Source organism: Apodemus sylvaticus, chromosome 23, assembly GCF_947179515.1.
Source record: "Apodemus sylvaticus chromosome 23, mApoSyl1.1, whole genome shotgun sequence".
Taxonomy (NCBI): domain Eukaryota; kingdom Metazoa; phylum Chordata; class Mammalia; order Rodentia; family Muridae; genus Apodemus; species Apodemus sylvaticus.
The window spans coordinates 3,344,973-3,489,151 of NC_067494.1; the positions used below are offsets into that span (position 1 = coordinate 3,344,973).

Sequence of the window (144,179 nt, forward strand, 5' to 3'; positions counted from 1 at the left end):
CTGGAAGGCGACACCCAAATCACTCGTGAGAAATAGTCTCGATGCAATAGCACGAGGATTTCTTTATTTCCAGAATTCTGGGTTCCATAGCCATGCACCACGCAGGGTCAGAGGACTATGGACCCCGAGTGCCGAATTGCGACAGCTTTTATAAGTTTACGACAAAGCCCACGAATCACAAACCAATCATTTCTTAGCATGGAGAGCCCGCGAAATGCGAGCCAATTGATTTGTACCACTCCATAGTTTTTAGGCCAATCAGTTTAAATTATCGGAGCCCGCGCTCAGTGGACCAATTAGTTTCCTATAATGTCTACAGCTGCGTGAACTCCTGCTTAGGGGTAATGGCGTAAGTTTACAGAAGCAAGATAAGCTTAGCCCATTTCCAGTTACCTTATGGGGCCAGGATCACCTATTCAAGGCCTTTCTGCTAGGTCTAAACAAAGGGCGGGCTCTGGAATGTGACCTTTTACCTAGTTTCTAACAAAGTGAGATAGCATTTTAAACTCCTGATTTCTTGGGGTCATTAGAGTTAGGCTGTATTATTTTCTATCCTTCACTGCAAGTTACATTGTCTCATGATTAGTGGGGATTTTAAACAGAAAGATGATGGGATTGGAGCTGCAAGATCGGTTGCCATCAGACAGGATCAAAAGTCTGTGACAAAGACCAACAATTAACTGTGAAGGACTAGGAATCTGACAATTAGAAGGGAAATGCAAAGAAAACATAGAAAGGGTTTAGGGACAACAAAAAATAACTACAGTAGGTATATTAAAAACAGAGGGAATAATTTAAAAAACAAATGTTCCAAATACTGCCAACAGGTCTCAGGCTCTTCTTATGGTTCTGAGAAAAAGAATGGAGAACTAACCATCGAATTTGGGTGTCAGGAATGTGGGTGGAGTAATAGTTTTGAAAAGGTGTAAGTTGAGAATAGAGGGAGGAGTGGGGAAAGAGATGCTCAAGAAGACTTCCTGTTGAGGGCTATGGCAACCAGGTCAGTTTGTAAAGCACTTGCTGTGCATGGGCAAGGGCTTGAGTTTGGATCCCCAGAACTTACGTAAAATCTGCACACAGTTTTGGGTACATATAACCCCAAAGGTGGTAGGCTCTGACAAGAGGATACCAGGGGTTCATTGGCCAGACAGTCTAACTAAAACAGTGAGACTCAGTGAGAGACTCTGTCTCAAAAAATATAGACAGTGGCAGAGAAAGGAGGCTGTAGAACTTGGGCATCCATATCTGACTCTACTGGCTGGCTATTGTACCTCACCACATACCTATTTAAAAACAAAACAAAGGAAAAACTTTGTGCTAATACAAAATTGTGCTTTGGAATAGGGAATAGAGGTTGCTGGGGAAAGTAAATTTAGAAACAAACAAACAAAAGCACATTTTTTTTAAAGTGTGAGAGAAGTTATAGGATGTTTTGCAAGTAGTGATGAGCCACTGAGAGAACAAAACTAAAGATGCCCAGCACAGTGAATTTTTGAAGTGATACTCTTGAGTGGGCAGGAAAGGACGAGACCTAGCGTGTAAATGGGAAATCAGCTTTGATGTGAAAATAGCCAGGAAGCCGAGGGTGTGTGTCATCCGTTTTGGAGGGAGTTTGCGCTCTTCTAATTGCTTTAGTTCTCCCTGTTGTTGCCCCTGTCAGTTACAGGAAGTGGCCCATCCCTCCCTCACAAAGCTATTTACTCCTCCTAACCTTTCACCTCCCATCTGCTCTCCTCAAAGCCTCTGTGATATCATCAGGAGTGTGACATACATTGCATCTCTGTATATGACATTTGTTTACCTATGACCTCACAATTCTGAATGCAGTTATAAATCTCTCCCAGTTTCATTGTGAAAAATATCACTTCAGAATTACTTGATTTCTAATAAGTCTGAATATATTTCCATAGATGTATCGACTATACTTTTTACTAATTATGTTCCGGTTAGTTGCTTAGGTTTGTGTGTGTGTGTGTGTGTGTGTGTGTGTGCATTTTAAATTTTAATACTTGGCATTTTGAGACAAAGTCATGCAACATAGGCTAGCCTTGAATTCATTATGTAGCCCAGGTTGGTCTTAAATTCACAGTGTTCCTCTTGTCTTAGTCTTAGTCTTCTACTCGCTTCTCTCTCTTTCCCTCCCCTTCCTTTCATCTCTAGCTCAGGCTAATCTGCAATTCAACACTATCCTTGCTTAGGCCTCAAGAAACCAGGAAAACCCACATTCACACCATACCTAGCTACTTTGCTGAAACTTTTACCACAGAATTTCAATTTGTTCTAATTGTTTTCTAAAATACTGTCCTATGCTAGAATTATTAATTTTATTTCTCATACATGTTGCAAAATATATTTACCCAAATTGTCTTTCAATGATGGTTTTGGCATTTATAGATACTTTAAAAAAGCTTTACTTTAAATCAGTAGGTAATTTATTTCATGGAATCTATTTTGAACACTCGGAAAACATTTAGCTTTTCTCTGAGATAAGAAACCCAAGGAAGTTCTCAACAAAGGTTTGGGTGTCACTTGGACTGGGACTTTCATCCTTGGCAGTTTGCCAGGGAACAGCTCTACTTAGAAGATTACTATTAATTGACACATGAAGCTATAATTAGAGAAAAACAAATTATTCATTTGAAGTTCAGTGAGAAAGGTGAACCTAGCAAAAAATAAAGTTTAATTTAAAATTAAAACCAGGTATGATACCATCAAGAAAATGTAGATTTCCTAACTGTAAAATCTACCTATCTAGTCATTCCAGCAATTAGTGTTTTGCCATTACCTACTGTGTGCCAGATGCTCAGCTGGATGTTACAGAAAAGAAAGCCACATGCCACATGCAGGCAGTTTGCATTCTAATGGCAGGAGGCAGGGGGTGCATCTACAGAGCATCTGTCAGACAAGGGCTGCAAACAGCATACCATCGTGAAACAATGTAGTAGTGTCGGAGCAGATGAATGAAGATCTCTGCACTGGACTGGAAACTAGTGCAACTATGTAAGAACTTAAAGTGCAGCAACTGTAGAGGAAGAGAATCTGAGGCACAGGACTGTTCGCTCTGAGGAATGGAGGTCTCTGGGAGATGAGCACAGATTACAAGTATTCTTGGCAGCAGTCACTTTCCTCATTTCCTCAACCACCCGAGCCTTTCACCTTGTCTTTATTACTGTACCAGTCTTTGATATCCTTTGTGTACTGTCTCTTTTTTCCTAAAATTGATTTCTTTGGTCTGTTCATACTTGCTGCTTGCTTTTCTTTCTTTTTCTTTCTTTCTTTCCTTCTTCTTCTCCTCTTCCTCCTCCTCTCCTCCTCCTCTTCTTCTTCTTCTTTGCTTTTTTTTTTTTTTTTTTTTTTTTTTTTTTGGATTTGGTTTTTTCGAGACAGGGTTTCTCTGTATAGCCCTGGCTGTCCTGGAACTCACACTGTAGACCAGGCTGGCCTCGAACTCAGAAATCTACCTGCCTCTGCCTCCCAAGTGCTGGGATTACAGGCTTGCGCCACCACGACCGGGAGCCTTTCTTTCTTAAAGCAACTGGAATCTGGCTTGGAGAAAGCTCAACCCTAAACTTGCTTTAATTTAATATAATTTAATTTAATTTAATTTAATTTAATTTAATTTAATTTTTGCTCCCAACCATTATCTTATCTTACTAGCAGCCATTATACAGTTGATGAGCTTCTCCAGCTTGAAACGCTGTTTCAGCCTCAGGACACAATTGATATTCTCCCTGTTTTTCATTATTTATTTATTTATCTTTGTTTATTTGCTTTTCCACTTAACCTTTTGTCAATGCTATGATCTCATAAAGTTTCAGTAGCCCAAATTTAGTCTTTGGAAAGGTTTTATCTTGGTGATCTCTTCTAATTTGTTGGGTGTAAGTTCTGTACCCTGAAGATTCTAAAACATATCTCTAGCCTGGTCTTATCTTTTGAAACTCAAATATCCAGCTATTAATCATGTCAGTTAAATGTCAGATTGGCATGTCAGATTGGTTATGGGTTTTTTGTTTTTGTTTTTAAGGTTACCTTTCCAGTGCTGTAATTATATTTATTCTGATGAGGTCAGGGTCAGTTACGCAATTTATGTGTGGATGCAACTGGCATGACGGATTTCTGAGAAGTGTCTTAGTCCATTTCGTTCACAATAACAACATTCAAGGGTGAGTTTCTTATAAGCAAAGAGATGCCATTTAGTTCAGACATCTGGAAGTGTCAGAGCATGAAAGTAAGATCTGGGTGGTACATACCTATACTCCCAGTACCCAGACAGCTAAAGAAGAAAGGTCATCCTGACTCACATGCACTTGAGACTAGCTTGACCTGCACAGCAAGTTCCAGGCCATCAAGAGCTACATAGCTAGATCTTGAAAAATCAAACAAGGAAGGAAGGAAAGAGAGGGAAACACTCAAGTGTCCAGATAGGGAAGAAAACCGGAAAAAAAATGAAAATGAAAATCAGGTTTAGGGGCTGGCTGTAGAGATAGCTCAGATGTTAAAAGCACTGGCTGTTCTTCCAGAGGTCCTGAGTTTAATTCTCAGCAACCATGTGGTGGCTCATAGCCATCTATACTGTGATCTGATACCTTCTGGCATGTAGGCATACATGCAGGCAGAGTACTCTATACATAGTAAATAAACCTTAAATAAAAAAGAAAGAAAGAAAAAGAAAATCAGGTTTAGATTGACTTAGTTTATCTGGATCAGACATCACAGAGTCTAGTGCAGGCAGTTCATTGTCAGCATACTTAAAACAGTACAGATTAGGAAAGGCTTCCAGGCAATATAATCGTTCCAATTCCAGGTGCACAATAAAGCTTAAAGTATGACCACACAGAAACTTCGAAGTACATGTGACCGTGAAGGTAAAAGGCCTAGAATCTAATGTGGTCTCTGACTGAGATAGCCCAGAGGTTAGCATGTCATAAAGCACATGTGACATCTCCCCCAAGGATAGGTTATGGTCAAAGGATCTGGGTGAGGTCGCTTCTATAGCACAAGGTGGGTAAGCTCTGCCTCTACAGATAGCAAAGAGGTCACCAGGTCTTTAACACAATTCACTCCCAGCCTTCTGGGCAGTCAAACAGGGGTTTTATCTCCTTTGTTGGGAAGAGGCCCCATGTGTCTAACATTCCTGGTTTCTCTAGTGATCTGTAGGTGCTAGGACCTTTGTGCCCTCAAGGAAGAAGCAAAATACAATAGGAAGAGCATGGCAACGCCAGCATGGCAGGCCCAGCAACAAGAAATGCCAGCACAACAGTGCCAGCAGCACCAGCCGCCACTTAGCTCTGGGGAGGGCCTCGTAGCACATAGCATCACCATGTGAGATATCTGAGAGCGATCCTATGGAGAAGCAAGAAGTAAGAGAGATTTAGAGGCCAAGCGTGTTTTATTATGCATGCATGTGTGTAGTATGTGTTGGTTTCTGCGTCTGTTGGCTTCTGCGTTGACTTCTGTAGCTGCTGCCGCTGGCCGGCACACACGCGCGCACCCCGGGCGCCGGGCCACGGACCGCGGTGGAGCCAGGAACCGCAATGAGGCACGCTAGACCAAATGGTTCCACGTGGACTTTATTTAAGAAGGGAGGGGTAGCCGGCGGGAAAGGGAGTGAGAAGGGAAGGAAATAGAGAGAGGAAAGGAGCGCTGCTAGGTTATATAGCGGTGGTGACGTAATTACAGGTAAAGGTGGGCTATGGAATTCTGGGTAGATGGCAGCCGTTGCCTGGGCAACGGACCTATACATTGCTTTGCATGGTGTCGTAGACCTCAGGTACCTACAGTATGTATGTATGTATGAGCATATGTCTATATCTCAAATCATTAGTACAAATCATTAGTCCATAGCAGTTCCCTGGAGAACTACATCAGCATCTTATGAAGGTGATACCTCTCCAGTGACCCAGTTATCTATGATTAGACCCACCTCTTAAAGGTTCCGCTACTTCTCAACACTGTCTTGCTGAAGATCAAGCTTCTATCCCACCAAAGTGGGATATTTAAGCCATATATAAACTACAGCACTGCTTAGTAGCCATCACCTGGCTCGCTGTAATCTTTCTTTCCTTTATATAAATACAGTCCTAGTTACGGTTACCATTGATGCAGTGAGTCCATGAACAAAGTAACTTGGGGAGGAAAGTGTGTATTGGGTTTGTTTCATCATTACTGTTCATCATCTAAGGAAGTCAAGACAGGAACCCAAACAGGAACCTGGAGGCAGAAGTGTAGGCAGAGGCCATGGAGAAAAAATGCTGCTCACTGGCTTGCTCCACACGGCCTGCTCAACCTGCTTTCTTATAGAAACTAGGACCACCCCACTGCAGTGGGCTGTGCTCTCTCCTCACATCAGTCACGAATTTTAAAATATGCCTTGCAGGCTTGCCTACAAATCTTATAGAGGCATTTCCTCAACTGAGGCTCCCTCTGTTAGGATAAAGCAACAGAAAAGTACCTTTGTTGGCTGGAGTCAAGTCACAAAGTCATATCATGCATACAGTTTAGGGCAAGAGTTTATTGGGGTGGGGCAAACGTGGAGAATGAAAGGTCATCTTGAACTGGGCACAGGAGAGAGATAGAGATAGACAGAAAGAGAGAATGAATAAGACAGAATTGTAAGGGGAGGTACTGATACTAAGGTCTATTTCCCTAATTGGTTCTTGATTTGTTAATAAAGAAGGCCAGGAGCCATTTGCTGGGTGAAAGGTACAGGTAGGACTTCCAGGTCTTAAGAGGAAAAGCAGATGCAGAGAAAGATGCAGGGGCTTTTCAGCCATGCCTTGGAGGAAAAGGGACATGGTGATCCTGTAAGGCCTCGGGGACAGCTAGGGCCGAGGGTAGTCAAGGTTGTGAAGGAGAGATGGGGATAATTCATTGATGAGGGAGTGCCCTTCTAGGCAGGAGATTCTGCCTGCGCCCAGCCACACAAGGCAAGCTGAAGAGTGACCAGCTGAGTGCGTTTTTATGTTCAGATGCCAAGGTGGGGCTGGTCACGTGACCCGTCCTGGGTAAGGGTCATGGGAGTGGGCTGGTAGAGCGGTATCCTTGCCAAGTAAGGGGGGAGGGAGGGACACACACACACACACACACACACACACACACACACACACACACGCTGGGGCAGTGCTGGCAGCTTGGTGGAAGCCAGAAGGAACGAAGGGATCCAGGAGGGGGCAGAGCACAGACTCAGATCTTGGGCAAAGGCGGTAGTGTGTTTCTAAAACTACCTGCAACTACCCAGAATGAGAGAGGCGGAGAGGAAGAGGTGTGGCCAGGGCCTTATATGTGCCATACCTGGTGGCAGTGGGTGATGGCATAAGCTACTGTGGCTGGATCACTTAAAGGCAGGCTGACAAAGCAACTAATTTACAACACCCTCTTCTCCAATGACTCTAGGTTGTGTTAAAACGACAAAAAACTAGCCAACGCATATACCATTCCTTTATATAAATACAGCTGGTCTGCTATGTATGCAAATGAGACCAAGACATTTGTTTGTTTGTTTGTTTGTTTGTTTATTTCAAGACAGGATCTAACTATATAGCTCTGCTGCCCTGGAACTAACTCTGTAGACCAGGCTGGCCTCAAACTCACACAGATCTAACTAGCCCTGCCTCCCAAGTGTTGGGAATAAAGGCATGTACCAATAAGCCTGAGGGCATTTTTTAAAATTAGTGACTGATGTGAGAGCACAGCCCACTGCAGTGGGGTGGTCCTAGTTTCTATAAGAAAGCAGGTTGAGCAGGCCATGTGGAGCAAGCCAGTGAGCAGCATTTTTTCTCCAGGGCCTCTGCTTCAGCTCCTGCCTCCAGGTTCCTGTTTGGGTTCTTGTCTTGACTTCTTTAGATGATGAACAGTAATGATGAAACAAACCCAATACACACTTTCTTCCCCCAAATTACTTTGTTCATGGTAACTCATTGCATCAGTGGTAACTGTAACAAGGACTGTATTTATATAAAGGAAACCTTTTTAGTCTAAGACATTAAGCGTTTTAGAATAGCCCATACCCATCAGCTCAGGTGATATTGCATCTCAAAGTAACATGCCCAGAACAGGATGCCTGATATCCCCTGCCCTTCCTACATCTGTTAGTCTCACAGTTTTTCATCTTAGTAAATGAAACCAACCTACCAGTTATTACATCAAAAATTCTTATCGTAGTCCTTGACTACTATAGAGTAGCAGAGTTACTGCTGGTATGTATATGAACAGGTACAAAAGATAATTGCTGTAGAGACTGCATTCACTGGAGATGAAGGAGTAAAAATAAATATTCATCCTAAGTTAAATGTAAGGGTTAACATACATGTAACATGTTACTATTTAATTTTAAGTATGTGGAAAAGGACATGCAATAGAAAAAAAATCGAGTAAGATAAAGAGGAAGGAAGGGGTTAGACTGAGGTTGCAAAGTTAGTCAGAGTTGGCCTTATTGAGGAAGAAACATTTTGGCAAGGAACAGAGAACTGAAAAAGTTTTGCCCTATAACCACTGTGTGCAAACCTGTATTGCAAGACAATACCCATATGGCAGCATACAGACAGGGTCCTAAATTCCTAATTCACAATATCAGGCTCTGGTGTTTGTTATAGCCACCCCCACCCGCCCCCATACAAAGTTCCTGACCTTTACTACTCACAGTCTTTACTAAAAAAGCACTTCTGTTGGTGATCGTGCAACTCTCACAACTCAAAAGTGTTTTCCCCTGGGATCTGAAAATCATTCTTTTATTCATCAGACAGTTGTGAAATGTCTACACAAACCTTTCCACTGTGATAGCACCAAGAATAAAGGATGAAACTCCTGCCCTTACCAAAGCCAAAGTCAAATCAAAAGCTTTCAATGTCAAACAAGCAGTTCTGAAAGGCATCTATAGATCACCTACCTTCCTCATGGCCCAAGAGGCAGCCCAAGTACCCAAATACTTACATGGATAAGACATACATCTACTACTACTACTACTACTACTACTACTACTATTACTACTACTACTACTACTACTACTACTACTCTCTCTCTCTCTCTCTCTCTCTCTCACACACACACACACACACACACCATTAAAAAAAGCAGAGTGATATGAAAGTGTAAGAACAGACTTGGAAAATGATAATACTTAAATGTGTTGAGGTCAAATTTTCTGCTTCTGAGTCCTGCCTCAGACTTGTGAGGATCTGAAAAGCTACTGTCATGATTGCTGACCACGTGGTTAATCACAAAGGGAATTAAATGTCTTGAATGTTCACATACTCTTACCTAGCTTACGTTACTGTTTCTGATTACAACATAATTCACTTAAAATCATCACTGAATTTAAAGTCACACTAAGTGTTATTATGAAATCAACAAACACCAGTGTCACAACTATTATTGTAAATTATTCCAAGTAAAACTTCAGCATCAAAAAAGAAGCATGGTCAGCACAGTACCAGGAGGTTTGACATAGGACGATTCCCTGGTGAGGCTAACCTAAGGTGCTTAACGAGAATTTATTTCAAAACAAAACAATGCATTTAAAAATATTTGTTCTTTCCGGCTTAGGATCAGGGTCTGGAGGCACCATGTTGGGCTAGGAAGGTGGCAAAAAGAAGCCCCTGAAACAGCCCAAGAAGCAGGCCAAGGAGATGAACAAGGAAGGCTTTCAAGCAGAAACAAAAAGTGGAAGAGAAGAAACTCGAAGGGCCAAAAGCCAAGGCTGCTGGGAAGGGACTCTAGGCCACGGGTGGAATTAAGAAATCTGGCAAAAAATAAGCTGTTCCTCACATCTGAGGTAATGGTGACCCTACTTTTCCATTCCTATTTAGCCATCTGGATTCCCTGCCATAACATCTTTGCCACTACACCTAGAATGAAATGTTATCCTGTAACCTGTCAAACATCTGGATTCCCTGCTATAACATCTTTGCTAATAGCTAGAATGAAGTGCTATCCTGGGGCCTGTTGTTGTACATTGTATTAAACTTTTTTAAAAAAAATGAAAAAAGTGAATAATGCAAAATAATATTTGTCCTAAGGATTCTAGAACTAGACATTTATTTGAATTTTGTTATCATTTGGGTAAGTGGTAAGAAAAATATCTGAATCTGTTTCTTTCTGTAGAGATGTAATGAAATAACCAACCTTGGGAGGTTTCACAATTAGAGAAACAGCGAATATTTGGTGCTCAGCAAATGCCATGTATTGTAAAAGGGTGAGGTCACATCATACTTAAGAACTGATAACTTTCTCGGGCATGATTGTTCCCAAAGGGTTTCTCTCTCTCCCCCATCTCTTTCCTAAACAGCAGGGAATATAACAGGGAAAACTGTTACAATGAACCAGGTGAGACAAACAGAGCTGGCAGGGATAGGTGAGACCCTTTTGATTTACATTGTATTATAAACAAAAGCAAACATGTCAAGTTTAGCTTTTTTTCTTTTGGTTTCAGATCCTAAAATTACTGTGGCTGAACAAGTACACTCGGAAATTTCACTTTGCCAAACAGGGCTCTCAACACATTTTACGTATCCTCTCATACCCTTAAAAAATCTAATTTCTGCCGGGCTGTGGTGGCGCACGCCGTTAATCCCAGCACTTGGGAGGCAGAGGCAGAAGGATTTCTTAGTTCCAGGCCAGCCTCGTCTACAGAGTGAGTTCCAGGGCAGCCAGGGCTACACAGAGAAACCCTGTCTCGAAAAAAAACCAAAAAAACAAATCTAATTTCTATCCTATTTTTCTTTTATAACGGGATCGTAATACACTATTGAGAGGTGGAAACAATATCCTTTGCACTTTAAACGAAGGTTACTGACTCCCAGGATAGGTCCTGGTCCCAGGCAGCAAGCCGGACCGCGCGGGAGCAGTGGGCTCCTGCGGCTGCGCTGCTTACATCATCACGGAGCGCCGAGCTCGCGCTCTCATCGTCGCCAGTTTAGAGGCGGCGCTGTCTGGTGTCTCCCTAGCCCAGGGTATAGCCCTGCGCGTGCGCAGACTTCGCGTCGCTAGGCGGGTGGAGCAAGGGCGGCGATTCCCAGTGCGGCGGACGCACCGGTAGCTGGCTTTGCGCTGCTCAGCTGATCCTGACGTCGCTTCTAGGCCGCCATGGCTGAGAAGCAAGCCGGCTTGTCCGGAGAGCCGGATTCTGCCTCTACGGTCACTGCCAAAACAGGACCTAAGGTGTCCTCCCCTGGGACCGCGGAGCCCGGGGACTATGACAGCAACTGCGTGTTCTGCCGCGTGGCGGCGGGTCAGGAACCTGAAACTGAACTCTTTCCCTGTGAGGTGGGCGGCGACACGCGGGGTGGGTGGGGACCCGGCCGCCAATCCTTGCTCGCAGGCTTCAGTCTCTGCGCGGACGAGCTAAACCTACAGGGTATCTGACTTCTCTCAGGGACCCAGAGGTCTCAGCAGTACCTTTGTTGTTCAGTAGGGAGAGGTAGCCGTAATAGAGCCAGGCACTCTCGCCTCCTTCTGCATGCTTTTGCAACACAGCAGCAGCCTGTGTCCTTACTTTTATTATAGGGAGTCTTCCTGGTCCCTAGGTAGTCATTTTAAATTATGTATACTTCCAATATCGTTAGAGAACCTACAACTTGCAGAAAACAGGTCTTGGGCGTGGTGAAGAAGTGTAAATTTGGCTGAAAATGGGCTGGAATGATGTTTAAGGATTGGGTCTAAAGTCGAACTGATACTAAGTTAATAGCTTGTAAGTGACTACGCCACTGAGGGAAAAAAAAATCTCTCTTCCTCCCTTATCAACCCTGAGGGCCTCATGAACTCCTCCCATTTTCTTTACAAGATCTCCACAGGGTTCAAACCTGTGCAGATCAAGTGTAGTAAATCATACTTGTATGGAGGTCGAGAGAGCAGCAGCCATGCCCTGGAGATTCCAGAAAACTCTCCCTTTCCCTGGCTCTAACTTTTTCTTTTCTTTTCTTTTTTCTTTCTTTCTTTTTTTTTTTTTTTTTACATTTCACCATCCTTCATAAAAAATTAATCTTTTGAGAGAGATTTATCATCTTGCACTTAAAATTCTTATTACACATATATTCATTGTCAACACCGGAAATGATTGCACTTATATAAGGTGTTGGGATATAATTATACAATAAGGCAGAGGAAATTATTTGATTTGGGATAATCAGGGTTACCAGCATCAGAAGAATTTGTCTGAGAAACGTTTCCAACAAAAGTCAGAGATGACTCTTTGCCTCACAGATCTCTGTATGGTTGTCTTACTGTATATTTCAGATTTTATATAAGCAAAGGGCATACCACATATTCTTAGCTGGGAGCTTACCAAGGGAAGTGTTTTATGCTTTCTGTATGAGTCACCGGTATACATATGATACATACATACCATGCTTGGTATTCTTACCTCATGGCATTGATATGCATTATTTTTAAGGGGCTCTTAGAAATAGCCCTGTGGTAGTGGTACACGCCTTTAATTCCAGCACTCAGAAAGGCAGAGGCAGGAAGATCTCCATGTTGGAGTCAACCTGACTTATACAGTGAGTTCCAGGACAGCCAAGGCTACACAGAGAAATCCCTTAAAAATACCAAAAAACAAACCAGAAAGGAAAGAAGAAAGGGGAGCTATTAGAAATGAAAAATGAAAAAAAAATGTTTGAGAAACCATAGAAATGTTGCCATGCCTGAGCCCATACTTAGCAATATTAATGGATTTAATTGTTCTTTGGCTAATTAAAATTAACACCTTAGATACCATGGTACTAAGGTATTTCTTCAAATGTACTTGCTTATTTTAGATATGAAGGGACAGTTACTGGGAAATTATTGTAGCTCTGCAAAAAATAATTTTAGGAATTATTTGTAAGGAAAATATTGGAAGAACAGTAGAAGCAGGTCCTAGAATGGTCTATGAAAATTACAACTAGAACAGCATGGTAGAACATTACACAAGGTAGCTTTTTCTGCTTTGTGCTTAAAAAAAAAAAAGACTATCCTAGAAATAATTTCATGTCTATGTAGTGATTCTTTACATTCCTTTTTAAATAGGCATTCAGAACTTCATTTTTATAGTTTTACCAACATTGCTTTTGAGTTAGGGACAGTGGCTTCTGTTCAGTATTTTCCTCTGGGAAGTCATACTATAAAGAACAACTATTGCCTGGTGGTAGTGGCACATACCTTTAATCCTAACATTTGGGAGACAGGGACAGACAGATCTCTGAGTTTGAGGCCATCCTGGTCTACAGAGAGTTCCAAGACAGTCATGGGTACACAGAAAAACCCTGTTTTGAAAAACCAGAAAGGAAAGAGAAAGAAGTGTAGCTCAGTGGCAGAACTTGCCAGGAATGTAAGCATGTTAGACCCTGGGCTTGATCACCAGGGAGGGAGGGAAGGAGGGAGGGAGGGAGGAGGGGGGAGGGGAAGGAGGAAGAGGAGGAGGAGGAGAAGAAGAAACAAAGAAAATTAAAATGCATATATGTATATTCACATAATTTTGTATTTTTGGCACTCTATCTTGGAGATTGGATTTTGTTTTTCTTAATAATGGTTGGTTCAGTAGTATAAATGCAGTTAAAAGCTAACTGAAATATACAGTTTCTTTGCCTTTAAATGTAAAAAGTTTATCATGTTGGTTTGTGGTGCATGCATACATGTCTATATGTACCTGTCTATATGGTCTGTGGTACATGTCTATATGTAAAGGCTAGAGATGAGTGTTGGTTGTCTCTTCCCATTGCTGGTCACCTTATAGCTTTAGACAGAGTTGCTCACTGAACCTTGTAGACTTGGCTAAACTTAGTGGCTGAGTGACTGGACCCTCCTGGACCCTCCCACTTCCTCTCTCCAGCTTGACGGCTTCTTTTTGACCTTTTCTAAAACATTCGGTTGACACAGTGCTCATGCCTCTCTTAGACCATAATAAGTGGATCAAAATGTAGTCTCTGTGCTTGGGATCATAGCTAATTATGGTTAATAATATGAGTATGAGTTTTCATGACACTGAATTCTGATTCCTGGGATAGAGAATTGGTGGAAAGAGCACATCCCGGCAATTTTGCTGAGAAAAACTGTTTATTGTCTTAATTTTGAGTGAAAAACGCTTAAAGTAGGGATGAGAAAATGTTTTAATAAGTTTTAAAAAGTGAGATTTCTTTTTTTTCCCCTCTGTTCAGGGTTTCCTTGTGTAGCTTGTAGGCTGTGCTTGAACTGTCTCTATAGATTAGGAATTCAGAGATCCCTATGCTTCTGCCTCCGCTTCTTGAATGCTGGGATTAAAGGTGTGTACCACCACTGCCAGGCTAAAACAGATTTCTTGTTAGAATATTTTAATGAATTTTACTCATAATTATTATTTGAAATCAACTTAATATAATAAATGCCTCATAACAAAAGCTAAAGCTTATTTTTGTGAATTTAAGTAAGGCAGAGTTATAAAAATTGCTCATTAGGCCCATATTGTAACATGAATCCCACTTCCCTGTGCTTAAGTCACAGCACAGCAGAATGATATTGGGAATTTTTTTTTTAATTTACTAACCAATAGCCTCTCTCCTTAGAATGAAGACCTGGTTTGTTTCAAAGATATCAAACCAGCAGCACTTTATCATTACCTTGTGGTGCCAAAGAAGCATATTGGAAGTTGCAAAGAGCTGAACAAAGATCACATAGAAATGGGTAAGATGAGAACAGGATGCTTTTTTTTTTTGTTGTTGTTTTTTGTTTTTTGTTTTTTGTTTTTTGTTTTTTTTTTGTTTTTTTTTAGTTTTTTAGATTTGGTTTTTTCCAGACAGGGTTTCTCTGTATAACCCTGGCTGTTCTGTAACTCATTCTGTAGACCAGGCTGGCCTTGAACTCAGAAATCCACCTGCCTCTGCCTCCCAGAGTGCTGGGATTACAGGCATGTGCCACCACCGCCTGATTAACAGGATTCTTTATGGCTATATCACATTGAGTTCTCTTTAAATATGGCAGTGACAATTAAAAAGAAAAAAAGTCTATTCAAATCGTCAAGAAGAAAGTCAGACTTCTTGAAACATTCTATTTTAAAAAAACCAAATAGAATTTTTTTTTTTAAAATGACAGTTTGCAGTTTAGCTTCTAAAAAGGAGATTCGAAATTTGTGTGACAGTATCTGTCATACTGACTTTAACTTCAGTAACTTGTGGCCATTTGTTTTCATATGTTAACCGGCCACAGTGAATTTGATTTCAGATGCAGGAATATTTAATTTCTAAAAATCTTTTAAGAGATAATGTTTTATTCTGTTTTTTAAGGCTGGTTCTCAGCATCTTGACTCCTGCTGGCATAGAACCTACAGAAGCCTCAGAGACTGTGGCATGTATGGTCATGCCTGGCTTTGCTTTCTACTTTTAAATGATGGTTTTCTTGACTTTGAAATTGAAAGATGCTATGAGAAATTATAAATAAGTTATGATGTATTATGAGCTTGTATTGCCTGATAATTTCAGATGCAGATAAATTAGCACCATAGTTTATTTATGAGGTCTTGGTTTTGAACTTTTAGCTTCTAAAAAGGAGATTCGAAATTTGTTTCTTTAAGAAGTATTCCGTATTACCTACTCAGTGGTTTCTTTTTCTGAAACCTTTTCCTAAGACATTTTTTCAGTTTATTGCAGGTCTGTTTTAGTAGCCTTTCTCACCAGGGGCTGGGTTTAGTTTGGCAGTACTGTATGGTATTCTACACCAGATAAATAAGACTAGACTCTTTATAGGTAAGAAAACTCCTAGATAAAAAATCTTGGTGATATAGCATTATTGTTCATGAGCTTACAGGTGACTGAACTACCAGATTGAATGTTGTTTCTAAAATAATACAAAATTCTTTACTTATTTGTTCTAACCATGTGCTTCAGAACACATATTATTTATAAACATAGAGTAACATATATGCTTATAGACATCATATTTACCCTATTACTGATTGATTGTATATTTACCAAAAGTTTCTATTTCATTCTTTGGATATTTACTAGAGAACATATAACCTTTTAGGAGGTTTTCTTTTATCCTCAAGGTAACAGTAACTTCATGGAGATTAGAAGCTCTTATAACAGCTAATTATTATAGTTGGTGCATATCAGATGTTAGAAATATTGACACTGATGTCATTAGGAATTTTATTATCATGCCCCCTCTATGCTTCTTATGTGAATATTTCATATCAAAATCTTAAAAGTTTTTGCACTTATCTTTTATGTAATTTATAAAGTGAGAAAAATAATATGTCCATGGAAGGATGTGGTAACAATGTCAAGTCTACCAATGGTTACAGATACTTAGTAGAATTCCACTTACTTGCAGAGTAGGTGGTTTATAAAAGCATATGTTCACCCAGGTAGAACATATTCTAAGCATCAAAATAAAGTTTGTAGCACTTACTGTGTTTGAAATCTTACAAAATATATCATTTGAAAGCTGTGGAATTAAATTAGATAGTTAGCATAGCAGTAAATATTTTTATGTTAAATAGACTTAAATATTGTAACTGCCTGCAGTTACTGCAAACTGGGTCCCTGGAAGAGAAGCTGGGAATAGATGGGAGGTGGCGAAAAGAATGGAGGCCAGGACAACCCAATTGCTGATCGAGGCCCCAAGTTTAATGGACGTCTGACAATTTAAGAGTTTGGGCGAGTCCCTCTCCCCAAACTCCCATGGTGTGTTCCAGGGAGTGGTCAGGCTGTTCCTTGGGTGTTGGCTCCACTGCCCAGGCAGCTGGGCCGGTCTGAAATTTGAAGTCCTGGAGGAACAATGAACTTCACCTTCACTCTGAGCACTCCACCCTAGGTGGAGCAGGATTCTTGTCTAGCACCAGAATCCCTGCTCAACAAAGGTTGGGAGAGGAAGTTCACCTTGATCAGTGTTCCTACCAAGTGGCATGATACCCCAACATGGCTTTGTACAAAATATGTTAAAGAAGAATTTTTAAATGAAATAACATGTTTCTAAATAATTCCAAAATAAAGAAGAAAATACTGAGTTTATAAATAAATAAAAAGAGAACATATTAAAGTTTATGGAGTATAGCTAAAGTACCTAGAGGGACATTTGTATCTTTGGATGCTAATATGAGAAAATAAGTCTTAAGGAGCTGGAGAGACAGCTCAGTAGGTAGCATGCTTCCTGCTCTTCTGGAGGGCTAGCACTTCACAATTGCCTGTAAGTCCAGCTCCAGGGGATCTGGCTTTCTCTTCTGGCCTCTGTGTGCACTTTTACTCATGTGCACTTTCACACATACACACAACACACACAAAAACACATATACACAAATAAAAAAAATCTATTTTAGAAAAAGAAGAAAATGATTTTCAAAATAAGTAACTTCAGTTTCTACTTCAAGATACCAGAGAATAGGGGGCTGAAGAGATAACAGAGAAACATAGGTAAAGATAAAATGAATACACAAAAGGAAGTAAAGTTTTAGTGAGCTTACTGTATACCATAGTATAATAACAATTTCTTTCCCGGTTTGCAGTTGAGAGCATGGTAGCTGCTGGGAAAACCATGCTTGAGAGGAATAATTTCACAGACTTCACAGATGTGAGGTATGTATGCTGTAAGTAGAAACTAACACTAATTCTTGATTTTTCTGAAGTTTGTCTCTAACAAGAAGGGAAGCAGAGGCAACAGAGTTGTGTTTCAGGTGTAGTATTCCTGGACGTGAGGATGAAGTTCACTGATGCTATAAACTTAACAAACCCTTTTCATGCTCAGCATCTTCCCGAAACTTCTCTTGTAGTTTGGACAGACAAGTATGTACATATGGTAGGTAGGTAAAATAGGACAAAAAAGCCCTCCTTTTTTGTAGTTCTATATGTTAATTCCTATAAAATTGGGTAAACTGAATTTACTTCTGCAGACTTACATGGTTTAGAAATACACTGTTGGGAATAAGGAGTTGGTTTGGTTAGCAAGAGTGCTTGCATTGCGAGCCCAGGGACCTGAGTCTGAGTGCCTAGAATTCAAGTCAAAGGCCAGCGTGGGATAAGCTTGTTGAAGCTCAGGATGGGGCTTGCTGGCCGCTGGGCTACCGCCAGGTTCAGAGCAAGGCCCCGTCCTAAGATAGATGATCAATTGTGACACCCAGCCACATATGCACACACGCACACAACACCCAGCCACATATGCCCACACGTACACATCATCATTAGGCTTCTAGCATAAAGTTAGCTTGAATTTATTGTTTGCTGACCAATTGCTTTTTAAGAATTAAATGCTTTTCTATTTAAAAGACTGAGCTCATAAATGTTGTATAAATTAAGAAATTATGGACAAATGGCATCTAACAAGAACCTTTTCTGATGACAAAAGATTGTTTTTTTTCTATATTCTTTGTTTACATTCCAAAAGCTTTCCCCTTTCCCAGTCCCCCCTCCCCATCTGTCCCATAAGTCCTCTTCTCTCCATCCATTCTCCTATCTTTCCCCCTCCCTTTTCTCTGTTCTGGTACTCCCCTACAATGCTGGATCAAGCCTTTCCAGGATTAGGGCCCTCTTCTTCCTTCTTCATGGGAGTCATTTGATATGTTAATTGTATCTTCAGTATTCAGAGCTTCAGGGCTAATTAATATCCACTTATCAATGATTGCATTCCATGTGTATTCCTTTGTGATTGTGTTACCTCGCTTACGATGATAGATGATATTTTGCAGTTCCAACCATTTGCCTAAAAAATTCATGAATTCATTGTTTTTAATTGCTGAACTGTACTCCATTGTGTATATATACCACATTTTCTGTATCCATTCCTCTATTGAGGGACACCTGGGTTCTTTCTAGCTTCTGGCTATAAATAAGGCAGTTATGAACATAGTGGAGCATGTGTCCTTATTGCATGCCGGGGAATCCTCTGGGTATATGCCCAGGAGAGGTATAGCAGGGTCCTCCGGAAGTGTCATGTCCAGTTTTCTTAGGAACCACCAGACTGATTTCCAGAGTGGTTGTACCATCTTACAACCCCACCAGGAGTGGAGGAGTGTTCCTCTTTCTCCATATCCTCTCCAACACCTGCTGTCTCCTGAGTTTTTAACCTTAGCCATTCTGACTGGTATGAGGTGAAATCTCAGGGTTGTTTTGATTTGCATTTCCCTAATGGCTAATGATGTTGAGCATTTCTTATGCTGATTCTCGGCCATCCGAATTTCTTCAGGTGAAAATTCTTTGTTTAGGTCTGTACCCCATTTTTTTTTCTTTTTTTTTATTTTTTTTTTTTATTCAATATAATTTATTTACATTTCAAATGATTTCCCCTTTTCTAGCCCCCGACTCCCCGAAAGTCCCTTAAGTCCCCTTCTCTTCCCCTGTCCTCCCACCCACCCCTTCCCACTTCCCTGTTCTGGTTTTGCTGAATACTGTTTCACTGAGTCTTTCCAGAACCAGGGGCCACTCCTCCTTTCTTCTTGTACCTCATTTGATGTGTGGATTATGTTTTGGGTATTCCAGTTTTCTAGGTTAATAACCACTTATTAGTGAGTGCATACCATGATTCACCTTTTGAGTCTGGGTTACCTCACTTAGTATGATGTTCTCTAGCTCCATCCATTTGCCTAAGAATTTCATGAATTCATTGTTTCTAATGGCTGAATAGTACTCCATTGTGTAGATATACCACATTTTTTGCATCCACTCTTCTGTTGAGGGATACCTGGGTTCTTTCCAGCATCTGGCAGTTATAAATAGGGCTGCTATGAACATAGTAGAGCATTGTACCCCATTTTTAATAGGGTTATTTGGTTCCCTTATACCTTTTTCTCAGCACCTCATGGTACCTTCTCCAAAATCGACCATATAATTGGTTTTTGTAATAATTGATATTACTAAGGAAATGTTTGTTAGTGTCTGGGTAGTAATAGTATTAAAGGGAAAAGCCTGCCATCTACTGGCTATATCTTAAAGTCAACGAACACTACCTGAATGTCTAGTACATTTGTGTGGAGGCTCATTTATAGGAACATATCTTTGCAGAATTCTACTTATTATGGTAAGCACTAAAGTGACTAGTAATAATGCAACTTGACATTCTAGAGGTTGCATGAGACTGTCTTTGATAGATGCTGTGAATTGTCTATGAGCTTCAGCATGCTTTGGTAATGCTTGAGCATAAAGAAGATAGTAAAAGATCTATGAATGGGAATTTGCTCATCTTTGGATAATTTTAATCTTATTTGATTTACATGTAATCTCACATGCCTTGAGGTTAACCTCAGTAACGGCGTGTGTTTCAGAATGGGTTTCCATGTGCCTCCGTTTTGCTCTATCTCCCATCTGCACCTTCATGTGATCGCACCAGTCAAAGAGTTTGGCTTCTTATCAAAACTGGTTTACAGGCGGGATTCCTATTGGTTCATCACAGTAAGTAATCCCATCATATCAGCAGCATATTGGCAAATTTAAAGTATTTGTCTCTTTTGTTTTTGTTTTCTTTATTGCATTAGACAAAGAGTTCTATTTGGCTTGACCACTTATCTTAATAAACTGCACCCAGAAAAAAATATATCTAGAAATTAATTAATTAATTAATTAATTATTTTTTGGTTTTTTGGATTTGGTTTTTTTCAAGACAGGGTTTCTCTGTATAGCCCTGGCTGTCCTGAAACTCACTCTGTAGACGAGACTGGCCTCGAACTCGGAAATCCATCTGCCTCTGCCTCCCAGAGTGCTGGGATTACAGGTGTGCCACCACTGCCCAGCCAGAAATTAATTAATTAATTAATTTTACATTGACGAATATTGAACCAGAATTGTCTTATGCTAGTAGGAAATATTTTCTTCTGTTGCTATATCTTAACCCCAACTCTACCCCTGAATTTTGTGTTATTCAGATAGGCCTGTCTTCTCCTGAGAGAACTGGGATTATAGGCTCATGCTACAATTCCCAGTTCCAAATAATATTTTTGATTTAAGGTTTTTTTTGGGCAATCTGATTCTGTAAGATGAGAAGTAGGATAAATATAGAATTTAGATCTGGGCTGGTTAGTGGTGGCACATGCCTTTAGTTCTAGCGCTTGGGAGGCAGAGGCAGGTGGGTCTCTTAGTTTGAGGCCAGCCTGGTTTACAGAGCTAATTTAAGGACTGCCAGGGCTACACTGAGAAGTCCTGCCTGGAAAAACAAAATAAAACAAAACAAAACAAAACAAAACAAAAATGAATTCAGATCTAGATATAAATTCTGGCTTTTCTTAATTGAAAAATCATATACAGATAGTTTTAAAAGCTCATGTTCTTTTTTGCTTTGCAGTACTAGGGGACTGAATGCAGTTCAGTGTTTTCATATCTCCTCTGATGGAACATATGCACAGTGTTTCTCCTTACCACATCCCAACCATAGTTGTGTGTTTATTGTAATCAAAGAACCAACACTGATACACCATCACTTCAGGCTCCACTCTTCTTGCCATATTTCCTGTAGGTTTGGGTAGATGTATGGCATGCATCCCACTGTAGGTCCATACAGAATCATTTTACTTCCCTACAAATCCTCTGTTTTGCTGTTTATTCTCCTTCTCTTTCTTAACTACCAGTGATGTTTTTAATGTCTCCAAAATTTCCCCTTCAGAGTTGCTTCCTCCATCCCTCTTTCCCTTCCTTCCTTTTTGTTTATGTTTTTTTGAGACGGGAATCTCACTCTCCTAGTTATGGCTGTCCTGGAACTTAGACTGGACTGCCCTAAAACTCACAGAGTTCTGCATGCCTGTGGGCTGCAATCCCTGAGGGCTTGAGGACTGAGGCATGTGCCACAACACTGGACCTTCAGATTTTTTTTTTCGGATTTTTTTTTCCCCGAGACAGGGTTTCTCTGTGTAGCCCTGGCTGTCCTGAAACTCACTCTGTAGACGAGGCTGGCCTTGAACTCAGAAATCCACCTGCCTCTGCCTCTGCCTCCCAGAGTACTTGGATTACAGGCGTGCGCCACCACCGCCACCCGCCACCCGCCACCGCCACCACCGCCACCACCACCACCTGGCCAGAATTTCTTATAATTGAAATCTCACAGGATATAACATTTTCAGAGTGACTTATGTCATTTAGTAATATAACCTTGTTTCTTATATATTTAGTTTTAGACATTTTTAATATTGCATTTGTTTTTTTCTTGTAGCTTTTTAATATTTAATGTCACTTGGAATCTGTCTGTTTATATTACTTTTACTGTAATTATAGAATTCTTGTATTTTCTTTTTGTAAGATATTTTTAAAACAAAATGTTTCTTCCTCTTTGTTGTTACAAGGAAAATTATCTAATAGAAGCACTAATAACTAGAATGAGCCATATAGTCATGGTTTATTTATTTATTTTTTATTACAGGTTGATTATTTGCTTGAAAAACTAAGAAAATGAAAATGTGAACCATGGACAAGTTCCTTCCCTGACTCAGAAGATCTATTGGTTTGCTCTTTAAAGCCTAATTGCAGCCTGAAGGTTTGCTGGCTCACACATGACACTACCACTGAGTAGCCTTACAATCTTTCTGAATATCTGTTTTCTGACATATGTCATAGTTATGTGAGAAGTTTCTCACAGATTTTTCTTTTTTTAAAAAGATTTACTTATTTTATGTCTGAGTAGACTGTAGTTGTCTTCAGACACACCAGAAGGGGGCGTCAGATCACATTGCGGGTGGTTGTGAGTCACCATGTGGTTGCTGGGAGTTAAACTCAGGACCTCTGGAAGAGCAGTCAGTGCTCTTAACCACTGAGCCATCGCACCAGCCCAACTTCTTTGTTTCAATGTTTGTTTATGTAAGGTTTTCTGCTTAAGATACTACAGCTAAAAGTCCATTTAATACAAAGTCTGCTGATCAAGATTCATCCTATATATTTTTTAAAAGTTCAAGTTTCATTTATTAATGGTCTTAATAATTTGTGATGAATAAAGTGGCATAAAAATTTTGAACCTTTATTACGGTGAAGGAGAAAAATTAGCCATTTTATGATAGTTCTATAGTCTTACACATAAATTTTCAAAATAAACAATACCATGTCACCAGTATTGTGTGATCGTGATGATAGAAGTAGTTATGTATGTGTCATTTTGTAACTGGTTTCATACATACACATATACACACACACACACAAACACAGACATACACACACACACACACACACAAACACAGACATACACACACACACACACATATACACACACAAACATTTCTCCTTAGCCATAGGAAAGTGATTCTCTGAGTTTCTCTGAGTACACAAAACCCAGAATAATACATCCAATATAATAAACCCAAAACCCATAATACATCCTGTGCTTTTTCATTATATGGATACCATAAATAAATAGTTTATAATAAGCATAGTAAGAGATTAATGACAATGTTAATAAAATAGAAGTTACAACAGTGTACAATTAAAATACTGCCAATGTTTATGATTGTACTTTGTTGCCATATTAAGTTGAAGATAGCTACTCTGATGCTATGACAGTTAACCTAATAACCGAGGTGCGTACTGTAAGTGAGTAGTGTATACAGACTGTGGGGATGGTTCTCAGCCCAGGTAGGGTAGAGAGGAATGGTGTGAGGTTTCATTTGCCTGCGCAGAATTGCATGTAGTTTATGATATGTGGATTGTTTATTTCCGGCACTTTCATTTACTATTTGGGATTATCCATAGGTAACTGAAACTATAAAAATTAGGTTACAAAAGGTGAAGGTTTAGATAAGAGGGAGCTACTTTAATGTAGGTTTAAATGAATATAATAGCCAGCAACAGTTTTTCTTAACAAAATGAAATGTGCAGTTTTCCCTGTCAGGAGACCAGGAAGAAACACAAATTAGTAATGTATGAAAAGTAACTGAAACTGTTGCCCTATGGTATGGTTTTTATCAAAAGAAAATGAAGTTAAGTAGTGGTTAGATCAACTCTTATTTTGGAAAAGACTCGATTTAAAATAGAAACATAGATAAAGAAGTTTACCTTGATAACATAGTGCTAATAGTATTGGTATATCACTCAGTGATAGTTTATTGGGAGTTGTTCTGGAGGTAGGAACAGACACAGTAGTGACTGAAGAGGATGAGGTGGCGAAAGCCAATTAGACATTGTGCCAATGTCTAAGTAGTGTTATGTATGCGTGCAGCAAGAAAGAAGCATAAAAACTAATGCCTTATAGAGATCTTCTAAGAGTTCTGGCTTTTTTTTTTGATCGTTTTGGCATGCTATTATGCAATTTTAAGTAACAAACTACTTACTGCAGTGATTGGTTATAATATCTATAGTTAAGTGTTCTGTAGTATGATTAAAATTCATTAATTTAGCAAATAATTTTTAATATTTAATGAGTGTCAAACACACTGAGATCCAGAACTAAAGAAATAATACCATTCATCCTGTGTTCTGTTGCCAATGCTATGGGAGTAAGACAAAAATAATTTATTAGATTTTAAATAAATGTCTTAAGTTTGGTAATGTCCAGGCATGAAAGGGAAACTTGATGAGAATAGGAAGTAGGTAGCAGACATCGAAATTTAAGGCTCAGTGTTAAGCAGACTGATGATGGGAAAGCTGACAACCTTGAGTTCTGTTTACACTGTTGATTTATACAAACTTCTGAATGCCTGTTTACTCACTAGAAATAGAGAAAGAGGCTATGGGTTCCCAAAATTAAACATATAGGTTTCACAGCACTGCCTTGTGTAAGAGCTTTCTGATTATTTATATAGCTGACAATTTTTTTTCTGTACTAGTAAAAATATGACAAACTTTGGGAAAGGTGCAACCTTTGCATGTTTTTCGCTGTGAATGTGCAGTGATACAATCGGACCCATTAATGATAGTACATGGAAGGTGGTTAAAGGGTTTTTCAGATGCCTTTAGGGACCTTTAAAAACGTAATTAGCTGGTTGATTCTGTTTGTATAGGTTTATACCCTCTTATGGGGCTCAGGGGTCTGGTGCTTACTGCCAGGTGATGAAACCCTGAGGACCTATGTTGGATCTCTGGACCTATGTACAGATGAAACAAGAAAATAAAGGAGTCTACAAAATTGTCCTCTGACCTGCACAAATGATCTCTATGTAGTGCTGTCTCCCATCCATTATAAATAGACATATACACTGTTGATAACAAAAATAAAAATAGAAAATCCTTAAAGGAACATTTTTAGTGTGCACTTCCTTTACTCATGAAGATGAATAATCAAATTACAATTAAAATCTACTTAGCCTTCTTGGTAGTGTCCAGTGATGTGTTATTTATCCATGGCGGCAATTTTTAGTTGGGGGCTTGTGTCGAGTTGTAGAGGCTGAGTTATCAGTGTGGTGGCATGCAGGCAGCTCTGGAGCAGTCGATGAGCATCCTGATCCTTAGGCAGAGAGAGAGACAGACAGACAGACAGACAGACAGACAGAGACAGGGCCTACTGTGGGCTTTTGAAACCTCAAGGCCCACTCCCCGTGACATACTTCCACTCTACTTCATTAAGGCCACCCCTAGGTTTTCTAATCCTTTTCACACAGTTCCCCTCCCTGGTGACTAAGTACTCAGACATGAGTCTGTGGGCGCCATTCTTGTTCATGATGATACTGTAAGGAATGGTCAGTTATAAAGTTCAGCAATAACTCTGCATATCTGTATTAGTTTTCTAGTCGTTTCATAAATGCAAATGAAGAGGAATCCTAAAGTGAGTGTTGTGCACAGGCCTTAATTTCAACACTCAGGAGGGGGAGGGATCTTGACATAGAGTTTGAGGCCAGTCTGGAATACATGAAAACTAGTTTAAACAAAATGTAACTTTATATTTTACTGAATTTTCATTTATGTAGTCATTTGTAAAGGTGTTCTTATATTTTAAAGTATTATCCCAACAATCAACTAAAATAACTTATCTTTTTATCATCAGAATGATTTTTATTTTGATGGGGGGGCATGATAGTTTTAAGGATTTGGCTCTTGTGATTACAGTAGTACTTCCTTTGTCATCAGAACCCAGAAAGGCAGACAGACCCAGCAGAAAGTCCTTGTAGCTGGTTTGTAGGTACTGCACTAGAGAATGGGAATGCTGGGAAGTCAGTGTCTATCCATCTCCTTGGTTATAGGTAGTCCCTCCTCACTGGTGGGTAAAGCTCTTCAGGTGTAGCCTGTCAGGGTAGGAGCACCCATAGCCAGGTGAGCGAGCCCTCATCGAGTCCCTGGAAGGAAACCCAATAAACTCATTGGTTCATTGGCGTGAACTTTGGTGATACTGTGCCTCGTTTTATTCTTGGGGTTTTGTTAGACACTGTAGCTGTGTCTACACTGCCCTCAGTGAAAGGATTTTAGCAACACTAACAAAGGCAAATCTTTTTAAAAAAGCAAGAATTCTCATTAAAAACAACAACAACGACAACAAAAAAAACCCTTACCCAAATGCTGTTTACAGGTCCCATGCAATAAACTATATATTGAAGTTTGAATATTATTACACCTAGTACTTATAGCTATTATCTGTAGGAGGCAGTATTCCAGTTTTTATAAGAAAATTGAAGCTCACAGGTGTTACAAAATTTGCTGAGAGCATAGGGATAATAAATGGAACCGACGTTTGAGTAACAAGGGTCACCACTGTCTGTGAGGTAGCTGTCTTGATCACTACCACTAAGCATCAACTATGTTTCTGGAACATGATGCTAGGAGAAGTAGGATACTTGTATATGCTGTGCGTTACCAAGGTGGAATGCGAACCCCCCAAAATACAGGTCTTAGCAGGACAAAGAATTCAGTACTTTTAACAGAAACGACACTTGTAGAACGTTTGCATAGGTAGCCATGTCTCTTAGAAACTGTTACAGTATTAGGCCCATCTGAATAATTAGGGTAACTTTAATAATTAGGTAACATTAAATGTTTTTAATCTACCACTGGCTGTGGATTGACTGTGTGTAACAACATAGCATAATTAGTGCTAGTCTGAGGAAGGCGTTTTTGTCATTTTCCGTACAGAGCGAACCAAGGTGGGTCCTTGACAGCTCTTGAAAAATTTTTGGAAAAATCACTGAAAGTACATTCAGTGTTGAAGCAGGCGAGGCCAATTCTCGAACGATTAAGAGTCTACACTGAACAGTGAAGTTCTGGACCAGTTTTGAGGTGAAGAACTGAGGGAGGAGTCAGAAGAACGCTCCAACTGGGAAGTGCGCGGGATCACCATAGCCTGCCCTTTAAAATCTGCACCTCACAAGGGGACCGCGCCAGGACAGCCCCGGACTTTGGGAACAGCAGGAGCTCACTCTGCCCCTCCACGCTCCTTCCTAGAAGGCGCCGCCTACCAGCGTTCCTGGTCGAGCTTCCGTTTCCGGCTCCGGGGCTCAGCGGAAACTTGGCTCTTGGGAGGAGGAGGAGGAGGGGGCGGGCCTCGCGGAGGGCGCGCAGGCGCACGGTAGCAGCCGCAATGGCGCTGCCGGGCTCCTTGAATCGCTATCTGCTGCTCATGGCACAGGAGCACCTGGAGTTCCGCCTGCCGGTGAGCTGTCCTGGGGTGCCCAGCGCAGAGGCTCGCACTCCTTACGCGCCGGCTTGGGGGGTCTCCGCGGGCAGCCGCGCGTGCCTGGGTTAGGGCGGGGGCGAGGCCGCTGGGCGGACCGGGTCCCCAGCAGCCTTTCGGACCGAGCCTTGCCATTCAGCGCTTTGCACGTGCTCCCGGTGCCGCAGTAAAGCCGGTGAACCTGACCCGACGCAGACCGGAGACGTCCATGGGGCCGCTCCGTGGGGTGTGAGGAGTGTCGAAATAGGTTCAGGCATGATGGAAGGCTTGGGGTGGTACTTTATGAACTTGGGGAAAAGCTTTTTATGTATCTACTCAAGTAACATTTTTTTCTAGAGCGGCTGAAGTCGCGTGCACCGAACGCGGAGGATGCGCTGACTGACAGCTCTGCCCTTAAAGAGTGTAATGTTTACTTAGGCTCAGGATTAGCAGACACGAGAGCAAAGGCACAACTTTGTGAAGCGCAGTGATGGAGGGCACTTAGTGGGAGCCTTTAAAGTATGGGGCCCTTTAAAAAGGGAATCTTAGTCCTTGTCCATTGATGAATGGAGAATGTTGCCTTTCAAGGTGGGGATGACATATGAGCTACTGTATTAGTTAGCTGGGCCAAGAAAATAAGTACATTAGAAATATATAAACTGTTGTCCGTTACCCGTCACCAGTTATGTAAGAGAGTGGTAAGGAGAGAGAAGTAGGTTGATGGACCAGAGAAAACAAGACTTGATGAAGAGGAATTAAACAGTTTACAAGTAGAGGCAGACTTAGATTTTTTTTTTTTTTTTTTTTTTTTTTTTTTTTTTTGGTTTTTTGGTTTTTTTCGAGACAGGGTTTCTCTGTGTAGCCCTGGCTGTCCTGGAACTCACTCTGTGGATCAGGCTGGCCTCGAACTCAGAAATCAGCCTGCCTCTGCCTCCCAGAGTGCTGGGATTACAGGCGTGCGCCACCACTGTCCGGCTTAGATTGTTTTAAATAGAAAGTAAAATGAAGGATGGTCTCTAGAGCAATAAGACTGGAGTTGATAAGAATCTGTTGGAATATTAAATGATTAGGAAACTAGTGTGAGCAATCAGAGAACAGGATGTGGTGCAGGAGCTGAGAACAAATCTAGATTGTGATAAGCATTTGTCATTTTTCTGCCTAAAAAAACCCAGGAAGGATGAGATTTCTTCAACTTCGTGTTCAAAAAGTGGCCAGCCACTGGAACTGAAGAAATGTCTCACTGGTTAAGAACACTCACTAGTCTTCCAGAGGTCCCGAATTTGGTTCCTAGCAACTGTATCTGGACATTATTGCCTACAGCCATTTGTAACCCCAGCTCCGGGGGGCGACCACACTTCTGGCCTCCATAGGCACAAGGACTTTCTTTTGTGAGTGTACCCACAGGTTTAAAAAGTGGTAGGCCAAGTATAGATGCTTGGAAGCTTGGACATTAAAGGAAAACTGGAAGGAGACCTGCAACATGTCAGACATAAGGAGAGAGGTTTCCCAAGCAGGGACAAGTAATAGTGAGTGTCTGTGTTTTGTGGTTAAGATGGAGGTTATGTCTCCTGAGGAGATTAAAAAACCGAGGAAAGGGGAATGAGGTAGACTTCTCTCAATCAGAATGTACGAAGGGAGCATCCAAGATACAGTTAGGGAGAGCCTAGGGAGTAGACCTAATGGGAGGTCTGAGCTTCAGGCACCACCATCTTGACTGCCTCACTGGGCTGATTTCTACACACAGATATCCTGCTCCATCTGGTAGCTATGATAGCGTACATGTAAAGAATTGGAGAGTCAAAGTGCATGGTAGTATTCACAAGATCTGAACATCAAACTATAATCTTCCTCCTTGTTTCATAATGTCTCCTATTCAAACCCGTGTTGTAAAAGAGCCCTCGGGCTGTTTTCACTGTCGTTCTGACTTGCACTGGTTTATGATCCATCCTCACGCTGGGATTGAATTTACACCTTCCCACCTCTTACGTTTCCTTTCGTTCTATGATACCCATGCAATTTACTTTCATCATTCACCCCCAACTCTTCCTAAAACCAATAACCTTCTAGTACAAGAAACAACTTGATGCATCCCCACAGAGAGCTGGCATTAGTTTTTGATTTGGATAGGAAACTTGGTGATGGTATCGTTCTTTCCTGACGGTCATGGTCATGGTGTAAAGACCTTCTGGAAGGGAGGAAAGGAAAATGTTGGCAACCAGCAGCAGGGACACTTAACTTTTTAGTTACTTCCTCATAGGGCCAATGTGGAGGGATAGAGTTCACTTGCTGTATCTTATTTAAGAAAGCAATTTGTCAGTGTGACAAAGCAAAGTATTTGTACAGTGAGTCCGTGTTTATCAGTACAAAGACATGACTTGGAGAATGTATGCATTCTTGGATGAAATTTTCTCATGACATGCATGCTACATTTAAAATGTTCACTCTGGGCAGGTATAGCGGTACACTCCTGTAATCCCAGCATTTGGGAAGTGGAGGCAGGTGAATCAAGAAGTCAAGGCAGCCTTGGTTATATGACGGTCTCTAAAACAAACAAGACCGGTATTAACTCTTTCTAGTTTTATTACTATACTGAAAGGTTAACCTTGTACTTACACGTTTCAGACTCACAATTATGCTCCCTAGCTAATTATTTCTTTTTCAAACATCTTCAAATCATGTTTAATAATTCATTTTATTTTTACTAGTTGATTATTTTATTTGCTAATCTGTAGCATCTGTAAAAAAAATTTTTTTTTACCTCTCTAATCAGGACATAACAGTTACTTTTGTAGCTCATGTATAAAATTTCTCAGAGATTAGGTCTATCACCTAATAATCATGGTTAGTTAGGACTACAAAAATCTCAGAACTGTAGGTTAAAATTGCCTGATACTGACACCTGTATGCCTCAAGTAGGCATCCACGTACTCTTTTATTTCTTTCATTAGACCTGCTTTTCTTAGCAGACTGAGTTTAAAGAGTTTAAAATGCACATTAGTCACGTGTCAGAAGTAACCCAACAGAGCAGAGCTTAGTTTTGACTCATGACTTCGGCTAGTGCAGGTGGAGGTGTAGCGGAGAGGTGTGGTCTGGGGCAGGGTTATGAAGAAGTTGCACGTCCACATGCCAAGAAACACAGAGCAGGTTGGAATCATCTGGGAATAATTCTCCAAGCTTGCCTCTTAGTGATGGACTTAAGGCCTCCTAAATACTCTCCAGCGTTCAAAGTAGTACTTCAAGCTAAGCACTGGCCTGAAAAACATGAGCCCTTGGGGGGCATTTCTGCCTCAAACCATAACAAAATATATTTTCTTTGTTTTTCAATACAGGAAATAAAGTCCTTACTCTCACTGTTTGGAGGCCAGTTCACTCACAGTCAGGAAACTTACGGAAAGGTAAGGTGATTTTTTTTTGTTTTTTTTAAACTATGAGGTAGTTTAGTTTTGGAGCCATTTTGAATGGTTATGACCTGGGAACACAGATTTAGGTTACCCCAAATTCCTTGTTCCATTGAAGCAGTTTTCCTGGTTTTACAGAACGAAGAGAGTCATAAATTAAGGTAAAGCTAAAATATGTCCTACCATACGTCAGAGAGGTGGTTATATCAAGGTGCAGGAAGCATCTCAGGCCTGTAGAGACGTTATCGGAAGCATTTTTTTCATCTATTAGTGCAATATGTTAATTTCCACACAGAGACAGGCAGACGTTAGCCCGAGGCAGGTGCTGCAGTTCTCATCAGTCATTGGTCTCTGTGGACAGAGCTTCTTTCTTGAGTTCCCGCTCACAGTCACCCTGTCAGCCAAGCCTCACAGTTGTGCATACAGGGGCCACATATTCTTTCTAAGGTCTTGGAGTCAGGAATGGTCATTGCGAGTATCTGTTGTAGATGAGGCTGAGAAACAGGCAGGGCAGCTGTCTTCAGAAGAGAGGAATAGCTGATAAGACCTTTAACAAGAAACTTGGGAATCATATCAAAACTGTAAGTCATCATGACCTAGTTCTGAAGTACTTTATTTTTCCTCTATCTGATACAATACTGATGTGTGACTTGTAAAGTTTCCTGTGCTTAATTAAGTGATTAAGAGCACCATTTGGCCTAATGGAGTGGGGGTAACAGATGAAGGAACATGCATTTAAAACAACTAAAATGAACATATTAAGTAGATTGACTGTGGTTCCTCCTATATTTACGGCTGCTTGTGCTCAATGATCTAACTGTCTTACATATATGTGAATGGTTAGAAATGGGACTTCAGTAGAGTTTCTGTAATAATAACCCTAACTCTTTTTAGTTAGTAAAATAGAAATATCATTTAATTGAATTTTAATCCCTGCTAATTACTATAGGACTGTACTGGCTGATTTTGTGTGTCAACTTGACACAGGCTGGAGTTATCACAGAGAAAGGAGCTTCAGTTGGGGAAATACCTCCATGAGATCCAGCTGTGGGGCATTTTCTCAATTAGTGATCAAGGGGGGAGGGCCCACTGTGGGTGGTACCATCTCTGGGCTGGTGGTCTTGGGTTCTATAAGAGCAGGCTGAGCAAGCCAGTAAGAAACATCCCTGCATGGCCTCTGCATCAGCTCCTGCTTCCTGACCTGCTTGAGTTCCAGTCCTGACCTCCTTTAGTGATGAACAGCAGTGTGGAAGTGTAAGCTCAATAAACCCTTTCCTCTCCAACTTGCTTCTTGGTCATGATGTTTGTGCAGGAATAGAAACCCTGACTAAGACAAAGATATTTTAGATACTAATAAAATCAAGAACTTTCAGTACTTGTTATTATTAGAAGTTAGTATCTTTTGTATAATTTGGAGAAAAAGAGTAAATCCAAATTTTTGAGTATCTGCTAATAAACTTTTAAGTAAAAGTTTAATTTAATAGCTAGATTTATTTTATCCTAATTAAACTGAATTATTAGAATATATATATATATATATATACACACACACACATATATATGTATATAAAATCACAATGTACACACACAGTGGAAACACTTGAATTTTTAAAATAGTAGTTTTATTTATTTTTTTAAAAGATATTTATTTTATGCATATGAGTACACTGTAACTGTCTTCAGACACACACCAGAAGAGGACATTAGATTCCATTACAGATGGGTATGACTCACCATGCGGTTGCTGGGAATTGAACTCAGGACCTCTGAATGAGCAGTCAGTGTTCTTAACCTCTCAGCCATCTCTCCAGCACCTAAATAGTAGTTTTAAATAAGGTAAGGGTTTAGGGTAAGTCACAACGTAAAGACATGATCAAGAGAAAGGGCATTTATAGCCTCTTGAAAATTAAGATTTGCATTATTTTATCACTTAGAAATATACCAGAAGCACATGCCTTTAGTCCTAGAACCTAGGAGACAAATGCTGGAGTATCTTTGAGTTTGAGGCTAGCCTTGGCTACATGATGAGTTTCAGGATATCCATGGTTATATAGAGTGACCATCTCTCACCCCCAACCACAAAAGAAGGAAAAAAAACCAACCAGGTATAATATTAAATATCATAAATGATTTAAAAACCTGAATATCTTAAAATCAAGAAAATTTTGTTTGTTTGTTTTTTGAGACATGGTTTCTGTATAGCTCTGGTTGTTCTGGAATTTACTCTGTAGACCATGCTGGCCTTGAACTCACAGAGATCAACCCAGCTCTGCCTCCAGGCGCGGGGATTAAAGATATGAGCTAACACAGCCTGGTTAAAATCATAAGTTTTAAAGAAACAAAACATGAGAGATGTCAGTCACTTGGTACTCCACAGTCAGCATGGTAGCATCGAAGATGAGTATCATGCAGCAGTTCTGAAGTCCATATGAGTGTGCTCTCAGATGATGTGAGAAAGTTGAGGTAGGGTGAGTTTGTATCAGACCATACCCGTGTATGACCATATATAGACTTTACATAGACCATACATAGTAGCCACAAAGTTTTGCTTGTGAGGCTTGCCTTTAATGGCTGAGCCGCCTCTAGCCCTATATCCACAATTTTCAAAAGCTAAGGTGACTTTCCTCATTTGAGTTATTTTGAATTTCTCTGTAGTATAGTATCAGAGTTGGAAGAAGAAAGATTGAACATGACAATCTCATCTTTTTCTTTCAAAAGCTGAGAGGCTGTAAGTTGAAGTAGTCTGTTACCGGCCTTCGTTCCAGAGTGACTCAGTCACTGACCGGAAGGACGGAGGGGAGGAAGTGATTCTGATGTGTGAGCTTGGTGACCTGAGGGCAGCGGGCACTGCTGCGCTTGGCCATGCTGTCATGGCTCTTTCCAGCCTGTTCATTGGCTGAGGGCACTGACGACTGAGAAATGTTTAAGTTAATAACAGTAATCTACACCATGGCTTTACATCATCATTAATTCACGGGACACCTCAGGCCGCAGCTATCCATAAGATGAGAGACCAGGCTGGGCATGGTAGTGTACCCTATCTTTCTGTCACTTGGGAAGTTATGACAGGAAAAGGATCCTCGCCTGGGCAGCTTAGTGAGGCGTTTCTGTGAGTAGGTGGGGGTGGGGTGTGTGTCACAGTTTGGTTTCTCTTATGGTGATAAACATAATGACCAAAAATGACTTGTGGAGGAAAGGATTTATTTGGCTTATACAACCTGATCCCAGTCAGTGATGATGGAAGTCAGGGCAGGACTCTGGAGGCTGGCCTTAAGTAGAGATCATGGAGGAGTGCTACTTACTGGCTTGCCCAGTTTGCTTTCTAACATGCCCAGCATCTCCAGCATCCCTGGAAGGGATGGCACAGCTTCCAGTGGGCAGGGCCCTTCCTTATCAATCATTTATCCAGAAAACATCCAGCTGACTTCCCTCAAGGCCAATGTGACAGAGGCAGTTCCTCATCTAAGTGTGTCTAGTAACAAAAACCCAATCTATATAGAGAGCAAATGGAGGGAGAGAGGGAAGGAGAGATTTAGTAATCTAAAAAAATAAGTCACAATGTATTACTTAGTTAAAGATATTGTCAGTGATGTTGAGTCACAAAAGTCCATCAATACACTCTGTCTTTCTGAGTTGGTTTTCTAGTCTGTAAATACAAATGAAGGGAAATCCTGAACTGCATTGTTGTACGCAGGCCTGTAATTTCAACACTTGGAAGGGAAGTTGGAAGGTCTTCACAAATGAAATAGGAGGCCAGTATGAAAACTAGTTTTAAGAAAAAAGTAACTTTAAAGTATATTTTACTAATATTTTCATTTATGGAGTGGTTTATTAAAGTGTTCCTATATTTTAGAGTATTTTCCCAACAACTTATCCACCAAAATATCTTCTCTTTTTATTATCAGAATGATTTTATTTTGAACAAAGATGAGATTTACCAATTTTACATGGTTAAAAAGGAATTTCTGCTGGTGACTCTTTGAATCAAAACATGTTAGACCTATTGCAGCAGTAATTTGCATGCCTGTTTTTATTTTCTTTCAGTCTCCATTTTGGATTCTTAACATTCCCTCTGAAGATATTGCGAGAAACTTAATGAAACGAACTGTGTGCGCCAAGTAAGTGAAGCTCTTATGTGGGAGTGCACACACAAGGTCTCATGTGGGAGTGCATACACAAGATCTCACAACCACTGTGGTCTGGTTCTTGCTGTGGAAGGTAGCAGAGGGACATCAGCTTGAAGTTTCACAGATTTACCATTGGGTGATGAGGAGGGAACAGAGAGTTACCTTCTGCAGCAGAGGTGACAAGCCAGTCCTAACACCAGCAGGAGGAGTACTGAGTGATGTATTCTTACATAGAAATGTGTGTGCCACACTCAGGGTAACTAAGTCATGGAAAATCTAAGCCTGCTTTTCTCATTCTTGATTTTAACTTGAATAATCAGATTAGTAAATTTTACTATTCTTTGTAGGGCTGTATTTGTGGGGAAATACTGTGTAAATTTGGCTTTGTCATGGAATATCTTGGTTTCTCCATCTATGGTAATTGAGAGTTTTCCAGGGTATAGTAGTCTGGGCTGGCATTTGTGTTCTCTTAGGGTCTGTATGAAGTCTACCCAGGATCTTCTAGCTTTCATAGTTTCTGATAGAAGTCTGGGGTAATTCTGATAGGTCTGCCTTTATATGTTACTTGACCTTTTCCCCTTATTGCTTTTAATATTCTTTCTTTGTTTTGTGCATTTGGTGTTTTGACTATTATGTGATGGGAGGAATTTCTTCTCCAGTCCAATCTATTTGGAGTTTTATAGGCTTCTTGCATATTCATGGGCATCTCTTTCTTTAGGTTAGGGAAGTTTTCTTCTATAATTTTGCTGAAAATATTTACTGGCCCTTTGATGTGTAAATCTTCACTCTCTTCTATACCTATTGTCCTTAGTTTTTGGTCTTCTCATTGTGTTCTGGATTTCCTGGATGTTTTGGGTTACAAGCTTTATGCATTTTGCATTTTCTTTTGACTGTTGAGTCCATGGTTTCTATGGTATCTTGTGTACCTGAGATTCTCTCTTCTATCTCTTCTATTAGGTTGGTGATGCTTGAGTCTCTAACTCCTGATCTCTTTCCTAGGTTTTCTACCTCCAGGGTTGTCTCCCTTTGTGATTTCTTTATTGTTTCTATTTTCATTTTTAGATACTGAATGGTTTTGTTCAATTCCCTCACCTGTTTGGTTGTGTTTTCCTGTAATTCTTTAAGGGATTTTTGTGTTTCCTCTTTAAGTGCTTCTACCTGTTTACCTGTGTTCTTCTGTATTTCTTTAAGGGAGTTATTTATGTCCTTCTTAAAGTCCTTTATCATCATCATGAGATATGATTTTTAAATCAGAGTCTTGATTTTCTGGTGTATTGGGATATCCAGGGCTTGCTGTGGTGGGAGAACTGGGTTCTAATGATGCCAAGTAGCCTTGGTTTGTGTTGCTTATGTTTTTGCCCTTGCTTCTTGCCATCTGGTTATCTGTGGCATTAGCTGTTTTTGTTGCCTGTGACTGTTGCTTGTCCCCCCTGTAAGCCTGTGTGTCAGCATTCTGGGGAGACCAGCTCTCTCCAGGCAGAATTTGGGTATGGAGAGCTGTGGCACAGGGTCATCTCTGGGGTACACATGGAAACTGGAAGGATCCTGTCCCAGGCTGTTTCTTGGTTCCTGTGTCCTGATGGTTCTGAATAGGTCCCTTTTGGACCAGAAATTGGAACAGAAGTGGTGGTCTTACCTGTGCTCATAGGTGTGTCAGCACGCCTGGGAGACCAGATCTCGCCAAGTGGGCTTTGGGTATGACCCACAGGGTCAGTTCGGGGGCGCAGATGGAAACAGGAGGCAACAATAATTTTTTAGTTAACAATAATGACTTGGAAATGGATATAAGAGAAAAACTGAAGACTATTTGTATAGCAAATTATTCCATGTTGTAGGATCTGGAGAGACTGCTCTTTCCATATGCAGTATTTTTTGCATTAACTAATCATGTTAAGATCTATAGCTATTTAAGATATTCAAACTCCAGAAGTAAGTGATATTAGGTTTAAAATAGCCATGCACATACTCAGAACTTAACTGTTTAAAGCCTGTCTTTTGATGTATACTTTTGATAAATAGAAAATTAATAATTTATACTTTTGTAAAACATATAAGGATTTATGTTTGGTTGTTTTTCCTTTCCATGGCTGGGATTTCCCTGAAGATGCTGTTTATGAGAGGAGCATTACTTGCTCTATATTTAGTAGAAGACAAATTCACTTTCAAAAATAGGTTTTGTTCCCTACAGATAATAGACTTTGAAGGACATACTTTAATGTCATTCAAAATTTTCTATAGTTAAGGTAGGCTTACAATTAATTTAAATTAGTTTTAGTATGGATTTTAAAAACATTTATTTTTATTTTATTCATATATCTGTGTGCCTAGATATCAGCATGTGTACATGTGTGCAGATGCATTCAGAGGCCAGAAGACGAGTTTGATCCCATGCAACTATAGTTACTGGTGGTTGTAAGATGCCTGATGTGGGTGTTGGGAACCAAATTGGGTTCTCTGCAAGAGCAGCAGGACCTCTTACCCACTGAGCAGTCTCTACAGATCCTTCAGTATGGAGTATTTTGTACATATCACAAAATGTGAAACATAGAGCAAAACCTGGGTACTTATTTTGTTAGAGCTCAACATTTTCAGGAACTTAGTAAGTTTTACCAAATAATAGCTAAATACTAATAGTAGGGTATGTATTTGCATCCCCTCTCCCTTTATAATAGAGAAAACATTGAAAAAAATGGTTTTCTGCAGGTTTCCTTAAAAAAAAAATGTGATTTTATTGCATGGTTTGACCTAGTGTAATGTGTAATAGTAAGGGCATGAGATAGCACTCTGTGGTTGATAGTGTGCTTATTAGCACATACAAGACTCTGGGTCAAGCCCTAGCCCCTCTCAAATATATGCACATGTGTTTCTACATTTCGTATGTGTATAAATGATGAAAACTTGGAAATACCTTAACTTAATGTTGAGATTCCCACCTTTCATGTAAGGTTCAACTTCTTTGTGTGGTTTGGGGTTATATTGTTATTTGTTTCCAATGTACGTATTTCTCACAAGTATATTAGGAAGCATAGCCAATGATCATTTTATTGTGCCAAGCATAAAGAAATAGTAAAATAACTATTATGTATTGTTGTCTGAACTAAATTCTTTACTGAGGTTAGTACCAATCATTTATTTCCTAGGTCTATATTTGAACTATGGGGTCATGGAAAATCTCCTGAGGAGCTGTATACTTCTCTTAAAAGTTACCCTGTGGAGAAGATGGTGCGTAGTGAAATGTGATTTTACATAGGCAAGTATGCACGTTTGGTATAATTCCTAAACTTAAAAAACTATTCTGCTTCTATTTTAGGTTCCATTTCTGCATTCAGACTCAACATATAAAATAAAGATTCACACGTTTAATAAAACATTAACTCAAGAAGAAAAAGTGAAACGAATAGATGTAAGTGGTACTAGCTGACCCAGAGCCTGCAGTCAGTGCACCCTAGCTGTCGATGTATGTGAACATGTGAGATCGGCTGACCCAGAGCCCGCAGTCAGTGAACCCTAGCTGTCGATGTATGTGAACATGTGAGATTGCTGATCCAGAGCCTGCAGTCAGTGCACCCTAGCCGTCGATGTATGTGAACATGTGAGATCGGCTGACCCAGAGCCCGCAGTCAGTGAACCCTAGCTGTCGATGTATGTGAACATGTGAGATTGCTGATCCAGAGCCTGCAGTCAGTGCACCCTAGCCGTCGATGTATGTGAACATGTGAGATCGGCTGACCCAGAGCCCGCAGTCAGTGAACTCTAGCTGTCGATGTATGTGAACATGTGAGATTGCTGACCCAGAGCCTGCAGTCTGTGAACTCTAGCTGTCGATGTATGTGAACATGTGAGATCGGCTGACCCAGAGCCCGCAGTCAGTGAACTCTAGCTGTCGATGTATGTGAACATGTGAGATCGGCTGACCCAGAGCCCGCAGTCAGTGAACCCTAGCTGTCGATGTATGTGAACATGTGAGATTGCTGACCCAGAGCCTGCAGTCAGTGCACCCTAGCTGTCGATGTATGTGAACATGTGAAATAGGCTGACCCAGAGCCCGCAGTCAGTGAACTCTAGCTGTCGATGTACGTGAACATGTGAGATTGGCTGACCCAGAGCCCGTAGTCAGTGAACCCTAGCTGCTGATGTATGTGAACATGTGAGATCGGCTGACCCAGAGCCCGCAGTCAGTGAACTCTAGCTGTCGATGTACGTGAACATGTGAGATTGGCTGACCCAGAGCCCGTAGTCAGTGCGCCCTAGCTGTCGATGTATGTGAACATGTGAGATTGGCTGACCCAGAGCCCGCAGTCAGTGCGCCCTAGCTGTCGATGTATGTGAACATGTGAGATCGGCTGACCCAGAGCCCGCAGTCAGTGAACTCTAGCTGTCGATGTATGTGAACATGTGAAATAGGCTGACCCAGAGCCTGCAGTCAGTGAACCCTAGCTGTCAATGTATGTGAACATGTGAGATTGCTGACCCAGAGCCTGCAGTCTGTGAACTCTAGCTGTCGATGTACGTGAACATGTGAGATCGGCTGACCCAGAGCCTGCAGTCAGTGAACTCTAGCTGTCGATGTATGTGAACATGTGAGATTGCTGACCCAGAGCCCGCAGTCAGTGAACTCTAGCTGTCGATGTATGTGAACATGTGAGATTGGCTGACCCAGAGCCCGCAGTCAGTGAACCCTAGCTGTCGATGTATGTGAACATGTGAGATCGCTGACCCAGAGCCCGCAGTCAGTGAACTCTAGCTGTCGATGTATGTGAACATGTGAAATAGGCTGACCCAGAGCCTGCAGTCAGTGAACCCTAGCTGTCGATGTATGTGAACATGTGAAATAGGCTGACCCAGAGCCCGCAGTCAGTGAACCCTAGCTGTCGATGTACGTGAACATGTGAGATTGCTGACCCAGAGCCTGCAGTCAGTGCGCCCTAGCTGCTGATGTATGTGAACATGTGAGATCGCTGTTCCAGAGCCTGTATGTAGTCATTGCACCATAGTTGCTGATGTATATAATATCTGTTAGGTACTTTCCATGTTTTGTGTGTATGTGTATTTCTTGTTTCATTCTGACACCAGACTTAGACTCACTCAGTATATATAAGTAGATAAGCACTATTTTCTAGGATTCTTTTTGTAAATTTTTGAAGTACATTAGAATTAATTTTTTATTTTTTATCTTTTTAGGCACTTGAATTTTTGCCATTTCAAGGAAAAGTTAACTTAAAGAAACCACAGCATGTATTCTCCATTTTGGAAGACTATGGTTTGGACCCAAACTCTATCCCTGAGAATCCATATAATATTTATTTTGGCAGATGGGTGAGTATGTTCTTTCTACCTATCTTACTTAATTTTTTGTTTCTTTGTTTGTTTGTTCTATTTCTTTAAGCTAAATGTGGGGGTGTAGGTCAGTCAGGAACACTGGTCAAGTGTTCATGAGGCGTGAAGAAAATACAGCAGAATGCCATGCTGTTATATATATATATATATATGTAAAAATTTGAAGCAACTTGAGAGTAAGAACTGGTGTATGGATTAAAATTGCCCAAATGTATGTACTTATGATCTGTAGTTTTTAGATAGGAGACCTAGGACAAGGGTACCTGATGATGGAAAGCAAGCCTTCCCAGGATGTCAGGACTACTGTTCATGCAGCAAGAAGAGGGCAGAGTGTGAGGCCTGTTTGGTGATCTGTGGAGATCTCAACTCTGAGTCTTCCTTTCTGAGAGGAAATCATGGACGTGCTCTGCTCACTTCTTTGAGGCTGGAATACATGGACAGAAGCCAGGATCCATGTCACTATGTCTTGTCTTGAAAGACGAGAGGGAGATGAGAATACTCAAGACCACTTCTTAGGATAATTATATTTAAATTTGGGTCCTTCTGGATTTGAAGAGAAGTACAAAGATTTGATTTTAATGATCTCAATCCAGTTTAAAAAATGTCACAGAGACAAACAATTCTCAGCAAAGGAATATTGAATGCCTGAGAAGTATTTAAAGAAATTCAAAGATCTTAGTCATCAGGGACATGCGAATCAAAGCAAGTGTGAGATTCCATCTTATACTGGTCAGAATGGCTAAGATCAAAAATTCAAGTGATAGCACAAGATGTCAAGAATGTGGAGCAAGGCTGAAAGCAATCTACAGATTCAATGCAGTCCCCATCAAAATTCCAACTCAATTCTTCATAGAGTTAGAGCAATTTGCAAATTCATTTGGAATAACAAAAAACCCAGGATAGTAAAAACTATTCCCAACAATAAAAACTTCTGGGGGAATTGCCATCCCTGACCTCAAGCTGTATTACGGAGCAATAGTGATAAAAACTGCATGGTATTGGTACAGAGACAGGCAGGTAAATCAGTGGAACAGAATTGAAGATCCAGAAATGGACCCACACACCTATGATCACTTGATCTTTGATAAAGGAGTCAAAACCATCCAGTGGAAAAAAGACAGCATTTTCAACAAATGGTGCAGGTTCAACTGGTGGTCAGCATGTGGAAGAATGCAAATCGATTCATTCTTATCTCCTTGTACAAAGCTCAAGTCTAAGTGGATCAAGGACCTCCACATAAAACCAGATACACTGAAACTAATAGAAGAGAAAGTGGGGAAGAGCCTCAAAGACATGGGCACCAGGGAAAATTTCCTGAATAGAACACCAATAGCTTATGCTCTAAGATCAAGAATCAACAAATGGGATCTCCTAAAATTGTAAAGCTTCTGTAAGGCAAAGGACACTGTCAATAGGACAAAACCGCAACCAACAGATTGGAGAAAGATCTTTACCAATCCTTTATCTGATAGAAGGCTAATATCCACTATATACAAAGAACTCAAGAAGTTAGAGTCCAGTGAACCAAATAACCCTATTAAAAATGGGGTACAGAGCTAAACAATTCTCAACTGAGGAATACCAAATGACTGAGAAGCACCTAAAGAAATATTCAAAATCTTTAGTCATCAGGGAAATGCAAATCAAGATAACCCTGAGATTCTACCTCACACCACTCAGAATGGCTAAGATCAAAAAACTCAAGTGACTTACTGGCGAGTATGGAGAAAGAGGAACACTTCTCCCTTGCTGGTGAGATTGCAAGCTGGTACAATTGTGGAAGTCAGTCTGGCGGTTCCTTAGAAAATTGGACATAGTACTACTACCTGTGGACACAACTATACCACTCCTGGGCACATACCCAAAAGATGCTCCAGCATGTAATAAGGACACATGCTCTACTATGTTCATAGCAACCATATTTATAATAGCCAGAAGCTGGAAACAACCTAGATATTCCTCAACAGAGGAATGGATTAAAAAAATGTGGTACATTTACACAGTGGAGTACTACTCAGCAATTAAAAATAATGAATTCATGAAATTCTTAGGCAAATGGATGAAACTAGAAAATATCATCCTGAGTGTGGTAACCCAGTCACAAAAGAACCCACATGGTATATACTCACTAGTAAGTGGATATTAGCCCCAAAAGCTCCAATACCCAAGATAACAATTCACAAACCACATGAAGCTCAAGAAGGAAGACCAAAGTGTAGATGCTTCAGTCCTTCTTAGAAGTGGGAACAAAATACTTAGGAGAAAATAAGGAGATAAAGTATGGAGCAGAGACTGAAGGAAAGGCCATTCAGAGACTGTCCCATCTGGGAATACATTCCCTATATGGATGCCAAACCCAGACACTATTGTGGATGCCAAGTGCTTGCTAACAGGTGCCTGACATAGCTTTTTCCTGAGAGGTTCTGCCTGACAAATACAGAGGGGGATGTTCGCAGTCAACCTTTGGACAGAGCACAGGGTCCCCAATGGAGGAGTTAGAGAAAGAACTGAAGGAGCTGAAGGAATTTGCATAGGAAAAACAATATCAACCAACTAGATTCCCCAGAGCTCCCAGGGACTAAACCACCAACCAAAGAGTACACATAGACGGACCCATGGTTCCAGGCATATGTTGCAGAGGATGGTGTGTTGGGCATCAATGGGAGGAGAGGCCCTTGGTCCTGCGAAAGCTTGATGCCCCAGTGTAGGGGAATGCCAGAGCAGGGAGGTGGGAGTTTGTGGGGGAACATCCTCATAAAAGCAGGGAGATGGGAGTTGGGATAGGTAGTTTCTGGAGGGGAAACTGGGAAAGTTGATAACATTTGAAATGTAAATAAATAAAATGTCCAATAATAAAATAAAAAGAATGTGGATCAAGGGGGGACACTCCTCCATTGCTGGTAGAAGTGCAAACAACTACTCTGGAATCATTTTGGCTGTTTTCAGAAAACTGGGAATAGTTCTACCTAGAGACCCAGCTATATCTATCCTGGGCATATACCCAAAAGATGTTCCACCATCCCTTTTATTTTTTTACTTGATTAAGTTTAGGATAGTAATAAGTGGAAAGAAGTGTTCTTCTTAGCAAGGTGCTATAATTCACAATAAAATTATCTTGAGTCTGTTCTGTATAGCTAGACTAACTTGAAAAATACCTCTGATCTAGATTGCAGATGGACAAAGAGAGCTAATTGAGTCATACAGTGTCAAAAAGAGACATTTTATTGGAAATACAAGTATGGATGCTGGTTTATCATTCATCATGACCAACCATGCAAAAGTGAAAGAAAATGATCTTGTCTTTGACCCCTTTGTTGGAACAGGTATTATAAATCCATTGGTTACACAAATGCATAGATGTTGCTTATTTATAGTGGTGAGGGACAAGAGAGTGAATTGACAGACCATCTTTTCTTGTATAATACTTAAAACACTTTGTCACTTGGTGGATGTGACTAGGATTTTGTAGGTTTTATTCCAAGCAAGCCACTGGGGGGAGCATTGGTCTTATTTTTTCACAGATGTCTTACAGTATCTCATCCATTTGATTCTGTTCAAGTGTGATTCTGAGGGTGACTGTAGATGACTAGATCCTGCCTGCTGATCTACCACATACCACACTCTTTTTAACTTCCCTGGGATGTTCCACTAATTAAGTCTGTGGAAAGCCTGAAATTCCAAGTTGACTTCATCTGATTTTGGTGTCCTTCTTGCCTCGGAGCGCTTTCTTGCTTGATGTAGCCCTTGGGCAGGCGTTACTTTATTCAATTTTCATCTGACTAACTCCATTATTCTTGTTTAGTTAGTGACTCTGAGGCTGTCAGTCTAAGGAGCAGTGAGGGTGCAAATGTTGAGTAAATGTGTGAAGTACCACATGTGCACTCTACTCTGATGACAACTAACATGAAGATATTGTTTTCCTGGGGCGGCAACGGTACAAGGAGTGTTACACAGTGTAACGCTTTTGTAGAGTGACTCCAGCAGTTGACTCCACAGTTCGTGTCTTTGCTTCTGCAGAGCTGTCTCTCTCAGGCTTTACTGGCTGCTACTTGCACCCAAAGTAACTTCACAAGTGTGACCAAATGTGATTAGGAAGAATTAGTATCAGGTCCAGAATTCTTAGCTGGTACGAGGAGTTTTTTGGAATTTGTTTTGAACTAATTCTCTAGTGAGCTTTCTGCTGTGCCTCTGTGCCTCTTACCCTCAACCTACCCATTTTGTCTTCCTCTCTTCGTTTATCTGAACAGTGTCCTATATTTTGAGCTTGTTATTGGAACTAACATCAAGTTTCTTTAGAAGTTGTGAATATCTACAAATCCAATCTCAGCATAAGCTTTGTTCACATTTGACTTCCTTTATCATTTTATTTTGTTTATATGTTTTCTTTTTTTTTTTGGTTTTTTGGATTTGTTTTTTTTTTCCCCGAGTCAGGGTTTCTCTGTATAGCCCTGGCTGTCCTGGAACTCACTCTGTAGACCAGGCTGGCCTCGAACTCAGAAATCCACCTGCCTCTGCCTCCCAGAGTGCTGGGATTACAGGCGTGCGCCACCACTGCCCGGCTGTTTATATGTTTTCTTGAAATCATTTGAATCATTTGATGGTTGCATTCATTACATTATTCTCTCAAATATATTAGTATACATTCTCTTTTTTTAGTGTACCTTTCTTAAAAATAAGGATTTTATATACATATATATATGTACTCTCACACACACACACACACACACACACACACACACACACTGCATCTATATACTTATATTCTGTGGTTGGATATATTTTACTGTTAATGTTATCTTTGTAAATTGTTTAAGTGTAGAATAGTTTTCATTTGAGTTGCTTGAGTCTTTCTTCTTATGGGTATGAGTTATACATTCATAGCTGGACTATGACATTAGACATGTGTCCTTCCCAAGGCTTACAGATCCTGCTTCTCTGCCTCTCAGTATAATACTAATTTTTATCAGCATGGTATTATAACTTGATTTTCCATTGTGTAATCATGACTGTTTCATTTTCTATTCTTGCAGTTAATGTAAAGCACTGTAAAGGAGTTACATTAGGAGCTAATAAAGTATCCTGTTCCTTATCCAGGTGTTTCTTCCTCTTGAGACATCAGGGTTAGCATTCATTGACAAGATTCTTCTTTGAAACAGTTTTTCCTTATATGGCTTTTCTACTCTAGCACCTCTGTTACTGGTCTACTTTCATTATTTTATAAACAAGAAACCTTTTTTTACTTCCTGTTGTTAATCTTATTATTAGCATGAAATACTAAGTCCCCCGTTTTTCCTCTGATGATTTATATGTCCTGTTATTCCTTAATTACTTCCTTATTCACATTAGCCTACTTTCCCCAGGCCTTTCACATTGGATCTGTCTTTGTGATCTAGCATTCTCTTTTTATATTATTTTTTATGTTTTTAGGGAACTCTTTAAGTTTCTGGCTTATGTTTTACATCCCAAAGCCCTGGCTCCAGTCATTTCTCCCAGTAACCCTTGTTTCTTAGTAGGGAGATAGTATCAGGAACCAAGATCTGGGCTCTAAAGCTCTTCAGAGGGTAAGAAAGGAAATACACATGTGTATACACATAATATGTATAGGAGTGTAAATGGAAACACACATGGATATACTCCTGTGTTTATACACAGGATGTGCATGTGTGTAAATGGAAACACACACACACATATATATATATGTATATATATATACACACACGTAGTATGTATGTGAGAGCAAATGGAAATACACGTGCATATACTCCTGTGTGTATACACATTTTAAACCTACAGACAGACTTATCAGAAATCATTTGTTTTAATGTGTAGCAGTTATTTCTGTTGATTATCACATTTATTTCCTATTTGTTCCATTTGTCATGCATTCTCTGTACTCAGAACCCTGGTTCTTATGTTCAGCACGTTTGCTCTTTTGTTCAATTCTATAATTAGCTAACAAGATTGCCTTACCCATGCTGCTTGGGGGAAAAGAATCCTACTATATTAGCTTTCTGTTGCTGTGCTAAGACACCATGACCAAGGCAACTCACAGAGTAATGGGTTTATTTGGACTTACGGTTCTAGAGGCTAGGAATCCATCATGTGTGGCAGCAAGTGGTAGGAGCAAGGATGCTGAGATAACATCTTTTACCACAAGCACCAAGCAGAAGGATCAAACTGGAATTTGTAAGACCTTTTGTTCCCAAAGCCTCCACCCATGGACATACTTCCTCAAGAACAGGGCACCACCAAACAACACTAACTGGGGACCCAGTGTTCAAATATCTGAGTCTGTGGGGGACATTCTCATTCAAACCACCACACCTGCCATAAACAATGGAAGACATGCTTTCTGTCTCTGCTTAAAGAGCAATAAAAAGATACCCTGTGCTTGCCTTTCTCTGCATTTGAAATTCACAGGCTTTCATTGTTATATTTTCCTCTCAACAAATGAAACCCTGTGAACTTACATTTCTGTTCCCTGCCATTACTTCTGTTTAATTATGTTAGTTTTACATATGTAGAAGATAAACTCACATCCAGGAGTCACAGCTACACAATAATGTGCATTTCTTTTTATCCCTTCCTTTGGTGACCAACTTTGTATTCGCATTGATTTTTTTTTTCTAGTGATATGCTTACATAGGCATAATGTCTTACTCATACTCCTTTATATAGAATGTTTAATACTCTGCATGTTGTTTCTCTCTCTCTCTCTCTCTCTCTCTCTCTCTCTCTCTCTCTCTCTCTGTGTGTGTGTGTGTTTGTGTGTGTGTGTGTTCCCCTACTTAACTGTGTTCCTCAGAAATCTCTTCCTGTTTTGAGACTGTCTTTATTCTCTTGTTATTTTTGACACTGGAGATAATATAAGCCACTCTGTCATGGAGCTATGTTCTAGCCCATCTTCATTCTCTTCTGTAGTTTTAAACCATGAATATATTATTTGGTTTGTTTAAATAATCTCTTATACATGGACACTGATAGTTTTTGATATTTTATACATAAAAATAATGCTTACCATGACACTTTGTAGTTTTGAAGATAGAGCCCTGGTGTACATTCCTGGAAGCAGGATTGTTAGGTTAAAGGGAATCTGTGACGTTGCTAGATGCTGCTAAATAAGTTTCTTCTCTGTTATTCAGCCTTGGCTTTCTGCAGCCATCTAAGAAGAATTACTGCTTTCCTGCAGTTTCACTCCTAAGAATATAATGTCAAGCTTTTGAAATTTTCCTGATTTGTTGGTTGAAAATGGTATCTAAAGATAGTGTCAGTTTATATCTGATTATAAGTCAAATCTCAGCTTTTCTTTTTAAGGGCCATCATATATCATATTTTGAACAGACTTTTTTTCTCCTGCATCTTTTTTTAAATTAATCATTCCATTTGATTGTTTATATCTCAAATGATATCCCACTTCCTGGTTACTCCCTTTCCAACCCCTTATCCTATATCTGCTCTCCCCACTCCCCTTTGCCTATAATGGAGTGCTCCTCTACCCACCCATACTCTCTCCCACCCCACCACTTCAGCATCCCCCTACTCTGGGGCATCAAACCTCCCCAGGACCAGGGCCTCCCTTCTCATTGCTGTCAGTCAAGGCCAACCTCTGCTACATATGGATCTGGAACCATGGATTCCTCCATGTACACTCCTTGGTTGGTGGTCTAGGTAGTAGACCTAGACCTTCTACCTTGTAGTAGAACTGGGTCATCAGGCCAGCCTATGTTGTTCTTCCAGTGGGGTTGCAATCCCCTTTAGTCCTCTGCCGACTCCCTCACCATGTTTCCTGAGTTCAGTCTGATGGTTGGTTCCAAGCATCCCCATCTGCATTGGTCAGTTGCTAGTTGGACCTCCCAAGGAACCGCCATACTAGGTTCCTGTCAGCAAGCACCTATTGACCATGGCAACAGTGTCGACTTTGGTTTCTGCAGACATGATGGATCCTCACGTGAGGCCATCCCCGGTTGGCCCTTCCTTCAGTCTCTGTTCCATTTTTTGTCCCTGTTCTTCCTTTGGACAGGAACATTTCTGGGTTAAACTTTGAGATGGGTGAGTGGCCCCATCCCTCAACCAGAGGCTGTGCCTATCTACTGGAGGTGGTCTCCACAGGTTCTCTCTCCCCTTCTCTAAACATTGCTGCTAAAGTCAATCCCATTGGGTCCTGGGAGCTTCACGTTTCTCCGATGTCTGGGACCCTCCATTGGCTACCCTCAGTTCCTCATTCCCCTGCTACCTATTTTTTGTTTGATTTCCTGACCCTTTGTACCTCTGTCACATCTATTCCAGTATCTGATACTGTCACCCTTATTTCTTCCCCCTCCTTTCTTCCTACCTTGTATCTATCTACTTTGACCTCCTACAATTGTCCTGTTCCCCTCCCCCTCAATTTTCTTCTATTAGATTCAGCATATCTGGTTTTATGTGGAGGGGCTTAGTCTTCTTGGACTTGAGCTTTGTGCAATGAGTTAGGAATGCATTTTTCTACATGCAGACCACCAGTTGAACCAGTACCATTTGTTGAAAATGCTGTCTTTTTTTCCATTGGATGGTTTTAGCTTCTTTGCCAAAGATCAAGTGACCACAGGTGTATGGGTTCATTTCTGGGTCTTCACTTCTATTCCTTTGTTCTACTTGCCTGTTTCTATACCAATATCATGAATATCATGCAGTTTTTATCACTATTGCTTTGTAGTATAGCTTGGGGTCAGGGATGGTGATTTCACCCAGAAGTTTTTTAATTGGTAGGAAGAGTTTTCCCTATCCTAGGTCTTTTGTTATTCCAAATAAATCTGAGAATTGATCTTTCTATCACTGTGAAGAATTAAGTTGGAATTTTGATGGGGATTGTATTGTATATGTAGATTGTTTTTGGTAAGATGGCCATATTTACTATATTAATCCTGCTAATCCATGAGCATGGGAGATCTTCCCATCTTTTGAGGTCTTCTTCGATTTCTTTCTTCAGGGATCTGAAGTTCTTGTCATACAGATCTTTCACTTGTTTGGTTAAAGTCACACCAAGATAATCTGTATTATTTGTGACTGTTGTGAAGGGTATTATTTCCCTAATTTCTTTCTCATCCCTTTTATTCTTTGAGTAGAAGAAGGCTACTGATTTGTTTGAGTTAATTTTATATCCAGCTACTTTGCTGAAGTTGTTTTTCAGCTATAAAGGTTCTCTGGGAGAATTTTTGCAGTCACTTATGTATATTATCATATCATCTGCAAATAGTTATATCTTGACTTCCTCTCTTCCAGTTTGTTTCCCTTTGATCTCTTTTTGTCTAATTGCTCTGGCTAGAACTTCCGAGTACTATACTGAATAGGCAGGGAGAAAGTGGGCAGCCTTGTCTAGTTCCTGATTTTAATGAGATTGCTTTGAGTTTCTCTCCATTTAGTTTGATGTTGGCTATTGGTTTGTTATATATTGCTTTTATTATATTTATATATTATATGCACCTTGAATTACAGCTCTCTCCATTACTTTTAACATGAATGGGTGTTAAATTTTGTCAAAGGCTTTTTCTGTACCTAATGATATAATCATGTGTTGTTTTTTTTTCCTTTGAGTTTGTTTATATAGTGGATTACATTGATGGATTGCTGTATATTGAACCATTCCTGCATCCCTGGGATGAAGCCTACTTGATCGTGGTGGATGATCATTTTGATGTGTTTTTGGATCCGGTTTGCAAGAATTTTATTGAGTAATTTTGTATCATTATTCATAAGGGAAATTGGTCTGTAGTTCTCTTTCTTTTGTGGGTCTTTTTTGTGATTTAGGTATCAGTGTAACTTTGGCTTTGTAGAAAGAATTGGGTAGTGTTCTTTGTATTTTATGGAGTAGTTTGAGGAGTATTGGTATTAGATCTTCTTTGAAAGTCTGATAGAATTATGCACTAAAGCCATCTGACCCTATGCTTTTTTGGTTGGGAGACTTTTAATGACTGATTCTTTTTCCTTAGGGGTTATGGGCCTGTTTAGATGGTTTATCTGAGTCTGATTTAACTCTGGTACCTTGTATCTGTCTAGAAAATCATCCATTTCATCTAAGTTTTCCAGTTTTGTTGATAGAGTCTTTTGTAGTAGGATCTTATTATTTTTTGAATTTCCTCAGTTTCTGTTGTTATATCTCCCTTTTCATTTTGGATTTTGTTGGTTTGGATACTGTCTCTGAGCCCTCTGGTTAGTTTGGGTAAGGGTTTATCTTGTTGATTTTCTCAAAGAACCAGCTCTTGGTTTGTTGATTCTTTGTACAGATCTTTCTGTTTCTCCTTGTTTGATTTCAGCCCAGAGTTTTAATTATTTCCTACTGTCTACTCCTTTTGGGTATATTTGCTTCTTTTTGTTCTAGAGCTTTCAGATGAGCACTTGTATATTATCTCTCCAATTTCTTTGTGGAAGCACTCAGAGCTATGAGTTTTCCTCATAGCACTGCTTTCATCATGTTCCATAAGTTTGGATATATATTGCTTTCATTTTCATTGAATTCTAAAAGTCTTTAATTTCTTTATTTCTTCCCTAACCAAGTTATCATTGAGTAGATAGTTGTTCACCTTCCATGTTTTGTTGCTATTGAAGACCAGCCTTTGTCTATGATGGTCTGATAGAATACCTGGGATTAAGTCAATGTTCTTGTATCTGTTGAGGTTTGTTTTGTGTCCGAGTATATGGTCAGTTTTTGAGAAAGTACCATGAGGTGCTGAGAAGAAGTTATATTCTTTGTTTTAGGGTGAAATGGTCTGAAGATATCTGTTCAATCCATTTGATTCATAACTTCTTTTCTTTTCATTGTGGCTCTGTTCAATTTCTGTTTCCATGATCTGTCCATTGGTTTGAGTTGGGTTTTGAAATCTTCTATCATGTGAGTTTCAATGTGTGTTTTGAGCTTAAGTAACGTTTCTTTTACAAATGTGATTGTCCTTGCATTTGGGGCATAGATGTTCAGAATTGAGAGTTCATCCTGATGGATTTTTTTTTCTTTGATGGGTGTGTAGTGTCATTCCCCATCTTTTTTGATAGCTTTTAGTTGAAAGTCTATTTTGTTGGCTATTAGAATGGCTACTCTAGGTTATTTCTTGGGACCATTTGCATGGAATTTTTTTCCCTATCCTTTTACTTTGAGGGAATATCTGTCTTTGACTCTGAGGTATGTTTTGTGTATGCAGTAAAATGATGGATCCTGTTTAAATCTGAATCTTGCTTTAAGGATGTGTTGGGGTATCCAGGACTTGCTGTGGTGGGAGAACTGGGTTTTGATGTTGTCAAGGCAAAATGGTTTCTCTTGCTTATGTTCTTGTGCTTGCTTCTAGCCATCTGGTTATCTCTGGTGTTATCTGACCTCCCTGTCTCTGACTGGAGCCTGTCCTTCCTGTTAGCCTGTGATCCTGCAATCCTGTGATCCTGGGGAGTGGAGCTGCAATTGGGGTGTGGACTGTGTGGGATGGGGTCCTGGCGCCTGGGCCCCGCTTGGTCAGCACAAATGGGAACTGGATGGCACATAGGTCTCCGGCTGGGCAGGGAATCTGCTTTCCTGGGTCACAGGGTTCTTGTATGTTGGGTCTTGGGGCAGGGTGTAAGGTCTCACCTATGAAGCTGGATGTGTCAGAATACTTGGGTGGTCAAGCTGTGACTGGGGTGTGGGTTGTATGGGATCAAGTCCTGCGTGGAGGCTCTGCTCCTGAGTCTTTTAAAGGATGCTTTTTTTAAGAGATATTAGCACATCCTCTTCCAGTAATAAATTTTCTGCAATAAATTGCAAATGTCTTTCCAAATTTCAGTTATCATTTGACTTTGATAGTATTTGCTTTCTTGTCATATGAAGGTTTTCCCTGTGTTCAACTTACAAAGGATTTGCCTATATTTTCTTCTATGTCTCTTGACATGATATAGTTTTTTGTTTTAGAACTCTGGTCCTTTTAGAGTTTATTCTTGTGGATGATGTGATTAATGCTTATGATTTGTCTTTCTCTAGAATCTCAGCTTTACTCTTTTGTAATTCAGCTTTAAATTTTTCATTTATTATTGTAGGGTGTACGTATGCACAGTGTGAGGCATGTGTCTGGGCACAGCTTGCCAGGGCATGGGTGTGGATATCAGAGGACAGCTCTATGGTGTTGGTTCTCCTTCCCCATTATGTAGGCTGTGGGAATTCACCCAGGTCATTACCTTTCTGCCACCAGACTTGACCCATGGAGCCATCTGGTTATCTCATTTGTAAACTTAAAAACAAACAAACAAAAAACCCTTTTTATGAAGTAAAAACAGTTCCTTGGAATTATGTGATATTGATGTACAATGTGACTGTTGTAAACCTTAGAGTTTAAAAATAACATTGTCATAACAGGAGAGGAAAAATAGTAGGCCTCCTTTGGTGCAGTCTAGCCTAGGCATATTGTAAAATTACACCTTCACAGCACTCAAGGTGCCAACCGCCTTGTGCATAGTGAGGGGTAAGGATAACTGACTATATGCTGGGGGGGGGGGTGGTCCCTGCAATGGACAGACTTGATCATCTCACTGTTCCCATAGAGTGAGGCCAAATGATTGGTGAATCTTTGCAAGAGTTACCATTGCATAATTTGTGTTATTTGTGATTTAAGTTGGCTTTAGGATGTAAGTCAGTTCTTGACATTTTTACTTCGAAACTAGTTATAGCCCCTAATTTTGCACAGGAAGTTCTTAAGGGTGATTGATCTCCTCATTGAACTCCTGCTTCATAGATAGCTTGTGCCTCGGAAAGGACCAGAGAGGAGTTAGTAGTCCTGTGCCTCTCATGGCTGTAGGTTTTCATACACATCATACACATCACCTGTTTGATGATGTTTCTTTGGCTGACATTATTGTGGTTTTACTGAATTCAAGTGTATCCCTTTTAATGGTTCAAACTGAAATGTGGACAGATTCCAAATGCATCAGCACTGACTAGGGAGGACCGGTGATTTTGTTTTCAAGGTTTTAGAGTAGTTTGAGATCTTTTTTTGTTATAAACACCTTTCTTTTTTCTTTTAGAAAGTTAGCTGCTGCTTGTAATTACATAATGAACTCACTCTCCTTTCTGTTTTGGCCAATATTTTCTCATTTTAATCACATTTAATTTGAGTGGTGAGGTGGCACTACTGGTAAAGTTCAGCGTGAATAATCCACACCTATGCTGGTGTGAGGAGCTTTTAGTAACTGGCTGCACAGCTTTACTTAATTTGCTTAGTAGCAGAATTTGCTCCTAGTTTAGCCAATTGGTATGCTAGCAAAATATGGAAAATAATTTACAAAGAGAAGGATTTATTTTCAGTTTGACAGTGTTAGGCCTTGTTTGGTTATCGGAAGACAATGATAAAGGGTTCAGGTTAGACTTAACTGCTTACCTCCAAGCCAAGAGCAGAAGGAAGGTGTGGGCTTCTACAATCCTCCTCATTAGAATAACCTGCTGACTAAAGGCTCTCCTCCTACCTCACTCCAGGCATGCTGCGACGGAGTGTTACTTGAAAACTGGTCAAAATTCAGTAGAATGCTATGCTACTTAATTTTTTTTTAAGAGTTTTTAGTTCCATGTATGTGAGCACACTGTCACTCTGCAGACACCCCAGAAGAAGGCATCAGATCCCATCACAGATGGTTGTGAGCCACCATGTGGTCGCTCGGAATTGAACTCAGGGCCTCTGGAATTGCTGAGCCATCTCTCGAGCTCCTACTACTATTTTTTATAATTGTTATTTTCTTATGGACTTAGATACTTTTTGGCGAAGATGTTAGATATAGCGAACAGTAAGCAGTGAGACGATATGTTTGGTTTTTTGTTTTTGTTTTTGTTTTTATTTTTTTGTTTTTGTTTTTGTTTTTTCGAGACAGGGTTTCTCTGTGTAGCCCTGGCTGTCCTGGAACTCACTCTGTAGACCAGGCTGGCCTCAAACTTAGAAATCCACCTGCCTCTGTCTCCCAAGTGCTGGGATTACAGGCGTGTGCCACCACTGCCTGGCTGAGACGATATGTTTAACTGTGAACTCATTTTCCTGTCTTCTCTTGGGCTAATTTCTGAAATACTGATAAGTTACTGCTATTTTAGCCGCAAGGGAATTGAGGCTTTAATTTGCAAGCGTCTTAACTATTTTGTTGATAATTAGAGGTGAGATGAGTGTATGCTCATTGTCTTGTGTAGTATATGACTCTGTGGGCATAGTGTGCACTCCCTCCCATGCTTCTCTCAGGTGAGTCGGGTCTGTGTCCACCAAGGAGACATACTTCTTGCCTTGTTTATCTTCAAATGATTTGTAGGGGTCAGGAAAAGAATACAGCTCCTTTTTAACTTTGCCATTTCAGAAAGGCAGACATAGAGTCCAGGCAGGGAAATTGCCTTGGCCCTGGGAGAAACTGCAGAACTGGAAAGTCTGTATCGGTAGCTCGCCAGTCTTTCTGCTTCCCAGGCTCTCACAGTTCTCCCGAGTTCTGTGGTCACTCTGCTTGTGTTGCTGGAGTCTTCTTGTGCCTAGACTGCTCATTCCCTTAGAGCCCCTTTCTCGGGATGAAGCACACGTGGTGGCAGCAGGAACACCAGCTTCCTTTCCTTTTCTTCCTTAGCAAAACCAAAGCCTACTCTCACATTTCCTCACATTTTCAAGGCTTTTCTGTAGTTTTCCAGAGACAAAACTCATAAATTAAGTTTTATAGTGTGGAATAAATTCCGCTCATTGTATTTTTTTTTGCCTATAAGATCTTACCCTAACCTTAAAATGGTTACTATTTAAGTTACAGGAAATTGAAACACTGAGTTGTTAGTCTGACTTACATATGTGGTATTAATAATAGTCTGGATAGCAACAGTGGGTGAGTCCCGTTCCTACCTTCTCCCCCTGTGTCTCCCTTCCCACCCAAGAAGCACTCCATGTAAGGCACGGCAGAATACAGACTGCTGTAAGTGAAAAAGAGTAGAGGATTAGCAACGACTGCCCAGGGTCAGAGAAACCAACTTACTGTGATTTTATTTTAAAAATTAAAAGAAGACACAAGTACAGGCGAGTCTAACAGATTATTCATCTCCTTTCAGCAGTGTTCTGTAAGTTGAGTCTTCTCAAAGTTCCCTCTAAGCAATGGATAAGGTTCTGGTTAAGGAAGCACAGGAAAGCTTTTCTGTCCCCTTGACAACTAGCTCTTCTAGGTGAGTATCTGCCTTGGTTGGCAGAATTGTAGTAATTCCTTGTGATTTGGGTGAAGTGACTTTGTGAGCCTCACAAGTCGTCACATGCAATACTTTTCCGAACTACAGACTACGCCATTTCTAGATCAAGAATTACGAGGTCTCCTTCATACTGCGTCTCACAAATGCTTCAGGGTTTCTGTGAGAAGACCTAGGTTTTGGTTTCTGATATGCTTTGAGCTCAACATCCTTCTTCTTCAAGGAATACAACAGAAAAGTAGTTAGTGTATTTACATGAGCAAAGTCTGTTTTAAATGGCTGTAGATCTGTAGTGTGTAATCTTGACACTGTTAAGACATTGTACTAATTTTAGAGGTAACACTTAAAGGGTGGAAAGAAAAACCCAAGAATTTGCCCCAAAGGCCTATGCTTATGTTATAGTCTAAAAATGAATTTCTCATTCCTACTTGGCTGACAGTTTCCTATATTATAATTAGGGATTGATCAATCATGAAAAGCACTTTATTTGAATACATAATAATGTAAAGTTTAATAAAAAAACGCATTTAATATTATTTAACTTTGAGTTTTCCTTAATAAAAATACTTATTTTCTTTAAATGTTTCATTTTTAACTGTTAGAACTTTCTTATTTGAACCAGTCACATCTATCATTTTCCTTAGCCTGGTAATTTAATATTGGGATATTATTTTAACTTTAGTCATAGCACTGTATGATAGAAAAATGATACTATTAATTAGATAACTCACTCAGGAATTATAGTTTATACAAAAAATAATTACATTACAATATTTTAAAACAGGCCATGTAAAAATCAGCATTTCACATGTGAAACATGCTCACTTCCGTTCGCTGAGACTCGAGCCCAGTTATTAGTTTATTGTAGATCTTTGTGTTTGCAGACTTGTGCATTCACCTTTTAAAATGGAACAAAATGTTTTTGAATAATCTTGAGATAACCTGAAAATGTCTAACTATACATCTTTTTGAACGATAAATACCATTCCTTAGGTAGTGTTGTGAAGTAACAATGCCACGATATGCATTGATTCTCTGTGAGTTCGGTGTAGGGTTTATTTGCTCAGTTCTGAGCCTTGCTAAATTTAACTAGGCTTGATGTCATTCCAGGGTACTCTGCCTGCAGCCAGTTCGTAAGACTCTGGATCAAATTAAATCAGGAAAAGAGCATGAGTCTGGACTTTGTGATTAACAGCCATAATTGTGTGATTTTCCAGGTGGCCTCCTGATAGCATCTGCTCACTTTGGTGCCTATGTGTGTGGGACAGACATAGACTACAACACGGTTCATGGCTTGGGTGAGTAGAACCTACAGTGTTGTCTTCGTTGTTAAGACAAGTAGGCCTTTAAAATCATAAGGTAGCTTTATGTGACATTTTAGGGTATAAAGTACAGCATTTTAATGTAATTTTCCCTAAAACTTCTTTGAGTATCTACATTTGACAATATGATCACTCAATGTATAAGACATGAACTAGAAGAATATTAACATGAATATGAAAAATTCCTTTCATCCCTGGCCAAGAACTTGTCATCTTAATACAAGAAGGATTTTGTTTGTTGTGTTTTGTTTTTAAAGGCAAACTAAGGTTGTGAAACAGTGTTGAGCAGGAAAATAAGAAAGAGATGGAGTGTCCATTTTATAGTCAGCACATATACCTTAAGAACATGTATACGGAGGAATGGGGCTGGAGAGATGGCTCAGTGGTTAAGAGCACTGACTATTTTCCCTTAAGACCGGAATTCAGTTCCCAGAATCCACATAGCAGCTCATACCTTTCTGTAACTCCAGTTCAAGGGCTTCTGACACCAAACACAGATATATATGCCAGCAAAACATCAGTGACTATAAAATATAAATAAATAAATAAATAAATAAATAAATAAATAAATAAATAAATAGAAACATATATAGTTTCTAGTTAAGATTATCATTATGATTTACTTATCAATCACGCACTGAGTAAGGTTGGATTAATATTTAGTCTTTGAGTAACGTGAAAATTTAAATTTTTGTGACTAGAACGTACTTGAAACACTTGAGGTGACTACAGATTTAAAGATTCTGCCTTTAAATGAGTGTAACTTGAAACATTAATCCACCTTAATTTTGTACCAATTATTGAAACTATTTAAAAACTTCCTAAAGCTTCACCGATGGTGTGTGATTGAATGGAATTAGAGTAAAAAAGTATATTTCCCATAATGGAATGCTATTAAAATTGCCAACTTAATTCATGCTTTTGAAATTGTCTGCTTGTATTCCTCTATTGTAACTTGGATCAGCTCTTAAGACACTTTCCGTCACTCAGTATAGGTTCATTACACTTTCTGTTGCTGAAACCCTTGTGTGCAGCACTAATAACCTGTTGCCCTACCTTGACCCTTTTCCCCTAACTTTTTATTGATTCTTTGTGAATTTCATATCGTGCACCCCAATCCCACTCATGTCCGTGTCTCACCATATCTGCTGTTTGCCGTTGCAGCCTCCCCCACCAAAAGAAAACAAACAAAACTCTTATCTTGGAAGCTGCCCTTTTGCCACAAAAAAAAAAAAAAAAAAAAAAAAAAAAGTATACCCTTTTGCCAAAAAGCTTTTTTTGCAGATGTTCACATTGCCCTGAGTCATGGATCTGGTTGGAGGTCTCTGGCTTCTGCTACACTATCAATACTGGACCCTTACCAGGATATCCTGTTTGCTATCCCGTTGTTACCCTGAGTCATGGAGATACTAGAGCTTCGGTCTGGAGGTCCAGCCCCTTCATGTGCTCCAGAGGTTCAGCAGCGGGGGAGTTCATAGTTGGGGTGAACCATCTCAAAGTCCTGAGTCTGGGCCTGGTGGTCGCTGAGTTGCTCAGTCCGACAGCTCTTCGATGCTCACTCCATTAGAGTCAGCTCTCCAGCACTGCTCAGGCGAGGGGAGGGGCAGGGCCAGCTCACCCCAGTGCCGCTGCAGCCGCACTGCAACTATCAGGGCCTGCTCCACCATGCTGTCTAGGCTAGAGCTGGGGCTAGCTCTCCCTCCTGCTGAAGGGGCTATCTTCTGTGTAGCCCCAGGAGGAGGTGGTCTTAGGCACATTCTGTGTATTATGTTTGTATTAGAGTAAGTAAACTTCTAAGACTTTAATTTATTGGTAATAGAAGCCACATATTTGTTTTAAGAAAATTATCTAACAGAGCTTTTAAGACATTTTTTACTTATTAAAGCTTTAAAAAGTTATTTCATAACCTTCTGGGAGGTGATTTCTAATAGAGAAGAGTTTTTCAGAGTTTATATCGTAAAACAGTCTCATGTTTCTCCCAGTTGGAAAGTCAAAAGTCTTTCCTTGAGTCCTGTAAGGTCCCTTTAGCTGTATTTCGTTTTCTCTTTCTTTTGCCCAAATGCTGCCTGAAAACTTGCAGTCTGCTTTTGGTCTCACTTTTAAGATCTTGTAGCATGACTCCAAATGTTCAGCCGAAACACCCACTGAGGGCACAGAGCTACAGTTTGGCACTATTGACTTTAAGGCTCATCCTAGTGAATGCCAGGACAGGGAAGCGGGAGTGGGAGAGTTGGTGAACAGGGGCACGGGGGATGGGATAGAGGGTTTTTAGAGGGGAAACGAGGAAAGGGGATAACATTTGAAATATAAATAAAGAAAATACCTAATAAACAAAAAACACAAACAAACAAACAAAAAAGAAGCTTTGATTTCCTGGGTGACATGCTCTCTGGTGCTGATTTTATTCTTTTTACAGTCTTATTGCGGTCTCTTTAAGGCTCTATGGTTTCATTTCTGTATGCAAGTGTCCATACTATTTTTCTTCTGTCATTTATTTGTCTATTTATTCATTTATTATTTAATCCCTGTTTCTATTACATTTCATGTTGTTTGGAGTTTTTTAATAATTTTTTTAAGTTTGTTTTACTGTAACGTCAATCGTGCTACAAAGCATATAAAATTATATAAGAATAATTGCTGGACACATTGGTGCATGGCTGTAACTCGGGAATTAGAAGCAGGAGGGACTCTATGTTCCAGTCCCTGCCTCAAGAATAAGAAAAAGATTCAGGCTAGAACAAGCACTTATGAAACTCGTACCTAGGGCAGAATTGTAGCTTCTGGTTTCCTACTGTGTCTCGGAGCAGTCCTGTACCATAGCTCTCCATACCCAGATTCCTCCTGGAGAGAGAGCTGGTCTCCCAGGAGTGCTGACACACCTGAGAGCACAGGTAAGACTACCACTTCTGCTCAAATTTCTGGCCCAAGAGGGGCTTGTCCAGAGCCATCAGGACACAGGAATGAAGGAACAGCCTGGGACAGGATCCTTCCAATTTCCATCTGCACCCCTGAGATGACCCTGTGCCATGGCTCTCCATACCCATATTCTGCCTGGAGAGAGCTGGTCTCCCTGGAGTGCTAACACACAGGCTTATAGGGGGAACAAGCAACAGTCAGAGACAGCAAGAGCAGCTAACACCAGAGATAACCAGATGGCGAGAGGCAAGGGCAAGAACATAAGCAACAGAAACCAAGGCTACTTGGCATCATCAGAACCAAGTTCTCCCACCACAGCAAGCCCTAGATATCCCAACATACCGGAAAAGCAAGACTCTGATTTAAAATCACATATCTCATGATGATGATTGAGGACTTTAAGAAGGACATAAATAATTCCCTTAAAGAAATACAGGAGAACACAGGTAAACAGGTAGAAGTCCTGAAAGAGGAAACACAAAAAACCCTTAAAGAATTACAGGAAAACCCAACCAAACAGGTGAGGGAATTGAACAAAATCATTCAGTATCTAAAAATGAAAATAGAAACAATAAAGAAATCACAAAGCAATATAACCCTGGAGGTAGAAAACCTAGGAAGGAGATCAGGAGTTATAGACTCAAGCATCAGCAACAGAATACAAGAGATAGAAGAGATAATCTCAGGTGCAGAAGATACCATAGAAAATACTGACACATACAACAGTCAAAGAAATGTCAGTCATACTTAGAAGGTAGAACAATATAATCAAGGGAAGTAGAGGGTGCGAGGGACTTTGGAGGGAGAGAGGACAGGGAGGGGAAAAAGAGGGGAAGAATCAGGTGTGGGACGAGGTGGAGGAGATGTACAGAGTGTACAGAGGGCCAGGAAATTGAACAGAGGTATGAAGCAATGGGGGATGGGGAGCTGGGGGTAGCAATCAGAAAGTCCCAGGTGCCGGGAAAGCAAGAGTCTCCTAGGACTGGACCCTACAGGGATGGCATTAGCTGAAATACCCCCACAAAGGGGAGGGAGAACCTGTTGAAAACATATCTAGAGGTTAGAACTGCCCCCTCACCCCTCAAGACGGGCAGTGGTGGTGCACGCCTGTAATCCCAGCACTCTGGGAGGGAGAGGCAAGCGCATTTCTGAGTTCAAGGTCAGCCTCATCTACAGAGTGAGCTCCAGGACAGCCAGGGCTATACAGAGAAACCCTGTCTCAAAAAAAAAAAAAAAAAAAAAAAAAAAAAAAAGAACTGTCTCACCACCCACCCCAGTTGAGGGATGGGACCACCCACCCACCCACCCATCTCCAAAATTTTAACCCAGAATTGTTCCTGTCTAAAGGAAATACAGGGGCAAAGAGTGGAACAGAGACTGAAGGAAACGTCATCCGGAGACTGCCCCACCTGGGAATCCACCCCACATACAGACACTAAACCCAGACACTTTGTCAGATGCCAAAAAGTGCTCGCTCACGGGAGCCTGATACAGTTGTCTCCTGCGTGGCCCTGCCAGATCCTGACCAGTACAGATGTGGATGCTCACAGCCAACCATCAGATTGAGCACAGGGACCCCAATGGAGGAGTTAGGGGGAGGACTGAAGGAGCTGATGGGGCCTTATCTGGCATCAGTGGGAGGGGAGGCCCTTGGTCCTGGGAAGGTTTGATGCTCTGGTTTAGAGGAATGCTAGGGTGGTGACGTGGGAGTGTGTGGGTGGGTTGGGGAGCACCCTCATAGAAGCAGGGTAAGGGGGGATAGGATAGGGAGTTTGCAGAAGGGAAACTGGGAAAGGGGATAACATCTGAGATGTAAACAAATAAAATATCTATTTAAAAACAGAAGAAGGAAAAAAAATGGATTGTACACGTTCTTACCAGTTCTACTTGTTTAAAAGATGATGGCTCCAAATGAGTATGTTCAAGTCTTCAGCTGCCTGATGATTCTTTTTCAGTTGTTATCATTTTCAGGTTTTGTGTGTATGAATGTGCGCATCCATGTCTGGTAGATACATCTCATGATCCATTAGTAAGCTGTGATTTCTTCTGGTTTCTCAGATTTTAACACTGGCATGATGATCATTATTATCCAGTTAGGTCACTTAGCTTCTGATCATGTTCCACTTTTTGTCTTCAAGCAAACTTTTCACCAGTAATGTTTCTGTCTTGTCTAGCTTCTGCATGGGCAACAGCTGCAGTATTTCACAAGTTAGCATTCTCCATTTCTGTTTCATTTGTCTGTTCAACACTGAAGTCTTTACTGCTGTGGGAAAGGTCATGTTCTTCTCACTTATGTATCATACTGATGAATACTTCATACTTACTAAACATTGGCCACTTACAAAAGTTATGTTTCACTGTTCAAAATAATAATGTGAAATAATATTTACCTCATTGTATGTATACAGTTAGGTGCAAATGAATACACACTTTATGTAGGTACGTATGGGTTTGCATGATCATATGATTATTTTTGGATAAACTCAAGAAATTAAGCACACTCTGTTTGATGGAATAATTTTCTACCTTCATTTTCTTTCTCTTTAGGAAAGGCTAGTAGAAAAAACCAGAAATGGCGTGGACCAGATGAAAACATCAGGGCAAATCTTCGTCAGTATGGCTTAGAGAAGTTTTACCTTGATGTCTTGGTTTCAGATGCATCTAAGCCTTCCTGGAGGAAGGGAACCTATTTTGATGCAATCATCACAGATCGTGAGTTTGTTTTCATACGGAGTAGAATGGGGTTAGTTTTCTGAATTACTTGTTAAATACAACATATATTAGCATATTCTAAGATGTTCGAGGGTTCTTAACTCCCTCACATAAAAACAATGCAAAGTTATGACTAAGCAGCAGGTTGCTAATTTAAGTACTTAAGGATTTGTGGTTTCATCTTAGCAAATATATTTATTCCTCATCTGTAATTATAGCTGTGCATGATTTGCCATCAGTTTTTTCTTGCATTTTTTGTTGAGGCATATATTTTTATATTGATTGTGGTTGTTCATTACCATGGCAACTATATCTGGAGTGCTGTTTATGGTTGTTGAGTCAACCTCAAGGTGTTTCATCAATCTCACAGTTCCCCATAGGTAAAAGCCTGTATAGCATCTGCCTCCACTGGTATCTCTCCAGACTTAGAGAAATGTGGGGCTGTATGAGCTGCTGGGCTTGTGAATCAACTCACTTCGGAACACTATGTGAACACGTAGATTCTGCCCCTATAGAATATCGAATGTATGAGGCAGCCTGTCCAAACAGATGTGCCTTTTCGATAGCATTGTTAATAGGGCCTATCTGTAAATCGGGCAAAGTTAAGACCTTTATCTCAGCCAGCTTTTGATCTTTGATGACTTAGAGCATTTTAAATCTAACAAAAGATTGTTCTGATGGCATTAAGATGTTGTGAATGTTCATTATGAAACTTGAGTGAACTTTCATTATTTACTATTCCTTCTTTCACTGACTATTTTGCTTCTGTGTGTATTTTCTGAGATCACAGCCATGGTATCTTAGCCATGGTATAGCAATCAGTTTTAGTACATTGATATAATAACTTAATCTACAGTTTGTTAGTCAGTTTTGTCGCTTGAACCACTAATATTATGTACTTATTTTTTTCCTTGAGTAGAGTCTACTTCAGAGGCAGGCACCACATTTAGTAATTTTGGGGCTCCATTACTTAAAATGTGTCTACAGCCTTACACAGTTGTCCTTCCCTGAGCATTTTATGTTAACTATTTTGGTGTAAAATAATGCATAGGTAATGTTTTTCCTTCCTGGTTTCTTAGTTTGGGTCTCTATTGCTGTGACAAATTCCATGACCAAAAAGTGAGTTAGAGAAGAAATGGTTTATTGGGCTTACACTTCCAGATCATAGTCCTTCATTGGAGGAAGTCATAACAGGAACTGGAGACAGGAGCGGATGCGAGAGGGATGCTGCTTACAGGCTTGCTTCCCATGGCTTGCTTAGCCTGATTTCTTACAGAATCCAGGACTGCCAGCCAGGTGGTGCAGCACCACCTACAATGGGCTAAGCCCTCTCCACTGACCACTAAGTGTCATGCCATTTTCTTGGCTGAGGCTCCTTTCTTTTGATGACTCTAGTTTGTGTCAAGCTGACACACAAAACCAGCCAGTGCACCTGGTTATCACATTTTATTGCACACCATGTGAGTCTGTCCCTTGCTAGTGTCTGGTTGACTTGACTATCATGTTGTTTTGTTTTCTGCCTAGCTCCATATGGTATCAGAGAATCTACAAGAAGATCAGGTTCACAGAAGGAAATACCAAAAGGAACAGAAAAATGGTAAATGAAATTTAACAAGCTATTACTTTGAGAAAATTGTTTTTTTTGTAATTATTATGAGCAGTATTATACTTTTTACTTACTTTGAAATATTTGTTTTTTTGTTAGTCCAGAAAGCCACGTTCCTGTCTCCTTGAGTTATCACCTGAGTGACATGTTTTTTGACCTGTTAAATTTTGCAGCTGAGACCCTTGTATTGGGTGGAAGACTAGTCTATTGGCTACCCGTATATACACCAGAGTATGTAGTCTTTATTTATTTAATATCATTTTCTACAGTGTTTGTTTTAAGGATTCTATTTCCTCATCTCTAATTTTGTTCATATTTTCATATTTAATATTTATCAATCGCCTTGGTCTACTTATATACAAGTAAAAATAGTTCCCTTCCATTTAATGGATTTTTTTTTTTTGACCCTTTTAAATAAGGTATTGGCAAACCACAGCCTTTGGGTCAGATATACTTTTTTCATACTGTTTTTACAAGGTGGTTGAACTTAGACCACCTTTTACAATTTATTTTTTAAATGTTAGAAAAGACAATCTGGCCATGATTATACCAATGGTAAAACTAGCACTTAGGAGGTGTAGGTATGATGGTCAGAATTCAAGATCATCCTTAGCTACCTCTTGAAGTCTTGTAGTCTGGACTACATAAAACCCTGTCTTGAAAAAAAAAAAGAGTTGAAAGAAATACACATACCCAGAAAATCAAAAATATTTTTATTCTGGCTCTTTGTATGAAAAATTTGCCAACCCTTGTTGTGTACCACTTAGTGCAGTGCCTGGTGTATCATGGATGCTCAGTAGCTGTTGACTCGTACAAGCACAGGGGATTTAAAACATTTACCTGCATAACTAACTCATGTCTGCTCTGTACTGTTGGCTTTCTTACGTGTTAGCTATGAGTACCTGAAACGCAATACGCCTTTCGTACAAGCTCAGTCCAAAATACAAATTCTGCATATACGTAAAGCTCTGACTTATGTTGAACAGGACTGGCTTTGTTACTCAGTAACCGGTAGCTGCTGGTGGAGCTGCGTGCATCAGTGGTAAACATAAGGTGTTAGAGTAAGATGCTATTAAAGGGCTCAGTGGGTAAAAGTGTGCTATCAAGGCTGATGACTTGAATGGAGACATTGGGACCTACATGGTAGAGGGAGAGAGCTGCCTCCCAGGAGTCTCTCTCTGTCTCTCTTTCTCACCCTCCCTCCCTTTCTTCCTCCCTCCCTCCCTCTCTCCCTCCCTCTTCTTCCCTCCCCTTTCTTTCTCTCTTTTAAAAGGATAGGGTTTCAGGTTTGTAAGACACTATTAACATTATGGTTCAGTTATTGAACCTGCCATAGATGCTGTCTACCGTATATACTTGTTCTAAAGCACCTGAAGACAGCGGTGACAATGGTAGGAACCCTAAGATTTGGAAGCCATGTAGCTTTTTGTCTGTTTTATAGTGATTGTGTTTGAAGTGACTTTGGCCTAGTTTTAGTCATGCCTTTGTTTATCACTTGCTAAGTACATACATTCAGGTTATTGAACACAGTCTTTATGTTTTCTTAGAGGTCTCGAGCACTTGTTACTCTTGCAGAATACTCAGGTTCAAATCCGAGCACCACGCATAGGTGTCTCATAGCTGTCCATACCTGTAGTCCTAAGGGATCAGATAATCTCTTTTGGCCATCATAGCTGCTAGACATGAACATGCATGCACATATATACATGCAGGTAAAACACTCATTTATAAAATAAATAAATCCAAAAAATTAAATCTAATCCATCTATTTTAGAAAATTAAGAAAATTATTTTCAAGAAGCAGTGTGCATTTTAGGGTCTGACCCTTTTTTTTGTTGCTTTTCTGTTGCTGTGAAGAGACGCTATGACACAGGGAGTTTATAAAGGAAAGCATTTGACTGGGGGCATGTGGTTCTTGAGTGTCAGAGTTGATGATCATCAAGGTGGGGAGCATGGTGCTAGAGCAGTTTCCGAGAGCTCTCATTTGCTCCTCAAAGTGTAGGCAAAGACAGAGAGAGAGACACACACACAGAGGCAGAGAGCTCTAACTGGAGTTGGCATGGGATTCTGAAACTTCAGAGCCTAATCCCAGTGACACATCCCCCCAGCAAGTCCACATCTGCCAAACCTTTCTAAATTGTTGCACTAACTGTGACCATGTGAGCTTATGGGGGCCACTCTCATTCAAACCACTATCGCACTAAGGCAACTGAACAAACTCCAGTACCAGGGATGGGACACTTCCCTGTCATTGTTGACCCTGAGGTCCCTACACAAGACAGACTTTGCCACTGATACTGATGTGCATCCCAGGACTGGATCACGAGAGTCGATTGCTGAGACTCTACCTGCGGGCTCAGTTGCTTGTTTGTACTCAGGCTAGATGCCCTTATCAGACTCAGGAGCCAAGACTGGTAGGATTTTCTGTCCTTCATTCGATCTCATCTGTTCCTTGTTTAGCTGTAAAACACCCAAGAATCTCATTGCAGGTTGACCGCTGCTTCCTGTCATGATTATTTCCCACCATAGCTCCTATAGATGTGTTTTCATGTCTTTCAGATGCCTCTTTAAATGTGTAGAACACTCAGGTATCGTTATGTAATGAGACCTTTTTACATAGCGTGGGGAGGATCACTTAGGGCCCATTGCACTCCGTTGTAAGCACATACCTACTGGTCTCAATGGACAGTAGCTAAAAGCTTACTAAAACATGGTTTACAAGGTCCAGCACAGCACACCAAGACTTCATTCGTTCAGAACAACACAGATACTTAGAAGGGAGGCATTACATAAGAGCTTCAGAATCAGTAATCATTCTTTGTGAGCTATCCCAGCTCCTCAGTCTGGAGTGCTGCACATGTCACCCTCTAAAAGAGACACTGGCTTGTGCTTATCAGCTGTTTCCCACTCCACAGACTCTCCTTTCTGAGCAGCAGTTGCTCTAGTGGGAACCCCTGGTACTGCCCTGTTAGAAACCCCTTTGGTTAATTGCTCCTCAGGCTTTAGGGACTTGGAGAAATTGTCTAGCACTTCTGGCATTCTGTTAGCTTTTCCCCTGGGAACTCCAGCTTAACATAGACATAGCCACATTTGCTTGTGAGTGACCTGGAACAGAACCTATCATCTTCTCTTTCATTCCTAACCCATTTTGATTGATGTAGCACTTACGACAGCCTAAGTCATTAAAGATCAGATTACTGTGGGGCTCAGCAAAGCCAGCCACAGCCCCAGTGTCTGCTGCATTGACTAGCTTCCGGTGGATACAGTCCTATTATGCTTGGTGACCTGAGCATGACACTACTTCTTTCATTCCCAGCTGTCTTACCATCCTGTCTCATCCCGTCACTGTTTCTTCCCACGGGTTCCAAGGGTTTGGATCCCTTACTGGTATGATGTGTCTTCTTTCCTATCTGACCCAGCTATAAAAATGTCGAGGAAGTGCCTCCACTTCATCTCCGTAATCCCCTTTAGTATCCACAGCAAAGATGGCCCCCATCTGCCTGTTTTCCATTGTGATTCCCCCTTATCTGCAAGACAGCTGGACCATGCTTGGATATCTTGTGGCCTGTGTCAGAGTCAGTGCATCTTCTCCCATAATTCATCAGTGCTGTTCCTCAAGCTCCAAGTATCACATTAACATTTCCTAAAGTCCTGCTGTGTCAAGGCCGACCAAAGAAACAATCTCAGTGAGGGAATGTTAACAGACCTGATCTTGTGACGTCTCCTGTGCATTGTTGAACTTTTATATCTGAGGAGACAAATGTCTATTTGTCCCAAACATAGTACCAGCAACACAGCCTAAAAACAATTCCAGAAAAGTCTAGCTTGGTTAAAAACAATGCATTTAATTAGGGTTATTTACAGGAACTTTGGCAATTTATATACAACTGAAGGAAAAAGAATCCCCCACCACAGCTATTAATGTCTATATACCCTTGGGGGTGGGTGGTCCTCAGCCCACTCCTCTAGTAACAGCCTGTGAGTAGGGGAAATGTGGGACCCTAGGAGTACCTTCCTCCATGACAGAAGGCCGATTGGCCCAATCGTAGGCATAGCTGCTGACCATTGAAGGGGCAGTGGCACACTGTGCCCATGGGACAAGGCTTCTCGGCATGGAGAGAGCTTCAGTGATTTTTATTTTTATTAATTTTTTTATTTTTTTGGTTTTTTGGATTTGGTTTTCTTGAGACAGGGTTTCTCTGTAGCCCTGGCTCTCCTGGAGCTCACTCTGTAGACTAGGCTGGCCTTGAACTCAGAAATCTGCCTACCTCTGCCTCCCAAGTGCTGGGATTACAAGCGTGCACCACTACACTGGCGCCTCAGTGATTTCTAGATGCAAGCATGGGTGTTGCAGAGGACAGCTTTCACAGCACTTCACGTGTAGTAAAATTCAAGGATTTAAGCTAACTGTTTCTAAAGACCTTAAGAAGTAGCCACTGTGCATTTCTCCAGTAACTTTTCTAATAATTTATACAAGGAAAAAAGGAAAAAAATGCCCAAACCCTTATAGCTACAGGCATGTTTTAAAAGTGGACAAAGCCCATGGCTGTAATCCTAGTACTCAGGCTTCTGAGGCAGGAGGATCTCAAGATTGAGCCAGCCTGGATTGCTTAGTAAGCTTCAAGCCAGCATGGGCTAAAACTTAACATCAATTTCTTCGTTTTTGTTTTGTTCTGTTTTTTTTTAATTGGAATTTTTCTTTTTGTACAGGCTATTCTAATCACCATTTTTCCTTCCCCCAACTCCTCCTAGATCTTCCTCACCCATTTCCCAGCACCCTTTCTTTCTCTCTCTTTAGAAAAACAATTAGGAAAACAAACCATCATTTTAAAAAAAAATCAAGGAAGAAAGGAGGAAAGAACAGGAAATGCATACAACACAAAATTGAAAACCATAGTATATATGCAAAAGGGCAGTACGATAAAAAAAAAAAAGCCCAAACAGAACAGAATTTTATTCAGCTGTTAAATAAAATTATGAAATGTGCAAGTAAATGGATGGAAGTAGAAAAAGTCCTCCTGATGAAGTAACCCAGACTGCAAAATACAAGCAGTGTGTGTTTTCTCTCCTATCTAGATGTTAGCGTTTATAGGCATGCTGTAAACTGTATAACCATAGAGGGTAGATATAGAGTAAGAGGCTAGTGGGAAGGTGGGGCAGGGGGATTTCTCAAGGAAGGGGAAATAGGACACACATACGGGATTGGAGCAGGGATTAAATGGGGAGAGGGGCGGCGGAAAGAAGGAGGTAAGGGGAGGAATATGGAAAGGAACAGCTAACATTTAGGACCCTTTGAGGGTCATATGGAAACTGAAGAAGCTTAAAATGTCCATACATATAAGAGACGTCTAAATGGTATCACCAAATAACCGGGGCGACTGTACCCCAACTAGACACAAGTGCCAGGAATAGGATGCAGCTAGTTTGTTTTTCTCATAGGCATTTTTTTTATTCGATATATTTTTTATTTACATTTCAAATGATTTCCCCTTTTCTAGCCCCCCACTCCCCGAAAGTCCCATAAGCCCCCTTCTCTCCCCCTGTCCTCCCACCCACCCCTTCCCACTTCCCCGTTCTGGTTTTGCCCTATACTTCTTCACTGAGTCTTTCCAGAACAAGGGGCCACTCCTCTTTTCTTCTTGTACCTCATTTGATGTATGGATTATGTTTGGGGTATTCCAGTTTTCTAGGTTAATATCCACTTATTAGTGAGTGCATACCATGAGTCACCTTTTGAGTCTGGGTTACCTCACTTAGTATGATGTTTTCTAGCTCCATCCATTTGCCTAAGAATTTCATGAATTCATTGTTTCTAATGGCTGAATAGTACTCCATTGTAGCTGCCCGCAGCCACATGTAAACCGGGTTACCTGTTGAGAGAATTTTGGGGTCATAGGGAAGGGGGGCGAAAAGAACGTGCGGCCAAGTCAATGTTCACTGATCAAAGCCGTAAACTTTAATGGCGCCGGACCTTTTAACAGTTTGGGCAAACCCTCCCCCCAGACTCCAGGCTGAGTTCCGGTGGAAGTTGTCTAGCTTCTCTTGGAGGTCTTCGTCTTGACTGCTCCGGCAGCTGGGTGGGTCACCTGTTTAATTCAGGAATCCCTATACCTGGAGGAACAATGAACTTAACCTTTACTACGTGCGCTAGGGTGGAGCAGGATCCTGGCTAACTGGGAGAAGTTAACCTTGACCAAAGTCAAACTCTGACCAAGTGCAAGACTGCCCCAATATGGCTCTGTACATGTCCTCCCTTTTTTTATTAATTTGAACACGAGGAGGTAGAAAACAAGTGGATAAATATCCTTCATAAGAAGGCGGGCCTTAACCAGGAGGGGAAGCATTGACCGTAATTCTTCTTAAATATTGTATAACGTCTTTTTCAGAGGAGGGGTAATAGGCTCCCTTATTATTTTAAGGACAGCCTCTCGACGTTAACCCCTATGCAATTAGGTGTACTTCCTGGGGACTCAGAAGCAGAAATTCACCTCCCCATGCAGTGCTTTGCCTCGCACGTCTCGCTGGTACCCATGTTTGTTCATAAACAAACACACATAGATCTGAGTTCTATGTGGCTCCCTCTTTGGAGATCCACTTGTGTAAGTTTTGAAGCCAGGGGGGTCTGCAAGTGTCTTTAACAGACATGTAATCTCTCCATCCAGGTGAGCCTGGGTGGAGACAGCCAGTCTGCTTAACAGACAAGGTCAAGAGTTAAAGGTGGAATAGGATTAACTTGTCCCAGAAGTATCCAATTCAGTTGTAAATTAACAACTTTAAGGACCCAAGGCTTGGCCTCTGAGGTGGGAGAGGTAGCCTTGTGAATCAAGAAATAAGCTGTTACTTCTCAGGAAAAGTGGAGACTATATGTTAAATTAACACAGCTGGCTGAAGATTGTTAGCCATCTTCAAAATTGGAATCTTCAATATTGGAATTATTTCTAGACTAGTCTATGGTTAAGTCAGCTGAACACAATAAGGAGAAGAGTCATTTTAACTCTTCTTTAGATTAATTTTTCCTAAGCTAGCTTAACAGTCTCTATGTTCTGTCCCACAAAGTCTAAAAGCTTGAAGCTAGGCAATTTATCTAACCTGGGACATTTAACAATTGAGGTAAGTCAAGAACATATACCCAATATAGCTCTTATGTTACCATGGTCTGGGCATTCAGCAAGCACAGTCAGCATATCTTCTGCAGCATTCTGTGGAAAAAACAGAGGACATGCCTTCTCCCCCAATATTAAATCAGGATCATGGCATATGTTAGTAAGTGAATTCCTTCATTTCACCTAGACATCAATATGCCTAATTACAAGATGTCATATACATTTAGCAAGGAGTTTCTTGGCATCTAAATTTTAAAATTTTTTTTTTTTAAACATGCAAGCATAATTTAAATTATATGCACAGGGACACAATTTCCCCTCTTTTCTTTCTTCCAAGAAGATATTGTTTTATTAATTTAAGTTGGAACACAAAGTATAAACCATAACATAGGCAATAACTATGTAATTATATAAAATATAGTTGCTTTTTCTGTTAGAGCAGTTGCAACTAGACAGCCTAAAAATGAATCATTAGTCACATGTACATATTTTTTTTATCTTTTAAATTAGAAATATGAATATCATTTATCTGTAATAACTAAGTCCTCTAGGATTTACACCATTACGTGGTAGAGGTAGAAATTGAGGACATCAAGAACAAATCTTTATAATTTGATGTGCACAAAATATAAAATTATTTCAAATACCTAAAGGACAGTCATTTAGAGAACATATCCTTTGTTCTTAGAAATTTGAATCACATTTGTATAAACTGTAGAAATTAAGAATTAGCAGTATTAAAAATGGACCAATTTTAAGCAATTATAAACCATGAGCTATGTATATCTACTATTATTAAAAGCTTGACCTTTAACATCTTAAAAATAGCTGCTATAGCACCCAATTCAGGTATCTGTGTTGAAGCAGGGAGAAACTTAAAGGAATAAACATGTGATCTGATAGTACAAATTATCTTTTGGATAACAATTATTAATTTTGCCTAAAAATGCTTGCCATGTAATAGACCAACCATTAATAATAAATTTGATTGTTGCTTGAAGCAAGGAACAAACGTTTCCTACCTTGAAAACAGAGGTTTAAGACCTTTTGTGGCAAGCTTAAAATGAGGTAAATATAAGATAAAGCCAATTAATATATCTTAACAACCTTTGAAAGCCATTTACCTAAAAATTCTAAAAGTCTATAGGAGCAAGGGCCTGTAACAAACATTCTATGAACATTATACACTGAAAATTTTAAGATCTTAACTTCTAGTATAAAAACAGAGACAAAACACATTTTTTTTTTTTAATTTATCTGCCCTAGATTCCACCTTTAGTCCTTGGCAAGGACTAGATCTGAGCCTTTAACTAAGACCAGACCCAAACCTGCTAGGACGTTTTCAGGATTAAACAAAAGAAACCTGTAATTCCATGGTCAAAGGAACCTACTTGATATCAAATACATTTCTACAGAGATATCCTTTTTAATCTTGGAGGGTTAAATTTTGCTCCTACCATTGTAGCCTATAAACTTGTGGAAAAGTGGCAATGGGCCTCTAAAACCCATAGCTGTATCACTCTCAAAATTATCTTAATTACAAAATGTTAACAATTACGAGCCTGCAAACTGAAAACTGTAGCCAATGACACACTGATTTTTATTGTAACTCAATGTTTTCTTGCAATATTAGAGCACAATTGTAATTTTGGAAGCAAATCTCAATTTTAAACAATCTATTTTCTTTAAAATCAATGGCAAACACATATTTACAGCACAAGGTTTGTATGCCAGTTCTTATGTTCAAGTGTATAACAGTGTAACTTATTAAAGAGACAATATTTTAAATCTTAATCTTCATTAAGTCTAATCTCCAGGCCAAGATTCACATGAAACACCATGCCAATTTAGGAGCGTCTCAAAGGCCTGTATTTCCTGGATTGCGTCATGCCACGTGGTGTTCAAAATGGCGACTACCCTAAACTACCAGCCTTAATCGTCATGCCACGTGTTTGTTTAAAAATGGCGACTACCCTAAACTACCAGCTTTCACCTAACATTTGTTAATAACATTATACCTTTTAAATCATGTGCAGTGACTTAAGCCAATACTCTATAGTCAAGACATGCAAAATATACCTTTAAATCCAATTATAAACAAGAACAAAGCATGAGTGGCGTTAGGCCACGTGTAGTTAGTTAAGATAGCTCTAACACTGAATCACCAGTTTTAAACTAACCTTTTCTTAATAACGCTATACCTTTTACATAATAACCAATTAATTTATAACTCTTTAGTCAAGAAATGTAAAGCCTTATATCATTAAAACCAATTAGAAGCAAGTATAAAGCGACTACATGAATTTCACAAGCCAAACCAAGGTCTTCCCAAATCTTGAGGTTTCTGGGCTTTAAGAGCGGCTTTTTCCCCAGCCATGCTTGCCTCTTGGGTGAGCTGCGCTGTGGCGGCGTGGCTTTGAATCAATCCCCACACAAACTGTGGCTAGCTCAAGAGGTTACCAGCAGATGTAATCTTTACCAATTTTTTCTTTTTAACATGAAACAGTCATTCACACAAAGACACAGAGAGGACATAAACATACACATAGACAGACAGTCGGTGCACCGGGACAAACACGGAAAGATACACAGAAAGTTAAGCGTGCTTGTTAAGCAATTGCATCCATTTTCCTCTTTAAACAGCTCTTAGAAGCTGTGGACATATGCCTATTTTTAAAAACCCCTTTCTTTTCGCCGAAATCAGCTCTTACGAGCTTTGGGCAATGCCTACCAAATTCCTTCCCCATATTTCCCTATCTTATCAACCCAAGCAGTCCTGCGCTGGGTCCACACAGTATGCTTGAAAAACTGTATCCATTCCTGCACTCACAACAATAGACACGAATTCACTAGCGCTAGTTTTGACTTCTATGTTGCTTACCGTGCGGATACCATTAATTTTCACCTTTTCCGCGAAGCTTCGCTGGGTAGGGCTACCTCAAGAAATTCTCTCGTGCCAGGTCTTCCCACGTTCAGGCGCCAATATGTAGCTGCCCGCAGCCACATGTAAACCGGGTTACCTGTTGAGAGAATTTTGGGGTCATAGGGAAGGGGGGCGAAAAGAACGTGCGGCCAAGTCAATGTTCACTGATCAAAGCCGTAAACTTTAATGGCGCCGGACCTTTTAACAGTTTGGGCAAACCCTCCCCCCAGACTCCAGGCTGAGTTCCGGTGGAAGTTGTCTAGCTTCTCTTGGAGGTCTTCGTCTTGACTGCTCCGGCAGCTGGGTGGGTCACCTGTTTAATTCAGGAATCCCTATACCTGGAGGAACAATGAACTTAACCTTTACTACGTGCGCTCCACCCTAGGTGGAGCAGGATCCTGGCTAACTGGGAGAAGTTAACCTTGACCAAAGTCAAACTCTGACCAAGTGCAAGACTGCCCCAATATGGCTCTGTACATGTGGCGCCCGAACAGGGACATGAGCACGTTCTTTTCGCCCCTCTTCCCTATAACCCCAAGATTCTCTCAACAGGTAACCCGGTTTACATGTGGCTGCGGGCAGCTACATTCCATTGTGTAGATATACCACATTTTTTGCATCCATTCTTCTGTTGAGGGATACCTGGGTTCTTTCCAGCATCTCCATTGTGTAGATATACCACATTTTTTGCATCCACTCTTCTGTTGAGGGATACCTGGGTTCTTTCCAGCATCTGGCAATTATAAATAGGGCTGCTATGAACATAGTAGAGCATGTATCCTTATTTTTCATAGGCATTTAATTGAGGATAGATTTCATTTCAGCTACGTGGCTAGCTCAGTGTGAAAAATACTGTGGTACTCCCCTGATTGATTTCTATCAGTTATTCTCAGATCCTCCCATGCTCATTATTAGGTCTCTATTGTCTCTTTACTACATTCTGAGACTTGTGGCTTTATTATTCACATCTTCCTCTGGCTGAAATGAAGCTGAAACAGCATAGATTTGTCTCAGCTGCAAAGCTCTTCCTGAGTGAGTCCAGTTGTTTGCTCAGGTCCCACAAACCCATGGAGCTTTTGTTATCTAATCTCCTTTTGCCAACTAACTGTTAAGCTGGCTAGAAAGTCTCTTTATGGAAGACATAAATCCAGCTGCTGGTGTTAGTGACAGAAGCGACGGCTGGGCCTGCTATGTTACACAGGCCAGGTGACCCAGAGTTCGAGCCCCAGACACCATGCTGTTGTTCTCCAAGCCCCACGGTATGTTGTGGCACCTGTATGTACCTACTCATGAAGCAAAATTCTAAAAAATCTGATGATACACATATGTCAGAACTTTATATTATATCTCATAACCATATGCTCAAATTGCCCGTTAAGATAAGGTGTGGGAGCTGGAGGCGTGGCTTAACAGTTGAGAGTACCCGCTGTTGTTCCAGCAGACCTGAGGTCAGTTCCCAGAATCTGCACTGGGCTGCTCATCACCAGCTTCTGCCTCCAGCTCTGGGCCTTCTGTGGCCTCTGAGGAAACCCCGCACAGGTAGCAGACATACACACGGAGACACATAAAATCTAAACGGTGGCCAAGAGGCTTAGTAACATGTCTCAAATTAAGATTCTAGGGATGTGTTTTAATCTAGTCAGTAATTTATGGAAGATAGCATCTTTTTGTCCTTATCTAGGAATCAAGAAAGAATGATTCTTAAACAGTTTAATTTTCAGTAAATTCACAGTCTGGTTTTTAGGTGGCAGGTGAAATATATAACATTTAGAAAGAACTTAAGGTTTAACCGGAGGAAGAGCCTCTGAGAAGTGATTCATGAAAAGCTAGAGGCTTATATATGTAACTATTTTTGCTTTTAGAAACCTCTTGGATATCATTTGCATTCATGCATTTCCCACTCTATGCTTCTCTCCTGTGGTTTGTAATATTTCCACAAAGTTGTGCAACCGACCCGCTATAAACATAACTGTTCCACAGTTAAACATTGTCACTGACTCCCAAAGAAACCCCTGTGTAGAACCATCCCTCCCTCCTCCTGCCTTGGGCAACCACTGATCTAAATCCGTGTGGTTGGCCTGTTTGGGCTGATTTCACTTTTAAGTGGGTAACTTAAGTTACAGGGAAATAGTAATCAAAACAGAGTTAGGTATTGATAATAATTGTGTAGGCAAAGTACAGATTTAACAGTTGGCAAACAGTCCTCTGATATGGAATAGACTTTCATATACACTGAAGATGGTTTTAAGCTGCTAATTAATTTTTCAGTATGTTATTTTGGACATATGTTTTCCATTGATTAGGTCATTCATATAAAGAGTTAGTCCTCTATACCCGTGGTTTCTATATCTGGATATAGCCAGTCATCAATGGGAAATGGAGTTTTGGGTATAATAGTTTTATACATACTAAACCCAAGACTTTTCATTCTTAATATTTCCACAGTAGTGCAGTATAGCAAGTACCATTTATATTTGTGTTAGGCATTCTGAATAATGTAAAGATGATTTAAAGGATACAGGGCATTATGCATAGGTTATGCAGCTCTCTCCTGGCTTGCGTGACTCTCTGCATTACTCTGTGGGTAGGAGGTGTCTTACCACCACTCCCCGGGTACAGAGGACTGTAGAGGCTAGGGAGAAAGTAAGCTTCTCAGTATTGCTGGGAGTCCAAAAGAAACGTCAGTGTCTTTGTGTGCTGTCAGACAAACCCTGTGGTTTGTGGCTACTGTGCCTCACTCGAAAAGAAAGCTAGTTACCAGAAACTTTTGTTACTTATAGTTATTTTTACAGGTGAATTTGATTTACATTTTTATTTTATAGTTATGTAAGAGGCTTAAGTATAAGAAATTTTTATTTGTGTGTATTCAAATGTCTTTTCAAAACATGAGTCAGTGTACATAGAAGGTTTCTTTAATGGGCTGGAATATGAGGCCAACTTACACTATGTAGAGAAAAGTAGGATCCTACCTAAAATTAAGTGTGTATTCTTAAACATGACACTATTTTAGAGACCCATAGGCTACACTGAGTATAAGCTTAAGTTCAAGGCCATATTTTCTCTCTGTTTTTATTTTTAAATTTACTCTCAGGCATGATATAAAATGTATTTCTTCATGTCATAAATATTTCTATGGAGATTCTTAATTTGATATGGACTAGTTTTGTAAAAAGTACATTATTTCTGTCTGTAGATTAAGTGCTAGAAACCTTTTAGATGAGGAAAAACCAAAATGGTCACAAGTTCCCTAAGGAACAGCCAAGAGTGACTTCAAGAGAATTCCTTCCTCTGATACTGGGGTGGAATGTAGCTTGCGTGCTGCTTGGTGAGTGAGTGGTGAAGGTTTCGAGCATGCGATGGAGACAGTGAGGACGAGGAGGAGGAGATTGTTGAAGGTCAGAGAGACATTGAAGAGTTCGCAAGCCAGGTTGATGCTGGCACATTAGAGCAGCTAGGAGGGTTCAGGGTCCTCAGCCATTACCTTTCCCATTTCGAGTCCGAGGTTTAAGATAGTCCATGTCATGAGTGTGTGCAGACAATTCAGAAAGGTTTGCAAAGGAACCCTAAAGCCTGCGGCCCGTGCTCTCAGCCCCTCCCTGCTGCTCTTCTCTCGGCTCCAGCCGTGCCCCACAATGCCTGGGGTCTTGGTGTGTGCGCTGTCCCTCACTGAAGGGACTGGTCATCTCTGCTCCCATCCTAGAGCAACACTTCACGACTCAGGGTCATAGCCTCAGGTGTCACTGCCTAGTGACCGTGACCTGGGCACTAACAAGCCCTGGAGGTTTTATTTGTACTTAGCTATCGGAGTTATTTTATATAACTTTAGACTTATTTACACATCTCATAGATGTCATTAACATTTTTTTTTATTGAAGACTTCATAAAATTCTTCAGATGCATCACAGTCTTGACTGTCAGGGGGTTGCTGTGATCTGCACTTCTGTCTAATGAGCTTTTGTGGACCCTTTACGGCATAATCATAATCTTGCAGTTTTGTGGTTTGTTTGTTATTCCTCATTAAGACATACATGTGTGTCTTCCCTTCTCTCCTCCCAGTCCCTCTGTCTGTTTCCCTTTCACTCTCTCTCCCTGTTTGTCTTTGTATTCTTCCCTTCAAGGGTAAAATACTGAGCTACATCTTTTGGTGCCGGTGCCTATAAAATATTTTTTTAAGTACAAGCAGGTTGCTTGTGGGTTGTACAGTACCACGCCTGATCACTGTGCCTGTCTGATTGTTGCTAACGGGCAGCTTTCTGTCCCCAGGTACACTGAGGAGATGGTACCTTGGCACCCTTGCCTGAGACTCGTTAGCAACTGTGAGCAGAAACTTTCCAGTCACACAGCAAGGCGCTTGATTACGATGGAAAAGGTGAAGGAATTTGAGGTAAGTTGCCTTTGCATTTTTAGTATAAATTCTGGAAGAGTCAAAAAACCAGATCTTTCTAAATAGTTTTCCTGGCATGTTTGGAGATGTTAATCTTGATTTTGATTGTACAGGACAGTAGATAAGTTTAGGAAGAAACAGACGTTGAACTTGGCGCAGCCAGCTGTGGCTGTGGTAGGAATAGGAGAGCGGTTGGTTGGCTTGAAGAGCAGAAGAAACTCGCCCATGCCTCGGCCTTCTTTAGATTCCTGTTGCAGAAACAGAACTTCTTGACTGCAGACCTGAATGTTTGTACTTATTTATTACAGAAGTGTATTTGTGCACACACATCCATACCTCAGCACGTGTGGAGGCCACATGACACCTGAGGGACTCGGTTCTCATTTTCTACCATGTGTCCATGTGTAATCCAGGGATTGAATTCAGGTCATCAATCTTTACCCACTGAGCCACCTCACCATCAGCTGATTGACAGATTTTAGTCAAGACTGTGATTCTTTATATAAGGAAGGTGATAAAATTTCCTCATCTACTGGGTAATATCAGTAATCCTATTCATCCATTCTTGTATTCTCATTCCATTCTCTCTCTCTCTCCCCTCTCTCTTTTCTCTCTCTCTCTCTCTCTCTCTCTCTCTCTCTCTCTCTCTCGCTCTCCTCTCTTTTCTCTCTCCCCTCTCTCTTTCTTCTCTCTCTCTCTCTCTCTCTCTCTCTCTCTCTCTCTCTCTCTCTCTCTCTCTCACACACACACACACACACACACAACATATAAATTTGAGAAAGAAAAGTTTTGACATTTGTTACTTCCTATCCAGATTAGAAGTGATACGAATAGTACCGCATTTAATGAGGCTGTGGTGACACATCAGAATGCCCTCTCTGCTGTCCTCTCTGGACTGACAGGCTTTCAAATGCACTGGCTGTTTGGGCCAGCCCTGTCTGCATAGGGTATGCAGAACAGGGTGATTGTGTGTCCAAGTATTTTGTAATGCCCTTCTCTAGTCTCCATTTGATTAGTTATCATCTAATTTATATCTTCTAGGTCTTTCACAGTGGTGACTTAATCTGTATACCGCCCTTGTGTCTGTCGCTTTCCATCCTTTATCCCTTCCCCATTTGTAATTGATCTTTAATTTAGAGCCTGATTAGCTCTAAATTAATTATTTACGCTGACATTTGGTTTACACTGACAGATCGGAATTTCTCTCCATATCTTAATCATATCTTCTAAATAGATTTTTCTAAAATATTACATTTTGCTACTTTATGCAAGTGTTTTAGTTAATTGTGTTTATTATTAGATCTTGTTTATCAAGGTATATCAGTACTAAACAAGTATTACTTTTCAGTAACAGCTTGTCTTTCTTCAGATAATATTCATTTTGTACTAGATAATTTGCCAGTAATTCTTTGTGGAAATCAAATCCTTTCCTGAGTATGATGATTTACCATTAGGTGTTTAGAATATTGAGGAATCCAGCAGAACCCTGTTGCCTTACTGTCTGTTGCAGTTGATTAATCAGTACTGGCTCCTCTGACTCTAAACTCTTCTCTGATGGTGCTAATGTTTTCAATACTTACCTTGTAGGATTGCTTCCATGTACCAGCTAAGCTTTCTATTTTCCAAGAGTTACTGTGCTGTTCTTGGGGCCATTTATTCTAGGTACAAATATTGTGACAATTATAATATAGTAAGTTAAACATGAGTGAGTTTAAGAATCAAGTTAGCATTTCTATAGCAAATACCTTGAATGCTTCAGAAGACTAGGTAAAGTGAGCTATTAAGATAGAGCACACTGACTGCTCTTCCAGAGGTCCTGAGTTTAATTCCCAGAAACCACATGGTGGTTCACAACCATCTGTAATAGCATCTGGTGCTGTCTTCCCCTGTGCCTGAAGAGTTGTGTACTCATATGAATAACATAAACAAACAAACAAACCTTTTTTTAATTTCTTTTTTTTTTAATTTATTGATATATTTATTTACATTTCAAATGATTTCCCCTTTTCTGGACCCCAGAAAATTGAAAACTAGGTAGCTAGCTCAGTGGATAAGGGCACTTGCCACAAAGCGTGAAGACCTGAGTCTACAGGGACGTGTCCTCTGACCTGTGTCCCGTGTACCTACTCCCAGTGAGATAAATGAATAATGTGGCTTGTAAAACACATCTAAAGAAAGATGAAAGTTGGGACTAGAAAACGATCACAGCTCAAGTTTACTGACTCAGTCTGCTTTGTGTGCAGTTCGTTCTTGGTTCATTTGGTACAAGACAGAACAGGGGCTCTGTGGGTTTGATTCTGTAAATACTGGCAAATCAGCAGCAGTGTTCAGAAGCAAGCATTGGATTTGAATTTGAGGAGCCTCCCATTTGAGGAGGTGGAAAGGTCAGAGGCTGGTGTCTCCTGAGAGTGCATTTCCTGGCTTCAGTGTCTACCTCGCAGCTTTGTCTCACACAGCCTCTGTTGTTCAGCCTGCCTGTGCTGTTGCTTCCTCTGTGCTGTTGCTTCCTCTTTATACAGTGATTCCAGTTACACAGGATGAAGACACCACCCTTATGATCTCTTTTACCCTTAGTTACTGCCTCAAAGGCCCTGCTCCTAGCTTTACTGTGAAGATTGAAGTAGGGCTGATATAAGCCTTAGCGGGGAGATATAAGCTAGGCCCTAATGCTAACTGTCACCAACGTGGTAGAACACAAGAGGCTGGTTGTTCAGAGCGGCTCCTCCTTTCCAGTCAGTGCCATCTCATGAGTATGGATGCTTTTCTTCTGGTATGCTAAGGGTCGTGAGCTGTGGATCATTCGATAGTAGTTCTACAACTTCTACAAACTACAGAATTTAATACAATCACTTGAGTTAGTAATTGTATTAATACCGGACATGTTATGTGCCAAGCACAAGAGAGATACTTACACAAAACAGAACTATTACTTGTAGATGTTATGGTTCTAGTTCTTGTTAGCAAAAAGCAAAGTATATCACATTAGCTTTCTTTATGATATTGCCTACATACATAACATTTCTTTGGAACACACATAAATTACGTTCCAAAGAATTATCCAGACATGGAGAAGATTCTCATCCATTTCTATTTTAATGGAAATTAAAACAAGCAATAAACTAGCATCTGTGTGCACTAATTTCATATGTGCTTTCTCCTGAATTTAGTTTAAAAAAATGTACTATATTTCTTCCAAAAGTATGTTTCTGTAAGCAAATTTAATTCAAAGTCAAGGGAAAAATAGCTTCTGAGAGTTCTTGTTGTATATTAAAATGATAAATAAGCTCGCTCTCCTATAAAAACAGTGCTACTTCTAGCCTGGCTCCCTGCTTTCATTTTACTGTTGTTCTTATTTGAAACTGGTGCAAGCTTGGGCATTGAGACTGGATCTTGCTGTATAGCCCTGGCTGTGCTGGAACTCACATGGTGGTGAGTCTAGCCTTCAGTTCAGAGAGCCCTGTCTGCCTCTACCTCCCAATGGTGCCCCACCACACCTGGCTGAAATAGAATTTTTTTTTTTTTAAATAAGAAAAAGCCTCCTAATGGCCACATTCGTATTCTCTAGGCTCACATTTGTAAGTCTTAGCTAGTGTGGGGTTTGCTGTTAATGTCTTGTTAATGTGATACTCTGGTGTTTGTTTTTAATTCACTGTTTCCCTTCTGCCTTCTGTTTCCTGCTGAGGAATGGTTGCAATTACATCAAGATCACAGCCCTTTATATAACAGGTGGACACAGAACTGTCAAACAGTCCTCACATGTGGTTCTCAGGCTTGTTAGGTGCTGTTGACTTTGGCAGAGGGAGAATATTACTATTAGGTTTTTGTATGTCCTAGACTGATCTTTGCCTTGTCACTTGTGAGGTGTAAAGTCATGCTCAAGTTGGGGTTACTCAGTCCATTGTTAAAGGGCTCTATTGTTTAAGGCTCTATTGTTAAAGGTTCTATTGTTAAGTGGCTCCCCCACTGTTTAAAATGTAGGAAATGAGTTAGAAAGATTGTCTAAGGAATGTGAATGTCTGTACATTCTTAGCTTTAGTTTTGGTCTCTTATTTCTTGTACTTGGTGAAGTCGTTCTTAATAACCATGTCAATGTTACGAAGATGCTTGGTAAGAAGACATTTTTGTTGTTTATAAAAAACACATTTTGATGTGTTTATAAAAAGCTAAACAGAGGGGAGGCTATGTTCTATGGAGGTGTGAGCGTCTTAGTAAGGGTTTCTATTCCTGTACAAACATCATGACCAAGAAACAAGTTGGGGAGGAAAGGGTTTATTCAGCTTACACTTCTACATTGCAGTTCATCACCAAAGGAAGTTAGGTCTGGAACTCATGCAGGTCAGGAAGCAGGAGCTGATGCAGAGGCCATGGAGGGATGTTTCTTACTGGCTTGCTTCCCCTGTCTTGCTCAACCTGCTTTCTTATAGAACCCAAGACTACCAGCCCAGGGATGGTGCCACCCACAAGGGGCCCTCCCCCTTGATCACTAATTGAGAAAATGCCCCACAGCTGGATCTCATGGAGGCACTTCCTCATCTGAAGCTCCTTTCTCTGTGTCAAGTTGACACACAAAACCCCAGCCTCAGAGCAAGTGAGGTATGGGGGAAGGGGGTGCTCAGCAGGCCCATGCCAAGGCATCCCTTCCCCCTGAGGGACCAGCCACATGGTATAATATAGATTCGAGTTTATTCAGGGCATGGAGAGGGGAGTTAAGAGAGTTGTAGAGGCAGAGAAAGTAGAGGAGTAGAGGCTGGCCATGACCAGGAATAGCGAGAGGGAGGAGGGAATGGGGAGAGAAGAGGGAAGGGAAGCAGGGAAAGAGTAAGGGAGGAGCAAGAGAGGAAAAAGAGAGCAAGGAGGGACAGGCAGCCCCTTTTACAGTGGGTCAGGCCTACCTGGCCTTTGCCAGGTAACTGTGGGCGGAACTTAGACAGTATCCTTCTCTGATTTATTCTAGAGACTAAGTGAATACAGTGCCAGGTTTTGTCAGTGCTTGTTTATAAACATTCTTATCTTTGAGTTTCTTTCCCCATTTCAAAGATGAGAGCCTTCCTTCCTTCAGCCTGCTGAGGACTAAATAGGCAGAGGTGGAAACAAAGCTTGTCTTTGTCCTTGAAATTCGACCTTTCCTATATCACATCATCCTCACTGAACATGTTTCTCCCTGTAGAGTGTGTTGAGGTGAAAGGTCTGGGTGTGTTGGTTAGTGGCAGCATGCTTGCCTATCAATGCCAGACCCGGGGTTAATTCCCATACCACAAAATAAATAAAAACAAATGTTCTAAGGCATAGAATTTTTAGATTCTATTAAATGTATCTTTGCTTTACCCTCTTGTTTTTAGCCAGTATTCTCAGGGTGCCATGACAGTATGCAATATATATTGCCAGGGTTAACCTTCTTCTTCTTATTGACACATAATTAATTATTGACATTGGTATAGATGTGTAAATGCTACAAAACATTTTTCTTATGTAAAGTTTATTGAATAAAAATATTGATCTCCAAAACATAAAAGGATTCCAATCTTTAGACATCCCTAGATTAGAATAGTTTCCATAAAATGGTTTTGTGTTTTGTGCTGGCTACCTAAAAGTGGTATGCTTTCAGTGGCTTCTGCTAGAATCTGTGGGGTCCAAATGAAATACCTTCAGTAGCTACCTAATAGATTTTTCTTTAAAATTTTATTTTTGTTCATATATATGTGTATGTATATGCATGTGTATGTATATGTATGTGTATGTATATGTATGTGTATGTATATGCATGTGTATGTATATGTACGTGTATGTATATGCATGCATCCACTTGTGTGCATATGTATCTGTTTGTATGCCATGTATGTGCAGGTAGCCATGGGGGCCAGGAGAGGGTGTCAGATCCCTTTGAGTTGGAGTTACAGGCTCTTGTAGGCCACCTGATGTGGGTGCTGGGAACCAAATTCTAGCCCTCAGCAAGAGTAATATGCTGTCTTAACCAGAGGGGTGCATCTCTCTAGACCCTTCAGATTAAAATGAAAAAAAAAAAAAAGAAAAGAAAAATAAAAAACAGCTATGCAACCTTTCTGGTGTCCTTTGCAATAAATACTTGTTTAAGTATAAATACTACTACTACTACTACTACTACTACTACTACTACTACTACAACAATGTCGTCGTCTACATTAGATATTTGTTTATATACTACATTGTCATCATCATTATTACTGCCACTGTTATTCCGCACCTTGTTTGTTTTGAGGCTTACTTATTTGTAGATGATAATTCACTTATTGTTTAATAAAATTGAGAATTACACTATATAAGAACACAGTAATTGAACATAAACTCAATCTAGAACTAATTGTCCAAATCCATTACTATCAAGTATGATATATGAGGGAGAAAAAGATAGCCTTTCAGATATTCTGCCTGGGAAGTCAGAATATTTATACAAACCTTGTTTTGGCTTGAGGTCCTTGAAGTCTCAGGAAGGCAGAAAGGGATACAGGGGTGCCGCATGCCATGCTGTTTGAATTCCGCTCAAAAGCAATTTGTTTTTGTTGTTTGAGTTACTTTGCTTGGCTTAAATCATAGAGGGCCATCATCTTTTCTTCCACCTCTCTTCAGTTAAGTGATTTTGCTAAGCAGACGGAGAACCCCAAGAAGAAGTGAGCCAGCTCTCCACCACCTCCAGCAAGGGTGACCAGTTGAGGTGTGTGCGTCTTGCAACACAGGCTGACAGGTGTGAAGTTGAGCCACTCAGTAAAGCCCAAGTGAATGAGTGAGTGCGTGAGTGAGTGAGCGAGTGAGTGAGTGAGTGAGCGAGTGAGTGCGTGTGTGAGTAAGTGAGTGAGTGAGTGAGTGAGTGTGTGAGTGAGTGAGTGAGTGAGCGAGTGCCTGCGTGAGTGAGTGAGTGAGTGAGTACGTGAGTGCGTGCGTGAGTGAGTGTGTGAGTGAGTGAGTGAGTGAGTGAGCGAGTGCCTGCGTGAGTGAGTGAGTGAGTGAGTGAGTGCGTGAGTGAGCGAGCGAGTGAGTGAGTGAGTGAGTGCGTGAGTGAGTGAGCGAGTGAGTGCGTGAGTGAGTGAGCGAGCGAGCGAGCGAGCCAGCGGCCATGGGTTCCAGCTCTCATCTCAGGCTCTAGAGCAGCAGTGGAACGGGCTCAGGTGGCCCGGGGCCTGAGTGTGTGAGGGAAGTGGGACTGGGGTAGAACCCTCAGGAGCTTCATCTCCAGCTCTTGTGTGGGCGATGGGAGCTGTACTTTGTGGCTCTTTGTCTTTACTCTCGTGCCTATTCAACTTAACATTATCTTCCTACGTGTTTCCTATTAAAATCTGAATTTTCATCCTCTTTCCTCTTTATGACTCCTAGGATCCAGTGTTGAGATTTTATGTGTATTTTTCCTCTACAAATAAGTGTACAGCTTAATGAATACCTATGAAGTGCATATCCGTGTAGGCAGCGTTAGGTCTGTTCTGACCTTTGCAGTAACCATTTCTTACTTTCCTTTGAATTTACCCCTAAGCAAAACCAGCAAAACACATACACATCTTCACTAATTCTTTACATGGATTGTGAAAATGTTATAAAGTTACACAGGATCAACATTATTTCAGAAAGTGGAAGTGTTTATGTGTGGACAAGTACATGCTTTTGTATGTCCTTCATCCTTTGCGCTTTAAGTAGATAAGATCTTGATTCTTGTTAGTTACAACTAAATATAAAACAGTGTTTGATTAATTGTTGCTACTATCTTAATATTTCCATTGATATAGTTACAAACTTTAATGAATACACATAGGAAATGCTCATACTTCTGTATCATCGTGCTGCATGTGGATGTCCACGGTACTTATTTTACACTCAGAGACATTATGTTCTGAGTGTAAATGCCCAGAATTCACTTATTAATGACCTGTCATTTTGAGACTCTAGATAAAATTGTAATACATTTTCATAGTCTTTAGGCGGCTTAATATTTTGAAATTTAATTTTATAAGGAACTGAATAAATGCAGATACAAAGCATAAGGATAAAGATTTTTCACCTTCACTGTGTTCCCAGTAAGAATGACACTACAGATTGAATGGTATTGGATTCCAGACTTTTGACCTGCTTGTCCTTGGTTTGGAAATGGCCTAATGCTGTTTATAGTTGTGTAACTTTAGCACAAGTGGTTTCTATGGCTACTGTCCAGTACCAGATGTAGAACGGTGGGAAGCTTTGATAAGGAGAGCAGGATTTTTAAACAAAAGCCGGACATGGGTAATTACCCTGGAGCTGAACTGAGGCCCGTTATGTTCAGCACTGGCTGTCACTCACAGTTCAGCCTCCCCTGCCTGCCGCTGCCTTTTCTTCCACTGCTCAGCTTTCTCCCTCACACTGAGAATCTGCATCCTTGCCTGACTCGCCAGCTAGCCTCGTGGTCTTTGCTGACAAATGAGAGGGGCACCCTTAGGTAGCTGTGTTTGCTGTGACAACAGTACTGGTTTTCACTTAGGGAATGAGTTTTACGAGTTGTTTGTATTTGCCTATTTGCCACGAAACTTTGGTTCTGTATAAACCCCTGTCACTTTAGTAATGTTCCGTGACTTAATATTAGTGACGTAGAAGAAGTCATTATCTCACTATCGGGGGACTGCCACTTCTAAGACTACTTAAACCTGACCAACAGTTGAAATAGAAGCAGTTGGATTTCTGTTAAAAGGACTCTTGAGTCCTGCAAGCTTATCTCCTGGATGGGGAGCTCCCCGTAGCTTGTAGAACAAGCAGTTTAAAGTTAATATCTAAGTGGTGATTTGGGGGTTCTGTAAAATTAGCTCTTAACACTGAGAAGCATGGCTGCAGTGCAAAGTGCTGCCTCCGGTCAGTGTGGGTGCTCAGGGGTCGGACTGTGGAGCTGAGTTGGTGCAAGCCATTGACGATGGCTGTCCAGTGGAGGGAAGAAGGTGAGGAAATTGGTCCTGGTTTTTGCTGAGAGAAGGAGAAATTGTGGAGTAGGTGCTGTGAGAATGGAGGATGTTGTGTCACTGAACATATTTTACGTTCATTCATTCACCTTTCTTATTTTCGCACATTGTTTTTTTCCCTAACTTAAAGATAGGTTCTCACAGAAAGAAATCCATGGAATTCCATACCCAAGCTGTATTTGTGGAGCCACATCTGTCAAGTGTTGGGCTTAAGTAGACCAGGCTTTGTCCTTTTCCATAGAGATTTTGTTCATTAGGAGAAAGTCACCCTGACTGTTCTGTGTAAGCTGTCGGGGTGGTGACATTGAGAGCTATTACACGAACACAATGCATTTATCAGAGGAGATGGAGCTTGAGGCAAGAGACAGGCACAACTTGGTAAGGCAGCTGTCGTTTTAAGTCAGATGGAGAGGGATGAGAAGGGCTGTGGGATATGCAGGGGATCCTGATACTTCAGCTTCAGTGAATGCTGGGTGTCTAGGAAACAACCTGAAAAACCAGCGATACTAGTGTGAAAGGCCTTTTATACTAGCGAATGTTTCTCCTATCAGTGGTGGCAAGGCTGTGAAGGGTGTTTGTTCGTAGAGTGGCAGAAGTGTTATGACACTTCCCTAACTTCAGAGGGAGGGGAGGCTTGAGCTAGGAGATGATAGCCTGTGATGCTCTGACAAGGCTGCAGACCTCCACAAGTAAAGACGAGCTGTGAACCAGAAGTGATGGGATGTGAAACTGAAGAGGAATTAAGAGTTTGGGGATGAGATAGACATCGCATGATGGTGCTGGGTAACTGGGGCGAAGGATGGGCTCAAGGATGACTCCCAAGAAATCTAGATAGGGACGATCGAGTAGCTGGTTTTCCTGGGCATACATATATCCCCCTTTCTTCCTTCTTTCTCCTAAGTGCCATCCACCATGAGGTCCTCGTTACTCTGAGTCTCCAAATTGCCTTGTCTTCTTCTGCACATCCCCCGTCCATCTCATTTCCTGGACAGCAGGCCAACACATTTTTCAGAAAGGGAATAAATAATGAAAATCTAGTTTTTAAATTGGTGACTCTCTAGAGTTCAGAATTAAGTTACAGACTCTTGGATAATGTCTGCGTTACCCTGCTCTGTTCCTGGTATTATCGTTGGGCATAGTTGGTGCCCCTTTGTCTTTCTGCTCACTGTGCCTTAACTTTCAGTCTCCTTTCATGTTCCAAAATGGACTCGCTTTTCTCCATTCCCCGTTTCTTTACATAGAGTTTTGCTTTCGAATGTTTATAGAGTTTACATTACTCTGAAGCTCTTGGATAAGTGCCCTTCCCTTTATATTCCCATGGGTTGCCATTTCATCCCACCATTTAACACCAGTGTGCTCGGAAATGTGTCACTGATGTCTGTCTCCCACCAGGATCTGTGACCTCACAGACCTCCAGGCCTTTCCTCACTATGTACAAGTGTACATGGAACTCAGTTTACTATATGTGGAACTGTTTGTTTAGTATATATGGACTGTCTAGTGTATATGGGACTGCCTAGCATATATGGAACCATTTAATGATTATTTAGGTCCCCTCATTTGAAGTAAAATCATAATGAACAATATTTAGATTATTTTAAGGAGGAGTAGGAACAGGTAATTCGGGCTAGCTAGAAGTTTCCTGTTGGAAATAAACCAAATTTTACCATCAGTTTCCTCTTTAGGTCCTTGGAGCAGACTATTTTAGTCCTACAATATCTAGTAGGCTTTACTTCCCACGTAAAACAGCAGAAGTGGCTGAAGTGAAAAACTACCACCTTTACTTTATTTAAGGAGGAGGTGATGGAAAAGAAAGGCAGACTTGCAAGGGCACGCTGTGAACAGTGACCTCTGCCTCAGCCGTGCTGGCAGCAGCACACACACAGTTCCTCTGACTGTGGGCTACCTTGTGTGCTTTTCCTTTCTCCTACAGAAGGACTTGGTTTTCACCCAGATGAGTAGCACTGCTTCAGAATCTCTCAAGCATGCATGTCTTTTCCTAGTTCTGCATCGTTCTTTGTGGATGAAATGATGTGCACACATGATAATACTGTCTAACACGATCATCCTGGCCATAGGAGGGCTGTATGATGGAAGGTGTTTAGGACAGTCAAGACGTTGGGCAAATGAAGCTGGATGCTCCAGATAGTGTACAGCCTTCACAGCTACAGTTCCATCTACATCAGGAAAGCCCATGACGAAGAACTACCTGCATTAGCCAGCAGAGGGCAGTGTATGCATGAAAGTGAACCACTGCCTTGTGAGGCTTCTTTGGCAAGTGTGTTAGAATTCCTAGATGGTGTATGTGTACAATTAGCGATACTGATAGGATGATGGTTACGAGGCTCTGTCTAAAAGCTGAGATCTAAAGTGTGTGCTACCATAGCGTTGCTGTCCCAGGAGGAATGTCCTTTAAATGTCAGACTCCATTTTGAAGGACCCACTAATCTACCATGTGGGAAATTGACTGAGTCATCTATATGTGTTCACATAACGTCTAGTTTTTAAAAAGGACAGAAGGATAATGAGAAAAGCATTGAGCCTTTGATGTGTGACTAGGCAGCAGCCCCGCAGTGCTGCTTCCCAGCTGTATGCCTTGTGGCAGATTGTTCAAGCTCTTTCCATCTCTGTTTCCCTATCTCGAAAACATAGATGAAAAGAATGCAGAAAATCAAATAATTACCATAGACAAGACCCAGTTGATAACAAATACATAGTAGTTCTTTTATGAATGAACTTGCCTCTTTCATGTAGCCTTTACAATGGCTGATTGTGTTTGAAAGGTGAGAGATGTGAGAGCTGATGGTTTTTGTGTTTTTCTCCTGAGCTTAGCTCCTGACTGAGAAATGACAGGACGCAATAGTGTAATCAGATGCAAATTTTACTTAAGGAGGCGTTGATGTGACAGAAAACTGCAGACTTCCAAGGGAAGGCAGTTGTTCATTTCTCTTTGACTCCTGCTCTTACCAACAGCTCAACTACGTCTGAAGCGGGCAGTGTGGCCTTGCTCTATCTCCACAGCTTTCACGTCTGCTGTTTGTCAGCTGTGACTTTTCACTTCATATGCTGCCATATTTCATGTTCATTAGAAACTTACAGAATCGTGGTTCTGCAGTATATAAATGATAGATACCATGATTGATCGCAGTAGGTGGATATGGAACTGTTAGAAAATCCAAATGCCAAACACCAGGCAGGCTCGAGTAAATGGAGGTCAAAGACTGTTGCTTGAGGGTACCCTTCCCCCCTTTCAGAGACGCATGGTGGCCTTCAAGCTTCTGAGATTCAAAAAAAAAAGAAAGACAAGACAACAAATCAGTCCTCTACCCTCTAGCTGTTGCTGGTGGAGATGAGAGGCAGTGTGAATAGAGGAGACTGAGGTTTAAAATATGCAGAGTTGAATGTCATCGCCCAAGTGCTTAAGAGGAACTGAATGACCTATGGGCAAGGAGAGAAAGAGAAAACAAATTGAATTTGCTGTTTGTTTTGAGTTGTTGTGGTGATGTCACTCTATATGGCATTTCCGTGTGATGATAGATGGTCCATGAGGAACCTTTTTCAATTAGGACATTCCCACAGAGGTGGGAATTTTAGCCAGAGTCCCTGAACGTCTGGTTTACCTCGACGCAAGACTTATTGCTGCCAGGTCCTTGGCTGCTCAGGGAATTCGGAGCTTTGGGATTCCAGGAGTTTCTGTAATGTGTTTCACAGCTGGGAGAGAGTTGATTTTGAAGGTGGATATTTTGAGCACAGGACTCATACATTTACCCAACACAGATTTCTCTCTATTTCTCAGGATATGAGGAGGATGTGGCTTTTCCCTGAGCAACTGACATTTTGATGGCTAATTATCCAATTAACTGTCTGGTGGCTAGATGCTTTTGCTGCCTTGTCTCTGTGGCACTGAGGAAAACACATCTTGCCCTTACTGCTCAGAGTTCTTTTTTATGAGCCTATACTGATTGCTTGAAATACTGGTGTGACATATTCATCCGTGCCTGCACTCACTTTGGTCACCTCTGTCCATTCTGTGTTACCAGTTAGCCTTATTCATCTCCTTTAGTTCAGTGATAATTTGCTCCGTGAAGGAAGCTCATTTTCCACAGTGCTTGGCTCTTCTCCCTCCTTGATGGATTCATATCAGAAGCTAGGGTGAGAAAGAGGCACAGCCTGGCCCTGTGGCATCTGCATTTCTCCTCTGCCCGTCCTCATCACGGGTGCAGTAAGGTATTCACACAGGTGTTTTTGGTGTGTATTTTGTGTGGCTGTGGGAGCCATAAGGAGAATAGGGGACAGAAAGGCAGAGCTGGGAGGGCCTTGTAGCCAGTGTTTGGTTCTTGTGTCAAAGAGGAAAGCAAGACTCCATTCAGTGAAGTGCTATATGAATTTACAGTAAATTTCCAAAAGTCTGTGTGTAGTTGAATGTGAATTTTAATAAATACATAGGAAATGGAACTTTATTTCTACTTAGGTTTCTATTTCTACTGAAATTGTTTGTGAGACCAAGTGAGAAGCTAATGTTTCCTGTTTCTGCCAGTCTCCTCACATCTAACCCAGACCAGCTCTTTCAATACCCGTTGAGTATCCGAGTTCCAGCCCTTATTATCTGTGAAGTCTATAGATGTGGAACTCCCTAGTCACCCCATATCTGCATCTCTTGTGTTGGAATTTCTTGTGCTAATGGAATGTGGATAAAGTTTGAAGTTTTGTGTAACTTTTATGACATTACAAACTGCCACAGTTTCTTGGTGTATACCTCTTTTCTTGACTAGAATCTTCTTTGATATTATCCATAGCCCAGATGATTTCAGGGAATGACAAGATAGTTGTAGTCTGACTGTGTTCTCTTTGCCCAGGGATGTGAAGTGAAGTCACTTGGAATTTCCAAGTGTGATGCAGATGTAGACTGTGTGTACACACTGTAAAGCCAAGCAAATGTATTGTGACTTGCTTAGAGAATGACTAGTGTGGCAACAAGAGGCTAACAAAAGAAATAACTCACATGTCTTTATATTTTGTATTTTCTATCCTTCCAGAACCCGGACGAGTACTCACACCTGCTGAGTGAGCATTTTCTGCCATACCAAGGACATAATTCTTTCCGTGAGAAATATTTTAGTGGTGTAACCAAAAGAATTGCCAAGGAAGAAAGATGCAGCCACGAGTGAAAACTGATGCTGACAATCAGGAAAGAAGGGGTGTTTTATAAAAAGGCTTTGGATGTGAATTTGTGCATGTGATTTAAAAAACCTGCACTGATTTACAATTTTTTTGTATAAATTGCTATTAATCAAAATTGAATAATTTCAAAATGGTCTTTGTTTTAGAGACTATTTTGATGTATATGTCTTTTGAACCTTGTTAAGTGTCAGGGACTGATACATATAGACAAAGTGTTTATATTTTTACAAAGAAAATATTGTTATCTACCAGATATATGGTAGGCAATTAATAGTGATTTAGAACCTTACTCATTTTATAAATTTGCTTGGTTCCATTTTTAGTTGTAACTGTTTTTCATTGACACCAATAAACTTTACTGGGAATTTCTAAAAATTATGTGATACTCAGTATTTCTCATGGAATGTTTAACCATAAATCCCTTATTAGTCATGAGAGTGGCCCTGCAAAATCAAGGAAGCCTGTGGCCTGAGAACTGCGGAGATTCCAACCTGAGGCCTCCATGGGCCTTGTGCCTGTGAAGGCGTCTGCACTGTGGGTCAGCTCCTTCATTCCTAAACCTTGACTCTTGGGGTCAGGAGAACTACCTGCCTTCAATTTTTGGCTGAGAAAGTTAACTGACAGCTCAAGTCCCTGACGGCCACGTAAGGGCATTAAGTCTAATCAGTACTCATTGAAACCGAAGCCATATTTTTCTCGAAGGAAAAACCTTGCTGAGTCTACATTATGTCCATCATGGAAATATCTTCTTTGCAAACCATTGTACCCATTAATTCTAGATGCTAATAGCTTTCTGCCTTTGGTGGTACCTCAGGGAGGTGGCAGTAAATGGATGCTTTCTTTCTAACCGGAGACTATTTTATGTGTTGTTGTTGTTGTTGTTATTTTCATTATTGTACTGTGACTGCTGGCTTTATGAACTCACATGTATTAACTTGCATGACTTAGGAGCCGCAAGTGACCAGTGCTGTACAGAGGTCAAGCATTTAGCTACGCTGTCTTGTCATGTGCACTTGATTTCAGCAAGTCTAAAGACTTTCCTATTGGGTTGGGTTTCTGGATGTTATTTGTGGTACACTAGGGGAAATCCAAAAGTGTTCATGGGTGATTTATTTGCAGTATTTCTGTTATACATGGTCTTATTTTAAAGTATTTGAGGATAGATGAGGGATGAGTATTAAATCTGTAGCTGACTCAATTGGAATATGAGATTTTTAGTTTAATCCCTCTTTGTGGATTGTCTCAAAACTTTTCAGTTGTAGAAATTCACAATCTTTATAGTCTCTCTGCCCATAAAAATGAATTCTTAGTAAGAATAATCAAATTACTTTTATTACTATTAATTGAAATGTTTTGAGCATCAGTTCTTCCAGCTGAGAGGTTTATTTTCATATTTTTTATTAGTAAGTTTAGCTTCCCCTTCCTAAAGTGTCTCTTGGAGTTTAAATATATATAATTGCTTTAAAGTTGAAACTTGTAAGTGATGAAGAAACTTGTGGCTTCTAATCAATTTTTCTTTTAAGATATAGGGCTCCAGAGCTCGCTCTCTCTCTCTCTCTCTCTCTCTCTCTCTCTCTCTCTTTAAAATTTTCATTTTAAGCTGGGCAATGGTGGATCACAACTTTAATCTCAGCACTTGGGAGGCACAAGCAGGTGGATCTCTGTGAGTCTGAGGCCAGCTCGCTCTACAGAGGGAAATCCAGTACAGACAGGGCTACATGAAGAAACCCTCTCTCAAAAAAACAAAATATTGCCCTCAAACTTTCTTACCTAAAAACAGAGGCTTTACTTTCTACAAAAGTTACAGACTGTTTTGTTTGGTAGGTGAGTTCTTCCTCCTGCATTTACCGGTAGGAATCTCCTAACAAGATGCCCATTGTCACAAAAACCCATAGTTTGAATTTGTAGTGGATCCTGGGACGGAACAGTAGGTGGTCTGTGGACTGCCCTATTTAATGTTTATAATATGACAGAGTATATAATTTTATTTCTGGCATATGTTAAATAGCCATAAAATCCAGATGGTTACCTCAGTGGTGTCTCATCAGAAGCGCCCCCACGTCCAGTCCATTTTTGTTGAGTAATTCTTTTTCCTGTGATAGCTGTGCAGAAATATTGGAGTAGGTGGTCTTGAGTTTGTTTAGCCAATGTGGCTAGAAGATTTCTTTCTTTTCTTTTCCTTTTGTTTTAGTTTAAAATCTGGTAAAGTTTTCTCGACCTCTTCCTGCCCAGCATGAGTCTGTTTTGAGCCAATTTGCCACCAACTTCCTTATGACTAACTCTTTTAATGCGTGGACTGAGTAATGAAACAGTTTGAGGCTCTCAACTCTGGGAGGTAACTCCGGGCTTCTACTTCTTCCCCTTTGAGAAAACTCTGAAACCTTGAAATCTCCTAAACATGTTTAAAATATATAGTGATTCTAACTATAAGCTATGTTGAATTTAAGGCAGAAAAGTGGACTGAATTAATGTCACTGACTGTTGTACTGGATGTGCTATTTAATTTGATTGAAAATTTGAGTTTGAGACATAGAAAAATATTTTTTAAGGTACTATGTTCTATACTCAATATACATTGAAAGCTGGGAGGAGACTTTCTTTTAACACCAGGAAATTAGATGTTAGTGTTGTATTACCTAGACGCCAATATAAGCAACTCTGTCCTTTGAATAAGATGCCTTTGTTGCCAGGCAAACTTCTAGCATGTTGTGCTGGAAATACCTACTTTTTACCCAAAGAGATAAAGAATAAGTCTTATTGTTTATTTATTTAAAATTGGAGGTGGCTGTTAAAATTACCTTTCTGTGCCATTTTATTATATTTCTTTTTATATGAGGTGTTTATGTATGTGTGTATATATGGTGTGTGCCCGTGTGTTACATATAGGTATGTATGGAGTTCGGGAGATCCTTGGGTGTTGGTCCATATCGTCCACTTTGCTTGAGATATAGTCTTCTTGTTTGTCCCAGAATTTGTATGTCAAACTGGCTGGCCTTGAATCTCTCCTGGAGTCTCTGCTTGTCTCCTCCTATCTTGATGTAAGAGAACTGGGATTATAAACAGCTACTAACCCAAGCTTTATGTGAGTCCTGTGTATTTGGGATATTTGTTTGTTTGTTTTGTTTCCTGGCTTTTTTTTTCAAGACAGGGTTTCTCTGTGTAGCTCTGGCTGTCCTGGAACTTACTCTGTAGACCAGGCTGGCCTCGAATTCAGAAATCCACCTTCTTCTGCCTCCTGAGTGCTGGGATTGAAGGCGTGTGCCACCACTGCCCTGCCTTTTTTTTCTTCCCCCTCCCGGGGGTGGGGTGGGGTTGTGTGTGTGTGTGTGTGTGTGTGTGTGTGTGTGTGTGTGTGTGTATGTGTGTGTCCTTTGTATTTGAACTCTACTCCTTACACTCTTCTGGTAAGCACTTTACCCTCAGAGCCTCTTAAAATTTCTAGTAGTTCTTACATTTAAAAACAACACCCCCTCAAAACCTTTGTAGATAAAGCTGAGCATTATGACATTCGGGGCACTGTAAGGAAGGAATGGAGGTGGTGTTAGCAAGGAAACAATTGACCTTCTTGCTGACCTTTTAACCAAAAGAGAATAAATTACACCAAAATGAAAACTTTGACCCTTTTTTTTCTTTTCTTTTCTTTCTTTTCTTTTCTTTTCTTTTTTGCAAAAATATGGTTTTGCTCCACTACAAAGATACTTAGAAAGCTAAACATTTGCATGAAGCATTTCCCCCTTAGGATTGTATTCATAGAGTAAGGGAGGTTCACCCCTCCCATTTTTCTCAGATATTTATCAAGTAATGTGATTTGTAATCCAAACAAAAAAAAAAGTGCCTTAATCCAGAACATACTCACAGTCACAAAACCACTAGACTGATGGTGTTTGTACTTTAATAAAATATTGAGATCTTCTCTAAAACAGTGCAGTTTGCACACATAAAGTCTAGAGTGTAGAAGTCTAATGGAATGATAAACATATCTGCGATTCTATCTAGCCATAGAATCAGAGAAATAGCACATTCCTGTCTGTCCTTTGGGGTGAACAAACTTAGAGAGAACCCTACTTTCCCCTTAGAAGAGGTCTGCCTCAGGACGCACATATGTTTCCTTGTGTGGGAAAAGCACGTTGACATTTCCATGTAATTGAGGCCAACCTGGAATTTGGCTCTTATCCCTTTGTTCATAAGGCATTGTCTGAAGTCTCTTAGGAGGATAGAGTTTAGTTCTTATGGTAGTCTCTAAGAAGCACGAGCCATGGAACAAAATGGAACTTTATTACAGAGTGGTATGATACACCAGCTTCCTCTATGTGGCTGCTGCCTAGGTTTCTTGGGCTATTGGTGTGTGTTTGATTTATTTTTGTTGTAAAATTTGAAAGTTCTTACTAAGTTAATTATGCTGTAACCTAATTGAGCTGAATTGCCTGAAAGGGATCTGCTTTGACATTTTAGTCTATAACATTAGAATCTCTATTTTAGTCAAGCCTCCGCAACCTTACTAAGGGTTTATCAGAAAAACTCCATTTTGACTAACATATTGGATGTTCACCATGAAGATTAGCTGGGCCTCTGTTAGGCAAATTAAAAAGGAAAAAAGGAGAAAAGTGGAAATGCCAAAGGTACTTCGGACATTTGCCTTAGCTCTGATAGCCAGAGATATAAATGTCTTGAAGTGGGTCAAAATGGTCAGAATTGGACTGAAAATCTGTGAGTCCATTGTTTGCAGAACCCACATAACTATACATAAAGCTATACTAGTATCTTTGACAGGAGGATCATGGGTTTGAGGTCAGCTTGGGGTCACAGTGAACTGAATGTTTCACCCCAAAATAGAGTTCATTTAGAATAACAAGTTGGCATGCAGGGGTCAGGGAGCAATGTGGGTTTTGTTGTTATTTGCATTTTTCTGTAACACACTTACTGAGGAGAAATTTTCCATGGAACGTTTACATTCTGTGTCTTTCTAAGTGAGGCACTGAGAACCTGAGACATAGTGAAGAGAGACATAGTGAACCTGATACATAGTCGAGAAGAGAGGGTTGTCTTCAAGTCCCATCTACAACCCACAAACAAAAGTCAAGTATACACGAAGTCTTCTCCCCAGAGTAGAAGCACCCTTGATTTAAAAATAAAACAACAGTCAGTGCATACCATGAGTGTTCTTTTGACACTGGGTTACCTCACTGAGGATGATGTTCTCCAGCTCCATCCATTTGTCTAAGAATTTCATGAATTCAGGGCTGGAGAGATGGCTCATGGGTTACGAGCATTGACTGTTCTTCCAGAGGACCTGAGTTCAATTCCCAGCAACCACAGGGTGGTTCACAACCATCTGTAATGGGATCCAATGACCTCTTCTGGTGTGTCTGAAGACAACTACTACAGTGTACTCATATAAAATAAATAAGAATTTCATGAATTTATTGTTTCTAATGGTTGAATAGTACTCCATTGTGTATATATACCACATTTTCTATATCCATTCCTCCGTTGAGGGACATCTGGGTTCTTTCCAGCTTCTGGCTATTATAAATAAGGCTGCTCATTAGACACAATGAATTCATGAAATTCTTAGACAAATGGATGGAACTGGAGAACATCCTAAGTGAAATAACCCAGTCTCAAAAGAACACTCATGGTATGCACTCACTGATAAACGGATATTAGCCTGGAAACTTGGAATACCCAAGACACAATTCACATATCAAATGATGCCCAAGAAGAAGGAAGGAGTGGCTCCCCCTGGTCCTGGAAAGGCTCAGTGCAGCAGTGTAGTGGAATACCAGGACAGGGTTGTTTTGATTTGCATTTCCCTGATGACTAAGGATGTTGAACATTTCTTTAGGTGCTTCTCAGCCATTTGATATTCCTCAGGTGAAAATTCTTTGTTTAGCTCTGTACCCCATTTTTAAGGGGGTTATTTGGCTCTCTGGAGTCTACCTTCTTGAGTTCTTTGTATATCCAGTCTCAAAAGAACACTCATGGTATGCACTCACTGATAAGCAGATATTAGCCTAGAAGCTTGGAATACCCAAGACACAATTCACATATCAAATGATGCCCAAGAAGAAGGAAGGAGTGGCTCCCCCTGGTCCTGGAAAGGCTCATGCAGCAGTGTAGGGGAATACCAGGACAGGGAAATGGGAAGGGGTGGATTGGGGAACAGGGGGAGGGAAGAGGGCTTATGGGACTTTTGGGGAGGGGGGATCCAGGAAAGGAGAAATCACTTGAAATGTAAATAAAGGATATATCAAATAAAAAAATAAAAAATTATTATAGATAAATAAAACAACAACAGACGACTAATCTAAGCGTACTGGCTGGGTTTGTGTATCAACTTGACACAAGCTAGAGTTATCACAGAGAAAGGAGCCTCCCTGGAGGAAATGCCTCTGAGATTCAGCTGTAAGGAATTTTCTCAGTGATCAAGGGGAGAGGGTCTGGCCCATTGTGGGTGGTACCATCCTGGGCTGGTAGTCCTGAGTTCTATAAGAAAGAAAGCTGAGCAAGTCAGGGGAAGCAAGCCAGTAGGCAGCACCCTCCTGGGCATCTGTATGAGCTCTTGCCTCCAAGTTCTGCCCTGTGTAAGTTTCTGTCCTGACTTCCTTTGGTGATGAACAGAGGAATGTGGAAGTATAAGCTGAATAAACCCATTTCTCCCCAGCTTGCTTCTCGATCATGATGCTTTGTGCAGGAATACAAACCCTGACTAAGACACTAGGTTCACATGTTTTCTTTTATAATACAACCCATCACATGTTCAAGTACTTATTTGGACCTGTTGAGCCCACCACCTTAATATTATACTGATTGTAATATTAATGTTGCTTGCTGGACATGCATTACAAATTCTTTGTATGTGACTCATGAGGTTTATATCTTCTGCCAGTGTCTGATATAGGATGTTAACTTACTTGACTTCAAAAAAGTCTCAAACCCTTTGTATAGTTCTTGACAGTTGGATAATGAGGCCTACAGGAGGTTTCAAAGTACTCTTTACTGCCTGTTGATGAGTGTGGTGGTTTGAATAAGAATGGTTCCCAAAGGCTCACAAATTTTCGTGCTTGGTCACCAGGGAGTGGCACTATTAGAAGGTGTTGTCTTGTTTTGTTTGTTTGTTTGTTTGTTTGTTTTGTTTTTTGGATTTGTTTTTTTTTTTTTCCCCAAGACTGGGTTTCTCTATTTAACCCTGGCTGTCCTAGAACTTACTCTGTAGACCAGGTTGGCCTTGAACTCAGAAATTCATCTGCCTCTGCCTCCCAGAGTGCTGGAATTAAAGGTGTGTGCCACCACCACTCGGCTATGGTGTTGCCTTGTTGAAGCAGGCGTGGCCTTGGAGGAAGTGTGCCACTTGGCTTGGGAGTTTGGGGTTTCTAATGCTCAAGCCAAGTCCAGTGTCTTTCTCTCTTCCTGCTGCCTGACATACAGTTGTAGAACTCTGGGCTCCTCCATCATCCTGTCTACCTGTATGCTGTCGTGCTTCCTGCCGTGCTTCCTGCCGTGATAATAATGGAATAATGAAGTTGTAAGCCAGGCCCAATTTCCTTCATGAGAGTTGCCATGGTCATAATGTCTCTTCACAGCTATAATGTGAAACCCTAATGTGACCAGGAAACCCTAAGACAAAGAGTGAGGTAATAACCACATGTCAAATATCCAGAAGTAACCTCAGAACCCTAAGACCTAAGTGGTTCCCATTTCTTTGCAGTTCATTTTCTGTCGTTGGTGTGATGTGGTCTTGGTAATTTCCTCAGTGGTCTGGCTAGCTCCAGGTCCAATCCACTGAGACTAGACGAAATCTGAGTGGGCCGAAAGTCCACCTTTAGATCAGTCTCTCTCTCTCTCTCTCTCTCTCTCTCTCTCTCTCTCTCTCTCTCACACACACACACACACACACACACACATGCACGTGCGCGCGCAGTAAGCACAAAAAGGAAAAGGTTATGATCTAGAAGGCAGAAACTAGGAGGTAACGTAGCAGGGTGTACATGGTCCTTTAAGGGAGTGTGGCGGACAGCAGGGTTCTGTATGGCTCCGCCCCTTATGGCGCTCTTTCATGCCATTAAGAAAAAGCCTGAGGTGTAAATACAAGTTGCATGTTTTTCTTCCCTATGGGTGCTTGCCATTGGGGAGCTTTAGCCTTTTAGGGAAGTAAGTACCCTTGAAACAAACTCCAGGGAGAAGAAATAGGAGAGGGGTTGATTCTGTTAGTAAACACCTCAGTTGGCTACTGGATTTGAGACCCAACAGTCTGATTCTGTTCCTCATGGACTCTCTGGTGCTGTTGAAGGTGAGGTAGCAGAGAATGAGACCTGACCCAAAGGATAAGTTCTCACAGCTCCACCACCCTAGGAGACTGCTCTGCTTTTCTCCTTTAAACAGGTAAGAGCTCACTGGGTTTGCCCTCTGTAATGGAGTAAACCTGATGACTGGAATGAATCCCTAAATTCAAACAGGTTGACAGCACCAAATGGATATCATCATACGCTTTTGCCCTTGGCAGAGCGATGTAGAAATGTCCTCCCTTTCCTTTTCCCCTTTCTTCTATCTCCGTTCTTTCTTCCTTTTTAAAATGTATTTATTCATTTATTTACTTATTTACTTATTTATTTTTGAGCTGGAAACAGCTGCCTGTATTGTGTCTCCTTATTCCTCATACTTTAACTCGGCCCGAGTTTAAGGAAGGTATTAGGGCTGGGACTAACATTTCCTTGTGGGAAGGGCGTGTATATAGAGAGTGTCCAATAATAACTGAAAAGAAATAGGAAGCCTAACGCAGCTTCCAACACTTAGCCAAATGATAGAGACTGCTGAAAACCTGGACAATCCTTCTAAAATGTTGGAGCATCGGTCTTCAGCCTCCTGGTCTAGGGTCATCTGACAGACTTAGAGAAACAGGAATTACCAAGGACTAGCCATTCTGTCTCAGCAGATATCAAACTGTCCCAACCTGTAAAAGTGTCCTTTTTCTGGACAGTATTTTGCCTGTAGATAAAGAGAGGCAATGTTTGCCTTGTGGCTTTCTTGCCATGGTTGGAGTAATTTACAGAAGCTCAATTTCTTCTTTGAATCCAAGACAGGGAAGCTGTCAGGAGCAGACTAGTCCCACCAGCAAGTGTACAAGTAACATTAAACTTCACTAAAATTCTGTGGATTTCTGACGTTTTTGAAAACCAACTATCTATGTAAAATAATGTGGACTGTTGTCCATTAACTACTTTCAGCTGTTTCTGATTAAAATCTTGAAAACACCCTAACAATAAGCTCAGAGCCTTATGTTTCTATTTGGCCTTAAACTCACAGGCTTAAACATCTCAGATCTGTTATAATAACAGCAAAGAAGGACTGGGCTAAGCCCAGCACTTTTAAATATCTAGTATCAATAGAAGAAATTTATACCAACAAAAACTTTGATTATGAAGCAAAATGAGTTCTGTACCAAATAAGAACTTATCACTTGAACTTATTAACAATTAAAAGGATTTTTACCAAATGAAAATATGTCTATATAGTCAATTCTATTTCCTCCCTGTTTCAAATCTGACCATTTTTATATTCTCTAGAAAGACAACTTAATAATAATAACCCTCTCTAGGCCCAAATCTCAGGAAGAGTGTCAACGACTCTTCATGGCTTCTTCAAGCTGAATATGGGTGTTGAGATATTATGAAGAGGGGAGGGGGATAATAGGAAAACAGGATCAATCAGTCTCTGATGTCTGGATCTAGCCAAAGTCCAGGACCTCAGGAGTTCAAGCAGGTCAGTTCAGCATGTTTGACGAGGAGACTCAACCTGGCTGTATTTTCTGTAATATATAAATCTCAAAACAAAATTTTAGTATCACAAAGATAGATTTTCTGTTTGATAGTCTGGAATCTAGTCCTCTGGAGGTCTCTCTCTATCATTTCTGATCTAAATAGCTCTGGAAGATGTCCAGAGCATAATCACCCTTTCTAAAAACACAAAGACAAACCCTTTTCCCCAAATCAGCATAGCCTTGAGCCAGTAACCAGAAAACCCTTTATTTTGACCTCTTTCCCAGAGGAATAATATAACCACAAAACTCAACATCACACCCATTATGAAAATCAAAACAATCCAAAACAAATGAAATAAGCTAAGATACTGTATGAGTGTCTACTTAGGCATTTACTATATTTCCAAGCAGGAAAAGACACCCAAAATTCCACGTGTGGGCCATGTTAAAAGGAATATGAGCTTCCTCTGGCTAGTAAACTATCTTTATATCATCTTACTGTTCGGCTCTCTGCCCAGAGTAGCGGTCCTGCTTTGTCATCTGTCTGTGGAGCTCTCTTTCTGAGCCACAGACTTTTGATAATTAATACCTGTGCTAAGCAGGCAATTGTCACAGCACTCTTTAGAGTCAGTGACTGCTTCCCTATCCTAGTTCAAATTAGAACAATCTAGAACCAGTGAAATACACTAAGATACAGTATGAGCCTCTGCTTGGGCCACTTTATCTAGCCAAGTAGGAAATGTCACCCAGAATTCCCATGATAGACCACGTTAGAAAGAATACGAGCTTCCTCTGGCTAGTAAACTATCCTTATTCTAACTTAACACAGTTGATTCACCCTTCCATCTGTACCTGCTTATAAGCAGACAGCTAGTCAAAGTAGGATTTAAACGCAGAATTTCCGTGGCACCCACGTTAGATAGAATTTGAGTATCCTGTAAGATGTATTTAGAGTGATATATCTTTATACCATCTTTTTCTGTTGTAGCAGTTAAGCAAATTCTACTCTTCTCCTTACTGAGAGCAGTTTTGATTTCCCCCACTAGGGCTCCTCAATGTTCCCAGTATTTCTTTGTTTCAGCTTGAGTCATGTGACCCGATTTTGGCGCTCTCAGTTAAACAATAACAACAACAACAAAAACAAACAGACAAAAAACTCGAACTTTTAGACTAATAATCTCAGATTTCTAGTGGAAACATGCCCCATGTTGGTTCGCCAACTGTTGTAGGAAATATTTAATAAAATAGTAGTACTGCCCTGCCAGGTTCTCTCTCTATATCTATATCTATATCTATATCTATATCTATATCTATAGCTATAGCTATAGCTATAGCTATAGCTATAGCTATAGCTATAGCTATAGCTATAGCTATATCTATCTATATATGTATCTATATATAATATCTATATGTTATATATTTATATATAATATAAATATATATTTATATACAATATAATATATATTGAACTTAGTAACAATTATATATATGGAAGAGATTGGTCATGGATATATATATTCATGACCATGACCATAACCCTACGTACTCAGTACTCAGATCGGGAACCCTGGAAGAAAAGAGAAGTTACTTCTGTAGGCAGAACTCCAGATTGTTCTCACAGCTCTGGCCAGTGCCCTCCTCAGTAGTCTAGTGATGCTTCTACTTAGTGTTTGAATGTTTCTGTAAGGTATGATTTGATCTGCTATTCACAAAGCTACCCTGTAAGACTTAATGGCACCCACGTGACTTCTGACAGTAGGAACAGATGCAGATGCTAGTAGAACTGTCCAGGTTATTCTATAAAGATCCATTCTCTGAAGAGACTTACTAGAATCTGTAATTTGACCATCACCAAACAGATGTATGTACTCAATTACCAGGACTGGTCACTGGCAGAGACATGGCAACACACCCACTGTTACAGACAGGACACAAAGTAGATTTTGTATTTCTGATGCAACAGTTACCATTTAATACCAGACTTGGGAGTCCTGGTTTCCATGTGGTGAGTGACAGTGGGCTGCATGGGGAGTGTTTCCCTCATGTTCACAGAAGATTGATTATGTCTAAACTTTGCTTCCTCCTCGGAGTGATTGGTCTGTGTCATTGCTACTGACACCTTCTTAGATTACGGTGGTGTAGCTCCAGGCAGATCAGCCATACCACCTTGGCTCTTGAAACTAATTAATTTTATGTGTTTGGCCTTTTGGAGCATTTAGTATGACAATGGTAAATGTTTTACTGCAAAAACCACTCCACCATGGGCAGATAGTCAAGGTGTTTGATTGACTTCTCATGTTCTTTGCTGTCCACAAGCATCTGAGATTTTTGAACTTTGTGAATTTGCTGTTTGTTCTGTGTTTTCCCTGGCAGTCCTTTCCCAAACCTTCTCATCAAGGCTCAGCCCATTGCCCCAAAGTTAGCACTGAATAATATAGTGTTTTTTCTTTTGTTAGACACTTATCTTTCAACTGATACATTGTTTATAGCTTGAGTTTCAAGCTGAAAGCTTCCCCTTAAACCATGGCCCAAGAGGGAATAGTGATAACTTGGTGGAAGAGAATTTCTTTCTCTGGCATGCATCATTATTGCTGCTGAAGCAAGAAAAATCAGCACTCCAGTTGTTTGGCCTTGAAACAAATTATTTTAATGTATCCTAATGGATATTCTTTCCCTATATCAATTGTGTGTGTTACTCTAGGTGTTATTTGTTGCTTTTTCTTCTTATCGTTTAAAGACAGGGTCTCACTTTGTACCTCAGTGTGGCTTTGATATAACTTTAACTGTGTAGCTCAGCATGCTCTTGAACTTAGGATTTTCCTGTCCCAGTTTTCCCAAGTGCTAGAGCTACCACTGTGCTGCCCCAGCTGGCCCCGGCATTTCTTCTACACCTGTTCTAAAGCTGCCGTGTTGGTGGTTGTTTAGTGCCTATTGGAGTTCCACACATGGGCTCAATCATCCCCAATGCATATGCAGTCTCCTTGGAGAGATGAAATTTATGCATAAACACAAAGCAAAATGAAATGTCAATGAGGCTTCAATTGGTTACCACTCTGGATGTAGTGGTTTAGGAAGACAGGATGTAAGAATAGAAACAGAGATGCTGAGGCTAGGAAGATAGCTCAGTTTTAGCTGATCCTGGGTATTCCATCCTCAGCACCACACATGAAGAGGAGAAGGAAAAGAAAAAGGAGAAGGATGGGGTAGAGGAGGAAGAGGTAGTGGGCAAGAAGGGAATATTACTAGTCTAAAAGTTGATAATGTTCTCTGACTTATAGAGACATCTGACTTAGAAAGCACTAGAAGGACTTTGATGACGATATGTTTAGAAGGGGCCAAGGTGCTCTGGGGTTGGGGCATGGCAGTGCACATGGTTATGGCAGTACATGGTTATGGGAGCCTGTTTATTTTACAGGAGCCCAGAAGTAGGGAGAGAAAGGAGCAGGGTTCCAATATCTCCTTCAAGGATATGCCTAGTAATCTGACTTCCTCTAGTTAATAGGCCCTGTAGGATAAATGTTCAACCATTTCTCCCGGAGTGTCCCATGCCAGGAACAAAGTCTTTAGCACATGTCCTTTAATATGAAATGATACATTGAAGCAAACACTAGAGTCAGATGGTGCCAAGGACCAGCCTCGGTTTAGAGAGGTGTTCCTGAGAGAAGGAATGTCTGAGAGTGGCAAAACAAAGAAGTTGAAGTCAAATTACAGGTTACAAAGTTGAGTGCCTATTTTCTGCTGAAGACAGCTTTCCAGATTCCTCCTCCTCCTCCTCCCCCCATGTGTGTGTGTGTGTGTCTGTGTGTGTGTGTTCTGAATGGAATAGTTTTCTTTTGCTATTCAAGAAATCTTTGTGCATAGTTCATCTCTTGTAGGTCAAAAACCCAGACTTTTATTTGCATACCAAGTCAGTTCTTATTCCAGGTTACTTTTTGATTATCCCATGATTAGCTATAATTCAGAGATATTTTGGTTTTTGTTAAACAGACACTAAGATTTTTGGGTCCCACCCTAAGATTATCATTTCTACCATGCCTAGGTCTTTACCTATACTCCCTCTATCCCAGACTGACATTGAACTAAAAAATTTGCCTCCCTTTGTAAGAAAACAAAACAAAACAAAACAAAACAAAAACCTTAGCTGGATCTTGCACTGTGATCACTACTCCCTAAATCTTAGTATCTTTCTGACAAGCTGGCCCATAGTTTATCTGCCTCTGTTCCTTTAGGTCTTTGACGCTCCTTACACAATTCATATTGTATCCTTATATTTTTCATAGTTGAGAAATGATATATTTTTGAACCCATGTTTTCGGAGTTCTTTCCTACAGCCTTAAGGGTTTTAAGGTCTCAGTGTTTACCATTTTGCTGAGATATTAGCCACACCATTGCCTCCTGGACTCATGCTGTCTCTGATTATCATGGAATCATTAACCTTGGCAGAGAGGACATTCTGAGGAGAAGCACACACACACACACACACACACGCTCCCTTGCCCAGCAACTGTTAACACTTATGGAGGCACAAGCAGTGCTGACTCTGATCCAAGGGTGGGAACTATGTAACTCAGTCTCTTACATGGCTAAACTCGACTCAGCAAGATGGTGATTGCTAGATGAAGAAATGGACAGATCTTGTATGGATGTTTCTCTGTAAATCTTAGGGTTCGTTTTGTGCCATCTTTCTCCCTACATGATATATATACTTGGCAAAGGGATTGACATGTTCAATACTCATGAGACTGGATCAGGAGATTTCAAGTTTATTACAAGAAAATTATGCTCAGGTTACCAATGGGATGAAACTTTACTATATCACTTGAAGCTGCTGAGAAGACTAGCCTTGGGGCAAAGCTTTTCTGACTGAAATGGATGGTGAGCAAAAACCATTTGTTATATAAATGAGTGGTTTTTTAAATATATTTTTTATTTTATTCGATATATTTTTTATTTACATTTCAAATGATTTCCCCCTTTTCTGGTCCCCCACTCCCCGAAAGTCACATAAGCCCCCTTCCCTCCCCCTGTTCTCCCACCCACCCCTCCCCACTTCCCTGTTCTGGTTTTGCCTTATATTGCTACACTGAGTCTTTCCAGAACCAGGGGCCACTCCTCCGTTCTTCTTGTACCTAATTTGATGTGTAGATTATGTTTTGGGTATTCCAGTTTTCCAGGCTAATATGCACTTATTAGTGAGTGCATACCATGATTGATCTTTTGAGACTGGGTTACCTCCCTTAGTATGATGTTCTCCAGCTATATCCTTTAAATGAGTGTTATATCATGGAGTCAGTGCTTAATCTATAAAGTTGTTGCTGTGTCTAAAAAAATTTGCTACTGAAATACACAGGCCACTAGTGTTTAGACTCAGGATATAGGGGGAAAAGTTTTCTTTCTTTTCTTATTTCTATAAAATTAAAAATATAACACATATTCTTTCCTACTTAAAGTGTTATACAATAGGTTCTGGGAACCAACATAAAAATGTTAGCGTCAGTCAGAATATAGAGACATTTTTAATTAAGTGATTTTACCTTTTTTATTTATTAAATGTGTTGGGCCAAAAACAATCTTAATTCTTCCTCCCTTATTTATATATCCATGTGCAGTTGGCAGAGCTCATGGCAACATCTTTCCAACTGTGGACTAGCCCAAAGCCTCTTCTGAACCTCCTACTAATTTGGATTAAAACTGACTAGTTAAAAGCTGCACACAAGGATACTACCAGAAATGCCACAAGGTCCTTTGACATTTAATTCTGCAATCTTATCTTTGGAAGAAAAATAAACAAATAAAAGTGCCTTTGATCTAGCTTGTCAGCTTGTGTTCTTGCTTAGCTTTTGAGAAACAGATCAAGAACTTTGAAAACAGCTCAACCTCATTTTTTTTTTTTTTTGCCTGAAATCTGGCTTTCAGAAGTTAAACAAAAGACCCTTCATGGTGATAAATAGGTCCCTAGGGGAAGAAGGAGGGGAAGACATGCTGTGCAATGTTGGGAAGAAGGCATGTCCTCCTTCCAGTGGCTCATGGACTCAATCCTACAGCAAGTAATGTCACCTAACACAGTGGCTCCTAGGTTGGAAGCCTAGCAAGATGATCTCTTAGGAATGAATAAGGCATTATGTCCTCAGTGAGATTTTGCCTGAAAACTAGACATTGGAAACAAAATAAAGTAGAGTGGTGATTCCTTCCAAAGAGCAAATCCCTGGTGAACTAAAGTTGCAGCTAAGTATGTTCAACTGAGGTAGAGTGCAGCAACTATGTTTTTCTGACATTAAATACCCAGGCCTTTGCTAACCTTAGAGATATGAAGTCCCCTGAGGGTAGCCAATTCCTAAAGATTGGATTTACCTTCTTTGCTGTGTCTTTCCTATGGACTCTGTAACATTCTACCACCTCTAACCCTCTAGACCTCCATCTCCCTGGCTTAATCACTCTACAGACAAATACAAGGCAAGTAGGGAGAGTAACTATATCTCAGCATCTGCTAAAACTTTTTAGTGTGTGTGTGTGTGTGTGTGTGTATGTGTGTGTATTCTCATATGTGTAGGTACCTGTAAATATGGATATGCTTATGAAACCTGAAGTATCTTCCTTGATCATTCTTCACTTTATTAATTGAGGCAGGTCCCTCACTATACAAAGGGCTTACCAATTCTAGTTAGTCTAGCCAACCTGTAACCAGGATCACCTGTCTCTGCCTCCAGAGTGCTAGGATTATAGGGGGTTACCATACCAGTCAGGTTTTCACATGGGTTCTGGGAATCTAAATTATAGTCTTTATAGTTGAATGTCGAGTACTTTATCCATTGAGACATCTAGCCAATTTCCAAATTCTAAAATCTAGTTACACTCTTCAAACTAACTGATTCTATGTGTGTTTATTTTGCTTTGCCTGTACTTTTACATGAACACTTCAATAACCTCTTTCCTTCTTTCTTTGTAGCATGTAATTATTAAAAAATAATCCATGCTATTGCTGGCTAGGAACAGGTGGTTTTGGTCTGTTCCCAGCCCGGTACATAGCCTGAGACCAAGGCTGCATGTTTCTCCTAGCCAACATCTTTCCCACAAAACCTGGCTCTGCCTGTCCAGACTTCTGAGATCACTCTTTTGGTCCCACAACCAACAACTGCCAAGCTTCTCTGCACTCCCAAGTTTCTACTGCTAGCTGGGGTCCACTCTTGATAGCTCATTACCTCTCCCCTGGAGTTCTGTCCTTGCCTAATATTCCTTTTCCAAAGCCTGGCCAAATTCTGCCCCAGCAAAATTCTTTCCCTCTGGCCCACCTGAGTCTCCTCGAATAGAAAACCCCAGACAATCTTAGTTTGGAATCAACAGACGATACAACTGCTAGACTCGGTGTTGGGAACAGCCAGGAAGTCCTGGCCCACTATAAAAATGGCCGCTTGCTGCCTCCTCTCTCTCTCTCTCTCTCTCTCTCTCTCTCTCACTCTTTTGTTCTCTTAACTCTCTTGCCCCCTTGCTCCCCATTCCCTCCTCCCTCTCTCCACGTGGTCATTGCTGGCCTCTACCCTTCTCTCTCTGACTTTCTCTGTCTCTAATGCTCTCTTTACTCCCCTCCCCATGCCCCAAATAAGCTGTATTCTAATAGACAAATATATGTCTATTCTATAGCATAGACATCCCCTTCTCCCATACCTCACCACACCCCCTATAGGACACATCTTAATATTTCTTTATCTTTTTATGCTCACAACATTGGTGCACTGTGACTGGGATCCAGAAACTCTGCAGGTTTGCATCCCATCTCAGCCCAGATCTGGTAAACTCCCCCATCTCCCACTGGTCAGTGCGACCATCTGCTTGGTCCTAGGTATTTCTTGAGCTCAGAGCTACCCCTGGGTTGCTCTGACCCTCATTTTAGTACTGAGATTTCCCTCTCCTCTTTCTCGCTGCTGAGAATTCCAGGCCAGGCCTGGAAGACTGCTTGCTCTCTAGCTCGGTAGCACTGGCTCTGAGTGTTACAGTTTCTTTCTCAAGGCTGAGAATTCCAGGGTGGGCCTGAATAACTGCTCTTTGGCTCAGTAGCACTGGCTCTGACTGTCAGACATTAGCCTCCATGTGCCTTGCACTTGGGTCAGTCTGTTATAGCTTAGACTCTCACCCCCATCCCCCTCCCTTCACCCAACCACCTGCTTGCTCTCTTGAGTGTGAAGGGCTTAGCTGCCCACTCCTGTGTATGAGAGAGAGCCCCTTCCTTCCTCTTTCCTTCTCTCTCTGCCCCTCTGCTCAAGACTAGCACCACAAGCCCATTGCTAGGATATGAAACACACTACTTTGGGTCCTTACTTTTCCCTGCTCACCTTGGACTCCGACAGCTGGAAACACTGGGCCAGGACTTCTGACTACTAGTAGGAAGTCCCTCAGTGGCACAGGCCTGATTGCCCAGCCTGCAGGCAGCTGAACAAGGTCCTCTGCTGGCCCATAACACTGTTCTCCAACCCCAGGGGGCCTCTGGGGGCCACAACCTGTGGGCCGCTGGCAGTGTGCACCAGCCAGCCCCTCACCGCTTATCTGCCAGTACAGTTTGGTCTCAAGCCACAAGTATTAGCTCTTATTCTGGTCCTAGCCAAATATTTCTTTGCTAATACAACAATATACTTTTTTCTTCCTACACAACCTGTCAAAGCTACCTAAGGTTTTCATTCCTATCCTCTCTTAAAATGATTTTTTACTACTGTTATTAAATTCTATTTATAATCAATCCATATCACACCCGATCTTGTCAGATGTTTGTTAATTACTAAGTTTATGACAGACAGGATTCCCAAAAGCCTCTAACAGTTTCTCCCACAAGGTCTCAGAAGATGTGGACACTGCTACAGGATGCTGCCTGGATTGTGATAAGATAATCACAATATGAAATATGGAGTGGACAAAACTGGATACTCTAAGTCAAATGACTTAGCTAGACCAAGGTAAGCCATTTCGCATATCATGCGGATCCATTCCATAGAGAAAAAGCCCTGCATCTTCTGCTCTTGAAAGACAGACTGACAGCCCAAGTTGCCGTGGAGACTGTGGAGACCCCAGAAAACTGTTGGCTAGTGGACTCTTGTCATTTTTTAAATACTATAACTGCTAAATTGTTTTTTATTCCTCAGACTTCTGACTACATTGACAGCTAGAAGAAAACTTTTACAGATGTTAATCTGCTACTTCCTTATCTTCCTCTTCTTGCTATGCCACCGTCCTCATATTATCTGAGTTCCTATACATTTGCCTAAGTCTAATAAAACATTCCACTATACATTCCAACTTTCCAGCTTTTTAATCTTGTTCCTTCTACTCCACAAAAGGCTCATCTTAAAGGCTGTTCATGTGGCTAACTCATGTTGTTATCTCTTTTATAAACTCATAAGCTACAAAAAGCCTACTCAGATCCACCTCTTATGGACCAAATAGACTCCATCCAGATAAGTGCATCTGCCTAACCTATTCCAGAGTGGGATTCCTCTGGGTTTCAAATGTACATCTTATAATTTTTTTCTCACAAGCATACTTAATCTTATTCTCTACCTCTAATAACATGTTTCAACATCTTGTCAAGTCTAGGCACTTACTACACCCAGGACAGCTCCAGAGAAGCAATCTTCAGATGCTCCAATCTCCTCTCAGACACAGACTCTACAGGACCTGTTCTTTTGACCTATGCTCAGATGGCTCCACAAACCCTGAACAGCAAGGAAACAGCCAACTTTCCTAAGACTGGACAAACATCCCCCATACCTATCCCTCTGGGTTCCCCAGAGACATGTCGCCCTCAGTGTCAGCATGAAGCAGCCAGATGTCCCAATGACTCTATTCCTGCCTCAGCATCACCTCTTCATGATTTTTTCTTCTCTTTTCTCTTTTTTTAAAATTAAACCAAAACAGGGGAATGTTGTTATTCTGTCTGAACTTCCCCACCACAGTTACCTGGCAACAGCCAGGTAAGCCTGGCCCACTGTAAAAGGGGTCTCCTCCTCCTCCTTTGCCTCCTCATCCTTCCCTCTCTCCCCTCATTCTCTTACTCTTGCCCTCTTAGGCTCTTCCTTTCTGCATTCCTTTCCCCCTCTCCACGTGGTCATGGCCAGCCTCTACTCTCTCTCTCTCTCTCTCTCTCTCTCTCTCCTCTCCTCCCCTCCCCTCCCCTCCCCTCCCCTCCCCTCCCCTCCCCTCCCCTCTCCTCCCCTCCCCTCCTCTCCCCTCTCCTCCCCTCCCCTCCCCTCTCCTCCCCTCTCCTCCCCTCTCCTCCCCTCCCCTCTCCTTCCCTCCCCTCCCCTCCCCTTCCCTTCCCTCCCCTCCTCTCCCCTCCCCTCTCCTCCTCTCCTCTCCTCTCTCCTCCTCTCCTCTCCCCTCCCCTCCCCTCCCCTCTCCTCCTCTCCTCTCCTCTCTCCTCCTGTCCTCTCTCCTCCTCTCCTCTCCCCTCCCCTCCCCTCCCCTCTCCCCTCTCCTCCCCTCCCCTCTTCTCCCCTCTCTCCTCCCCTCCCCTCCTCTCCCCTCTCCCCTCCCCTCCTCTCCCCTCTCCCCTCCCCTCCCCTCCTCTCCCCTCTCCCCTCCCCTCCCTTCCCCTCCCCTCTCCTCTCCTCTCCTCTCCTCTCCTCTCCTCTCCTCTCCTCTCCTCTCCAAGGAAGAACACAAACCCTGTCTCAGGGAGCTGCTTCCCCACTCTAACACAAACAAGCTGTTGAAGTGAAGTGTCAGGATTTTGAAATCTTGCTGGTATACATAAAGGGTATTTTACTGATCAATCTCAAGTAATTTGTCATAAGTGAAAAAAATAGACTGTGTTGCCACTTAGCCATGGAGACTATTGATCTGGCTTCAGAGGCAATGGAGTCTTTCCTGGAAAAAAAAAAAAAGCCCTAGGATTCCCAGCCTTTCTTCTCCCCAGGTCCTTCAAGGAGCCTACGGAGAACAGCTAGACTGTTTCTGGTCACCATATTAGGGAAACCTTCTAAACACCTTTACTGCTGAGGATGAGAGGGACAGGGGAGAGGCCTCTTGTCCTGGTTTGTCCCACTGTCTCCTTCAGCTTCCTCTTTCTGTTCCTCTTGCCTGGTTCTTCTTGCCATTACTGTGCTGTCACCACGTCCAACTCCCAAACCCAGGACCAAAGATTGAATGGAATGTGTATTTCTTAGACAGGTGAGGTCATTTTCTGTTTTTAAAAATACAATTATTCTGCACCTCATTGGTAGCACTTTAAAAAGCAAACAAGGAGTTTAGAAAGATGGCTCGGTGGTTAAGAGTACTCATTATTCATACATACGTTCTAGGTTCAGTTCCCAGCCACATCAGACAATTCACAAGTATTCGTATCTCTAGTTCCAGATGTTCCCACACTCTCTGCCCTCTGAAGGGACCTGTATGCATGTCATGAACACAAACTCATAAAGGCATACACATATAAAAATACATAATAATAAGTAAAGAAATGTAATTTTTTTCTCATATTGCTCTCCGAATGGTGCTCTGAATAAGTGTGGGAATGGTAAAGGAAGTTTAACATAAAATTTTCTTTAGCGTACATTACTTCTCTTTAAACCTAAATTATTTTCTTTTAATGTTCCTTTAGTGCCTGTAAAGTTCCACTACCATCTCTTCATGTTCCTTCAGTGTCTCATAAAGCTCTACAGCCTCTTTGGAAATTTTAAGTTAAAATTTTGAATAGGCAATACATTTTTATGGCTTAAGACTCAAAACAGTTCAAAAGTAGGCCTGAGGTAAAGAAAAAGATTCATTTGCCTTTCCACCTCCCTGACCCAGTGGGCTAGCCACTGAGCTTCTTTGTCTGGAGACAGCCACTGTTATGCATGATTTAGCTCAATGCCAAATAACATCTAGATCACATATGAAGCTAAGATTGTAGCTCTCATGTAGAAACAATGGCAAGAACCAAGACAAGGACTGAGCTGACATTCCAGGACAGCAGGGCACTCAACTCATCTCTGGTCTTAACACAGCATTAGAATATTCTTCCCTTTGCTATCTTCTTTGGAATAAAAATCTCTAGAAAGCTGGGTGTGATGGTCTATGCCTTTAATCCAAGCACTTTGGACGCAAAGGGTTCTGCTTTTTGGAAAGCTTGGAGGATGTCTGTGAGTTCAAGGCCAACCTTAACTATAAAGCAAATTACAGGACAGCAGGGCTACACAGAGAAACCCTGTCTTGAGGGGTGGGAGGAGGGGAGAACAACTCATTACAAACAGTTTATAAAGACCAAGGATGGGAAAACCAAGCTCTGATATTAAGACCACCAGGCAAGAATCTGAGGAGGTAATGTTCAAGCTGTTTCCTATGAAGCATTTTCATTTGATTTCAATGTTTCTACCACTGATAGAGGCAGCTGGTTCCAAGAGAGGAGGAAAAAAGCTTGGTTTGTTGTCTGTATTCTTTCAGATCTTTTCTGGGTTCTCCCACTGCCTCCCTTGGGAAGCAGGACCTTCATTTTTTCCTAAGCAAAAAATGATACCTTTTCTGTAGCTGCCTGATCTGTCGCCTTTGGGGTCAGCAGAGGTTTACTTCCTGGCTGCCTGGTGCCTCTGTGGCTTGTAGAGTAGTTTCCCATCCACTAAAGATAATGCCCAGGCCTGTGAGTTAGGAGAAAATACAGACCATTGTGGGGCTCCAGACCTGATGTCACAGCGTCCTTGGGCAGAGCTGGTCATTTACTTCAGAGGATGTTGTACTTGGAGAAGGAATGCAGACCCTGTTAAGTGTGCACGTGTTAAGTGAACTGGTCTGATAGCCAGGGTCTGGAGCCCTGTTTATCCACAGGAGATAGGAAACAAGGGGTGAAGATAACAGAGACTCTCAGGTCTGCAGACCTGCACCTGGCCTCAGAAAAACTGCTAGGGAAATAGAAGCTTGGACTCTGTTGTATTTTCACATTTTTATCTTGCATGATATAATAATTACAGAAGGGATGGAGGCTTGTTTAATCAATGAATTCTCATGCAATTTTATCAAAGGAACCTCTGACATTTACAGTGTCCACCTTTTTGAAAATTACAGTTATTATTTGCTGAGAACCAGCAAACTTATTTTGTCTATTGTTTTCCCTTTACAAAGCAGAGATTTCTGGGAGAGGTTCCCAGGTTTAGTTGTCTCTGTAGCTCTCTTCGTTTCTTTCCCTCAGTCAAAGTGGCAAGGAGGAACTAATGCTTCACAGATAACTGCTGGATTGTTTCTAGGGTCATCTTCTTGTTCAATGGTCAACACTTAGTCCTAAATCTTGGCTAATCAATAAACTCCCTTTGTCTTCAGTGTTAGAGAATCAGACACTCTCTAGAGAGTGTATTTTGGTGAACTGCATATCTGTCTGGGGGCACCAATTCTGTTAGTTGCTCTCTTTAGAAATCTTAGGAGAAGCTTAGAATGCTCCTTTGATTGAAAGGGATTTAGGTGTTTTGGTTTTTTGTTTGTTGAATTAAGTCTGATTTTTTTTTTTTTTTTGAACATTGTAATTCTGAAAGTAATCCCACAGACTGAAGACCAGACTGGCTTGCTGAATGTTTGATTTGTTGTAGCTCTGCTGTTCGTCTCATCTTTGGGTCCTCAATATGGAGACAAGATGTGCTGAGGAAGACAGCAAATGATAGGAGCCCCCTTGCCCTTCAATTTATTCTCTAGGAGAGTATAATAATCTCCAGGGGGCTGGAGAGAAGGCTGCATGGTAAAATGTCTGCATTACAAGCATGAGGACTTGGGTTTAGATCCTGAAGTGACTTCTCTGGGGAAAGAAAATGCCATTCCTAAAGTCCCACCACTGTTCAGTGAAACTGTGACAGAGCACACACTAAATAATGTCTTCACATCCACAAAGATGGGGTTGCACTGCTCACAGGGTGTGGCTAGTCATCGTTGGAGGTGATGATAAAGTCAGGGCTCCCTCTGGAAGGTAGAGAATCAATGAGTCTCAGAGTTTTACCATTTTCCCCCTTCCTTCCTTCCTTCCTTCCTTCCTTCCTTCCTTCCTTCCTTCCTTCCTTCCTTCCTTCCCTCCTTCCCTCCCTCCCTCCCTCCCTCCCTTCTTTTCTTCCTTCCTTCCTTCCTTCCTTCCTTCCTTCCTTCCTTCCTTCCTTCCTTCCTTCCTTCCTTCCTTCCTCCCTCTCTCCCTCCTTCCCTCCCTTTCTTCCTTTGTTTCCTTCCTTCCTTTCTTCCATTTATTTATTTATTTATCTATTCCTTTCTTTCTTCCTCTCTTTTATTTATTTACATTCAAATGTTATCATCCTTCCCAGTTTCCCCACTGCTTCTATGAAGTTGCTCAGCCACCCACCCACCCACTCCTGCCTCATAGTCCTAGTACTCCAGTAAGCTAGGGGCATTGAGCCTCCACAGGACCTCCCTTCCCACTGATGCTAGATAAGGCAGTCCTTTGCTGCATATGCAGATGGAGCCATGGGCCCCTCCCATGGGTATTGTTTGAATGGTGGTTGAGTCCCTAGGAGCTGGGGGGGGGGATGGTCTGGTTGGTTGATATTGTTGTTCTTCCTATGGGGTTGCAATACCTTTCAGCTCTTTAGCCCTTCCCCTAAGTCTACCATTGAGGTCCCCATGCCCAGTTGGCTGGTTGATTGTGAGCATCTGCATCTACATCTGTATTGCTCAAGCTCTGACATAGCCTCTCAGGGGAGCCATACCAGGCTCTGGGCAGCAAGCACTTATTGGCATCAGCAATAGTTTCTGGTTTTGGTGTCTGCAGATGGGATGGATCCCAGATGGGTGGGTGGGTGGAGCAGTCTCTGGATGACCTTTCCTTCTGTCTCTGTTCCCTCTCCCAACTCTGATGACAAACACTGCCCCCTATGGAGGCCTGGGGGAAAGTCAGTTTTTTTTTTTTTTTAATTTTTATTTTATTTATTTATTTATTTTTTTTAGAAATCCAAATCTAGCAGTAGTTTGAAAAGGAAACATTGGCCTCCCTCAGGCTTTCAGATCAGAAAATATAAGCTTTGTCTATGAAGTTTTTGTACTCAGAAACAGGATATCACTCAGATAAATGAATTGCCCACTGTGTACTATAGTGAGTGTTTTCAACTTCCTTGCCCAACTAGTGGCATCTTCTAACCAAAAGCCTGAAGAGTGGCATAGTTGTAATGAAAATGGTTTAATGTAAGTGAAGGGTCACAGATCTGCACAGAGGTGGATGGTACACAGTTTATTGGTACTTTGCTGTGCAGTATGTCCTCTGTCAACCAGCATCATAAGCAACCACCTTTAGTTTGTAGACATGGGGAATCCTGGGCCCTTTGCCAGTCCTGTCAAATTAGACCCAAATTAACAGGATTTGCAGATCAGATTTATATGGACTTTAAAATCTGAGAAGCGAGGTCCTAACCTCAAGTTAACCCTGTGTTACTTATCTGCTAGCAGAGGAAAAAGATGACTGAGGTCATCAGCTGAGCTCTTAAAGTCTGTTATCAAGGTTAATCATTTGTTTATTTTAGCTATCATGACTTACTTCCTCTACAGTATTTACTATGTTTCTCAGTAAATCCTTGCTCTTGTGTGTTCTTATTTCTCACTTTCTTGACAGTTCTCAGAATGAACTAAGTACTAGTCAGTCCATCTATTCTTTTAGCTGTCACTCTTGTCTTCCACTTGGAAATAACACTGTCCTTGTCAGAACCTAGGGGCCACAGGGCTGCCCGCCAAGGTCTATTTCACTCCAGTGGTGGGAGTGGCCATATCAGTGAAGTGTTGTTTTCTACTGAGACAAGGCTCACTTATTCTATCAAAATAGGTGAAAGGACCTAAGACTGCATAGATCCAGGACTTCTGACTTGTCACTATTAGGTCCCAAACTCCAAAAGGCAGTTATATAAGCCCTTGCTTACAGATACCATCTTTCCAAAGTTTCCTTATTCTGTTCTATTCCATATTCATACCATGTATTTAATATATACACAATTATATATTATGCATATTTGAGTTGAAGCCAAAGAACCTCTGGAGTCACACATCTGTAATCTCAGGATTTGTAAGACTGAGGCAAGAGTATTGTGAGTTCAAGGTCAATCTGTTCTAACATTGTAGAGACCTTATCTCAAACAAAACCCAAAACAACAAAGAACTCCAGCTGAGCAGAGCAGTGTAATGTGTAAGTAAATGTGGCTCCTCTTTGGAAAACTCACTGATTCGTTATCGATTAGGAAGAACAGTTGTAAATCATGCCAGCTTTGACATATTCCCTCAGCGTGGATTCTTCACATTCAGCTAGTAACAATGTGAAGGTACATCAATAGTCCTGAGATAAACTTATATTTAACCTCATCAAATTTGTGTTTTTTTTTTTTGTTTTTTTTTTTTTGTTTTTTTTTTGTTTTTTTTTTGTCTTTTTTTTTATTTGATATAATTTATTTACATTTCAAATGATTTCCCCTTTTCTAGCCCCCCCCCACTCCCCGAAAGACCCGTAAGCCCCCTTCTCTTCCCCTGTTCTCCCTCCCACCCCTTCCCAGTTCCCCGTTCTGGTTTTGCCAAATACTGTTTCACTGAGTCTTTCCAGAACCAGGGACCACTCCTGCTTTCTTCTTGTATCTCATTTGATGTGTGGATTATGTTTTGGGTATTCCAGTTTTCTAGGTTAATAACCACTTATTAGTGAGTGCATACCATGATTCACCTTTTGAGTCTGGGTTACCTCACTTAGTATGATGTTCTCTAGCTCCATCCATTTGCCTAAGAATTTCATGAATTCATTGTTTCTAATGGCTGAATAGTACTCCATTGTGTAGATATACCACATTTTTTGTATCCACTCTTCTGTTGAGGGATACCTGGGTTCTTTCCAGCATCTGGCAATTATAAATAGGGCTGCTATGAACATAGTAGAGCATGTATCCTTATTACATGGTGGGGAATCCTCTGGGTATATGCCCAGGAGTGGTATAGCAGGATCTTCTGGAAGTGAGGTGCCCAGTTTTCGGAGGAATCGCCAGACTGCTTTCCAGAGTGGTTGTACCAATTTGCAACCCCACCAGCAGTGGAGGAGTGTTCCTCTTTCTCCGCACCCTCTCCAACACCTGCTGTCTCCTGAATTTTTAATCTTAGCCATTCTGACTGGTGTAAGATGAAATCTTAGGGTTGTTTTGATTTGCATTTCCCTAATGACTAATGAAGTGGAGCATTTTTTAAGATGCTTCTCCGCCATCCGAAGTTCTTCAGGTGAGAATTCTTTGTTTAACTCTGTACCCCATTTTTTAATAGGGTTGTTCGGTTTTCTGGAGTCTAACTTCTTGAGTTCTTTATATATATTGGATATTAGCCCTCTATCTGATGTAGGATTGGTGAAGATCTTTTCCCAATTTGTTGGTTGCCGATCTGTCCTCTTGATGGTGTCCTTTGCCTTACAGAAACTCTGTAACCTTATGAGGTCCCATTTGTCAATTCTTGCTCTTAGAGCATACGCTATTGGTGTTCTGTTCAGAAACTTTCTCCCTGTACCGATGTCCTCAAGGGTCTTCCCCAGTTTCTTTTCTATTAGCTTCAGAGTGTCTGGCTTTATGTGGAGGTCCTTGATCCATTTGGATTTGAGCTTAGTACAAGGAGACAAGGAGGGATCAATTCGCATTCTTCTGCATGCTGACCTCCAGTTGAACCAGCACCATTTGTTGAAAAGGCTATCTTTTTTCCATTGGATGTTTTCAGCCTCTTTGTCGAGGATCAAGTGGCCATAGGTGTGTGGGTTCATTTCTGGATCTTCAATCCTGTTCCATTGATCCTCCTGCCTGTCACTGTACCAATACCATGCAGTTTTTAACACTATTGCTCTGTAGTATTGCTTGAGGTCAGGGATACTGATTCCCCCAGATTTTCTTTTGTTGCTGAGAATCAAATTTGTGTTTTAATTTTAGCTTTTAAACTTGTTGCTGGCCTTCTTCAAGTACTTGTTGTATGTTCCAGGACAGGTAAAAGTTAGCTACATATTTTCTCTCCTGTCACTGTGCAGGCAGGTACAGCCAGGAGCACAGGGAACACGGGAATGGCAGAGCAGCCCTTCTGGGCTACATCTGAACCCAAGAGCTGGACTGAGCCAGAGCCCTCTGTGACAGGGGTACTGAGACAGGCTTCCAGGCCCACAAGAGGGACACGCTCCAGTCAGAGACAGCAGGACCAACTAACACCAGAGATAAACAGATGGCAATTGGCAAACACGAGAACATTACCAACAGAAACCAAGGCAACATGGCACCATCTTTACCCATTTCTTCCACAATGGCAAGTCCTGGATACTCCAACACACCAGAAAAGCAAGATCTGGATTTAAAATCATGATGCTGATAGAGGACTTTAAGAAGGACATAAATAACTCCCTTAAAGAAATACAGGAGAACATGGGTCAGCAGATAGAAGCCCTTAAAGAGGAAACACAAAAATCCCTTTAAAAATTACAGGAAAACACCAACAAACAAGTGAAGACACTAACAAAACCATCCAGGATCCAAAAAGTAGATTATTGTCTCTAGAAGTAGAGACAATAAAGAAATCACAAAGGGAGACACCTCTGGAGATAGAAAACCTAGTAAAGAAATCAGGAGTCATAGATGTAAGCATCAACAACAGAATATAAGAGATAGAAGAAAGAATCTCAAGTGCTGAAGATACCATAGAAAACATTGACTCAACAGTCAAAGAAAATGCAAAAAGCAAAAAGCTTGTAACCCAAAACATCCAGGAAATCCAGGACACAATGAGAAGACTAAACCTAAGGATTATAGGTATAGAAGAGAGAGAAGATTTCCAACTTAAAGGGCTAGTAAATATCTTCAACAAAATTATAGAAGAAAACTTCCCTAACCTAAAGAAACAGATGCCCATGAATATACAAGAAGCCTACAGAACTCCAAACAGACTGGACCAGAACAGAAATTCCTCCCATCACATAATAATCAAAACACCAAATGCACCAAACAAAGAAAGAATATTAAAAGTAGTAAGAGAAAAAGGTCAAGTAACATATAAAGGCAGACCTATCAGAATTACACCAGACTTCTCACAAGAGCCCATGAAAGCCAGAAGATTCTGGGCAGATGTCATACAGAAAACACAAATGCTAGTCCAGACTACTATACCCAGCAAACTTCTCAATCACCATATATGGAGAAACCAAGATATTCCATGATAAAACCAAATTTACATAATATCTTTCTACAAATCCATGCCTATAAAGGATAATAGATGGAAAACACCAACGCAAGGAGGGAAACTACACCCTAGAAAAATCAAGAAAGTAATCTTTCAACAAACACAAAACAAGATAATGACACAAACATAAAAATAACATCAAAAATAACAGGAAGCAACAATCAGTATTCCTTAATATCTCTTAACATCAATGGACTCAATTCTCCAAAAAAAGACATAGACTAACAGACTGGACATGTAAATGGGACCCAGCATTTTGCTGCATACAGGAAATGCACCTCAGTATCAAAGACAAACGCTACCTCAGAGTAAAAGGCTGGAAAACAATTTTCCAAGCTATTGTTCCCAGGAAACAAACTGGAGTAGCCATTCTAATATCAGATAAAATCGACTTTCAACCAAAAGTCATCAAAAAAGATAAGGAAGGATACTTCATACTCATCAAAGGGAAAATATACCAAGAAGAACTCTCAATTCTGAACATCTATGCTCCAAATGCAAGGGCTCCCATATTCATAAAAGAAACTTGTTGTTGGACATTAAAGGGAGGAGAGGCCACTGACTTTGAGAAAGCGTGATGCCCCAGTATAGTGGAATGCCTGGACAGGGAAGCTGGAGTCGGTGAGCTGGCAAGCAGGGGAAAGGCAGGGATGGGATAGGGTGTTTTTGGAAGAGATATTTGAAATGTAAATAAAAAATATCTAATTAAAAAAAGAAAAAAGAAAAAAGTTAGCTGCATGACCAGAATGAACATGTTCATCTTATTAGTCTATTATATAAAATGTGATATTTGCATGGGCTATCCCGCTTAATCACTGTCAGAGGATTAAGCTTAAATGACAAGCTCTACTTTATTCATTAAATTTATACAATTTCCCTACAAATGTATTTATTTATAAATAACTAATTAAATTGACTCTCCAAATGTACAAATACATCACATCTATCACATATATAAAATTCCATGTAGTTGGTAGGGGGATGGATGCTCATGTTTCATTAAATACATTGTGGATTAATTTTTATTGTTGCTGCCTTTACTATGTATAGATAAACTAGACTATATATCCTGTATGTATCAGTGACATTGCTCTTTGTTCTGATGGAAGACTTGGCAGAAGCTGCTGCAGGATGGGAGGCTCATTTTGGCTCACTGACTGTCCACCAGGGTGGTGAAGGCTAGGCTGGGAGTGGCCCCAGCCGTGGCAGCAGAAGTATGAGGCAGCTAATCCCATTACATCCATGGGAAGATAAAATAGCTTTTATTCGTCTTCTTCTTTTTGTTTAGTCTGGGATCACATCCCATTTGAAATACCATTGACATTCAGGCTATCATCTTACCCTGTGAAGAAACACTCTCACAGATCCACTCAGGGCTTTGCTTTCTAGGCAAGTCCAAATCCTATCAAGTTGAACATGAAGATCAACATCATACCATACAATGAGTACAAGATATATTCTCTGCAGAATTAAAAATATCATTTATTTTCTATTTGTGTGTCTGGAACCACACCCATGCCACAACCCTCATATGGAGGTCAAAGGACAAATTATGGGAGTTAGTTCATTCCTTTCTTCATGTGGATCTTTTCTTCCCTATAAAATAATGGTTTGCAAGTTAGGGATCTGAGTTGGAGAGCCTACCTAGCATGTGGAAGGCTCTGGGTTCAATATGTAACACTACAAAAAGACAAACAGTCAAACAACATAAATACCTTGTTAGAGCTAGAGAGAACACAGAAGTTGAGTGCTTATTTTCTTCTATAGGACAGGACCCACATTGAATGGCTTAAAATATCCTGTACCTATAGCCTCAGAGGATTAGATGACTTTTTTATGGACTCTATAGGCACAAGAATACAAATGCCACATATATACATGCCCCTCCTCCCTGCACACATGTGCACACTTACTTTTGTTGATCTTAAAAGAAATGAAGCACCTTTTTGGATGTGGTGTTTTAATACTCAGTACTCAAAATGTTGAGCCAGGTCTGTTGTCATGAATTTGAGGCCAGGCTGAGCCACAGTGAGTTTCAGGTCACAGTGTGTTACAGAGTAACAATACCCTATCAACAAACAAACGAGCAAACTTTTTTGACATAAATAGGGAAATATTAGTTGAAAGGTCACTCAGCTTTTTATATTAATTAGTATGCAAGATATACAACATAGCCATACTAATCCCCATAACAAACAGAGATATTAGGAACAAAAAGCTTCCTTATGAGAGGTCTTTATTTTTATTTGCAGTTAACTGAATTCAGTAGAATGTATTGAGAAAGATTCTTATAGCAGTTCTTTCTGATTTTATGAAGATGTCTCACAGTTGGGATTTGAAAAGAAAAAAAAATTCAATGTTGTGAAATAACAGACATTTCTAGACTGGTTTCTCTGCTCTCAAAATTTGGTGTGCAGATGAATCCCCCAGAGACTCTTCTGAGAGTACAGATGGATCTGTGTAGAGGTTGAGATCCTCTCTCTATGAGATGGAGCCAGATGCTTTTCCTCTGAGTGTCAATGGTCTGTGGACAGGCCATGTCAGTCCTAACGATATTGGCAATCACTATAAGCTAAAAAAATAAACAGTTATTGAGTAAAAGCTTTTACAGTCCTGAGCAGAAATCAGCAAGGATGTGAGCTTCCTGGGCATGGGACTTAAATGATTCATCACAACAGAACTGATGTCAGAGATCTAGGAGTAGGAACAAGGGATAGAACGTTGGATCAAGCTGTGGAGGTTAGCACTTCATAGTAAGACCATAACACTAGTATGACTATGTAAGCTGATCAAGTTTGATTTTATATTCCTAAAGGTACAGCTGCAGATCTCCACCACTGAGGGGGATTAAAAAGAGCTACAAGTAGGCAGGAAAGTTGGGAGTGAGCCTGTGGGAATAGATGAAAAAGGAGATGTGATGCCTGATGCTGATGGTGATTTGGTGAGCAAAGGCAGGAATGGGTTTGGGGAGAAATGGCACATACATCACCTTGAGGATCTGGACTTATAGTTCCTCAGCCACGAGGTCTCTGAGAAGTTCCTTTGTCTGTCTGTTGATACTTTAATTAAACCAGAGCTCTTGAACCCCTTGGAGAATTTAGGAAGTGTGCTGAAAGGATTAGTACATTTTCTATTCTTCAGTGTTTTAATTATTACTATTTTTGGAGAGGGATGCATGTGTGGAGGTCAAAGGACAACTTTTATGGAGTCAGTTCTCACTTTCCACCTCTATGAATTTTAGAGATTGAACTCAGGTCTGTACTGCAAGTGTCATTATACACTCAGTCACCTCACTTGTCTTTCATTCTTTTTAACAAGAAGTTGAGCACAGAACTGTGAAGACAGCCCAGATCTGTAGAGGACTGGAATTTGGTTGCCTAGGAACTGAGATGGGGGCTAGTAGGTCCCACTTCCTCATGGACTTGCATTTTGAAAGTACAGATGCAGACTCATAGGAAAGTAATTTTCCTACAAGGTACAATGAAAGTTGAAATGAAAGTTTAGAGACAATCTTTTGTCAGTGCATATACAATAAATGGTGGCAATTGCTGAAAAGATAACAACCCTCAAATCATACAGTGAGAATGATACTTTGAGAACAAAGATCAGGATAAAATCATGGCTTTTACAACAAAACAAAACAAAACAAAACAGTATGCTACAATCAATCCATGTAGAAAAGGGGTGCTGAGCTTCTGCAGTGTGATCCCTTCATGCCCTATAGAAGTCAATATTTCTTTAAAAGATTCTGCCACATCAGACTCTTCTTCTTGTGAATCATTTTAACTTTTGGGTTCAACTCTTAATATTTCATTTGGCCATCATTTTTTAAAATTCATTTGTCTAAAGCATTGGTGTAGAGCATGGAGTTTTAAAAAGATAGTTAACTGTAATTACCCGATACTTCAAAATTCTTTTACATTAGAAGTAACACGTGATCCCCTTAGGTGGATTGTTACCCTAGTTTGAGTCAATGAATTAATATTCATTGTTGAGGGCTGGAGAGTGGCTCAGTCATAGAGCAGTTTCCTAGCATGCTAGCTGCCTGAGGTTTCTTTGTTAGTACTTCAGGCCTTTGGCACTTGAAGCTCTTGCAAACACCTTGTCATAAAAGGGGAGGGCAAGAGCAGAATCCGGGTCCTCATCCTGATAAGTACTACATGGAATCCAGCTATGAGGCAAGACTCTACTTTATGTTTTATCTTTTGAGAGTGGCATGCTCTTGAGACATCTGGTATACCTCCAGATAACTCACACTTTCATTCAAGGTCAAAGTTTGAATCTAAAAGCTTTCCTTCAGTCCCAAATTCTCAACTCACTACAACATCTTCAGTAAAGTACTGTCATCTTAGTGACTCAGTTTTCTCACCAATGACATGAAACTGACAAAAGTTGAAAAGTTTAGAAAATGAATGCACTCACATAAAGTGTTTAGAACAGTGCTTAGTATGCAGTAAGTACTCAGTGGATTAGATGTGACAGAGATTACACTGCTATTTTCCCTGAGCCATGCAGTTCTGAGAAAGTTGCTTTGGTTCTCTGAGGTTGCTCTTTATTTGTGAAATTGGGATAGTAATACCTATTTCGTGATAGAAAAGGAGAGACCCCAGTCCAGGTGCTCAGACTCAACAGAGCTTGGATATTGATGAGCAGAGCTGGGAAGATCCTGAATTGCTTCACATTCTCTGGAAACAGGCTTCTTACCACATGAGCCTTGTGCTGGTTGGTTTTTAGTCATGTAGACATAGGCTGGGATAATCTAGGATGAGAAACCTGAATGGAGAAAATGTCTCAAACTATGGGGAGCAAACCAGTAAGCAGCTTTTCTCTATGGCCTCAGCTTCAGCTCCTCTCTCCAGGTTCCTGCCTTGACTTCAAGCCCTGGTTTGCTTTTGTGATGGATGACAACTGATGTAAACTCTTCTTTCACAAGCTGCCACTGGTCATGATTTTGTCCTGGCAGCAGAAAGCAAACTAAACCAGTCTTCTTCTTTTGATTGGTGGCTGGAAGAATTTACCTGGAAACGGGTTTCTTAGATACATAAACTAGAACCAGAACTATTCTCTTGATTGTCAGCTGGAGTGAGCTGTGATTAAGGCCTACCTGTGAAAGCAGGTAAGAGAGGAGACTGACTAGAAGAAACTTATGCTGTGAAGGGACAAGGACTAACTTGGCAAATGACTCAGTATTTGGGATTCTTAGATACATGAAAGGGTGACCCAAATCATGTGGCTGCTACCTGGGAGTAAGGAATGATTGCAACAGGGTAATGTAATTTTGCCTAAAAGAAATAAGGGTTTCCTTGAGGCCCCAAGAATGCAAAGTTAAAGACCAGTTAAAAATTTTGTTCCCTCTCTCCCTTCCTGCCTTCCATTGGTTTGCTCTAACTAGCTGAAAGAAAATCCTTGACTGAGCCCTCAGCTCACTGAGGACTTTAACATAAAGTATCAAGCTAAAGTGTCCTCTATTTTTGAAGAATCAGCTAGTGGGCATAGGGTATGGGTATTTCCAGTTGATCTGTTGACAAGGAGTACAGGCAGTTAAAGGAAACTGAAAATACAGAACCACGTGAATAAAAACCAAACCAAACACACAAATGACAGGTGACACATTGACCATGGGATACTTTGACTCTTGTGAATTCTCTGGATAGAGGGTGAATACAGGAAAGAGAGATTAATATCTGGGGATAGTGATCCAGATGTGCTTCCTCTTAGAGAGCCAAGGACCCACCCTTTTCTGTTTTCTCTCCAGGGTTTCCAGAGTAGGATCAAGGTTCAAATTGGTTTCCAGCTCACTGTGTATGGTCAGAGATCAGAGGATGCTGGAGCGATGCCACGCTGTCTGCTGCACAGATACACTCTCCTCTGCCTCTTTTCTGCCCATTCCCATGTGCCTATAACACACACACACACACACACACACACACACACACACACACACAATTTTCTTTCTCCAAATATGAATAGAAATGACTTTGAGATATTGCACTATTCCTAAGGCACAAGTTTTTGAAAAAAAAATCAAATTGGCTCATAAGAACAATAAACTAAAGTGAAAAATAAAGTTCCCTAGAACTCAATTGGTGAGAAAATTTTCACTTTCCCCTTTGTTTTTATCCTCTGCATATTAAATAAAATTGTATTCTGGCTAATGACACCATGGTTATATAACAACAACATCTTATAGGCATTTATTTAAATAGGGCATAAGGTATTTTTATGCATGTTATCTCATATAATCTTTAAAATATAACAATATGTTAATAGTCTTCTTCACAGTCTTAGGGATAAGTAAACTGAAGTTCAGGGAGATGATTCTGCCCAGCACTCCACAAAAGACTTAGGCGTGTTTGAACACAGCCATGATACTTCCCAGTCTCCTTTGCAGGCCACACTGACTGCATTGTAGAAGAAAATTAACCCTCAGTCAGGGAGATTTGGGCAGCTGATCAGAGCTGAACTTCATGCTAAAGGCTGTCTGGAAGACAGAGGGAGATGAATATCATCTGCGGTCTTAACTCTGTCTTCAGCCTGATACCTCCTCTTTCCAGATGCTGGTCCCTCTTCATACATGAATAGTTAGAGTATGGTAGTTTTCCATACTGTGTGGTAACTGGTTATTATTAATCTCTGCATGCAGCCCTGTTTCCCCCAGGGGGCTCCTTTTGGATGCTGATAAATCATTCTAATTAGCTGTAAAACTCATGAAAATGAGATGTCATATTTTAATCATAAGACACTTGGGCCACTGGCATTTTGTCTCCTGGTTGAATTCTTACTTTTGTTTACCAAATTGGCTTAAGCTTATAATGTTTTTAGTAGATCTCTTGTAAATTTACAGACCTTGGGTTAACAAAGGCTATAGATTATTTTCAGTAATGCTATCACAGAAATGCAAAAAATGTGTGTGGGAGCATTGACATAGTGTGAATGGTTGATTTTCCCATGTGTTGGTGGAATAGTAGAAGATTTTTGAGATCTTTTCAGGTAATTTAATGCAGACCCACTTCTAACAATAAAAGCCAGAATTCTGAACAGTGAGGAAGAAATGGCCTTGCTTTCTGTTTTTTTTTTTTTTTTTTCTTGGAAGTTAGAGTGAACTCTCACAAGAGTTGTGAGAAGAATCAGGATTAGAAGTCCCACCAAAGAATACAGAAAGTCAAAACTGATCAAAATGTAGATATGCATGTCTATGAACTGCTCTGCCACAGATGGGATGTTTGTATCATACTCTATCCCTTCAAGACTCAGGAACCACCCAGGAGACAGAAAATATTGTAAGAAATAGATGTCAGGGAGGATCAGAGCAACCAGTGCCATATGGGTGTGATGGGAAAACTGGACTAATGAACTCACAGCAGCTGTGCTTGCTTGCATAAGACCTACACATATCAAGCTAGTCAATGCCTGGCACACAGAGAGCGAAAGAGCTAATGAGTCCCTATCCCTGCTGGGGTGCTTTTGACAGTTAATGGTTTCTGAGGGAGGAAGACTTGGTCCACCATACTCTCTTGGATGGTCCACACCAATGAATATATGGTTATCACAGATTAGAACCACTGGGATTTAAGAAAAATAAAGAGAGGACATGGAAATGGGGAGGGAATGTGGTAGGTCAGGGAGGAGTAGCAGTGAGTATGATCAAAATACACTGTATCCATATAAGAAATTCTCAAGGAAATTAATGTAACTATTATATTAAATAAATAAGATGCAAAAAATTATAGTGACAACATCAAAGAGAAATCACTGAGTTTAGTTTTCAGATGGAGAATTTGAAGACAGTCAAAAGATCACATCTCAACTAAAATGTTCTCCATATTATGATAGCTGGTGTCTCTACCTTTAGCACATTTCAGAATTGACTAGAAACTGTAGTACAGCACAGATTTCTGGGGCCCCTTACTGTAGTCAATGACTTAGAAGTTCTTGAATAGAGCCAGAGATTTTTATGTATGATGACTTTATTGTTTACCACCAAAATGTGAGAGTCTGCCTTCCATCCCAGCTTAGCACTAACTACCTTCTTGATCTTAGTCTGCCTTCCTGTTTTCCACTCACTTGTGTTGAAGTTAGGATGGTCTTATGTGCTTTGAAAACCATTTGATAAAAGAATGTTCATAGCAGCCCTATTTTTATTAGCCAGAAGCTGGAAACAACCCAGGTGTCCCTCAACAGAGGAATGGATACAAAAAATGTGGTATATTTACACAATGGAGTACTATTCAGCCATTAGAAACAATAAATTCATGAAATTCTTAGACAAATGGATGGAGCTGGAGAACATCATTCTAAGTGAGGTAACCCAGTCTCAAAAGATCAATCATGGTATGCACTCACTGATAAGTGGCTATTAACCTAGAAACTTGGAATACCTAAGAAATAATCCACATATTAAATGATGTCCAAAAAGAACAGAGGAGTGGCCCCTGGTTCTGGAAAGACTCAATGCAACAGTATAGGGGAATACCAGAACACGGAAGTGGGAAGGAGTTGATGGAGGAACAGGGGGAGGGAAGAGGGCTTATGGGACTTGCGGGAGTGGGGACCCAGAAAATGGGAAATCATTTGAAATGTAAATAAAGAATACATCGAATAAAAAAAAAAGGAAAAAAAAGCATGCTGATAAGAACATTTCCTCTTCCATTTTGAGTCAAATCTACCTAGTTGAAACTGGTGGGAATTTTTGTTCTGAAGCACCCAGGACATGAACTAACACAATCCTGAATATGTCCCTGTGTGCCTTTAGAAGTTCTTGCAGTGGACAATGGCCTGATAGTTTCTTCCCTTGCCTTCCTTCCCTTTCTTTCTTTATTATTTCTTTCAGCATTGGAATTTAAAAAACACTGTTACTTTTGTGTAATGTATTTCTTTGCATATGCACATGTGTTTTGTGAAGCTGAGAAGTGAGTCCACACTAGGTGTACATGTCTATAGAGATGTACCCCTCGATTTGTTATATGTATTTTCTTGTCTTCATATACCCCACAGCATATCATAGACAGTCCTGAGTATGATAGGTGTTAAAACTATTCTTACAGAGTTGAAACACTAAATTTTAAATTATAATGTTTTGCCAAAGCTTACCAGCAAAGTAGTGTCTTTTGAGCAGATCAAAATAATCACAATAATTCTTTAACATATGGATCTTAATCTTGTTCAGTTCCTACAACAGACTCCCTATAGTGGGAGGGACTTAACTGACCTAAAGTTATTCCTCACAGTTCTAGAATCTGAGAAGTTCAAAATCAAGGTGTTGGTACACTTGGCATCTGTTTTGCAATAGTCTGCTTCTCACTGTACCCTCTCATCACAGAGAGCAGAAGTGCAGAATCCGGCTCCTTGATCTCCGTCTCCCCCACCTCTCCCAAGTTCTCTATACACTGACCTGGATCACCTTGAACTCAAAATCCTCTTGCCTCTGTCTCCTGAGCACTGACATTACAATACTACAACTTGTATCTCTTCCTGTACCACCAAATACATCTTGTATCTCTTCCTCACTTCCTCCTTCTCCTCTTCTTCCTCCTCCTTTTCCTCCTCCTACTTATTTTTCTTTGTCTTTTTGAGACAGACTTTCTCTGCATACCTCTGGCTTTCTGGAGCTTGCTCTGTAGACTGAGCTGGGCTTAAACTCATGGAGATCCACCTGCCTCTGCCTTCAAGTGCTGGCATTAAGTCATGTGCCACAATTTAAGTAGTTAAGTTGGCTTGCATCTTAATACTGTCTAGTTCCACCTTTATGAAAATTGGATATAATGACAGAGCTGTTGGGCCTAAAATCTTGGGGGATATCCCACATGAGGTTTCCCCTACTAGGTTTTCTGGGATCAAACTTTCTAAGGGACACATTGTCCTGGATAGCTAGGTCCCAGAGCTCCCTGAAGAGGTAGTTTTCTGCAAGCACAGGCAAGTTGCAAGGCCCCAGTCCTCTGAAGGGACTTTGTCCACTCTGAGACTGGTAAATTATGATTCTTTTCCTCTCTCTTGCCTCAGGAGAATGGATCACTGGGCATGCATTTTTTGTTAGTTTCAGTTTGAATTACTGAACTCTGAAGACTAAATTTATCTTGATATTTCTCTCTTTTGTTCTTTGCTTTTGAGATAAGATCTTGCTGTGTAGCTCAAGATGACTTGGGGATTAACTATACTTCTACTTCCCTAGTGCTGGCATTATACCCACCACCACTCTTAGCAATAATATCATTTTTCAACTGCCAGAGAAATTGTGTTTTTGAGTTTTAGTTAATAAATGAAATCCTTTTAGTGGGAAAATTGTGACTTGCTCTTGTCTATTCTCAAATGGGACCATGAATCACTGAGTCACAACATAAAATAACTTTGGAAATAATTACTCACCTACTTTCCCAGTAACTGAACATTTCATATGATATGAATAGAAAATGCAGTTCTTCCTTTGTGCCTGTGAGAGTGGGGAGGATTAATTTTAGTACCCACCTCCTCGAATGCCGAATTCCACAGATGCTCAAGTCTCATTAAAAATGGCATAGCATTTGCATATAATCTGTATACATCTTTGTGTGTACACTAAATAATTCTTAGGTTACTTAAGATATCTAGTGCATTATAGTGCTGCGTTAACAGGTGCTATACTGCACTGTTTAGGGACTAACAGCAAGGACAGGAAAACAATACATGTTCTTTGAAGTTACAACTGTTTGTTTATTTTTGTTCTGGTAAAGTCTGTAGCTGAGAAACCAAGGACATGCAAGAACACACAAAAATAAAGGAACACACAAAAGCAAAGTAATACACACACAAGCACACAGAAATACACCAGAACACACAGGCATGTGTATACACACACACACACACACACACACACAGAAACACCACACAGGCAACCCCCCACCCCTACATCCCTTTCCCAACAAAATGCTTAACAATGCAGGACCCCCATCTACATTGAGCTATGCCTCAATGTAGGCAACTAATCACTCTGCCCTAGTAATTCTTAGGAACCCCTTAGCAGGCCTTAGAAAAGTAAATTGTTTTTAGTGAACTGTTACTTGCTGTTACTGATACCTGCCTACTATCTTACTACTATGCATGATTGGGCACTCAGATGTTTAAAACCAGATTCATTATAGGAAATCCACAAGTGGCTTTTATAACTCACGCCTGTCCATCAAAACAATAAACCACTCATACCCCATTCCTATCAACCAGCTCTTCCTTTTCCTGGACCCACAGAAGGAAGGTCATGAGAGGTAACCTGAGGCTCTTGCACAATATTGCTGTGGGCCTTTGCTCCCTTGTAGTTTATCTCCAGTACTTTGAATATAATCCTTTGTGGCTTTTCCATTTGTGTGTACTTCTTCAATTCTTTGACTGAGATGCCAAGAATTTGTAAATGTGATCCAGACAACAGCCACTAAGAAGAGGAGGGTGGAGAATAGTGAGTTTGAATGCACAGCTATATCCTGTTTTCAAAAATAAAACACAACAAAAAGTGTACCTAGTTAGATAACATTTTGAGCTTTGTCTCTGCATGTGTGTCTTTCTTTGTTTCTTCTTTCTTTTTTGTAAAAATTTGAGAAGTTTTAATTTTTTAAATATGATACAAGTTTTTTTTCCTTTCATTGCCTTTATGAGAGTGCTCTGCCACCCACACACCCACTCCAGCCTTTCCACCCAGGCATTCCCCTACAGTGGGGTATCAAACCCTCTCACACCAAAGAACCACTCCTCCCACTGATGACCAACAAGGCCATCTTCTGCCATATATGCAGGCTGGAGGCATGGGTCCCTCCATGTGTATTCTTTGGTTGGTTGGCCCCTGGAGCTCAAGGGATCTGGCTGGTTGACACTGTTGCTCCCCCCATGGGACTGCAAGCCCTCTAAGATCCTTCAGTCCCTACTCTAATTCCTTCATTGGGGACCCAGCACTCAGTCCAATGGTTGGTTACGAGCATCTACCGCTGTATTTGTCAGGTTGAGCAAGCCAGGGTAAGCAAGTCATTAAGTAATATCTCTCATGGCTTCTGCATCAGCCCCTACTTCTTGGCCTACTTGAGTTCCAGTCCTGACTTCCTTTAGTGATGAACATCTGTGTGGAAGAGTAAATGGAATAAACCCTTTCCTCCCCAACTTGCTCACTCAGGATGATATTTTCAAGTTCCATCCAGTTGGCTGTGAATTTCATGAAGTCATTGTTTTTAATAGCTGAGTAGTATTCCATTGTGTAAATGTACCACATTTTCTGTATCCATTTCTCTGTTGAAAGACATCTTGGTTGTTTCCAGCTTCTGGCTATTATAAATATGGCTGCTATGAATATAGTGGAACATGTGCCCTTATTACATGATGGAGCATCTTCTGGTTATATGTCTAGGAGTGGTATAGCTGGGTCCTTTGGTAGTACTATGTCTAATTTTCTGAGGAACCACCAAACTGATTTCCAGAGTGGTTTTACCAGATTGCAATACCACCAGCAATGGAGGTGTGTTCCTCTTTTTTCACATCCTCACCAGCATCTGCTGTCTCCTGAGTTTTTGATCCTAGCCATTCTAACTGGTGTGAAGTGGAATTTCAGGGTCGTTTGATTTGCAGTTCCCTGATGACAAAAGATGTTGAACATTTCTTTAGGTGCTTCTCAGCCATTCATGTTTCCTCAGTTGAGAAATCTCTGTTTAGCTCTGTTCCTCATTTTTTGATAGGGTTATTTGGTTCTCTGGAGTCTAACTGCTGATATATATGTATTGGATATTAATCCTCTATCAGATGTAGAATTGGTAAGGATATTTTCCCAATATGTTGGTTGCATTTTCTTCTATTAACAGTGTCCTTTGCCTTACACAAGCTTTGCAATTTTATGAGGTCCCAATAGTTGATTGTTGATCTTAGAGCATAAGCCACTGGAGTTCTGTTCAGGAAATTTTCCCCTGTGCCCATAAGGGAAATTGGTCTGAAGTTCTTTTTCTTTGTTGTGTCTTTGTGTGGTTTTGATATCAATATAACTCTGGCTTCATGGAATGAATTGGGTAGTGTTCCTTCTGTTTCTATTTTGTGGAACAGTTTGAAGAGTATTGGTGTTAGATCTTCTTTGTAGGTCTGATAGAATTCTTCACTAAACCCATATATCTGGTCCTGGGCCTTTTTTGGTCAGGAGACTTTTAATGAATGCTTCTATTTCTTTAGGGGTTATGGGACTGTTTAGATGGTTTATCTGATCTTAATTTAACTTTGATATTTCATATCAGTCTCGAAAATTGTTCATTTCATCTAGATTTTCCAGTTTTGTTGAGTATATGCTTTTTTTTTTAGTAGGATCTGATAATTGTTTTAATTTCCTCAGTTTCTGTTGTTATAGATCCCTTTTCTGATTTTGTTAATATGGATACTGTGTCTGTGCCCTCTGGTTAGTCTGGCTAAGGATTTATCTATCTTGTTGATTTTCTCAAAGAACCAGCTTCTTATTTTGTTGATTCTTTGTATAGTTCTTTTTGTTTCTACTGGTTGATTTTAGCCCTGAGTTTAATTATTCCCTGCTGTCTACTCCTCTTGGGTGTATTTGCTTTCTTTTGTTCTAGAGCTTTCAGGTGTGCTGCTTAGCTGCTAGTGTATACTGTCTTTAGTATCTTTTTGGAGGCATTCAGAGCTATGAGTTTTTTTCTTAGCATTGCTTTCATTGTGTCTCATAAATTTGAATATGTTGTGCCTTAATTTTCATTAAATTCTAAACAGTCTTTAATCTCTTTATTTCTTCCTTGACCAAGTTATCATCGAGAATGGCATTGTTCAGCTTCAATGTGTATGTGAACTTTTTATTGTTTTTGTTGCTTTTGAAGACCAGCCTTAGTCTATGGTGATCTGATAGGATGCATGGGATTATTTCAGTCTTCTTGTATCTGTTGAGAGTTGTTTTGTAACAGATTATATGGCCAGTTTTGGAGAATGTACCATGAGGTGCTGAGAAGAAGGTATATTCTTCTGTTTTATATATTTCTGATGAAATGTTCTATAAGTATCTGTTAAATCCATTTGGTCCATAACTTCTGTTAGTTTCACTGTGTTTAGTTTCTGTTTCCATAATCTGTCCACTGATGAGCGTGGGTTGTTGGAGTCTACCACTATCATTAGTGAGGGGTAATGTGTGCTCTGAACTTTAGTAAAGTTTCTTTTATGAATGTGGGTGCTCTTGCATTTGGAGCATAGATGCTCAGAATTGAGAGTTCTTCTTGGGACATTTTTTCCTTTGATGACTATGAAGTGATCTTCCTTTTTGATAACTTTTGGTTTAAATTTGATTTTATTCCATATTAAAATGGCTACTCCAGTTTGTTTCTTGGGACCATTTGCTTGGAAAATATTTTTCCAGCCTTTTACTCTGAGATAGTGGCTGTCTTTGTTAATGAGGTGTGTTTCCAGTATGCAGCAAAATGCTGGGTCCTGTTTACATATTCAGTCTGTTTAATATATGTGCTTTTTATAGGGGATTTGAGTCCATTGATGTTAAAAGATATAAGGACCAATGACTGTGGCTTCCTACTGTTTTCATTGTTACAATTGAAATTATGTTTCAGTGGCCTTCTTTTGTGTTTTTTGTGAGAAGATTAATTTCTTGCTTTTTCTTGGGTGTAGTTTTCCTCCTTGTGTTGAAGTTTTTCATCTATTATTCTTTGTAGTGCTGGATTTGTGGAAAGATATTGTTTAAATTTGTCATTGTCATGGAATATCTTGCTTTCTCTATTTATGGTAACTCTATTTATAGTTGCCTAGGCTAGCATTTTTCTTCTGTTAGGGTCTGTATGACATCTGCCTAAGATCTTCTGTCTTTTAAAGTCTCTGTTGAAAAGTATTGTATAATTTGATAGGTCTGCTGTTATATATTACTTGACCTTTTTCCATTACTTCTTTTAATATTCTTTCTTTGTTTTGTGCATTTAGTCTTTTAATTATTATGAAATGGGAGAAAATTTTTCCTAGTCCAATCTATTTGGCATTTTTAGGCTTCTCGTATGTTTATGGACATCTGTTTCTTTAGGCTAGGGAAGTTTTCTTCTATAATTTTGTTGAAGATGTTTACTGGCCATTTGAGTTTGGAATCTTCACTCTCTCCTATACTGAGTACTCTTAGGTTTGGTATTAAAATTGTATCCTGGATTTCCTGGATGTTTTAGGTTAGGAGCTTTTTGCATTTTTGCATTTTCTTTGACAGTGGTGTCAATGTTTTCTGTGATAGCTTCTAAACCTGGGATTCTCTCTTCTATCAATTGTTATCTGTTGGTGATACTTGCATCTGTGACTCCTACTCTCTTTCCTAGGTTTTCTGTTTCCAGGGCTATCTCCCTTTGAGTTTTCCTTTAATGATTCTACTTCCTTTTTTAGATCCTGGATGGTTTTGTTCAATTCCTTCACCTGTTTGGTTGTGTTTTCCTGTAATTCTTTAAGGAATTTTTGTGTTTCTTCTTTAAGTGCTTCTACCTGTTTACCTGTGTTCTCCTGTATTTCTTTAAGAGAGTCGTTTATGTTCTTCTTAAAGCCCTCTTTCTTCATCATGAGATGTGATTTTAGATTAAAATCTTGCTTTTCAGGTGAGTTGGGGTACCCAGGGCTTGCTGTGTTGGGAGAACTGGGTTCTGATAATGCCACATAGCCTTGGTTTCTGTTCTTTATGTTCTTGCCCTTGCTTCTCACCATGGTTGTTACTTCTGTTGTTTTCTGGCCTTGCTCTCTCTCCCAGGAAATTTCTCTTCTATTTTCTTATTTTGTGTATTCCATCACCCTTTTCTTTTCTTTTCTTTTCCTTTTTCTTATTGAAAATAGAACTAAAACACTTTATGATAATATTAAAGATTTACATGGAAAATATTTCAGATAAACATGTTAAAATTGACAATTTTTATGGAAAATTAAAGAGTAAAGTGGTAGACAGGTAAAGCATTGCTAAATTAATTGGAATATAGAATATAAACATTTTATGATAGAATTGAAGATTTATGTGGAAAATATTTCTGATAAAATTGTAGAAAAATGTAGAAAAACATATTAGAATTGAAGATTATCATGGAAAATTTTATATAGATATAATAATGGTAGGTATAAAAGTACTCCTACATTGATTGAAAGTAGAATTATAAACATTTTCTGATAAACTTGAAGATTTACATGGAAAATATTTCTGATAAAATTAAAGAAATATGTAGAAAAACATGTTAAAATTAAAGATTATCTTGGAAATTATACAGATAAAATGATAGGCATAAAGATAATTCTAAGTTGATTGAATGTGGAATTATAAAAATTTTCAAATAAACTTGAAAATTTACATGAAAAATATTTCTGGTAAAATTCAAGAAATATATAGACAAACACATTAAAATTGACTATTTCATGGAAAATTTTACATATAAAATGGTAGATATAAAAACTCTTTCTAAATTGATTGAAGGTGGAATTATAAACATTTGTGATAAAATCAGAGATTTACATTGAAAACATTTCTGATAAAATAGAGGAAATACATAGAAAGACATTAAAATTGAAGATTATCATGAAAAATAATGCAGATAAAATGGTAGACATAAAAATAATTACTAAATTAATTAAAAGGAGAATTACAAACATTTTCTGATAAACTTGAGGATTTACAGGAGAAATATTTCATTAGTCTATGCCTTTTTATTGGGGAGTTGAGTCCATTGTTGTTAAGCGATATTAAGGAATAGTGATTATTGCTTCCTGTTATTTTTGATGTTATTTTTATGTTTGTGTGGGTATCTTTTTTTGGGTTTGTTGGAAGAAGATTACTTTCTTGCTTTTTCTAGGATGTAGTTTTCCTCTTTGTGTTGGCATTTTCCATCAATTATCCTTTGTAGGGCTGCATTTGTGGACAGATATTATGTAAATTTGGTTTTATCATGGAATATCTTGGTTTCTCCATTTATGATGATTGAGAGTTTTACTGGGTATAGTAGCCTGGGCTGGCATTTGTGTTCTCTTAGGGTCTATATGAGTTCTGTCCAGGATCTTCTAACTTTCATCATCTCTTGTGAGAAGTCTGGTGTGATTCTGATAGGTTTGCCTTTATAAGTTACTTGTCCTTTTTCCCTTACTGCTTTTAATATTTTTTTCTTCGTTTAGTGAATTTGGTGTTTTGATTATTATGTGCTGGGAGGACTTTCTGTTCTGGTCCAGTCTGTTTGGAGTTCTGAAGGCTTCTTGTATGTTCATGGGCATCTCTTTCTCTAGGTTAGAGAAGTTTTCTTCTACAATTTTGTTGAAGATATTTACTGGGCCTTTAAGATGTAAATCCTTGCTCTCATCTATACCTATAGTCCTTAGGTTTGGTCTTCTCATTGTGTCCTGGAGTTCCTGGATGTTTTGTGTTACCAGATTTATGCATTTTGCATTTTCTTTGACTGTTGAGTCAATGTTTTCTATGGTATCTTCAATACCTGAAGTTCTTTCTTCTATCTCTTGTAGTCTGTTGTTGATGGTTGCATCTATGACTCCTGATTTCTTTCCAAGTTTTTCTATCTCCAGAGATGTCGCGCTTTGTGATTTCTTTATTGTTTCTACTTCCACTATTAGATCCTGGTTGGTTTTGTTCAGTTCCTTCACTTGATTGTTTGTGTTTTCCTGTAATTTTTAAAGGGATTTTTGTGTTTCTTCTTTAAGGACTTTTACCTGTTGACCTATGTTCTCCTGTGTTTCTTTAAGGGAGTTTAAGTCTTTCTTGAAGCCCTCTATCAGCATTATGAGATATGATTTTTAAATCAAACTTTTGCTTTTCTGGTGTGTTGGGGTATCCGGGACTTGCTGTGGTGGGAGAACTGGGTTCTGATGTTGCCATGTGGCCTTGGTTTCTGTTGGTAGGGTTCTTCTGCTTGCCTTTTGCCATCTGGTTATCTCTGGTGCTAGTTGGTATTGTTGTCTCTGGCTGGGGTTTGTTCCTCCTGTGGGCCTGTAAGCCTGTGTCTTTACTCCTCTGAGCTCAAAAGTGAAAGCACTGCTGATGGGCTATGCACAGAAGACTGTCGAGTTTCCTGGCTCTCCAGTGCAAATGGTAGCAGGAAGACTTCCACCCCAGCTGCTCCACTGATCTTATGCCCTGTGTGCTCCTAGCTCTTCCCCTCCAGAGAGAAGGTGGATATCTCACCTCTGTGCTCAGAAGTGAAAGTGCTACTGGGAGATCAGTCTCTCCTGGTGGGCTATGCACAGAAGGCTGTGGACTCTCCAGGTTCCCTGGTGCAAATGGCAGCAGGAAGACTTCAGTCCCAGCTGCTCCACTCCCATCACCCTTTTCATTTACCACTTCTCTTAAGATCTCTTTCTCTTCTCTCATAGTCTCCCTTACAGACTGATGACTTACAAACACACATATAACTACACAGATAGGCACACATATAGGAAGAAACTCACATATGCATAATATTAAACCTAGGTGCCATATAAAAGAGTAAACATGTAATATTCATCTTTCTGAGTGTCTCATTTTATTTAATTTAAAGATTTTCAGTTGTATTTATTTTTGTGAAAATGTCACCCTTCTATTTTTCTTTATGACTGAATAACATTCCAAAATATACATGTACCACATTTTCTGTATTTGTTCATTTGTTGATAGACCTCTAACTCGGTTCCATTTCTTGGTTCCTATGAGTAGTACAGTAGTACATGGATGTACAAGTGTCTCTATGGTATATATGTCATAAGGTAACTATTTTTATTTTATTACTATTGTAAGTGATATGTGTGTGTGGTGTGTGAATATATAACACTCTGATGAGAGAGAGAGAGAGAAAGAGAGAATAAGAACACCAGCACAAAGCTACTTTCTCAATAATTACCCCATTTCTAAGATTAACCCACCCATTCAGTTGAAGCATATTTGCATTTGGCCTTATCACCCCTCCACCCAATGCCTCAAGCCCAGTAACATCTCGTTGGTGAGTTTTCATGTGCTAGGGTGGCTCAAACCCTAGCACATCCACCTATTCTAATGTTTGGATGGTATGCTGCTAACAATAGTAAGGAGTGGGAAGAAGAGAAAAATTTAGAACAGGAACAAATGTAATGGTGTAGCACTCTCATGGGTAGCAGAGCCTACATTTCCTTATGAGAACCATCTGTCATCTAATTTATGCTCACAGACCCATGAATTGACTCCCTCCATTCATTCCAGGGCTGGCATATGCCCTAGTTTTGACCAATCAGACACACTCAGCTATGGACAGAGGAGCCTGTTCTTTAGCTTTAAGGGCTATGCATGCCTGTCATGCCAGGAGCTATGACAGTACAGTGACATCAGCACATGTGTCTTATTAAAACTGAAATCAGCCTGGTAGACAAAATAAGGATGCAGAGATAAATCTCACTATCAAATAGTACCTGTTCCCATCTTGACTTCCTTGGTTACACTAGCAAGGCATTTTCCAAGTCTAAGTAAGGTTTAGTTGACTTTTTTACTTGCAGCAAAAACAGAAAAGCTGCTAATTCTTTCCCTTTATACCTCTTTGATAAAAATCCCAGGTAGCAAATGCCTAACAAGGTATTTATAATTGTAACCTATGTATAGTCACTTCATACTTGTTGTTTTGTGTATCTACATGAATGTACATACACATATGCGTGTGCATGTACACACACATGTGTATCTGTATATATGGTGGCCAGAGGACAACCTAGGCAATTGCACTGCAGGGGCCATCCATCTTACTTTTTTGAGATAGGCTTTCTTTCTGACTGGGACCTAGGGCCCCTGAACTTGGCTAGGCTGGCAGACCAGAGAAGCACAGAGCCATTTTGTCTCTGTTTCCTGAGTGCTGGTACTAAAAGTGAATTACTGAGCTAAACTGTGTGTGTGTGTGTGTGTGTGTGTGTGTGTGTATTCTGAGGGCCTAACACAGGTTCTAATGCTTGCTTTATGGAGCAAGATATCTTCCCAGTCGGACAATTTTTTTTTTTTTTGTGATATAGATATCATGTCCATAGGGAGTAAGTACATGTTCTATATATGCCACTTCTAATCCAAAGTCAGTTATTATTGGAGTCTTTACAATTATAATTATAATTTGTAGTTGGCTGATTATTATCTTAATCATTGAATTCAATTTTAACAGTTAATTATTTCCACCTGTAAGAAGCAAAATATAAAAGCTGGGCTCTGAAAAGGTTAAGAGACAAACTGCCTTTCATTCCTACCACCTCAGCTAAAATCAGGCTATTAGTCCATAGAAAGTTTTGCAAATTTCTAAAGCAATCCTGGATAATGTTTATTCTGGACATGGCACAAGAGAGATTTGGAACTTATGGCTAGGTCTAAGCTCTGTAGAGTGTTTCAGAGGATTGGGCCAAGTCACTCTGTTTAACCCAACACATCAAGATGGAAGGCAGAAAGAAGATACAAACTAACTTCCTCCAGTCACAAATCAGTTTCCTTCCTCCCTCCCTCCCTTTCTCTCTTTCTCTCTCTCTCTTTCTTTCCTTTCTTCCCCCTCCTCTCCCATAGCCTGATCAATTATGTCTCTTCATTTAGTTTTCTCAATTAGGAGCCAGAAGAAATTGGAGGGTCTGGGACCAATTTTTAAATTTCAAACTAGCATTGTGATTTAGCTGTCTGTTGTTGAGCTGAAGAGTGACTTTAACGTTGTCGTTGCCCCACCCAAACTGCCCTGTTACAGATATACAATATCTAGGCACTGAAGTGTCTGGTGAGGAAATCAAACCAGATATTGGGGCCTCCAAACGAGGTGAGAAGCCTCAATTGATCATACTCCTTTCCTGTACATTTTCCTTCATCTTCCTCTGTAGACGTGTTCTGAAACCTCTGTCTGGAAAGTCTTTTCAAGGAAGGCAACTAATGTAAAGTTTTATTGTCCAGAGTAGTTAAATGAGCAGAACAAGAAAGGATGTGACTTGGTCCCCAGGCAAGTCCCCAATTTAGGGGAATGGATTATGGGACCCTTTAGACTTTTGGCTGTGAGACGTATGACCATGAGGTCTTATGACCACGAGAACATAAGTTCATAGACAGTTCTGCTTCTGGCTCATGTTTTCTATTTCCTGGTCCTCTGAGAAATAATGACTCTCACCAAATTCTGGGAAGGCTCTAATATGGAATATGTTTTAAAGGGGAAGTGAATAAATAACTCGAGTGACAGATCAATAAATGAAGACAGTGGTCAATAAGTGGAGCTATTTAGTATGTAGAGCCTTCAAAATTGAGCCAATGGTTCTTTATTCTATGGTTTATTAGTGCATGGCTTGCTTATATTTAGTATCTTAATTCCATGCATATTTTGTTAGACATAAAATTATTTAAAATTGTTAAAAAAGGGGGAAAGAGTGTGAAATGTCCCCTAATTACTTTCCCATAGAATGTCCTTAGATGATGGGAAGTAATCTCACCCTTCTTGCTCCTGGGTCTAAAGTCATGCCAGTCCCAGCAGGATGGGTTCTATATAGGAATCAGGTTTCCTTTTCCAACAGGATGCTTTTGAGGTACATTTGCTTTCTCTTTTTTTCCAGAATGGGGCGGTTTTACCTTCAACATGTATAAATGCTTCCTTCCCTGTGTCCCTATATTCAAGTGAGGATTTATCAACCTTGCTAACAATTTTAATTGACAATAATTGGTAGATAGCATCTATAGTTAGAGAAGCCTAAGGTTTAGGCTTTAGGTTAGGGCATCTTCTACAGCTTTAGTGGGTGCAGCTGCTTCAGTTGCTGGGGTAGAATGGGGTAATCATTTGACAATTAGCTAGTCTTCCTTATTAAAATTTTCCTTATATGATCAACACGATTCTATCTTCCTTAAAGAGTACCCCTGAGATTGTACAACTTCAGCTAGTTGTCTTAGTTGAATTTTAGAATAGATCCCTCGAGCAAACACAACTTTCTCAACCAATCACCAACTAATTGTTGAAATAGCCTATAAATAGGTATGTTCAATATGGCTATTGGGCTACACACATGTCAGAATTACTATGAATGCAATGCAATACATTGTAGATGACAGCATTATGTTGCTGTGTCAAAAGTTGTGTAAACCCTTATCTGCATAACCACGTTGAGTGAAGTGAATGACTCCAGGCTAATGCTAGATAAACTTTGCATAGACAAAGCAATGTTTTTTTTTTTTTTTTTTTTTTTTTTTTTTTTTTTTAAGGAAGGGGCTGCACACCATTAGTGCTAAATTATGTAATTTAAGTTTAGTTATAGACTAGTTATAGCACCATTGGAGGTGCTATAACTGTAGCACTAGTTATAAGACTTAGTTATAGCACTACTGGAGGAATTCAGAAACGAGATTGCAGTCATGCCACATGATCATGGCTGTGAGAATGATTGACAGGAGGTAGAGTGAAGGGTTGTTTGTGTCTGTGGTATATGTGTGCACACCCATGTGTAGAGGTCCATGTGCCCTCAATGTGATATGTGGAGGCCAGAAGAGAAAATTAGACTTCCTTCTCTATTGCTCTCTGCTTTAGATCTTTCTGTCTTTACCTTAGTACTTGGGTTGAAGGTACATGTGATTATTACTGGCTTTTTATGTGAATGTTGTGAGTGTTGTGTGTGAGTGTAAAATTTACATCTCATGGTTGCACAACAAAGCCTCTTACCCACTGAGCAACGTTTCCAGGCAAAAAGAAAAGGTTTAATCAAAGGCTAGGAATTTCACTCCTACATGTACCTGAAAATACGTGTATTTTGTCACAATGGAATGCATTTTGGTATATGGATACCTCTGTGTTAAT

The 144,179-nt window shown here is 40.4% G+C and overlaps 2 protein-coding genes across 4 annotated transcripts; both read left to right on the forward strand.

Annotated features, from left to right (window-relative positions):
* The first annotated feature begins 10,959 nt into the window (after positions 1-10,959).
* Hint3 (histidine triad nucleotide binding protein 3) lies at positions 10,960-24,966 on the forward strand. Of its 2 annotated transcripts, XM_052169782.1 has the most exons (5): positions 10,961-11,259; positions 14,511-14,628; positions 17,447-17,516; positions 20,195-20,321; positions 22,276-24,966. In XM_052169782.1, the coding sequence occupies exons 1-5, from the start codon at positions 11,080-11,082 to the stop codon at positions 22,306-22,308; spliced, it is 528 nt and encodes a 175-aa protein (XP_052025742.1). In that variant the 5' UTR covers positions 10,961-11,079; the 3' UTR covers positions 22,309-24,966. The 2 variants fall into 2 exon arrangements, with proteins under 2 accessions (XP_052025743.1, XP_052025742.1); XM_052169783.1 differs by lacking the exon at positions 20,195-20,321 and having other exon boundaries at positions 10,960-11,259.
* A 2,328-nt stretch (positions 24,967-27,294) lies between these two features.
* On the forward strand, positions 27,295-93,690 carry Trmt11 (tRNA methyltransferase 11 homolog). Of its 2 annotated transcripts, XM_052169707.1 has the most exons (13): positions 27,295-27,414; positions 30,744-30,809; positions 34,857-34,930; positions 38,080-38,161; positions 38,250-38,342; positions 40,121-40,255; positions 43,443-43,599; positions 56,663-56,743; positions 62,231-62,395; positions 63,920-63,992; positions 64,101-64,232; positions 78,291-78,411; positions 92,390-93,477. In XM_052169707.1, the coding sequence occupies exons 1-13, from the start codon at positions 27,343-27,345 to the stop codon at positions 92,519-92,521; spliced, it is 1,383 nt and encodes a 460-aa protein (XP_052025667.1). In that variant the 5' UTR covers positions 27,295-27,342; the 3' UTR covers positions 92,522-93,477. The 2 variants fall into 2 exon arrangements, with proteins under 2 accessions (XP_052025667.1, XP_052025668.1); XM_052169708.1 differs by lacking the exon at positions 64,101-64,232 and having other exon boundaries at positions 92,390-93,690.
* Positions 93,691-144,179: the final 50,489 nt, after the last annotated feature.

What these genes read in the sequence shown, in the direction of transcription:
- Trmt11 (XM_052169707.1), top strand. Translation starts at nt 27,343, where the DNA reads ATGGCGCTGCCGGGCTCCTTGAATCGCTATCTGCTGCTCATGGCACAG. An exon ending in GTCAGGAAACTTACGGAAAG is followed by an intron (nt 30,810 to 34,856) that starts GTAAGGTGATTT and finishes ATTTTCTTTCAG; the next exon opens with TCTCCATTTTGGATTCTTAA. An exon ending in ATATTTATTTTGGCAGATGG is followed by an intron (nt 40,256 to 43,442) that starts GTGAGTATGTTC and finishes CCTCTGATCTAG; the next exon opens with ATTGCAGATGGACAAAGAGA.
- Hint3 (XM_052169782.1), top strand. Translation starts at nt 11,080, where the DNA reads ATGGCTGAGAAGCAAGCCGGCTTGTCCGGAGAGCCGGATTCTGCCTCT. An exon ending in ACAGACTTCACAGATGTGAG is followed by an intron (nt 17,517 to 20,194) that starts GTATGTATGCTG and finishes CGTGTGTTTCAG; the next exon opens with AATGGGTTTCCATGTGCCTC. An exon ending in ATTCCTATTGGTTCATCACA is followed by an intron (nt 20,322 to 22,275) that starts GTAAGTAATCCC and finishes TTTTTATTACAG; the next exon opens with GTTGATTATTTGCTTGAAAA.